The 144,179-nt window shown below is 39.7% G+C and overlaps 4 protein-coding genes and 1 long non-coding RNA gene across 5 annotated transcripts; 1 reads left to right on the plus strand and 4 right to left on the minus strand.

Moving 5' to 3' along the window:
* Positions 1 to 6,107: 6,107 nt before the first annotated feature.
* On the minus strand, positions 6,108 to 31,923 carry IL2RB (interleukin 2 receptor subunit beta). Its single transcript, XM_034403144.3, has 10 exons — positions 31,759 to 31,923; positions 28,280 to 28,364; positions 26,695 to 26,809; positions 24,677 to 24,740; positions 22,454 to 22,559; positions 17,225 to 17,370; positions 15,010 to 15,184; positions 12,780 to 12,882; positions 10,938 to 11,022; positions 6,108 to 8,061 (listed from the first exon to the last, which is right to left on the minus strand). The coding sequence occupies exons 2-10, from the start codon at positions 28,344 to 28,346 to the stop codon at positions 7,321 to 7,323; spliced, it is 1,602 nt and encodes a 533-aa protein (XP_034259035.2). The 5' UTR covers positions 28,347 to 28,364; positions 31,759 to 31,923; the 3' UTR covers positions 6,108 to 7,320.
* Positions 31,924 to 59,662: 27,739 nt separating this feature from the next.
* On the minus strand, positions 59,663 to 70,774 carry C1QTNF6 (C1q and TNF related 6). The gene is made up of 3 exons (XM_034402720.3): positions 70,268 to 70,774; positions 63,700 to 63,949; positions 59,663 to 62,972 (listed from the first exon to the last, which is right to left on the minus strand). Exons 2-3 carry the CDS (start codon positions 63,941 to 63,943, stop codon positions 62,425 to 62,427), a joined length of 792 nt encoding a protein of 263 aa, XP_034258611.1. The 5' UTR covers positions 63,944 to 63,949; positions 70,268 to 70,774; the 3' UTR covers positions 59,663 to 62,424.
* Positions 70,775 to 96,585: 25,811 nt separating this feature from the next.
* Positions 96,586 to 106,870, minus strand: SSTR3 (somatostatin receptor 3). Its single transcript, XM_034403106.3, has 2 exons — positions 106,732 to 106,870; positions 96,586 to 99,285 (listed from the first exon to the last, which is right to left on the minus strand). The coding sequence occupies exon 2, from the start codon at positions 99,229 to 99,231 to the stop codon at positions 97,999 to 98,001; it is 1,233 nt and encodes a 410-aa protein (XP_034258997.1). The 5' UTR covers positions 99,232 to 99,285; positions 106,732 to 106,870; the 3' UTR covers positions 96,586 to 97,998.
* Positions 106,871 to 107,353: 483 nt separating this feature from the next.
* Positions 107,354 to 108,324, plus strand: LOC117655548 (uncharacterized). The gene is made up of 2 exons (XR_004588711.3): positions 107,354 to 107,460; positions 108,017 to 108,324. It is a non-coding gene; the product is annotated as an uncharacterized LOC117655548 (long non-coding RNA).
* A 7,368-nt stretch (positions 108,325 to 115,692) lies between these two features.
* RAC2 (Rac family small GTPase 2) lies at positions 115,693 to 133,572 on the minus strand. The gene is made up of 7 exons (XM_060694551.2): positions 133,003 to 133,572; positions 127,314 to 127,385; positions 125,906 to 126,023; positions 123,876 to 123,938; positions 122,521 to 122,680; positions 120,757 to 120,889; positions 115,693 to 115,977 (listed from the first exon to the last, which is right to left on the minus strand). Exons 1-6 carry the CDS (start codon positions 133,035 to 133,037, stop codon positions 120,759 to 120,761), a joined length of 579 nt encoding a protein of 192 aa, XP_060550534.1. The 5' UTR covers positions 133,038 to 133,572; the 3' UTR covers positions 115,693 to 115,977; positions 120,757 to 120,758.
* Positions 133,573 to 144,179: the final 10,607 nt, after the last annotated feature.

Genomic DNA, 144,179 nt, shown 5'->3' on the forward strand with positions numbered 1-144,179 from the left:
AACAGCCGGATCCAGAGAGAGCTTCTTGAGGAGGGGCCTCACCACCGCTTCTTTCAAAGCGGCCAGCAGTACCCCCTCACTCAGAGAACCGTTAACAATCCTCTGGAGCCAGCCTCGTGTAACCTCCCGGGAAGCCAGTACCAACCAGGAGGGACACGGGTCCAATAAACATGTGGTCGCGTTCAGCCATCCCAGAATCCTGTCTATGTCCTCGGGAGCCACAGGATCGAACTCCTCCCAGATAACGCTCTCAAGACCTGCCTCAGTCATCCCGTCCGGACAATAGTGAGTGCCATACCATGTGCACTAATCAAACAAGTGGCAAGAAAGTAGGGGCAGTCAGGCACAACACAGGTTATGTAGACAGTAAACACAGGTCAATCAAAATGGACTCAAATGTCTACACACCAATGCACAGAGTATGAGGAATAGTATAAATAGTATAGCCTTTATTGCAGTGGTGAAATCTAAAATTTGTTACTACCGGTTCTGTGGGCGTGGCTTGGTGGGGGGGGGTAATGTGACTGGGTGGGCATGGCCAATTTTTAAAAAACTTTTAAAACCATTTTTTCTACAACCTCTTCCACGAAGAGGTTGTAAAAAAATGCTTTCAAAAGGCTCTGACGATCCCAGTTGAGTTGCCTGATCGTCAAAAGGTTTTTAAAAAACCCTCTGCCAATCAGGCAACTCAGCTTGAATCATCAGAGCTTGGATTGTCAGAAGCATTTAAAAGAAAAAAAGCCTCTGATGATCGCGCGGCTCAGCTGGGCATGGGGGCAGCAGGGATTTTTGCTACTGGTTCTCCGAACCACCCGCCTCCATCCCTACCGGATCAGGCGATCCGGTCCGAACTAGGAGCATTTCACCCCTGCTTTATTGTCATTGTATATCATATATGCAAAGAAATTGGTTTTAGTATCACTGGTACAATCCATGACAAAAAATACAAACCACATAAATAGTGTAATGAATAATCCCTCTGCAAGTAATTAGGGGGGGAAAAAAGAAAAAGAAAGAAAAAGAAAAACTAGTTATACATTTCCGCGTGTGCGTGGAGTGATTGTGGTTGTGTTTAAGAGTCTGACAGCCCAAGGATAGAAACTATTTTTAAACCTATTTGTTCGACTGGCTATGCTTCGATATCTTCTGCCTGATGGTAGAAATGCGAAGAGACACTGACCAGGGTGAATTAGAAATTCAAGTAAATGTGGGTAGATATAATATTGTTGCCATTACAGACACTTGGTGGGATGAAACCCACATATGGAACATACAGCTAGAGTGATTTAAATTATTTAAAAGAAATAGACCAAATAAAAGAGGAGGTGGAGTTGCACTATGTATAACAAATAACTACATCTCTACAGAAATAGAGCACAACAATGATGAAAATTATCTTGAATGCATTTGGGTCAATATTAAAGGGGGGAAAATGACATTGCCATAGGTGTATACTATAGACCACCCAACCAAACAGAGGAAATAGATGAACTTTTTGCTAGTCAGCTAACTAAGGTATGTAGGAAGCACATCACAATAGTAATGGGAGATTTTAACTACCCTGACATCAACTGGGAGACAAACTCTGCACCAAGTGGAAGATCCAACAGGTTCCTAACAAACCTAGCAGACAATTTTGTTTCCCAAAAAGTAGAGAAGGGAACAAGAGGATCAGCCATATTGGACTTAATTCTCACTAACAGAGATGAAATAATAGAAGGTGTTGAAGCTACAGGAACCTTGGGGGCAAGTGATGATGCAATATTGGAATTCAACATTATGCAAGCACAAGTAGTAGAACAAAGTCAAACTAGAGCTTGGACTGCTAATTTCAATAAACTTAGAGACAGCTTGGGAAGAATTCCATGGATAAGAATCCTCAAGGGGAAAACAACTCAAGAAGCTTGGGAAATTTTGAAAAGTGAGATTATAAAAGCCCAGTCTAGCACAATACCAATGAAGAAGAAAAATAACAGCTCTCAAAAGAAACCAGCATGGCTGCACAAAGAACTCTCTGACAAATTGAAAAACAAAACGGACAAGTATAAAAAGTGGAAAGAGGGTCACATAACTAAGGCAGAATATTAGCAAATAGCCCAAGCCTGCAAAGGTGAAGTGAGGAAAGCTAAGGCTCACAATGAACAAAGGCTTGCGACAAAAGTAAAAAAAAAAAAGAAGAAGAAGCTTTTTCCAACATGTTAAAAACAACAAAAAAGTAAAGGAAACAATTGGTCCATTGCTGGGAGAAAGTGGCAAGAAGGTGACAAGCAACGGGGAGAAAGCAGAACTACTTAACTTCTTTTTTGCATCTGCCTTTACAAAAAGGGAAAAAACAGTCCAACCTATCAAAAACAGCACCACAAAAAACAGATTAGGAACACAAGTTAAAATAGGGAAGAAAATGGTAAGTGAGCACCTATCTACCCTAGATGAGTTAAAATCACCAGGACCAGATGGATTACACCCCAAGGTTCTGAAGGAACTGGCAGACGAGATCTCAGAACCACTGAACTATATCTTTCAAAGATCCTGGAGCACTGGGGAACTGCCAGAGGACTGGAAAAGAACTGATGTAGTTCCCATCTTCAAAAAAGGAAAAAAATAGATCCAGGAAACAACAGACATATTAGCCTAACCTCAATACCAGGGAAGATTCTGGAAAAGATAATCAAGCAACGAATCAGCGAACACCTAGAAGCAAATAAAGTAATAACCAAAAACCAACATGAGTTTGTCAAAAACGGATCGTGCCAGACTAATTCCTAACAGACAGGAAGCAGCAGGTGAAGTTAAGCAGAATCGTATTGGATACCTGTACAATTAGCACAGCCCCCCCCCCAAGGATGTATGCTCTCTCCACTTCTCTTCTCTCTATATACCAATGACTGCATCTCAAATGATCCATCTGTTAAACTACTGAAGTTTGCAGATGATACAACAGTGATTAGTCTCATTCAAGACAATGATGAACCACATATAGTTGGGAGGTTGAACAACTAGCCTCATGGTGTGACCGGAACGATCTGGAACTGAACACACTCAAAACCGTAGAAATGGTGGTAGACTTTAGGAGAAACCTTCCCATACTACCACCTCTTACAATACTAGACAACACAATATCAACAGTAGAGATCTTCTAATTTCTAGATTCTATCATATCTCAAGACCTAAAATGGACACCTAATATCAAAAACATCATCAAAAAAGCACAACAAAGAATGTTCTTTCTGCACCAACTCAGGAAGCTCAAACTGCCCAAGGAGCTGCTGATACAGTTCTACAGAGGAATTATTGAGTCTGTCATCTGCACCTCTATAACTGTCAGGTTTGGTTCTGCAACCCAACAAGACAGACACAGATTTCAGAGGATAATTAGAACTGCAGAAAAAACAATTGCTACCAACCTGCCTTCCATTGAGAACCTGTATACTGCATGAGTCAAAAAGAGGGCTGTGAAAATATTTACAGACCCCTCGCATCCTGGACATAAATTGTTTCAACTCCTACCCTCAAAACAACACTATAGAGCACTGCACACCAGAACAACTAGACATAAGAACAGTTTTTTCCCGAACGCCATCACTCTGCTAAACAAATAATTCCCTCAACACTGTCAAACTATTCACTATGTCTGCATTACTATTACCATTAATCTTCTCATCGTTCCTATCACCCATCTCCTCCCACTTATGACTAAATGACTGTAACTTGTTGCTGTAGCCTTACAATTTATATTGTTTCCTAGTATGATTCAACTGCTTATTTGTATCCTATGACTATCATTCAGTGTTGTACCTTATGATTCTTGAAGAATGTATCTTTTCTTTTTATGTACACTGAGAGCATATGCACCAAAGACAAATTCCTTGTGTGTCCAATCACACTTGGCCAATAAAGAATTCTATTCTATTCTATTCTATTCTATTCTATTCTATTCTATTCTATTCTATTCTATTCTATTCTATTCTATTCTATTCTATTCTATTCTTTGACAAAGTGACAAAATTAGCGGACCAGAGGAATGCTGTTGATATAATTTACTTGGACTTCAGTAAGGCATTTGACAAAGTAGACCATAACCTACTACTAGATAAAGTAGAAAAATGTGGGTTAGACAGCATCACCACCAGATGGATTCGTCACTGGCTGACCAACTGCACTCAACATGTAGTCCTCAATGGAACTGCATCTACATGGAGGGAAGTACTCAGTGGAGTACCCCAGGGCTCTGTTTTAGGCCCAGTGCTCTTCAACATCTTCATCAATGATTTGGATGAGAGAACTCATCAAATTTGCAGATGACACCAAGCTGGCAGGAATAGCCCACACTCCGGAAGATAGGCTTAAGATACAGAAGGATCTTGACAGACTTGAACATTGGGCGCTATCTAACAAAATGGAATTCAATGGTGAAAAAAGTAAGGCAAGAAAAACAAAATGCACAGGTACAGTATATGTGGTACCTTGCTCAATAGTAGTAACTGTGAGAGTTACTAGTAGACTCTCACAGTTGGAGTCCTAGTAGACAACCATTTAAAAATGAGCTAGCAATGTACAGCAGCTGCCAAAAAGGCGAACGCAGTTCTAGGCTGCATAAACAGAAGGATAAAATCAAGATCACGTGAAGTGTTAATACCACTTTATAATGCCTTGGTAAAGCCACACTTGGCATACTGCATCCAGCTTTGGTCGCCATGATGTAAAAAAAGATGTGAAATCTCTAGAAAGAGTGCAGAGAAGAGCAACAAAGATGATTAGGGGACTGGAAGCTAAAACATATGAAGAACGGTTGCTGGAACTGGGTATGTGTAGTTTAATGAAAAAAAGGACTAGGGGAGACATGATAGCAGTGTTCCAATATCTCAGGGGCTGCCACAAAGAAGAGTCAAGCTATTCTCAAAAGCACCTGAGGGTAGGACAAGAAGCAATGAGTGGAAAGTAATCAAGGAGAGAAGGAGAGAAGCAACTTAGAACTAAGGAGAAATTTCCTGACAGTTAGAACAATTAATCAGTGGAACAATTTGCCTCCAGAGGTTGTAAATGCTCCAACACCAGAAATTTTTAAGAAGATAACCATTGAATAATCATTTGTCTGAAGTGGTGTAGGATGTCCTGCCTGGGCAGGGTGTTAGACTAGAAGATCTCCAAGATCCCTTCCAACACTGTTATTCTATTCTATTCTATTCTATTCTATTCTATTCTATTCTATTCTATTCTATTCTATTCTATTCTATTCTATTCTATTCTATTCTATTCTATTCTTTTCTATTCTATTCTATTCTATTCTATTCTATTCTATTCTATTCTATTGATTCATAGTGCTGATAGACAGATATTTCTTACAGATTAACAGAGTTGGAAGAGACCTTGTAGTTTTTAAGAAGAAATTAGATAACCATTTGTCTGAAGTGGTGTAGAGTTTCCTGCCTAAACAGGGGGTTGGATTAGAACACCTCCAAGGTCTCTTCCAACACTGTTATTCTATCTATCTATCTATCTATCTATCTATCTATCTATCTATCTATCTATCAAATTTCTATACCACCCTTCTCCCGAAGGACTCAGGGTGGTGTACAGCCATATTAAAACCACATATACCTATAAAATTTAAAAATAGTTTAAAATATATTGGACATTTGGCCCTTATATGATAAACTACAAACACCCAATTAAAATTCATTTTCTAAGCCAGCCCAGCCTGTTGAAACAATAGAGTCTTAAGGGCACGGTGAAAGGTACGTAGGTAGGGGATCGTGTGCATCTCCGGGAGCAATTCATTCCAGAGGGCAGGTGCCCCCATAGAAAAGGCTCTCCCCCTGGGTGTCGCCAGTCAACATTGTTTGACCGACAGCACCCTGAGGAGTCCCTCTCTGTGGGAGCGTATTGGCCGGTGGGAGGCTATCATTGGCAGAAGGCGATCTCGTACATACCCAGGTCCTAAGCCATGGAGCGCTTTAAAGGTGGTGACCAACACCTTGAATCGCACCCAGAAGACCACTGGGAGCCAGTGCAGCTCACGCAGGAGAGGTGTTACATGGGTGTGCCGTATCACTCCCATAATCACCCGCGCAGCCGCATTCTGGACCAGTTGGAGTCTCCGAGTGCTCTTCAAGGGGAGCCCCATGTAGAGAGCATTACAGTAGTCCAGACATGACGTGACGAGGGCATGAGTGACCATGCACAAGGCATTCTATTCTATTCTATTCTATTCTATTCTATTCTATTCTATTCTATTCTATTCTATTCTATTCTATTCTATTCTATTCCATTCCATTCCATTCCATTCCATTCCATTCCATTCTTAAAGCTATCTATTCTAACCCCTATCTCCTTTTCCCAGATGTCTTCTTATTTCTCCCATTCCCTTTTTAAAACTTTTAAAATATTTTCCTCCTGTTTGAATTCCTTAGTCATTATTAATTTTGATGATATCTCCTTCTTGTTGTCTTCTTTTCGGTTGTTTCTCAGTTCTGCTTTCCCCTCCATTCCTTCTGGTGGCTCCTTTCTTTCCTGATTGTCCTGGTCTTTGCTCATTGTCCCTTGTATAATATTTTCCAGTTTTTGGTCTATGCCATCAAATAATTTCACCATCACCTTATGTTGTTCCTGTATAAAGTCCTTAATGCTTTGAAACATCAGCTACATTTCATTTAAAATTCCACTCACTTCCTCCTTGTGTTGCATCTTATTTTGTTTAAAAGGTCCCATTTTTAGCCAGTAGCCCAGGAATCATTCATTCAAAACTGAGATAACACAAATCACAATTTTTAATATCTCATAAATAATCAGTCAAATCCATTTAAATAAACCAAGGGGTTGTCCAAGCCTCCTCAAATCACTTGTATATGTTCAATCACATAGCATAACATCTGCACAGTGCTTAGATGTTAGTTGGCTGTCCCAGCTTCGTGGCAGCCATCATAGACTGCATCTTCTCACCGTGGCATAGAGGGACAAAAGCCCCGGGGTTCAGCAGGAGAGTTGAGATCTTTCCTGCGACCTCTCAGAGCATCCCTCCTTAGCTTTGCTACCCCTACAAGGTGGTTTTGTGTCCTTTCGGAGCCCACAAAAAGGGAGAAGCCAGTACAGGAATGTAGAGGTCCGTTTCTTGTGACAGGTGGTTCTGTGACATCGGCTGGAAATCAGCCAGCCAGGTTTCTCTGAATGACATTCCTATAAAGTATAAAATCTTCTATTCATTCTTTTATTAGAAATCATGTCAAAAGAATGGAGATCTATTTCTGCTTCCTTGACTGGAACAAGTGAATGATATATATAAAGAAACTATATTGCTCTCAAAAGAGGCTTCCCATCATGGCCTTAGACAGAATGATGACTGTAATGTCTCTGAAGATCCCGCAAGGACAGATAGGCTTCTGAAGAACTGGGGATCTGGCTAGAGGATGCAGTTCTGCAGATATTATTGGATTGGCCTTGATTTGAAAACATGAACCTGTTATTTCCCATAACATTGTTAGATAAGTCTTCATTTCTGAGTAATTCTCTTCCATCAGTATTGCGGCTAGATGATTTTGGCTCACTTGAATCATCTATGGAATACTGCTCAGGGGATTTTGAAGACAAGACAAGAGGAATTCTCTCTTCTGTGTTCTCATTCTGTTCTACCAGTGATGCTATTGGGAAGTCACTCCCTGATGGAAGACTGCCTCTTGAATAATCTTGAAGAAAAGCATCATTTTCCTGGTTACTCATGATGTTGATAGAAGATGAGACATTGTGACTTGCTTCATGGAGCTCTTTGTGGAAATAGGAATTACTATCTTCACTACGAGTCTGAGCATCATAAGTAAAATACACCTTGCAGGAATCAATCTCAAGGGAATCAAGATGCTGGAAAAAGAAATAGCCACGGTTTGTAAAGCAGCTGCCTGAGGACTGTCCACTGGTCTCTGTTATGTTCTCAATATTTGTGAAGCATTCCTTAGGAGGGAGAAGGTAGGACTTCTTGCTGCAACTTTGAATTATCTCTAACATAGAGACATTGGGAGCTTCAGCTGTAATATGGAAGGAAGTAATGGATGCTGGGGACGACAACCACTTCTGCTGGTTGGAAAAGTACAGAAAGGGGGATTAGTATTCAAAATAAACTGCAGTGCAGACTTCATACCTTAACATATAGATGTTCAAGAAATTTTGTCCTATTTCCACAAGCAATTGACCTGTAACCTATCTGTCTGGTATATTTCATAGATAATAACATCATGTGCCATATTCCCTAGAGCAGGGCTGTCAAACTCGCAACCCATGGGCCGGATGCATCATGCGCTGGCCATGCCCAAACCCAGTTTAGCAAAGGGAAAAAAGTCCCGATACATCACGTGATGCCGCCGTGATGATGTGAGTTTGACACCCATCCCCCAAAGCAATCTATTCCAGCCTAGTGTCTTCCAGATATTTTGACCCCAACTAGTATGGTCATAACTAGAAGATACTGGAATGGAGAAGAGTAAAATAGCACAACTTTGAATTTGAAATTTAAGTTTAAGTTTGCTACAAGAAACTGTTCAAGTGACCATTAAGGAAATGCATAGGAATTAAGAATAAGAAGGAATTCAAGGTGGCTGGACTTAGATCTCTTGAAAGTGTGAAGGGACTTGTGACTTATAACATATTTGACCCTTCCCTCGGGCTCAGCCTTGTCATCTCCTACAATCTCTTTCTTCTAAAAGTGAAGTGACTTCACTCCCCTCTACAGGCTCTTTGTCACTTCTAAAAGTCATCTTCTGAAAGCCAGTTAATAACTGACAGAGGCTAAGAGGTGATGGGAAATTCTTAATAACTTTTTCCTAAATCAAATGGCACTTCCTTTATTACACTAAGGCAGATAAAAGCAAGCATTTTTACCCTCACTATGAATGGATGTTCTTACTGTGGTAACTGCTATATAGGGCATTAACTTTATTCTTCTCTCTTCTCATTGACATCTATACATAGGATGCTCTCTAGAGCTTTAAAGTTTCCTAAACCTTAAACCAAACTAAAATATATGAATTAAATGATTTGCAAAAAAGGGGTAGCTGATAATTTTGGGCACATTTAGCACACAACTGACCAGATGTGCATTTTTAAATAAATATGCAGAACAGCTTTTAATTAGGTTGCTCACATTTATTCTGCAAGTATAGGTAGATATCTTAATATACCCCCATTACCCTTTCATTTTGTGTACATGCAAAGGAACACATTGTGAAATTAACTTCTAATCCGTTTAGAAAAATAAAAACTGTTTGTGATGCAGATGTACTACATAATGATGACATTTTTAAAAAATCACCTTTTAGAATGTCTATGCATTCTAACCAGTGGTGGGCTGCTACAGGTTCGGTCCAGATCTTGCGAACTGGTAGTAACGGTGGTGGGAGGCTCCACCCACCCTCCCGGACGTCATCACGGATGCTCTGCACATACGCAGAAGCACCGCGCGCAAGCAAAGTGTGCACACACACATGTGCGCTCCTGTTGCAAACCGGTAGCAAAGGTAACTGGAACCCACCTCTGATTCTAACAGCTACCTTAGGGCCTTTAACTTTATTGAAATGGGGATGGTGGTTTACCTTATTCTTCATCTAAGTCAGGGGTGTCAAACTTGCGGGCCACTGGCCGGATGTGTTACGTGCTGGCCATGCCAACTCTTGTTTTAGCAAAGGGGGAAAAAGCCACGATATGTCACGTGATGCCGTCATGACGACGCGAGTTTGACACCCCTGATCTAAGCGCTAAATGTTATTTGAATAGTGTTGTTGGCAAGGAAGGGAGGCAATTTTCCTTTTTTTTTGTTTCAGTTTTGTGTCAGAAAAAAAAAGCAAACGTTAAACATTTCCTATTACTCTGATAAAAACTAAAAACAGGAGCATTGGCTTCCCAGGTTAGTTTATTTTTGTTATATTTTTTCAGCCAAACATGTGGTTTGACCTAAATTTTGAAAGTGAAGTTTTGAATATTATATATCATTTTGATTGCTTTGATTTTATCAGACAGTTGACTTTTGTCATCTATTACAGATTATCATTACTTTAGTGGTAGTGACATAAGTGCAACTTTAATTGACACTATAGGCTCTATGTGAAGTGTTCCTGCAGAATGTTTTGATTCTGTACTATTTAAAGCTAGAAACTACACTTAAAAATAAAGCATGTCCATATATGACCGGGGGAGGGGGGGAAAGGAAGGACTAGAGAAAGCTGATCCTCCTGAATTTATTAATTGCATTGCTAATTTGCTAATATGATAGGTTGATATTGAAGATGTATTTTGATCTAAATACATACACCGAAATAAAATATAGGGATGTATGAGAATTATATACAACCCATTTCAAAGTATTCCAACAGTTTGGAGAAGCCCAAAATATATAGAAATATGGATATTTCAGAATTGTACAATTAATTCAACACCATTGATAAAGTAGCATATCCTACTAGATACAAGAATACATACAATGTGGGTAAATAATTATTTAACCTTTCTTTTTTTGATAAGCATATATACAATTTTAATAACATCAGTAATACTGGTAAAACTAAATAAGACAATTGCCTACTGCTAAACAAATGCCAACATTCAGTTAGTAAACAAACAGATTTGTTTAGTAGGGCTACACTGATTTCACCAAGAATCAGTGATTACAGTGTACTGTAATCTCTGATGAGTAATTTAAGGAAAATCGTTTTTGTGCAATTATTTAAAGACATAATTATGTTAATTCTCCATTTATTTGGTAGTAATAAATATTACTTACTAACAGTAGTATTGTTAAATTTCACCTTAGCTTAATTATTTAATCCTGCATCCAGATGTTACTCTATGTGCAGTGAGAAACATGCATCAGGTTAACTCTAGCCTACTTTCTTTTTTCCAGATAGCAGTCATGTCCTAAGCTACATATCCATCAATTTCTAAGCCCCCCGCCTCCATACCTGGATATCTCCTCCATGGATACCAGTGAGAGATGGAAAGAACTCAGCTGGATCTGGAACGTTGATTTTAAACTTCTTTCTAAGGCTAAGACAAGTACATATTGGAAGAGAATAAAAAATACTATAAGTAAGAGTTTGGAGAACAGTCACAAGCGAGCAGAGAAACAGCAGATTTGGATCAAAACAGTAAATTTCTCTATTTATTTTTGCATCTTTTCCAGAATGCTTTAGAGTAGGGGTGTCAAACTCGTGGCCCACTGGCCAGATGCATCATGTGCTGGCCACACCCATCCCCGGTTTAGCGAAGGAGAAAAAAGTTGTGATACATCATGTGATGACAACGTGTCATCACAAGTTTGACACCCCTGCTTTAGAGGTTGGGTGTTGGTATTTTTGTGATTATCCTGTTACAATTTTTTTTTTACAATGTTGTTCTGGTTTCTAGACTGAAACTGGCCATATTTCCTGATAGTGGATATCATGGAAGGAGTGATTTCACAGAGAAAGGCAATATAGAATTGGCACTATCTGATTTCCAATGGAACACCCTCTTTTCCTTTTAGAAATTCACAATAATGAGAAATTACAAATCCTGCATTGCAAGATTTCAGAACTTCAGAAAAGTGAATTATATTTTCATTAGAAAAAAGTTAAATGCAAACTATATTCAGAATTAAAAGATGTAATCAAGTGGAACAAAGGAAAAAATGTTGCAGCACTTACTTTTTCACAAAAAGGTGAAGGGAAGATAAAACATCTAAATTTTCCCAATATTTATTATTATTTTAAGAAACAACTGACCATATTTGCTAGTACGGTTCTAGACTACAATTTCCTTAGTATGTTGATTAGGGATGATAGGACCTGGACTCCAAAATATATGAAGGGCATCAAATAAAGGTTGGTACATAGGTGATAATCACTCATCTTTACACTCATACTTTGATCTTATTTATCCCATATGTTGCCAAAACTTTCTTCTGTTTCAAATAGCAAAAAAACATTTAAGTCATATGATTTCATGCAATTGAACAGATATGATGATAGAGACCACGTTTTTTAAAATTCCTTAATGGAGCTGTCCCCTATATAACTCACTCCATAAACATTGGGCTATATCAACCGCTTTAGAATGTCCATCGTAATAATCAACCTGGGTTTCTATGTAATTAATTCTACATGATCACGGACATTTGAACCAGGTTTAAGATCTTTTAGGTTTCTTCAAAGGTGGGTTCTTCTGTGTAGTGCTTTCTGAAATGTTCATATAGTCACACAAACTAATGTGATCATATTGTCAATCAAAGTGTTACAGAGAATAGTCTCTGAGGAAATCCCTATGCTGCTGTAAATATATAAAAAAGTATGTGCTGAGCATGCAGGGCATTTTTGATTCAAATAAAAGAATGGCCAAGTGCCCCTGCCTGCAGGTACATACAGAGCTGTGGTGGCGCAGTGGTTAGAATGCAGTACTGCAGGCGACTTCTGCTGACTGCCAGCTGTCAGCAGTTCAGCACTTCGAGTCTCACCGGCTCAAGGTTAACTCAGCCTTCCATCCTTCCAAGGTTGGTAAAATGAGGACCCAGATTGTTGGGGACAATATGCTGACTCTGTAAAATCACTTAGAGAGGGCTGTGAAGCACTGTGAAGTCTAAGTGCTATTGCTATTTTCAAAAATAAATAAAACTTTTCTGTCTTTAAATGGACCTCTTAATTTATGTATAAATACATCTTATCAATTTGAAATTTTGCCAAAGTAGAAATCTACATTAGTGGACCAGGGCACAAAACTCTTAATAAAACTAGCAAGAGGACAAAAGTAAATTTTTAGCTCACTTTTACCATTTTGATGCTGGAAATAAAAACACCAAGAAAATGATGAAGATGGAAATGAAACTCCCCACAACAGCTACAATAATTCGAAGGTGTGCACTTTGTGGTGATGCTACAAAAACAACCAGAAACAAATAAGTAGAAATTAGCTATTGATTGAAGATAAGAAGCTCTTATCTGAATATAGAGGGAGACTCCTTATGCAAAGCAAAATGGGTTCATGGGTGTACAGCTCAATACAACACTGCAGATTTGAGATTTTGTTTAATGAATAAGAGGAAGATAACTTTTTGTATTGCTTTTGTAATTATTTTATAATTATTCTGGTCTTGCTTTTCCTTCAAGTAGTAGAGGATACAATGTTCCTTTCTACCATTTACATCCCTATAGGAGATAAGTGTTGTCTGCTCCAAACCATCCTATGAAGTTCAGAGTTGATCGAAGTTCTGAACTGGTCTCCTTGGCCCTATTTTGGTATACAGCAGCCCTCCCTAATGTGCATCATGATCCTTGCAGAAAACTCATTCGTTCCTATCAGGTTCTTTGTTGTTTTTGAGATTAACCACCTCCGCAATAAAAATTCGTATGAGATGTGGTAAAGGGAAACGCTAATCTTCAGCACAATCTTTATTTCTAAGAATACTTGCCAAACCCTTCTTTAAAAAATTAAAATGATGATTGGCTACTAGCCAACCTGCTTTTCATGTTCTATGTTTTGACTGGATTTGTGTTGTATTTATTTTATAACAATCATTATTGTCTCCTTCCTTGTGCATTTATAGGTGCTAATTTATTGAGCATGAGGAACCTATATTCTATCTCTGACTTGCAATAGTTTTGTGAACTAGTTACTTGTCTTTGATACTATCAGTCTGTATCTAAAGTAAGTGTTGGAGCATAGCATTTTGAAGTCAAAGAACTGAGTTGGAATTCTGAATCCATCTGTACCCAGAGGCACCCATGGGAAAGAGGAAACCAGAAAAATCAAGATGACACCACAACTGGATAACCAAGGTTCTACTTTTGTTATGTTTGTCACAGTTTTTGCCAGCCTCACTTTTTATCTCCCCTGTTGACATCCTTCATTGCACTAGCTTTAGAGTAAAAATAGCAGCTATTGTGTGAAAAAGTGGAATCCACATAGAAGCTAGTATTTATTCATTAGATTTATATCCCACTATTCCTTCAGGGTTTAATTTTTGTCCACATAAACAATTCTATAGGCTTTGTTGAACTAAGAGATAGACACTGGCTCAATATTGTCAGTGACCTTCCATGTCTGAAGAAAGATTCAAACTTGTTTGTCCTAGTTCAATCCTAACCCAACACATAACCATTATATCACACTTGCTTTTATAAATTCCAGATGTATGCTGTAGCCCCAAAAGTTGGGAACCCAAATAACATCCTGGAAAAATATACTGATTAAAAATTCCTCATGAGACCTTTTGCATCCTGAAGCAAAAGACTTGAATCTAATCTTTCACACATCTGACATTTAGCAGTCTTTGAATGCAAAAGTTTAAAAGAGGCTCATTAACTTCTATCAATGGGCTCAACTACTCTTTTTTCCAGCTCAGGCTGAAGCCTGAAAAAAACTGGCTGTTTTAATTAACAGCAGAGAGGTGCTGTGTGTGTGTAATCCAGTTAGAAACACTTCCTAATTCAGATTTTAATTTTAGTTTGTTTTGTTTAATGGAAGTGTTTTTAGAGACGTTTCTTTAAAATAATGTTCACTGCTTTGTTTTATATGCTAGGATTGTAAACCATCTGGAATCATATAGAAGATGGCACTATATCAGTATTATAATAAATACATTTTATTACATGAACATGTAATAAATACATGTTCATTCCTAATAAAAAGGATTGTGAGCATGGCCTAAAAATTTCAAATGTATAAATGCAATATTTTAAGAAAATTAGGCTTTTGAGTAAACATCTTCAAAAGTAGCCAGGCAAGAAATTGTCCCTAATTTTGCATCTATGAGATGCAGGTGCCTTAGAATCTGCCCATTCAACATGCTGTACATTAAATTGTAGATTTGTTTGTTTGCCTGAAACTTCCTCCCACATCTTAACTCATATGTGCATCACCAGATTTCTTATTTAACATTCTTTTAAGGTCAAGTATTATTGTTAAATATCATTCTTGAGTTTTCTACTTATGATGTTCTTGGGACTTATCATCTCAACATGTTCTCTAGAGATGATCCAAGCCTTCTATTATGCACCTTACCTTCAAGATCTGTCTTCCATCTTAAAGGAGGCGTGCTCCATCTGCTCCATACGCTGTTGTAGTATTCAGATTGTTTTACTTTGACACGAATGGCTGCCTCAAACACTGTGTCAGGAGAAAGATTCTCCATTACTAGCCATTTCTGATCCTGAATTATGGGCAGGATTGTGTCATTCTGCAAAATGGAATCAAAAGCAATGATATTTGAGTTGTGTGTAGTTGTAGTATATATAACATTTGTATATTTCCCACCAAATTATGATGGAGAATTCATAGCCCTATAGCTATAGGTCTTAAGGCTTAAAATATGTCCCTCCCATCTTTAAATACTCCAGCTTTGGCCATTCTAATGATACTACTGCAATACTAGTTATAGATTCTATATACTAGCTATGTGTTGTGACTCCGACTCCCAAGCCTGTCCTAACAGAGGAAGAGAACTCAGAAGGTGATGGGGAAGAACTGATAAGGCCTCCCTCTCCAAGACCCTCCTCTCTGGCAATGCCTCAGGTTCCATCCAAAGGCCAAGAGGAACAGCTTGGGATATGTCAGGAGGAAAGCATATCGGAACATCAACAGATAGGGAGTGAGGATGATGAATCCTGGCTTGATCCCAGGCAGCGTCGGAGGGAGAAGCGTGCGCAGCAATGAAAGAGGCGTGGGAGGGCCAGAGATTGAGCTGAGTCACTGAGCCACACCCCACAAGGAATAAAAGTGGGTGTGATTGTTCTTCAGGCTCTGTGACGGTCAAAGTTAAAAAATCTGAGAGTCACATCGCGTTACCTGAAATCTGGCTTGTGCATATTTGGATTGGACCTTGGCTAACTCTTGCTTTGTGGATTAATTTTTGCTACTGAACCGGACTGAGGATAAACTCTCTCTTGCTTACTGTGAGTGAAAACTGACTTGGCAGGCATTTCGCAGTTTACTGCCAAAACTCTTATCTGCAAGGGTTTCTAGTCTGATTGCTTAATAAAATCTTGGCAGGCGTGCCTGGTTGTGTGTTTGCCTGTGTGAGGAAGGGGGACAGAACACTATGACTCCAAGGAGCACTAAGGTTTTATTTAGATATCTCCCCATTGCCCCATTTCATCTTCCTAGCACCCTTGCAAATTAAGATGAGCTACATCACCCTGAAGGATTTGAACTGGTGATCAGTGGCATTTGGGGTGGCAATTTTCCTTATTGATAGGCCCCAGTTTGTGCGAGTTGGAAGAAAAGTTTTCAACTCCATGTCCTTGAGTACAGGTTCTCCACAGGGCTGTGTCTTGAGTCTGCTACTGTTCACTTTGATGGCCCATGACCCATGGCCCTCGTTAGTGAAGTGTGCAAACCAGCATCTGCATTTCCTGTGTTGGATGAGGAGGGCACATCTTTCTCCTTCTGCCCTGGCCACTTTTTATAGAGGCACAATTGAGAGCATTTAACAAACTGCATCACTGTTTTGTTTGGTGGCAGCAGTGCCTCAGATAGAAAGTCCATACAGAGAGTGGTAAGGACAGCTGAAAAGATTATAGGAAGCTCGCTTCCTGTTATTCAGGATATTGCTTATAAGCACTATGTGCTTAGAGCTCAAAGCATTGTTAGAGATCCCACACACCCACTTTACAGTCTGTTTCTGTTGCTCTCCTCTGGGAGGAGGTTTTGAAATATTTCTAGCAGGACTACCAGATTCTGTAACAGCTTTGTTCCCTATGCCATCCGTCTGGTAAACTCGCAGGATTTGTTTTTCTTGCCATGTACATCTATACATCTAAACTAGACTGTGTTGTTTCATTGTGTCATATAAGATATTTGGATATATGCATAATTTTGTATTTATTTATTTTGTCATGTTTTCGTAGTATATATTGGAGGTGGTAACCCTTTGAGAGCTGTGTGTAACAAAATTTCATTTTAATATATGCCGATTAGTGTACATTCAAAGTGACAATAAAGTTATTCTAAGTCTAATTGTGATTTATTCATCAAAGCATGGTTAAGCATACAGTGGCTTAGACTGATATGTGAAGTAAGCCAAAAATTTGGGCTGCAGCCGATTGTTATCAAGCTTCAAGAATAGCTGATATTTCTTCTATGCATTTGTACTTCTACTGTATTGTATTGTTTTGTTTTCCTACACCATATTGCTTATAATCCAAAGCAGAGTTGCAGAATAAAAAATGACCAGGGGTTTCAAAGTTGTTGCCTTCCACAAATAAATATTCCTGCTTACCTCACCAGAAGAAGTTGCTCTATACCGTATTTCATATTCCAGTTTTTCGCTCAGGTAGTGGGAGACAACACAAAGTGTCCACGTTAAATTGTAGGAAGGCTTGTGGGCATTTTCCAGTTGAAAGTTGCAAGGAGGCTGAAGCTGGACTAATTTTGAAAGCAAAAAAGAAATTTCTTAGTAGTTATACTATATATTTTAAATCTTGTGGCTATCATAAACTTCAGTAAGAATATAATTATTTTCTGACCAGTTCCCCCGTTTCTGTGTAAAGCTGGCCACAAAGCAGCAGTCCAACAGCAAGAGAGGTAATTGTCCTAACTACCTAATAATCCTAATTGTTCTCCAATCTACTACAATTATCATCATTAGACAAAGAACGAGTTTGAGTTAGAACACTTTGATGGGCAAAGAAGTTTTATCCAGTCAAGAAGCAGAACTGAAATAATACTGCACAATCAGGAATCAAGTGATACTTCCAGTGGTTTATGGAGCCTCTGTGTTGCAACTTGCTGGGGGCATAGTCACAACAGTTGCAAGGAAATGGGAAGGAATGTGTTCATGCTACCCCCTTCTCTAACTCACACCAGTTGTTGCTGGAGGTATCTGAGGAAAAATATTTTTGTGAGTAAAGAAGCCTTGCCACATCAAATGCAATCAAAGCGGGGAAACATTTAATGTGTATGTGCACATGTGTGTGACAGGGATTCCCTTTGGAGCTATTGCTTCTATAGACCCAGCCACAACAGCTGCAATAAGAGAACTAGGAAGAGAGGGCTATTTTTAATCCACACACCCCTTCTCTCTAATTTAGAGCTGGAAGCATTTGGAAGTGCATTTTCTTTGGCGGGCCCTGTCCATTCAAGATGTCAAATTGTGTAGTGTTTACTATTTCCTAAAAAAATTACTCATACATCACATTTTCATTCTATCTAATCTCATGATTCTTGGCAGGAAACAACGATGCAAACTATAGAAAGGCAGTAAATGAAATAAAGGCTTGAATGAGGAAAAACAGGCTCCAGCTCAGCCCTATCAAAACTAAGTGTAGCCCTAAGTCACTGGAACTGTAGAGACCTCAAATATGATTCTTAGTAGGCTTTCACCATCTCACTCAAATTCGTTGTACAATTTTGGAGTCCTTCTGGCCTCACAGTTCTTGTTTGAAGAATGTGACCAAAGGCACCATTGCATGTGTATCAGTTGCACCTGTTCCTGGATCTTCTCATAGACACTTATACGTTAGTCATCTCTTGATTGGATTATTGCAATGTGTTCTACATCAGGTTGTCCTGAAAGACCATCTGGAAGTTCAGTTGCAATGGTGGGGCTTGTTATGTTTATGTAAGTCCTCTACTCCATGAGCTGCACTAGGTCTCTATAGGTTCCCAGGTGCAACTCAGAGTGCTGATTATCACTTATGAAACCCACAGTGGCACACTTTGGAATCATGGTTGCCCCAATATACAGTTGGCTTCAAGCTTGCAGTTCTTTAGAAAGGCAATTAAAGATTTTATTCTTTCCATGCGTGCTTGGGTTAGAATTGAGTTCCCAACTGCTGAAATATAGTATATACTAGTTCTGACTGTGATTTAATTGTTTTAGTCAGCTAGGGTGTGTTGTTTTCCTATGGATCTTTGTTTAACAATGTTTTTGCCACCCAAAGACATACTGTTTCAATTAGATCATTTAAATATTCTAAATAATGAAATAAAACCAGATGTAGGAAGAATATGTGATGATCCACCTATACAACTGGGCAACAAAAGTCTGAGTGAAAACCAAACCAACTAGCATCTTAAATGCTAGAAGAGCCAAACATATCACTTGGCTCATAGTGTTTCCTGACTGTAAAGACTACCAGAAAGAAGGCTTGCTTTCCAGTCCATGCATCCTCCACCCCCAACTTCACACCATGATGGTGTGCTGAGCTGGTTGTCTTTGGATATTCTCAGGACAGGCAGACTTACTTTGGATTAGGTGGTCTTTTAAGCATCATGGGTAGTATAGCACATTTTTCTGGAGATAAAGCCATATTGGAATAGGGTATTGAGATAAATAAACTTCTGATTAAAAGGAGCGTCCCTGAAGAAAGGGGGACATGAAAACTGCCTCCCCAGAGAATAAATGCTGTTAACACATTCAGGCATCCCCTGGGCAACAGCTTATTGTTGGCTTTCAATCCAGAAGCAGAGGTGGTATTCACTTACCTTCCCTACCGGTTCGCAAATGTGCACGTGCCCATCTTCCGCACATGCGCAAGTCCTTCTGCGCATGTGCAGAGCCTCAAAAATGTGGGAAAATGGGACATCATGATGTCCACATGGGTGGGTGGCGCATCGCGCAGTCGCCCCTATCGGTTCACCCGAACCAGATAGAACTGGCTGAATACCACCACTGTCCAGAAGTATCCCAAACATAGCAAAGTCCTCATTCTCACCTGTGACACTATGTGTATCTTAAAAAGGACCTTTTCAGGTCCACAGATGACTATTATTTCAGTAAACATTGAGAGTTTGTCTATATATAAGGAAGAACTGTTGCGGGACTTGTGCCAAAAATATAACTGTGATGTCCCGTGTATACAGCAGATTCACAGAGGCAACCACCAGAGACCTAAAATACAGAGCGTGTGGTTTGTAGCAGAGAGGTTCCACTTATGATGCAGTTTTTGTGAAGTCCACAACAATATCAGAAATAAATAACATAGAAGTAATAACTGTAGAGCTGAGAAAATATATGGTTACTTCAGTGTATAAACCACCACTAAACGAGATCAAGGGTGATGAATTTAATACATTTATTAAGGATAAAATAAAATTTGTCACTGGAGACTTTAATTGTCACAGCAGCATCTGGGGGTAACCCGATGATGACAGAAATGGGGAGGCTGTGATATAGTGGGCAGATTTGAACAACCTGGCTCTTTTTACATGACGACAGATTATCAGCTTCATTTAACAGTGGAACGTAGCACAAGGGATACAATCATTACTAATCTGGTATAAATCAGCACATGCTGGGAAAGTAGATGTTGTTCTGAATGAAGCTAGAAGAATTATTACCGGATGCCTTAAATCTACCCCTCTAGATAAGATCTACCACCTAGCCGACATTGCCCTGCCTGCTGTTCACAGAGAAACAGCAGCATACAGACAGAAGCTCAAATCATCACTTATCTCAACAACTCCCTCTCTATGGCCTACAACCAGCTCATCAGAGATTAAAATTCAGGAAAACTTTCTTAGGTTAATGGAAGACTTTGAAGAATTTTAAAGCAGAGTGGACTATGGAAAACTACAAAGAACCAATACTAAATGGAAACAATGCAGGAGCTGCACCTGGGCCTGATGAAATCTGGGAAGTATGGAAATTGTTGAATAGACTGTGCACGGGTACCACAAGATCCAGAGGCACTCTGAACAAATGGGGGCTATTAGGTGGCTTCTGCTCTTTGTGATTGTGATGACATGCAGACAATAACACACATCCCAATCAGTATATATTTGAGGACTTCGTGGCAGTGCGACAGAACACAATTAATGTTTGTGGTTTCTGGACAGGATCTGCTTAATTCGTACATATTTTGATCTTGAATTCTATATTTTAAATTTATGTCATATGGTATGCTTTATTTTAATTGTGATGCTTCTGACACGAATAAACAAACTTCTAATTTTATTTATGGTCATTATGATGAGTAGACCTCAAAGATAAGGACAGTGGGAGACAATAGAGTTTGAAATTAGAAGATAAGAGATAAATTGAACTTGTTCCTGGTCTTAATACGATGAGAAGTGATTGTACAATCCCTATGCTATTATCTTGATGCCAAGTCAGTTAAAAACAAATTTATCTCATATTAAAGGAAGAACTACATTTGGCAAGTTTTACTGAAATTTGGGTAGACAGTTAGTAAGCTGACTTTGATCTAACCATGAGTGAATCAAGTATTTTCCTTTGATAAAGTGCAACTTTCCTACCTTGGCATCTTCTCATTATGTTGCAACTATAACTCTCACGTTTCCACTCTCATGGCTTTTAACCATGTTGGCTGGGTTTTTGAAGGAGCTGTAAGTGCAATATATCTGAAGGACCTCAGAATTGGAAGGTTATATAATGCCTATATAACTGGTATTCCTTCATGGAAAAAATAGTGGTGATCTCAAGTCCTTTCCAGAATATGGGACACAACCAGAGGTGGCCTGCTGGGGTTCGCAGGGGTTCAGGAGAACCTCTAACTAAGATTTTGTGCAGTTCAGAGAACCCCCAAATCCCATTTCTGGCTGGCAGTGCCCCACCCACCCCACTCCTTCCCTCCCAGGAGTCCCCACACAGTCCGTTTTGGATGCAGTTAAGTGCAGGGCTTGGGGAGGGTGAAAAACAGGCCTACTGGAAGTTCGGGAAGGCCAGAAACAGGCGCCTTTCTGGCCTCCAGAGGGCTTCTAGTCCTGGGGAGGCCTTTTCTGTCTTCCCGGAGCCTCGAAGAAAGACTCCAGAGCTCGGGGAGGGCAAAAAGCCCCCCCCCACCATGGTGCAGGAGGCCAAGTAGGCCATGCCCACCATGGCTATGCCCACCCAGCAACCGGGCAGAGAACCCCTTGCTAAAATTTTTGAAGCCCACCCCTGGACACAACAATATTTATGCTGAGTCTGCTCTGATTCAGCATAAAATTCACAGTCCTCATTATTTCATTTCATCAGCGATCCTGGCTGAAATATTTCATTCACATGCATACATAAGGTCGGATGACATGGGAAGGTTCTTGATACATGATACATTCTGAATATTTTGAGCTGTGGGTTTGGATAAGTGTTTCAGTTGCTTTGAGAAGCTGCAAGCATTCATTATAGTACTGAATTATGACCTACTTGTGTTGTGATTGCTGCTACTTTTTTCCCCTTCTTCACATCATTATTCATTATTTCAGTCCAAAGCTATCATTATCCTTGAGTTTCCACTACCGATTTAACAAAGACTGTATTTAATTGGTTGAATGTCTCTCATTAATAGCTAAAATAAAAGATAACAGCTGTTGCCTATATGTCACAATGACTGTTACACTTTTTCTCTGGGCTGAACCTAATTTCCATTGCATAGTGCTATTTTGGCTACATGAAATATAGCACATGGAATCATAGGAATGGCAAATAGGAAAGTATATCATACAATCTAGTGATCTAGCACATGGCAAAGTATCAAATATCTCAAACCAGACATTTTCAACTTACTGTTCTGAAATGGTTTTATTGTAAGATTATGAACCTCTATCCACTTCTCCCCAGTATAGCAAGACACAACGAAGAGAATAGTGTCTACAATAGTCAAGCCGTAATCCTAAAATCAAATATAGCACTGTTAATTAAGAACAGAACCAGTTATTCTATCACAGATGTTGTTGCAAAGAACAGTACATAAAATGAAAGTATGTCAGATGATGTTCTGTAAGCTCATGATAGGTATGGCTATTAAATGTTCTTAATTAAAATTGGAGATTTACTGTTCAGTTATATAATTTGTAAGGAAACTTTCACACAGACGTACTGTAGTACTACAGCAGGTCATCTTCACAATGTTATTTTGGGATGCATTTCTGAGTTGTAGCATATGTATGATTGTGTGTTGTGTATCGTGATACATTCTTCACAATCTCAAAAAAGTGTCTTTAAATAACTTTAATTAATGTTCCTAGAGCTGACTTTTATTTCTTTGTAATTTCTTTGATACTGTTATTATAAGATTTGGTTTTTCTTTGTAGTCTTACATTAATCTATTCTACATGGACTTTTTGAAGAAGATTTGAAAAGTGTAGTTGGTTCAGAATACTGATCCAGATTTCTGTTGAAAGTTAGGTGACACTCCTATTTTTTAGCATTTTAATTTAATGAAGTTCAGCCTTTAAGAGCTTCTGGTTTATTTAGGATGGAAATGTAACCAGTTTCTTTTAAGTCCTAAGTATGTTTTACCCAGGAAGCTTCAAATTGTGTTTATCTGTTCAATTATTCCTGAGACTCAAGGCCAATATAGGTACGGTATCTAAATTGAGATTCTCAATAGAAGAGGATGCAATTCAGAGGTGAGGCTTTCTTCTCAGTTATGAAAGTATGCTAGCCTGGCTCTCCATTCCATCTCTTATTCCTAATGTGGAATTAGGCTGGTCTTCATAAGAGAGAAAGGATCTTCTTTGTAATGGCATCATGGTCCTGAACCAATTTCCTTTTCCTGGAACTGTATTTTAACTTCATTTTTTAAAAAAGAATTGTGAAGATAAATTTTTACAACTCTTGATTTTGATAATATAGAATAGAATAGAATAGAATAGAATAGAATAGAATAGAATAGAACAGAACAGAACAGAACAGAACAGAACAGAACAGAACAGAATAGAATAGAATTCTTTATTGGCCCAAGTGTGATTGGACACACAAGGAATTTGTCTTTGGTGCATATGCTCTCAGTGTACATAAAAAGAAAAGATACACTCGTCAAGAATCATAAGGTACAACACTTAATGATGGTCATAGGGTACAAATAAGCAATCAAATCATACTAGGAAACAATGTAAATCGTAAGAATACAAGCAACAAAGTTACAGTCATACAGTCATAAGTGGGACGAGATGGGTGATACGAACGATGAGAAGATTAATGGTAATAGTGATGCAGACTTAGTGAATAGTTTGACAGTGTTGAGGGAATTATTTGTTTAGCAGAGTGATGGCGTTCGGGAGAAAAACTGTACTTGTGTCTAGTCGTTTTGTTGTGCAGTGCTTTATAGCATTGCTTTGAGGGTAGGAGTTGAAACAATTTATGTCCAGGATGCAAAGGATCTGTAAATATTTCCACAGCCCTCTTTTGGATATTTTGTGTCATATTTTTTGTTATAACTTTCTATTCATTTTTTCCTCTAATTAATGTTTTGTGGAAATTTGGTAATAATTGTTTTTTTTTAAATGATGGAGAGATGGTGTTTGCATATTTACTTGTACATTCAGTTTGAATTCAATTTCTATTGAAATAAGTAAATAAAATCACTCCACAACTGTTAAATCAGTTTTAACTGTTATACTGTATATATCCTTAGAAGTTTGGTGGCTTTGGTGATAGTTGACCTATTCTTTTTTCCCCCTCTGCCAAAGTAACGGGAATGGATCAAAGCAATATAGAGAAGAATGAGTGGTATATAATAACTAAATCTTCACATACTGATATCAGTGAACAAGTCAAATTATTACTGAAACAGAAACTTCAGCCTTATATCTTGAAATAAGGCAATTTTAATATGCTGAAATATGCAGCCAAAGGACAAAGAACTTTTTGGTGTTGGAGGATTAATCACTTTGTAGCTGTAAGCATGCTTAATCAAATATTGTTTTTTCCAACATCATATACTGAAAACAATTTTTGTAAAAAGATTGTTCACATTAACCAGGATTTTGTGAAAGGATTACTTACCTCAAGAATCAGTTTATAGCTCCTTATGCTCGTGCCATTCATTTGACATGTCTTAGGTGGTTTCCTACAAGGAAGACTTTGTCATTAGGCACACAAATTTCTAAATTTTACACATAAACAATTTATTCACACAATGCAAGATAGCCGTTGTAGGATCAGATAACTCGCATGCAGGAATAGGTTATTAATTTAATATCACTGATAGAATTATTCTCTAGCCAGTCCCAATTTGGAATATTGATGCTTATGTGTATAAAACTAACATAAATTCAGAATGAAATAGATAAAAGAGAAATTTCCCAATATCTCTAAATCTATATTTTAAGATTAATTGAGGAGATCTTGCCTTTTGGTCCTATGGTGTGATAGCTTGAAACTGAACTTTATTAGAGGCAGCATTCCAACTATGGATTTTGGAAGAAATATGCTGGAAAAATATTTGTACACAAATTTTGGAAGTGTAATCCGACTACAGGACTACTATTTTTGAAATAGTATTTTTTGTGTTTTAATTCTGGTATAGTAGGGCGTCATTTGTATTATATACATCCTGGATTCTTTGAAAGGAAAGGCAGCATCTGAGCAAAATACATAATAAAGCATGCTTCCAATTCTTTTCAGATAAATCATGTTCAGGTGCCAGTCTGCTATTCCCATTTTAGATACTCCGGATGAATAAGTTTACTTTTGAACAACAGCAAATTATAGAACCAAATCAACATTTTAATAGATACATTTCAACTGACAAATTTTAATGCATAAATTTAAATATTTTATAAAGCTAATAGGCTGGCTGCAGCCAACTCGCCACGGCCAACTCGCCACGGGACAATTCAACAAATACAAAAGTTAAATTAATTTTGCTGGAACCATGGCCAATAATAATAAAAGAAAGAAAGTCAATCAGAAATACAAGAGCTACAATACTTTTGACAAAAACATGGTCACCAATAATAAAAGTAACTGAATGAAACAATACAGCGTTGAATTGTCCTGTGGCATTTGAATTGTCCTGTAGTGAGTTGGCTGTGGCAAGTTGTCCCATGGCGATTTGGCCATGATAAGTTGATCACAGCAAGTTGGCTGTGGTGAGTAGACCATGGTGAATTGTCTTAGACCAGTGTTTCTCAACCTTGGTAGCTTGAAGATGGGTGGACTTCAACTCCCAGAATCCCCCAGCCAGCAGGATTTTGGGAGTTGAAGTCCACCCATCTTCAAGCTACCAAGGTTGAGAAACACTGTCTTAGACCCTTCTATTAGGGGTCCAGAAAGATTTGAAAACCTAGCTTTGGTCCCAGGCCTGGGTTTGATGCTGATGATTTGTTTAAGGCCTCTGTTTTGTTTTGCTGATTATGTGATTTATTAGATTTATTAGATTATGTGATTTATTATATTATTTTAGTTTGGACTAACTGATTTTATATTTTTGGGTTTTTTCCCCCTAGTTTGTACACATCGCAAAATCCACTGGAGTTGGGCAGCTAATACATCTAGATAAATAATAAAATAACAGCCAACATGGGGAAACTTGCCATGGTTGAGAAACCCTGTTTACAGATTACAATATTGTCAATTGTGTTACAAGTTAACTTGTTAAACTTTTAACTGAGGAGTGACTTAACCAAAAATTAAGAATACTAAAAAAAAATTGAGCTTGATTATTTTGATGAAGACTATATATGAAAAAAGTTTTACTATCAACTCCAAAATTGGTGTTGATCTCTTGGAGTGGTTACTATCCACATTTTGAGAATCTCAGGGTCTAATACAATTCTTATAAGACAGAAGTTGTAAATTATTAAGGTGCAGGGATGTAAGTATTCAAAGTCAATATTTTCCTAAGAGTGTTGAAGACAATGAGCTTGGTAGCTTTATAGAAGTCATTGAAAACCAATATTCTACATATTTCTTTGACAAGAGATTAGAAACCTTTTTTTTCTATTGATGAATGACTTGAATAGACCTAAGACAAGGCAAACTGGCTTTTATCTTCTAGGTGCATTTTACTGATTACTTACCCATATTCGACCGAAGCAGTGAGTTGGCATTGCCCTTTCATAGCATTTTTCACAGGGATCCAGGTGCAAATGACTGTCTCAAATGAGTCATATAAACAATCCAGATTTGAAGATTCTGTTAGTAGAGAGGTGAAAATCTGTTGTGTCATTTCATTCTGTGTTATGTGAAACTCACTGTACCAGGCAGATCTGCTGAGCAGGCAAAAGAAGGCTTATTCCTCCCTCCCCCTTTCCCCCCCTCTTTTTAGTAGATGAGCAGATTTCGTTATTGGAAAAGATATTATGGATATGGCCAGCCATTGGGCAACACTTTGGTTATGAAAGAAATATTCATTATATCATGGGGTTTAACCAATGATGGGTAAACAACTATGTCGCCCTTTACTGTTTTCCTTATAAACTGGTCTGTTGATTTCAATAACAAATTATATAAAATGCTTCTGACACTTAGCCTGCTTTTTCTCATGGAAACCTCACACCCAAGTTAGCTCCTGCTTCTACTCCTTCTGGCCCTTCTGTCAGCGTTCCAGTTTAATATGGCTTCCAAAGTTGACACCTTCCTTGTCATATGTAAATTATTAGCTTCCCCTTCTCTTACTGACTTACTTGAACCATATTTTCCTAATTTGGGTTTGGGTCAGAAAACAGTGGGATAGTTCTGCTTATTTACAAAAACCAATGTGGGATAAAGCCTTTCCCACCCATCAATCCATTCAATTCAGCCACTTCCCCACTATCCCTTGAGCCCTTTTCTCCTCTTCCTTTCATATCACACTGAACAAGAAGAAAGAGTTGACTATATTCAAAATAAGTATCAGACAAGAAAATATCAAATAGCTTATGAATGAATGTTAAGTATTAGAAGTATTTTGTTATCTATAGCGTAGTTAAGGTTTCAGGGGGAGAGTTAGCAGTCCGAGGATAAGTAGGTTAATCTATTTTATGATTGTTAAATGAAACACCTTGTATTTTGCTCTGGGAAGTCTGGGGGGGGAGGGGGGGATGAGGGGAGGGAAAGGGTGGGGGGAATATGGGGGGAGGAAAATTTTTGTTTTTTGTAAAACTTTTCAATAAAAAAAGAAGAAGAAGAAGAAAGAGTTGAGGTTCAATATCTTGGCACCTTCGAAAGCAAGGGCCCCACTACCCACCATGATAGTTAGTAAACCCAGTTATACATCACCCTGTTGCTTTGTGGGGCCCTGTAAGTGAACAGTTAAAAGGAGAAGGTGAAAGAAACATCAGCTTTTACTCATTTTGCTACCTTCTTTTAAGTCTGAATCATAAGGAAAAGGCAAGCGAATGGATGAAAATATTACCATCAAGCAACAAGTGAAGAGGATCACTGATTGCATCTTTACTCAGGGATCTCTTTACAAACATGCAGATGGCTGAGCATTGGGTTTAGGAGATCTCTTTGGTGATCCATTGCATCTACATTATATATATACCATGGTTTTTGGTTGTATTTTGCACTGGAAAATTGGGATCTCAGGGGCACAACTTGAAAACTACTAGATTAGTGTTTGTCTCTGACATAGTTCTAGTTCATAGTTCATTCTGAAATATAAGCAGAAATCAGACTTACTCTGCCTGGCTCCTGATGCTTGGAAGAATGAAATAATGTAGATCGGAATGAGCAGGCGGCTCTCCATAACCAGAGATTTGAAAGGCTGGGGGAAATAAAAGAAGCAATCTCAATGAACCTCACCTGCAAAGGTATGCATATTTCAATTCACTCACTCTCCCACTCAACCATTCCCTCATTAATTTATTCTCTGGACACATCTCACAGAATTTGCAGTTTGATTTCATTAGTGAGGCCATTCTGTACAATCCGTTTTATATCTCAACAACTTTGGATAATATCAACATGGATAAATTACTGGATTTTCTTCATGAGGAGGGAGGGAGGTTTATTGTGGTACAATAGTTCTGCTCCTACTTGCAGGAATTGTATAAAAAGGTATTAATGTCTGAATTCTGGCAACTATGCTGTTGTATACCATAAGGCTATTTTGTCCTGAGTGCTATTTTTTTGTATCTCTATGAAGCTGCTGAGGTAGTTATCAATCATTTTTGGGAAAGGAATCATCAATATGTTTGCTCTACTCATGTCTATATTATTTTTTTTTACAATATCTAAATCACCCTCTGATTGAATTGATGGAGAAAATATAAGTCAATTAATTGATACTTAATGTTGACAAAGTGGAGAATGTGTAAATAGAAGTGAAAACCTTGCTTATTCTCAGTGGGTCACTCTGTCTTGGAAATGCTAGATAGAAGATATCTGTGAATGTAAACAATATAATTGGATGTCTAAGTGATCTTTGAGGTGAGAAACACCTAAAAGAAGCTCAGCTAAAATGTTTCTTAAACAAAGACTGCTAAGCTATTATTGTCCATACATTAATATTGCTCAGATTATTGTGATATGTGTTATATGGGACTAGCTTTATACTTGGTTTGGAAACTGAACTGGTATATGTACATCCACGAAAGCAGGTTCATTGCTATAATTAGTTACCTAATCAGGTTAATAATTTTACATGTGATATATAAGGCATTTTTATTTATTCGTTTATTTGTATCCCACTTTTATTATTTTTACAAACAACTCATATCCAACACACCTTCCTCCTTCTATTTTCCCCACCACAATGCAATGAGATGAGTTGGGCTGAGAGAAAGCAACTGGTTGAAGGCCACCCAGCTGCCTTTCATGGCTAAGGTGGGGCTAGAATTGATGGTCTCCTGCTTTCTAGTCTGATGCTTGAACCACCAGTAGACCAAACTGGCTCTTATAGACCTCAATTATTGAGATTTTCAGGAGAAATCCAACTATGTGTGCCCGGAACCACAAAATTCCATATTGCAGTTTCTACACTGAGGCTTTCTCTGTAATGATGGCTGTTTTCTGGAATGTTCTGTCTAGTGAACACCATTATGCACTTCCTGTTACATTCTTCTTAAGATTTACAGTTCACCTAGGCCAGGGGTGGGCAACTGTGGCCCTTTTACAACCTGTGGGCTTCAATTTCCAGAATTCCTGAGATAGCCTGTCTCAGAAATTCTGGAAGTTGAAGTCCACAGGTTGTAAAAGGGCCACAGTTTCCCACCCTGACCTAGGCCTTTTTACATGGATGTGGGATAAAAGGTTTTTCTTTTGCTAGCCTTTGTTTTCATTTCCCAGGGTTTCTTTCTCTTGCCTATTTTTTTAAACCAACCTTTTTATCATGCATTTATATTTTATAATATCTGAGATTCATTTATATAGGAAGTAGCATAAAATATAATAATATCAATGACATGGTTCCTAAGAACAATCGATGTAACTGGAAACCTTAACAGGACACCCCTAGACCTCAAAATACCATACATTTGTGCCTGCTGAGAAACAAGCACCCTGCTATGTCTGGTTTTTAATTAGAATTAACATTATTTTAACATAAGCACTAATTGGGAAGCTGACATGCTGCCAAACAAAACACCAGACTTCAAGATCAACTTTATTTCTAAGAATGTTTCCAGGCACTACATGATCTATGCAATCATTTCCCATGGGCTCATTAGCATGGTTGGAAAATAAAATTGCAGCCTAATTCTTCTGCTTAGAAATTAAGAATGGGTGGGGCAACACTGAGCCAAAAGAGGAGCCTATTTTAGAAAACAGTTTTGGAAGGCTAAAGGGGAGATGGAGAGCCTGCTCATCAGTTTACTTACTAGCGAGTTCTTGTTTTGTGAATGGCCATGCCCACCATGGTGGCTGTTTTGTATATGGACAAGTCTTCAATGGCAGCCATTTTAGAAGTGGATCCAAATTGTTGTCAAAATTCCAAATGGGTTTATGTGTTTGCTGCACAAAATGTATAAAACTTCTTAGTCTCCACGATCTGGCAGTGTAAAAATGTATTCCTAGCCAAAAATACATCAGGGGACTTGGCCGTAAAGTGTCATGAAGTGTCCTTTTCAGACATTTTTTCCTGATCAGGAACAGCTTAAAAGATGCTACTCATTGACTATGCAAATGTTCATTGTATTTCATTTCCTGAGTACATTTTCAGTCATTATTCTAATCACCCTGACATTTACACTTGAAGTGGAAAGTTTCTCAAAATGAATTATTCTTTAAGTAGAAGCTATCTCAAAATGAATGGATTCTACACACCACTCAGTTTTCTTTAGGCAGTTGAGTATTTTCTTTTGAAACCTAAGATTTCCTCAGAGCTGTTTCTTTGTCTTCATCAACAACATATACATAAGGAAACAAAGCAACAGATAACAGGATTCTAGAATTAAGAAGCAGCAGTTGATTCTCTTTTATGAACGTTAAGAGTAAAATAATTTCAGGATATTTTTTTAAAGCAAATTTATCAAATATCAGATTTTGATATTTTGATATCAAAACTATATGCTAAATATGATTTTAAAAAAGGTCTACCCAATTCACTATATTGACCTCAGAAGTCACCAGTCAAAATAACCTTTTGGAATTTTTGCCCCGCCCCCTCAAAATGCTGTTTGTTGGAAAGAGCATATAGAGAATTTAAAAAAAAAGAACCATGAGAGAACAATTTTCAACAAAAAAAAAAGAGGAAGAACATTAAAATAAAATGGAGAACATCCAGAACATCAAACCATAAGAATATCCCTTCGGGATCAAGCCAGTACTAACTTTATTGAGTATTTTGTTTCTCATAATTACCAAGCAGATGTCTCTGGTTTGCTCACAAACAGAAGGTGAAGATATATGTCTCTCTTGCTGTTGTTCCCCTACAAGTGGCATTTGGGGATACATTGCTGTCAGCCATGGGGTAGTCAAAACTAATATCCCTTGATAACACCTCTTTTCTCCAGGAATTTACTTAATTCCCTTAAAAGCCATTCAGGAGAGTGACCTGCTATTAAGGAGAATTAATAAATTCCAATTCTTAATCCTGTTTCTTTGAGAACTTTGAGGGAAGGATGAAGTTGCAAGATGAGATGCATGAAATCTGCCAGATTAAAAGTTTTCTTTAAGACATCCTCTCTTAAACTACCCCATTTAATGCATGCATCCATTACCTGGTTTTATGATAATCCTCTTCTAGTCTCATGAGTCGGCTTGGAAGCGCAGTGCTGTTGATCCTGGTTTTTGGTGTGACATCCCAATAACAATTGCAGCTGCTGGATTATTAACCTACCTATGTGCTACCATCGAAAAGAAGAACGTTCTGATGCTAATACATATTCTCAACCTTTACCTTCACACAGGAAGCATTAGAATGAGACGAACCCCGAAGTATACATTACAGTCAAAAAGCCCGAGGCCACAACATAGACCACTTCCGGATTTGTAAAGTGAGAAAATAGAGGTCTGATATGAAAGCAAAATTCAAGATGAAAGCCTATAGAGATTCTCTTGTTTTTTCTTTGAAGACATTTCACTTCTCATCCAAGCTTCTTCAGCTCTGACTGGATGGTGGAGAAAAGAAGGATTTATATTCCTTGCAGACAGCTGGTGATTTGCATATTTTTAGAGGGTTGTTGAAGCCCTTGGCTTCTTGGATGAGAAGTGAAACATCTTCAAAGAACCCTGTGGTAACCCTGTGACTATGCATGGTGTTGAGTATTGAATGGCAGATTTGAACGGACCAATCAGGGACATGAGTAGGAAATTCAGAGTAACGTCAGTGGCTGAAGCTGCGGACAGCTCCTAGCTATAAAAGGAACTGCCACGGCTAGGATTCTCCATTGCGATTAGGGAGCTAATAAAAGGTGTTGATTCTACTGTGTGTCCATTCTTGTGTCCATGACTTAACACTGGCGATGAAGGTGGGATACTAGGACAAAGAATGAAGCACTAACCTCCACAAGCAATCATCAGCCACCCAGAACAATGACCACGAGCATCGGTCAGGTCATCAGCTACCACTATGCCTTCAATCAGCCCACCCACACCGTTCAACCCAGCTAGAGAAGACTGGGAATCTTACATGGAAAGATTCCACATGTACATGGAAGGAAACGACCTCTTAAGCCTGTCGGAGCAGAGAAAGACAGCCATATTCATCACGCACTGCGGAGCCGCCATGTTCAAAATGGCAAAAGCGTTTGCAGCCCCTACCGAACTGAGATCGATGTCCTGGACAGATCTACAGAGCATCCTCAAGGCACACTACCCTCCTCAAGCCTCATCCCTGGTAAGGAGACATGCATTTTACCAGAGGGACCAGAGGGAAGGCAAATCAATCAGTGAGTTCGTCGTGACCCTGAGGGAGATAGCTGCCGCCTGCGACTTCTTAAACCTAGAAGAGGCTATGAGGGACCGGCTGTGTTGGGATTAAAAGAGCTCACGTTGCAAAGCAGGCTACTGGCCAAGCCTCAAATAACATTCAAGGAGGCATAGGAAGAAGCCACAGCATCAGAGACATCCCAGAAATCCGTGGCAGCCATGAAAAAGGTGAACAAGTGGCCACAAGGAAAAGAGGAATCCGTGATACACTATGAGGACGTGGAAACAGAATCAGAGGAAGAAGAGGAAGATGAGGTCCATCACCTACAAACAGACCGGAGGGGCAAGCCGCGAGGAAAAAGGAAGCTAGAATTCCAGTGCTCAGGTTGCGAAGGAAATCACCCCAGGACAGAGTGCAGGTTCCGCGATGCTATATGCCAACGATGCGACCGAAAAGGACATATAGCGAGAGCCTGCAGAGCATCTCAACCAGCATCCCAAAGGAGCCGACTGAACCACCGCCAAACTCACCGCCCCCTAACCGATCGTTCAAGACAAGCAGAAAAAAGCAACTGTTTGGAAGAGGTCGCAGAGGTGAGGATTCCGGATAGGAGCGAGGCGAGACCCACCAAACATTAATAGTGGGTCATGCAAGTGCGGGAAAGTCCAACAAGATGGCAGCAACCGTACTCATCGAGGGGAGACCCTGCAAGTTGGAGGTCGATTCGGGGTCCTGCCTATCCATGGTCTCCTGGGCAATGATACAATGACTGGTTCCAGGCATCATGCCCAGCGCACTCAAACACCAAAGGCTGACTCTCATAGACTACCAAGGGAATCAAATCCCAGTAGTTGGCACAGGAAGGTTCAACGTTGCCTACAAAACCTTCAAGGCAAAGCACACCAGGCACACCATCGTGGACTGAGATAGACCTAACCTATTAGGTCTGGAATGGTTCGAGCCATTAGGACCGGCTATAATGGGCATCGACCACATCGACGACTGCGGCTGGGAAGAACAACTGATGGCAGAATTCACGGAGGTGTTCAACGGTGAATTGGGCAAGTATACGGGGTCCCCAATATCATTTAATCTAGACCCCCAAATTGCCCCTGTCTGGATTAAGCTCAGAAGGGTCCCATTTGCTCTAAGGCCCAAAATAGATGAACAGCTAGACAAGCTAGTTGCCCAGGGAGTTTTAGAGCCGACCGACCATGCAAAGTGGGAGACACCTATCATCACTCCCGTTAAGCCAGATGGGTCAGTACGCATCTGTGGTGACTACAAAAGTACATTAAACAAGGCACTACAACAGAGCGCGTACCCAGTGCCAGTGGTGCAACATCTGCTCCACTCCCTGGGCTGAGGGAAAATATTTGCAAAACTGGACCTGGCACAAGCATACCAGCAGCTTCTAGATGACGATGCCACAGCTGAGGCCCAGACAATCATAACACACAGGGCTGCTTTCAAGTGCAAGCGGTTACAATTTGGAGTTAGCATAGCCCCGGGACTGTTCCAAAGCCTGATGGAACATCTATTACAAGGGATTGAGGGAGTTGTTCCATACTTTGACGACGTGCTCATCTCAGCAAGGAATTTAGACCAACTACAGCAGCGCCTAAGGGAAGTGCTATCTAGATTCCAAGAGGTGGGGCTTAAAGTAAAAAAGAACAAATGCAACTTGACAGAAAGGCAAGTAGAATTCCTGGGCTATTTGATTGACAAATCAGGAATACGACCCACTCTGGGAAAACTGAGGGCGATTAAAGAAGCACCTACCCCGAAAAATAAAACGAAGCTGCAAGCTTTCTTAGGATTACTGAACTTTTATAATATTTTCCTACTGCAGAAAGCTACAACTGCTGAACCACTCCACCAGCTACTGGATAAAACAACGGAATGGAAGTGGGGGAAGAAGGAACGAGCGGCATTAGAGGAAATAAAAAATTTACTAACATCGGACAGAGTATTAGTTCAATACAGCGGAACATTGCCAATAAGGTTGACTTGCGACACATCACCTTTCAGCATTGGAGCTGTACTGAGCCATTGCATGCCAAACGGAAGAGAAGCCCCCATCACATTTTATTCCAGAACGTTGTCAAAGCCAGAAAGAAACTACAGCCAACTAGATAAGGAGGCATTGGCTGCAGTAGCCGAAATAAAGAGACTCCACGAGTACTTGTATGGCTGGAGATTCAAAATCATCACCGACCATAAACCACTACTTGGAATCATCGCCGGAGACAAACCCACACCTCCGATATTATCACCAAGAATGATTCACTGGATAGAGTTTTTAACAGCCTACGATTACCAGCTGAAATACAAACCTGGCAAGACAATCGACCACGCTGACACGCTCAGCAGATGCCCACTCCTGGAAACAGGGGAAGACCCAGCTGCAGCATCAACCACACTGCTAATCAAAACGATGGAAAGTGCTCAAATCTCCGCTGCAGACATCGCGAGAGCCACAGTGAAAGACAAAACCCTGGCGCGTGTTTTGAATTGGATCTGGAAGGGATGGCCGGATGCGAATGTGAACACGGAATTCCAGCCATTCAAATCAAGACAAACTGAGCTATCGGGACTAAGAAGGTGCATATTGTGGGAGACAGAGTCATAATTCCTGAAGTACTAAGACAGGACATTTTAAACTTGTTACATGAGGGGCACCTGGGAATAGTGAGAATGAAGGCACGGGCTAGGAGCTATGTCTGGTGGCCCAGAATGGATAAGGAGATAGAGGCGTGGGTAGCAACATGCATGCCTTGCCAAGAATCTCGACCGGCACCCCACACGGCACCCACACATGATTGGGAGAACCCAGGAACACCCTGGTTGAGAATACATATAGACTTTGTGGGGCCATGCCAGGGCAACATGTTCCTAATCATAGTGGACACATTCTCCAAATGGCTGGAAGTGTCCCTAATGCCATCAACAACCATGGACGCCGTTATCCAAGTCTTAAGGAGGTTGTTTGCAACACACGGGTTGCCCGACTTGCTAGTATCCGACAATGGGCCCCAGTTTACGGCTAACGCGTTCGAGATGTTTCTGGCTAACCAAGGAATCTGGCACGCATTGTCAGTGCCAGGAAAGCCATCCACGAACGGGCTTGTTGAAAGAATGGTGAGAATGACCAAGGAGATCTTAGCAAGGCTGGGCCCCGGGGACATGCAGCCCAAAATAGACAAGCACATCACACCGAGCACGTCCACACACCGAAGCCCAGCTGAAGTATTAATGGGACGGAAGTTGCGATCCCCATTAGACAGGCTGCACCCACAGTACAGCACAGAAAAGCCAATGGATTCCACAAGCAGAGTCCAGCAATTCCAGGTGGGGGACAAAGTCTACGCAAAGAACTTCAGCGGCAACCCCCTATGGATACCGGGAGAAATAACCCAAGTCACAGGACCACTGTCATACAGACTGCTGACCGAGGATGGCTGACAGTGGAAATGACACATCGACCAGATCAGAGGCAGAGTGACAAGGAACGAACTTGGCCTACCAGAAAAAGGCATAGAAAGAAACCAAACCCTACCACAGGCACACACACAAGACAGCACAGGAAAGGACTCAAACCCGAATAGAGGCAGTGGGCACTCACCTGGAATCCAGGAGGAAGAACCGAACATCAGCTACAATCCACCATGTCGTCCAGGGGAGGAAGAAAATAACACCCAGGAAAATAGTTCCACACCGGCAAGCGAGTTTGAGAGAGTTCCAGAGGCGGAGCCAGCAGAGCCACGGAACTCGACCTCGCACTCCGAGAACACCAGGACGACTGATCTGTGCAGGTCAAGTCACGCATCGAGACGACCCGCCTACTTACGTGACTACGTTGCCTAGAGACTTCGGGATTGGTTATGCTAACTAGAGCGGAGGGGTGTTGAGTATTGAATGGCAGATTTGAATGGACCAATCAGGGACATGAGCGGGAAATTCAGAGTAACATCAGTGGCTGAAGCAGCGGACAGCTCCTAGCTATAAAAGGAGCTGCCGTGGCTAGGTTTCTCCATTGTGATTACGGAGCTAATAAAAGGTGTTGATTCTACTGCATGTCCTGTCCATTCTTGCACCCACGACTTAACACATGCCACTTCTTAAAATGTCCAGATACTCCTCAGTTCTTTCTATTTCATGACCATTTCACAGAGTAGAATTTGGTTGAAAAGAGGTCTTTTGAAATTATACTAAAGTATTGAAATATACTGTAGAATACACATCATCTCCAATCCTAAAATGGTTACCTCTCCTGTTTTATTCAACATTTTTTGGAAGCTGTTGGCCCAGAGCAGTTTTAGATAGCCTCCAGTACCTTACTAAGTCATAGCACAGAAAACCTTTTTTGATCCTTTTTAGACTATCTCTGAGGAAATAAATTGACTTGAACAAGGCTGTTTCCAAGAATTGGGTTGTCTCAAATTGCCACTTTAAAATGTAACTACTGTATTCCTTTGGAGGTGTCTATGGAGCTTCTCAGTCATCCAGGTCATGGTTGTCCCAAAGGTGTTTTTTCAAGAGGCAACAGGACTTTCTGGTTTTTTTTCTTTGAAGACATTTCACTTCTCATCCAAGAAGCTTCTTCAGCTCTGACTGGATGGTGGGAAATGGAAGGATTTATACTCCTTGCAGACACCTGGTCATTTGCATTCTTTTATTGAGTTGTTAAAAGGGACGTGGTGGCTCAGTGGCTAAGATGCGGAGCTTGTCGATCGAATGTTCAGCAGTTCAGTGGTTCGAATCCCTAGTGCCATGTAATGGGGTGAGCTCCCTTTACTTGTCCTAGCTTCTTCCAACCTAGCAGTTCGAAAGCACGTAAAAAATGCAAGTAGAAAAATAGAGACCACCTTTGGTGGGAAGGTAACAGCATTCTGTGCGCCTTTGGGATTTAATCATGCTGGCCGCATGACCATGGAGACATCTTCAGACAGTGCTGGCTCTTCGGCTTTAAAACCGAGATGAGCACCACCCCCTAGAGTCAGGAACGACTAGCATATATGTGTGAGGGGAACTTTTATCTTTTCCTATTGAGTTGTTAGGGTCATCTGGAGGTTTATCAGTGTCATCAGGTTCATCTGTGTGATGTAAATGGGTGTGGAGCCTTCTTGGAACTGTTGAAAGAACTATGTTGTAGATTGGAGATAGATGATATTGCATTTCTCCCCGTCTATTGAGAGAGGGATGTTCAATTTTGACATAGATGGCCTCTTTGACCCTTCTTTCAAACCAGCTCTTTGTCCAAAATGTGGACTTTGCTGCCTTCAAAAGAGTGGCCTTTGTCTTTTAAATGCATATGTACTGCTGAGTCTAGTACTGATGGGTTTGTTCTCCTATGTTGTGCCATGCATTTATGAAGTGGTTGTTTTGTTTCCCCAATGTACACATCTGCACATGTCTCACTACATTGTGCTGCATATACCACATTGCTCAGTTTGTGTCTGGGTGTTTTATCATTGGAGTGGACAAGCTTCTGTATTAGTGCTCTTGGGTTTGAAGTGTGCATATTATGTGTATTACGTTGGCTGAAGATCCTCCTGAGCTTTTCTGATATTCCTGCAATGTATGGAATGACAGTGTTGCTTCATTTATTGTTCTCTTCATTGTCTGTTATGGAGGAGCTCTGTAGGATCTTTTTTGAGATTTGATGAAGGCCCACTTGGGATGGCCACATATTCTGAGGGTTTCCTTGATGTGTTTTTGTTCTTTTTCTTTCCCATCTTTGCTGGTAGGCAGGCCTTCAGCTTAGTGGTGTAGGTTTCTGATGACTCCCATTTTGTGCTCCAGTGGATGGTGGGAATCAAAATATAAATATTGATCTGTGTGAGTGGGCTTTCTGTAAACTTTAATGTTAAGGCTTCTTTCTTTCTCAATGTGTACTGCACAGTCCAGGAAGGCTAGACTATTTTCCTTAACATCTTCCCATGTGAATTTGTTGTATCTGGTCACAGAGTTGATATATTTGGTGAATGCTTCCAGTTCCTGTGTTTTGAACTTGACCCAAGGATTGTCTACATACCTATACCAACGAGTGGGTGGAATTCCTATGAAGGAGTCTAAGGCTATGGTTTCTACCTCTTCCATGTAGAGATTGGCTAAAATGGGGGACACAGGTGAATCTATGGTACAGCTGTGTTTTATCTGTAGAAACCTTCATTGTATTTAAAATAGGTAGTGGTCAAGCAGAGGTCCAGCATGGCACATATGTGGTCTGGGCTGAGTTGGTTCTGTCACCTAAGGTGCTGTCTTGTAGCACTCTTTTTTTTTATTGAAAAGTTTTACAAAAAAGAAAAAAAAATTCCAAATATTTCCCCTCCCCCCTCCCTTCCTTCCCCCCCCACGCCCCCACCCCCGGACTTCCCAGAACAAAATACAGGGTAAAACAATTAACAATCATATGCTAAACTAAGCTAACTAACTACAGATTCCTATCCCCACCTCGACACTTTAACTCACCTTTTACTTAACTAAATATACATACTCTTAACTTTTCTATTCATTCATAAGCTATTTGATACTTTTTAGTTCAATATTTGTTTTGAATATAATCAATCCATCTTCTCCATTCCGATATATATCTTTCTTGTGAATGATCTTTCAAATATACTGAAATTTTCGCCATTTCTGCCAAATTTGCCACTTTTAATGTCCATTCTTCAATAGTAGGCAATTCTTCCTTCTTCCAGTATTGCGCCACCAAAAGTCTAGCTGCAGTTATTAAATTTAAAATCAATTTAGTCTCTATAACAGTACAATCTGTGATTATACCCAACAAAAACAATTGTGGAGTAAACTTTATCTTCTTTTTAAGAATATTTTGGATAATCCACCTTATTTTAATCCAAAATGCTTTAACTTTTTTACAAGTCCACCATATGTGATAATAAGTAGCATCATCACAATCACGTCTCCAACACTTAGATTGCAAATTCGGATACATACAAGCCAACTTTTTAGGATCCAAATGCCATCTATAAAACATTTTATAAAAATTTTCTCGTAAATTTTGTGCTTGCGTAAATTTTACATTTCTAACCCGTATTTTTTCCCAAGTTTCCATCATTATTGGTTCCTGAATGTTTTGTGCCCATTTTATCATGCAATCCTTAACTAATTCCATTTCTGAGTCTATTTCTATCAGTATATTATATAATCTTTTAATATGCATTTGACCTTGATCTCTAATTTGTTTTACCAAATTTTCCTCCTTCTGCATGATACCAATTCTCTGGTCTTCTTTCCATCTAGTTTGCAACTGTCCATACTGAAACCAAGTTTGAATTATTTTTTCTTCTTTTAATGCCTTTATAGATTTTAACTGCAATATACCCCCTTCCATTTTAAGAAGCTCTTTATAGGTAATCACCTCTTGCTTTTGTTCTACACTTATATTCTCTATCGCATGTCTGGGTATTGCCCATATAGGTATCTTATAATTTAACTTATATTGATACTTCTTCCAAACTCGTAACAAGGCATTCCTTAGTATATGGCTTTTAAAGGTCTTATCCACCTTTTTGTCATATAATAAGTAAGCATGCCAGCCATATAACAAATCATATCCTTCAATATTCAATATTCTTTCTTCTGTTGAATTGATCCAGTCACTAATTATTGTTAGGACAGCTGCTTCATAGTATAATCTTAGATTAGGCATTTTAAGACCTCCTCTTTCATGTATATCTTGCATTATTTTTAACTTTATTCTCGGTCTTTTCCCTGCCTAAACAAATTTATTAATACCCTTCTGCCATTCCCTCAAATTATCATCTTTCTTAAGTATTGGTATCATTTGAAACAAAAATAAAAACCTAGGTAAAACATTCATTTTTATTGCTGCTATTCTCCCCAACAAAGATAATTGTAATTTTCCCCAATTCTCCATCTCTTTCTGTATTTTTTGCCATAGCAATTCATAATTATTTTTATATAATTTTACATTTGAGGCTGTAATATATACCCCTAAATATTTAACCTTTTTTACTATTTCAAATGCTGTTAGTCTTTCTAGTTCTTCTTTTTGCTTTACTATCATATTTTTAGCTATTATCTTTGTTTTTTGTTTATTTATTTTAAATCCAGACATTTGACCGTATTGGGTAATTATATCCAGTAAGCCTATAACTGATTGTACTGGTTGGGTTAAAGTAACAACCAAGTCATCCGCAAATGCTCTTAATCTATAATCATGATGTCTCATTTTAATTCCCTTTATTTTATTTGACCCTCATATTTTATTCAGTAATAGTTCCAAAGTTAAAATAAACAATAATGGTGATAAAGGGCATCCCTGTCTTGTTCCTTTTTCAATTTTAAAAGTTTCTGTTAAACCACCATTAATTATTATTTGTGCTGTTTGTCTCTGATATATTGCCCTAATAGATTGTTGTAGCACTCATTTTTTCACTACCATGACAGCTTCAGTAGTTGGAATGCAGGTGAAGAGGGAAGTCACATTATAGGAAACATGGTTTCATCTGGGTCCAGTTTTAGTTTCCAAACCTTGCTGGTGAAGTCCTGTGAATTGTTGATGTGATGGGTGGTGTTGCCAACTAAAGGTGCTAATAAGGTGGTTAAATGTTTTGCAATGTTGTAGGTGACAGAGTTGCTGACAATTGGTCTGAATGGAGTTCCCTCTTTGTGGATTTTGGGGAGTCCATATATGCATGGGCGTATATTTCTTGTCCTGCCCTCTGGTGCTTTGGAGAATAATTTGACCCCCTCTTCTTTGTGGCAGCTCCTCAAATACTGGAATGCCCCCCCCATCCTTCTTTTCTCTAGACTAGCCAAACCCAAATCCTGCAACTGTTCTTCATATATTTTAGTCTCCAGGCCTTTAATCATCTTAATAGCTCTTCTCTGTACTTTTTCCAAAGCCTCAACATCTTTTCTGTAGTATGGTGACCAAAAGTGAATATAGTATTCCAGATTTGGTCTTACTTAGGTGTGAGAAATGGAATTATTCCTGTAAAGAATATAGCCTAAGAAACTCCATATTGTACTCTTCCTATGACCTAAGTTAACCTGAATTATTTTAGCTGTGTAAGACACTTAGCAAGGAAAACTATGTATGACACCTGTTCTGAAAAAAACAAGCCATAAAATGATGTTTGTATCATTTGAGTTGGGTCAGGTTGACCCAAGTGAAATTAAGAAAAGGAAGAAGCCATATTCCACTTCATTTGATTAAAGACATAAGGGAAGTATATTTCCCAGGGGACTTTCCAGAGGAGGAAGATGGTGCTGATGAAGCCAAAATGTTATGTAATGCCTGAAAAATAATGATAAATTGGGGCATTTTAATTGCCTTGTTGACTGTTTGAAAATATATTTAAACTATGTATTCAAAGCTGTCAGATGTTCTCTCTTTCTTTCATGGGAGGACCCCTTTGCAAAAGCTGGATACATATATATCCATTCAATAAATATGCTTTTTACTTGCTCATGGCCTCCGTTTTCTTTTTATGAGGTTTGCTTTTTTTTATAAATCTCACAGGTTTTATAAAGTACTAATACTTCATGTAATTTTGAGTCTATGCCTCTGTTTATACAACCAAGGATTAATCAATCCTTAACCAATCCATTACCCTCTACTTAGAGATTAACAACCTACTCTCTAACAAGCAATTTGGCTTTAGAAAAAAATTGTCCTGCAATCTGCAACTATTACACTGCAAAAACATATAGACTTCAAAGCTTGACCAGGGTAAATCAATAGATGCAATTTATATAGACTTCTGTAAAGCCTTTGATTCAGTGGTATACGACAACCTACTTCTAAAACTAAAATCTTATGGCATTTCCGGATTCCTGCATAAGTGGATAGCTGCATTCCTATCAAACAGGCAACAAGTAGTCAAAATAGGGAATGCCTTATCTAACCCTGCACCTGTTAATAGCGGTGTCCCTGAAGGTAGTGTTTTAGGACCCACGCTCTTTATACTTTATATAAATGACCTTTGTGATCATATTATAAGCTACTGCGTTCTCTTCGCTGATGATGTAAAACTATTCAACACCACTGACAATGCTGCTACTCTACAAAAAGACCTTGACTATGTGTCAGAATGGTCAAACAATTGGCAACTCCAAATCTTAACAAACAAATGCTCTGTCTTACACACTGGCAAAAAAAATCAGAACACAAAATACAACTTGGGCGAATACGACCTAACAGACGACCATCACTTTGTCAAAGACCTTGGAGTACTCATCTCAAATGATCTAAGCGCCAGAGCTCACTGTAACAGTGATGCAATTTGGGGGAACTTCATGGACTATGAAAAAAAATTAATTACATTGCCCACCTATACTCCAAATGTTGATGAAGGATGAAGTGTTAACATGGGCAGTAAATAAAATACATCTATTCAGAAATTAGTTCCAATGAACACAGTGGAATTTACCTTATAGGTAAATGTACATAACTTTGCAATTCTAATTATTTGGAGGGTCTGTTGCGAATCAGACAGCAGAGTGATTAGCTTTTGTTATTCTGTAAAATGATGTAATAGTTAAGATGAGGGACTTGGATCATGGAAACCTAGGTCCAAATCCCTATTCAAATATGTGTGATGTCTCACTTCAAGTCACCTCACAGGTGAGCTCAGGCTTTTAGCTGACCGTAATGTTCACTAGAAAATCTATTATGAAGACAAGTTTAGAGGAAGCATACGCAATTTTAGAGGAAAAAAAACCCGCTATATAAGTGCACAGTGCATAAAGTTGGCTGTATCATAGGAAGTCTAATGTGGAACGGTGGAATTTGGACTATGTATCATATTGTTTAAGACATATACAGTACAAGCCAGGTATGGCCTATAACCTTCACCAATCCACACCATTTTCCTTTTCTCTTCTCAATTTCTTCTCATGAAAGTGCATAAAAAGTGTATAAATTTTAATATAACTTTTAAGAAAATATTTTGAAGTGCAGCAAGCTCAATTTAACAGATTTATAAAAATGATAGAAATTGTAATTGATAGAATTCCCCATCCCCAATTCCCATCATTTGAAGAACAAGATTGCTTCTCCACGTACGAATAGAATAGAATAGAATAGAATAGAATAGAATAGAATAGAATAGAATAGAATAGAATAGAATAGTAGAATTTTTATTGGCCAAGTGTGATTGGACACACAAGGAATTTGTCTTGGTGCATACGCTCTCAGTGTACATAAAAGAAAAGATACGTTCATCAAGAATCATAAAGTAGAACACTTAATGATAGTCATAGGGTACAAATAAGCAATCAGGAAACAATACCAATATAAATTGTAAGGATACAAGCAACAAAATTACAATCATACAGTCATAAGTGGAAGGAGATGGGTGGTGGGAACGATGAGAAGATTAATAATAGTGCAGATTTCATAAATAGTTTGACAGTGTTGTGGGAATTATTTGTTTAGCAGAGTGATGGCATTCGGAAAAAAACTCTTCTTGTGTCTAGTTGTTCTGGTGTCAGGGCCGGATTTTCCTATAGGCTAACTAGGCTTCAGCCTAGGGCCTCAAGATCAAGAAGGGCCTACACAGTGGTGGGATTCTGGGGGTTCTAGGGGGTTCGGCCGAGCCCTTTGTTAAATTGCTGGCTCGCCTGCCCTTCGCCTCCCACCCGCGCGGCGCCAGCCTACCGTAGCCAGGGGTAGGCAATTGTGGCTCTTTTACAACCTGTGGACTTCAACTTCCAGAATTCCTGAGACAGCTTGGCTGTCTCAGGAATTCTGGGAGTTGAAGGCCACAGGTTGTAAAAGAGCCACAATTGCCCACCCCTTCCCTAGCCTGAGTTCCGCTGCCTGGGATCCACGTGGGCTGCCGGACGCAAGAGAGCAGGATGGAGAAAGCAGCTTCCACGCCTTCACTCACCCTCACTCTCTCTGCTCTGTTGGATCGCCGGCCGTTCGCTTACCCCGCCCACTCCCAATTTATTGCTGCCTCCAATTTATTGCTAGAGGAAAAAAAACGGTTTAAATTCTTGCCACGGGGCTTCAAAGGACCACCCTAGAGCCAGTGGTGCAGCCGAACCCTTTGTTAAATTGCTGGCTTGCCCCGCCCCTCCGCACCACTATTTATTGCCAATAATAGTGGTGGGCGAGGGGCGGGGGAGCCAGCAATTTAACAAAGGGTTCAGTGTTTTTTTTGTAATTTTATTGGCCCCCGGAGCTTCAGCATAGGCTAATTATTGGCCCCCGGCTCTCAGCTGATTTGTCTCCGCTGTTTTGCTTCCTTCCAAAGAGTGCTGATTTTTTTTCCCCTAGCTATACTGAGAAATGAAAGTGAAACTGCTTTGCTGTTGCTGCAAGGTTGGAAAATTAGGCAGGCAGAATTCTTTTCTTTTTCCTCACCAAAAAAGGTAGGTGCAAACAATGGGAAATTTAGGGAAAAAGAGAAGAGTTCAGGATTTTAAAACACAAAAGAAAAAAAAGCTCTATTTAACTAGGGAATTGTAATAATTGAGATACTATTAATTGTATATTTCTGAAAGCAGAAATGGTTAAGTTGTGGTTTGGAGAAATATATGGGGGAAATTATTTGGTTTATTATTATTGGTAAATATAATTAATGGATTTGTAAGAAATTGGATTGCATGGAAATAATTGGAATATTCATGTTCATATTGATTAATATACAAAAAAGGTAGTTATATAACTAATTGATTTATATTAAAATGTTGAATTTATATTAAACAACTAATAGTACATAATTAACCAATGTGAGGATGGATATAAAAATAAATGACAATGGGAAGGGGTATAATATAGAATAGAAGGGAAAAATTGAATTTGATTAAGATTAGAGATGAGGATGAGGGTAATATTGGTTTTTTACAAAAATAGATGAGGAATAAATATGGCAAAAAGGAAATATAGAAATTGTAAATTTAATTGAAATGACTAAACACTGTTTAAATTTGTGAACCGGCCAAATACTCTGTTCAAAGAAAATACATTGTATGTTTGTATGTGTGTTTCTAATTATTGTTATTTATTCATATTTGTTCTCTTTTATTCTTTAAAGTTTAACAATTCATTCTTTATCTTAATATCTTTATATTTGTTTGGGGTTGGCTTTCTTCCCTTTCATCTTTTTTATTGTACAACAATCTTTCTCCTCAAACCTACCACCTCTCTTTTCTTTCCTTCTTACTTTCTCTTCCTCCCCCTCTTCTTCTCCTCCCTACTTCCTCTTCCTTTCTCCTTCTCCTCCTCTCTTCCTCCCTCTCTCTCCTACTCTAATTTCCCTTCCCTTCCTTCATCCCTCTCTATTGCTGTATCCTTTTATGCATATGGACTACTCAGAGGGCTGAAAAAGTTATTTCTGACTGGTCCTCGCACTTTTGACCAGTCCTCGAACTTACGACTGTCCTCACATTTTATGTTTTTTGCCCTATCTTGTCACCATGGTGAAGAAAAGCAGTTGTGAAATGAGTGACATGGTTGTTAAGAAAGCTGCATGGGCATAAATGTGAGGATGGTCATAAGTGTTAGGACCGGTCAAAAGTGCGAGGCCCAGTCAGAAATGACTTTTTTCAGCCCTCTGAAAAAAGTCTATGCACATAGCCACGCCCACCCGGTCACATGACGAGCTACCCACGCCTACACAGTCACGTGACCAGCTAGCCACGCCCACCCAAGTCACATGATTGCCAAGCCACACCCCCAACTAAGCCACGCCCACAGAAACTGTTGTTAAAAAATTGAATCCCACCACTGGTGAAAGGGCCTCATAAGTGGAATAGCCTAGGGCCTCTTTCACTCTAAATCCGGCCCTGTCTGGTGTGCAGTGTTCTATAGCGTTGTTTTGAGGGTAGGAGTTGAAACAGTTTATGTCCAGGATGTGAGGGGTCTGTAAATATTTTCACAGCCCTCTTTTTGACTCGTGCAGTATACAGGTCCTCAAAGGAAGGCAGGTTGCAAAGATGGTATCCTATCTTATTTACTGTACAGATATCTGTCCCAAGATTTTTAGACCATTCCACACAGAACTCTCATAGACAAAAATACAGTGGTATCTTGGTACTCAACTGCTTTGAAACTCATCGATTTGGTACTCAACATATTTTGACATGAAAAATTTGTCCCGGTACTCATCATTTGTTTGGTACTCAATGCACATGCTAGAACTTGTTGATGTTGGCTGCCTTGTGACTCACTACATTACTTCTTATGGGAAAAAAAATATTTGATATTCATAGTTTTTGGTAATCCCAAAGATTCTTTTTCAGGAGTCAACTGGACTTTCTTGTTTTTCCTTTGAAGACATGTCACTTCTCACCCAAGAAGCTTCTTCAGCACTGACAGGATAGTGGGGAATGGAAGGATTTATATCCCTTGCAGACAATTGGTCATTTGCATCCTTTTTGAGGGTCATTGAAGCAGTTGGATGTTTATCTGTGTCCTCAGTGTCATCTGAGTTGTGCTTCTGATTCCTGTAGTCTGTATTTTTTTCTGGAAATCTGTTCATGCACAACATGCACTCTTGCCCTGTTTTGGTGTCAATTTAACAGAAATAAATTGTCTCAAACTGTTTTTAAGTCATCATAATTCCCTTCTGCATTAAACATTTTTTTTAAATTACAGAGGTGTTTATATTTCAATTTCATAAAATTAACAAAAACATTAGAAAAAGAAAAACACTACAGCAATGGGGATAAGAGAGGGAGGAAGAACTGAATCACACAGCGCTTCCCCAAGTAAAGAGGTCCATTTCTGTACAATAACTGATGCTATTTGTTGGGAATTTAGCAAATTTCTAATCTAAAGCTTTTTCTGCCATTTAACAGTTATGAACAGAAAATATAGGGAAATACCATTTTCAGATTTTCCAAGAATATAAATACTCCTCTTGTATAACCTCTCCTACCCCAAATGTATTAATCTCAAATTACCAGCAGTACCTTGTCTAAAAATCCAAATTTAAAGGAGTGTAGATAAAATCCCTCTGATCAGCTTGTCTGTTACTTGTTGGACATGATGCTACTATTCCTACCATGTTTTCCCGAAAATATGACCTACCCTGAAAATAAGTCCTAGCCTGATTTTTTGGAGTGGGCCTAATATAAGCCCTACCCCAAAAATAAGCCCTAGTGAAGGGGGTGGGTGGGGCCAGCACAGAAAGCAGCCCTTCCTTTGCCCAGTCACCTCCTGGCTGCTCAGCCCCTTAATCACAGCCCATAGATCAGCTGAACCAGTGAGCTGCCGGGAGCTGCTTCTTGTTCAGTTGTGGCCCACTAGTGGCCTGTGCAGCTGATAGCTGATTCCGACAGCGAGGAGGCTGGTGTGATTCACCAGCAGCCTGTGCAGCTGGCACCCGAGTCAGACAATGAGGAGGTTGGAGAAGAGTTGGTGCCAGAGCTGGGGATTCAGCCAGGGCCTTCAGAACCTCCAGAAGCTCCCATAAGTGAAGAGGAAGAAGAGGATGGGCCTCTTCTCAATGCACGGGTGCGCAGAGCTGCCAAAAGGCAGGAATGGCTCCTCAGGAGGAGGTCTCCTTGAGTCTAAGGCTTGGGGCTAATTGGCCACTCCCCTAGCCTATTTAAGGAATGACGACAATTGAGGCAATTTGCAGAAAACAACTTTGTTCATATTCTTTCACGTATTGATTCCAGAAAACATCTGATCGGCTCTTGCTTCTCTCTTGTCATTTTTCCTGCAAATTGCTTCTGAGCATTCTGCCAACCACAGTAAGCTTACGGTTATCTGAAAGACTGTACCTCAGAATTGAGTTATTATTTCTTGGACTCTTGTCGGTTGTTAATGAAGTTAAATTAACAGCCTTTTTTCAGAAAAGACTGATTTAAACTGTACTTGTGTTTGAACAACTACTAAGAAAGCTCATTAGTAGTCCTTAATTAGTAAACTAAGGTTTGTACGGACTTTGTATGTGCTGCATTCTTTGTGGTTCGTAGCTGGGGCAGAACATGTTCTTTCTCTCCAGGTGCCAAGAGATGTTTCCAGCACACTCTTCCCAGGTGGTGCTTGAAATCATTATTCTTCCTCTGTTCACCATGGTTATCTGCAAGGAAACATGTTCACTCATCACTGCTTTGCACAAAAAGGGATTCACAGGCAAGGGTATTGCTGCTACTAAGATTGCACCTACATCAACCATTTATCAGATCATCAAGAACCTCAAGGAGAGAGGTTCAGTTGTTGTGAAGAAGGCTTCAGGCCACCCAAGAAAGCCCAGCAAGTGCCAGGACTGTCTCCTAAAGGTGATTCAGCTGCGGGATTGGAGCACCACCACTGCAGAGCTTGCTCAGGAATGACAGCCAGCAGGTGTGATTGCATCTGCATGCACAGTGAGGCAAAGACTTTGGGAGGCTGGCATGTTGTCAAAAAGGGCAGTAAAGAAGCCACTTCTCTCCAGGAATAAAACATCAAGAACAGACTGACATTCTGCAAAAGGTACAGGGATTGGACTGCTGAAGACTGGGGTAAAGTCATTTTCTCTGATGAATCCCCTTTCTAATTGTTTGGGGCATCCAAAACAGTAAAGCATCCTGACACCATTCATGTGTGGGGTTGCTTCTCAGCCAAGGGAGTGGGCTCACTCACAATTTTGCCTAGGAACACAGCTATGATTAAAGAATGATACAAAAACATCGTCCAAGAGCACTTTCTCCCAACCATTGAAAAACAATGAACAATGCCTTTTCCAGCATGATGGAGCACCTTGCCATAAGGCAAAAGTGATAACTAAGAGTGATTTTGGGTCCATGGCCAGAAAATCCCCCAGACCTTAATCCCATTGAGAATTTGTGGTCAATCCTCAAGAGACAGGTGAACAAACAAAAGCCCATGAATTCTGACAAACTTCAAGCATTGGTGGCCGCCTGGGAGAGTGCGGCCGCCGGGGCTTTGGACCGCGTCGTGCCTTTGCGGCCTCTGACCCGATGCTGACCTCAATTGGCTCCTTGGTTCTCCAAGGAGCTGAGAGAGATGAAGCGTCGGAAAAGACGCCTAGAGAGCATTTGGAGGACTAGTCAATCCGATTCCGACTGGACACTGGTGAGGTCTTATATCAAGACCTACCTAGTGGCGATAAAAGCGGCAAAATCTAACCATTTTTCCGCTCTTATCACATCTGCAGAGAACCGCCCAGCCGCTCTGTTTAGGGTGACCCACTCCCTTCTTCAGGGGGGGGAGTGCGGGAAGATCCCTTGCAGGGTCGAGCTGAGGATTTTGTGCAATTCCTGCATGATAAAGTCGCTCGGATTCGGGAAGGCTTGGACTCCAACTGGGTGAGTCCGGGGGAGGAGACGAGGGTAGGTCTTGAGAACATTATCTGGGAGGAGTTTGATCCTGTGGCTCCCGAGGATGTGGACAGGGTTCTGGGTAAGATTAGTGCCGCCACATGTTTATTGGACCCGTGTCCCTCCTGGTTGGTACTGGCCTCCCGGGAGGTTACACAAGGCCGGCTCCAGGGGATTATAAGTGCTTCTCTGAGTGAGGGTGCCTTTCTCGCTGCTTTGAAAGAGGTGGTGGTGAGGCCCCTCCTCAAGAAGCCTTCCCTGGACCCGGCTGAATTAGCCAACTATCGTCCAGTCTCCAACCTTCATTTTGTGGTGAAGGTTGTTGAGAGTGTGGTGGCACGACAACTGCCCGGGCACCTGGATGAAGCTATCTATCTGGACCCATACCAGTCGGGCTTCAGGCAGGGGTACAGCAGAGAAACGGCATTGGTCGCATTGGTGGATGATCTCTGGAGGGCTCGGGACAGGGGTTGTTCCTCTGTCCTGGTCCTGTTAAATCTCTCAGCGACTTTTGATACCATTGACCATGGTATCATGCTGCAGCGGTTGAGGGGGTTAAGAATAGGGGCCACCGTTTTGCGGTGGTTCTCCTCCTTCCTCTCCGACCGCTCGCAGTTCGTGTTGACAGGGGGCAGAGGTCGACTTCGAGGCGCCTCGCATGGGGAGTGCCGTAAGGGTCGGTTCTCTCGCCCCTTCTGTTCAACATATATGTGAAGCCACTGGGTGAGATCATCCATGGTTTTGGGGTGAGAGTCCACCTGTATGCTGATGATACTCAGCTGTACATCTCCACCCCAGACCACCCCAACGATGCCCTTGATGTGATGTCTCGCTGCCTGGAGGCCGTGCGGGTCTGGATGGGGAGAAATAGGCTCAGACTCAACCCCTCCAAGACTGAGTGGCTGTGGTTCCCGGCGTCGCGATATAGTCAGCTGGTGCCATCGCTGACTATTGGGGGTGAGTCTTTGCCCCCCCCCCCAGAGAGGGGTCGCAATCTGGGCGTCCTCCTGGAGGCACGGCTATCTTTAGAAGAACATATGACGGCCATGGCCAGGGGGGCTTTTTATCAGGTTCACCTGATTCGCCAGTTGCAGCCCTTTCTGGATTGCGATGCCTTGCGCACGGTCACTCACACCCTTGTCACCTCCCGACTGGACTACTGTAATGCTCTCTACATGGGGCTCCCCTTGAAAAGCACCCAGAGGCTCCAACTGGTCCAGAATGCGGCTGTGCGGGTGTTTATGGGCGCAACTCATTGTGCCCACGTGACACCCCTCCTGCGCGAGCTGCACTGGCTCCCAGTGGTCTTCCGGGTGCGATTCAAGGTGTTGGTTACCACTTTTAAAGCGCTCCATGGCATTGGACTTGGGTACATTCAAGACCGTCTTCTGCCACCAGTAGCCTCCCACCGGCCAGTCTGCTCCCACAGAGAGGGTCTCCTCAGGGTGCCATCGGCCAAATTATGTCGGCTGGTGACACCCAGGGGGAGGGCCTTCTCTGTGGGAGCCCCTGCCCTTTGGAATGAACTGCCCCCAGAAATGCGTAAGATCTCCGATCTCCGTGTATTTCACTATGCCCTCAAAACCTTGTTGTTCCGCCAGGCCGGGCTATCAATGTAAACATTTTAATTGGTTTTATTTATTTATTTTATTTATTTGTTTATCAAATTTCTATACCGCCCTACTCCCGGAGGACTCAGGGCGGTGAACAGCCAAGATAAAATACAGATAATACAAACATTAAAAGTCCCTTAAAATTATTAAATATTTTGGCCGAAACACAAATTAAAACACCCAATTTATAAAACAAATCAAACGATTTAAAAATTTAAAAGGGAGAGTTAGGCCAGGCCAGCTTCTTGAAATAAAAAAGTTTTGAGAGCACGACAAAACGTGCGCAGATCCGGGATCCTCCGTATCTCTGGGGGGAGCTCATTCCAGATGGTAGGTGCCCCCACAGAGAAGGCTCTCCCCCTGGGGGCCGCCAGTCGACACTGTTTGGCCGACGGCACCCTGAGAAGCCCCTCTCTATGGGAGCGTACTGGTTGGTGAGAGGCTATTGGTAGCAGAAGCGGTCTCATAAATACCCCGGTCTGATGCCATGGAGCGCTCTAAAGGTGGTAACCAAAACCTTGAAACGCACCTGGAAGACCACCGGGAGCCAGTGCAGCTCGCGTAGGAGGGGTGTCACATGGAAGCGCCACGCCGCTCCCATAATCACCCGCGCGGCTGCATTCTGGACCAGCTGGAGCCTCCGGGTGCTCCTCAAGGGGAGCCCCATGTAGAGAGCATTGCAGTAATCCAGGCGGGAAGTAACGAGAGCACGAGTGACAGTATTTATTGCATCCAGAAAGGGACGCAACTGGCGAATCAGGCGGACCTGATAAAAAGTCCCCCTGGTCACGGCCGTCAAGTGCTCTTCCAAAGACAGCCATGAGTCCAGGAGGACACCCAAGTTGCGAGCCCTCTCCGTGGGGGCCAATTGTGGGATTTTAAATTTGGGGGTTTTATAATTGAGCCAATTATTTAATAATTTTAATTATTTTTAAATTTTGTCTGTCTTTGTGCTTTTAAATCAGGCTGTACACCGCCCTGAGTCCTTCGGGAGAAGGGCGGTATAGAAATAAAATTAATAAATAAATAAATAATAAATACATTATGCAAAAATGGGCTGCCATCAGTTCAGGATGTGGCTCAGAAGTTGACTGACAGCATGCCAGGCTGAATTGCAGAGGTCTTGAAATAGAAGGGTCAACACTACAAATATTGACACTTTGTGTAACCTAAATGTAATTGTCAATAAAAGCTTTTGACACTTATGCTTGTAATTACAAGCACAAATGCTTGTAATTATACTTCAGTATATAATCGTAACATCTGCACGAAGATCTTCCAACACTGGAGCAGCAGACTTCGTGAGAATTAATCTTTGTCTCAATTTCAAAACTTTTGGCCAGGATTGTATATGCTGAGATGCAAGTTTTAATAATGAAATTTGCTGCTCCAAGGATATAAACAAGATATTAGTCTCTGTATAATAGTATGCTTGTTATATGTTAGCAAAGGGCTGGAAACGTTTGTTTTATTCTGAATCCACTGTGAGAAAAATACCTCCCACTCCCCCCGAATTGTTACTGCAACAATATTTTCCTTCCTTATGAGAGTTGCTTCTAAGAAAAACCAGCCATGCTAAACATCAATGTCTAATATAATTAAGAAGGTATTTTTAAGACTTTAAAAATATATTGACCTTTTCAAAAAGTTGTGATGTTTGTTGCTTGAGGAACGTTTACACTCATGTGTGAGCTCACACATTTTAGTTGGCTGCAGTGTTTGGGAGGTAGAGGAAGCAGTGTGGGTGGTGGAGGGCGTTGTGGTCCCCATATGTGTGAACTATAGGCGAGTTTTGGAGCTAAAACAGATAAAAATGGAAAGCAACTGAAGTGCGGTACAAAATGTTGGCCTATCAGCTTGGTGTTTGCATCAGTGACCATTCCACTTTTTCTTTTAGCAGCTCATCTGGCCACCTCAACCTCTTCCTCCTCCAGTCGCCTCTACGTTTTCTTCTAAAACTCAGAAATAACTGGGGCCATGTTCAAAAATAAGTTATGTATGTGGCGAGGAAAGAGGAGATAGATTTTATGTAACTTATTTGTATCTTCCTGGATAATGTTTTTCTCGAGCCACATTTGGCCTGATTGAGATTAATCTTTTTCAAGATAGCTATTTGTAGCATTATTGGACTACAATTTGGGTGCTACTTGGAAACAAATATGAAATACTCTATTTTCTTCAGTATATGCTTCCAACAGTTCCTCCTAGTTATCTAGCTTTCCCAATCTATTGCTTTCCCCAGATGCTTTAGAACAAAGGTCTTCAAACTTGGCAGCTTTAAGACTTGTGGAGTTGAAATCCATAGTACATGTCCATAGTACATGTTACATAGTAACATAGTACATGTTACATAGTAACATACCATAAGTAACAGAACCAGAAAATTTCCCATTTTCATATATATATGAAAATGGGAAATTATATATATATATTCAATATATTCAAATTATATATATATTTTCAAAGAGTGAGCAGGCAATGAAAAATAAATTTCTCTTACTCCCTAATTACTTTTAACCATTTTTCAATTAAAGGTCAATTTTTTTTTTAAATTTGATTTATATGCCGCCCTTCTCCAGAGACTCAGAGCGGCTTACAATGCATTAAGCAATAGCCTTCATTCTTTTGTATATTTTATACAAAGTCAGCTTATTGCCCCCACAAACTGGGTCCTCATTTCACCTACCTTAGAAAGGATGGAAGGCTGAGTCAACCTTGAGCCTTGGAGAGATTCGAACCAGCAGAAATTGCAGGCAGCTGTGTTAATGACAGGGTGCACTAAACCACTGTACTATCAAGGCTCTTGATAGTTGTTCCCCCTTATCTTCTAGCAGTTGGCTTTCTCTCTTATTTCATCTCATAGAATGCTTCATGCTATGATTAAATTGGATCGACTACTCTCATATCTTGGATTCCAACTAGCACAACAATAGGTTCTTTATGGAGCTGGTTCTTTCCAGTCTTAAAAAGGAAATTTAATGAATGAAAAGAGATACAATGCCAGAAAACGTTTTTTTAAAAATATTTTACCCCACCACCAGAATGGGCCTTGCACAAAATTTACAGAGCTTTCCAGATGCATCCTGGGGATGGCTCAAGTTTTGCTTTTGTTGGTAGAATCAGTATGATTTTGATGGGTTCCATTCTTGCCAACTGCTGCTTGAGGCAATAAATCCATCACTATGTGGATTTGATAGGATCTGCCATATAGGTATAGTACAACGTAACATATAATGAAAATCCTTCCATTCCCCACTATCCTGTCAGAGCTGAAGAAGCTTCTTGGATGAGAAGTGAAATGTCTTCAAAGAAAAAACAAGAAAGTCCAGTTGCCTCCTGAAAGAGCCACTTTTCATAGACATCTTAGTAGCAAAAGCAAACCAAGAACACGCAACATGTTTGAAGGATACTAGATTGGGAAAGACACTCCTAAACCATGATATAGCAGTCTACTCATGAGTTTTTGTAAACATCAAATACAGGTGGCCATCAACTTACAACAGTTTGTTTTGTATTGTCACCTCCTTTTATGATTTTTCTCCAGCTCAGGTACTGCACTGGTTGAATGGAAAGGGGAATAAAACCCACCCAACATTAAACTAGACCCTTTAAAAATTGCCTTTCAAACAGATGATGCATAGAAATGAGAAACTGGATAGATGGACTTGTCAGGCCTCTGTTCACCATCAAGTCTTTAGTGGGGCATAGTATTCAAGTAGAATTTCCTGTAATGCCTCAACAATGCAAAAGGTCTGTGCTCTGCATAGAACAAATAACAAAAGCATCCAATTCTTATTTTGTACAAACTGGCAGTACCATGATTAATATCTACTAATTTCTGTTTGCAAGACAGAATAATAAAAGATAGCATGTTCTCGGTTTGCTTTTGCTACTAAGACATCTATGGGAATAATAAAAGAGGGACATATTGGCTAGATTTGTGCCTGAAAATTCTAGACCGGTTCTAAAGCAATTTCCCCTTTGTGGATGTGATGATGACTTTGGGAGACGGCACCTACCTATTTGACAATCTTCTAACCTGCATGGCTAAAGTGGGAAACATAGTAGAAGACTAGGTGGGAGAAGAATACAAGGTGGGCAACATAGAAAAGAAGTGTAGTCATTTTGGACTTCTTATAGAATCATAGAATTCTTTATTGGCAAGTGTGATTGGACACACAAGGAATTTGACTCTGGTGTATAAGCTTGCAGAGTACATATAAACAGCAAGTACTAGGTCATAGATCATAATAATAAACAATTGATAAATCATAAGAAACCAACAGGAGAAGATAGTAGGACAGATGAGAGGATGAGAAAAAATATACTCCCCAGATATGAAAGGAATCAAATTACCTATTTTGTTATGCAGGATTTAGAAAATAAACTAAGAGAAAAAGGAAGAATAATGGAGGATCTTTCACTTTCCTTTTATTGAAGAATATGTGGTGATGTGTTTTTGTTCCCGTAATAAAGAGACCTACATCTGGGTGTGGTATACCACTATGCTTTTAGTTGCAAACAATTTGCTTACCTGGTGTTTTCTCACTGGCTCCTTTTTAAACTGGTGTGGAAACCACGAATCACCAGAAAAGCTGCAACAGTTGAAAAAGCTGAATATGATCAGAATAACAAGAGTTGAAAGGGATCTTGGAGATCTTCCTAGTCCAAGCTCCTGATCAAGCAGGCTACCCTATATCATTTCAGACAAAAGGTTGTCCATCTCTTCTTAAAGAAATCACTCTAAAGCACGGGTGTCAAACTCATGGCGTCACATTGCTGTCACATGATGTTTCACAATGTTTTTTCCTTCGCGGAGCTGGAGTGGGCGTGGCCTGCACATGACGCATCCGTCCCATGGGCCACCAGTTTGACACCCCTGCTCTAAAACATGCTGGCTGGGGGATTCTGGGAGCTAAAGTCTACTCATCTTAATGTTGAGAAATTTTACTATAAAGTCATAAATGGCAATTTAATTGAACTAAATGGCTCAGATCTGGATAGATAAGCCCCTTCTTATGTGTACTGTATTATCACCAGCTGCAGTATTTGGAACAGGATACCAAATAATGGAACACCCTTTTAGAATCCATATGATCCATTTAAAAAACAAGTTGTTATTGTACTTCATTTTAATTTTTGAACTTCAATTCTTTCAAGTTGGGATTGAAATATAAGGGCATGATAGTCAAGCCATTACTTCCCCCATTTAGAAACTGTTACTGAGTGGGAGGTTAATAAATCTTATAAGGAAGATTAAAATTACCCAAAGAATCTGGAACTGATTACTGCCCTAGTAATAGAATATAAGACCAAATAACACTAATGCAGAAGATTGATTAATCAAATATGTTTACATTCTTAATATAAAAAAGCTTTTCTATGGGACTCCAAATTTTACTGAAGCCAAAGAGTTCAGAAAAGGAATATTTTAATTTAATTTTTAAACTAAATTATACAATCCTGCTTTTCCACTAACTCTTTAGGACCTATTATTGATCAATACAGATTGGATAATATTTAGACAGAAGGTAGTGGCACAAAAGACATTTAGCCCAAAACATCAGAACTTGGTGTCCTTCACAGTTGGTTTTTATGATTGATAATCCCAAAACATTGAGGTTCAGTTCACATTACACTTTTATTTGTGGTTAACCACGATCTATTTATTAACATTTCTAGGCTTACATAGCAATTGAAGTATAAAAAATATGGCTAAGGATGTGGTACATATACAACTATCAATCAATTTCTTCTAGAATAAAATTAGTGATTAAATTAATTGATTTCATCCCAATGTTTTATTTTGGCTTTACAACCCAAAGTTAGACTCTATCTTCCGACTATATGGGAACATAAGAGTACTTGCACACATATATTCTTCATACTATGTGTAGGAATTGTAGTTAAGAATCACATTATAGCTCAATACTAGAATGCAGCAAGTCTTCAACTTATTGGCTAGAACTCACAACTGGTCTATTATGGATTTTAACAAGAGAACTATTATCCTGCCACATGTATTGTGCATATTACACTCACTCCATCAGATCCCTGATCTCACCATCTTCTAATAGCCTTACTAGGAGTGACAGATGGATGAAGTAACTTGAAGAAGACAGCCAGTCCAGGCTGCTCTTGAGATAGCCGTGGTTGACCTACATTAAGTGTAAAAACCCAACCACCTCTGTTCCAAGAAGCACTTTTTTTTTGAAAAGCTACTTCTGTGTACGTAGATTTTTATCAGATGAAAAACTTGTAGGAAAGAGGAAACCACACATTGGGGTCAATATTTAGGGCCAAAATAAGCATACTACCACCAGACACATTTTGTCAAGACATCCTGAATAAATAACATGCTCAGCTTCTTGAATGTTGAAAAGACAGTTGAACTGACCTATCATCTTATCCCATCCCATATCATTTATTTTATACACTTACAATGCCACCTCAATTGCAAGACTCAGTTGGGAGGGAGGGAGGGAGAGAGAAAGAGAAAGGGAAAGGGAGGTTAAGTCACTAGGTTAAAGACTGTATCCTACCGTAGGCACAAAGCCAGCTTTGGGCTCTGTCAATCCTAGGAAACAGGTAATGGCAAACTAATTCTGAAATCTTGCCAAAAAAACTGCAGGGATTCCTCCGGGCAATCAGGTCAAGGAGTCAAGTCAAGTCATGTGTATTTGATGCTAAAATCAGACCTTCTATTCTACCTATTTTATATAGGTGAAAAGAATAAATATTCATACAAAATAAAATTGCCAGTAGCATATCTGATTTCACACAAAGCACAGCTCTTAGCTGGAGCCTATGCCTATTTTGGTTCTCCCAAAAAGAAAGAAAAAGCTTATTAAAATGAAGCATGTTTTCATCATGTTTTATTTTCTTATATTTAATACATTGATTGTAAGTCTTAATATGACATATGAGTTTTATATGACAATAAATTTCAATAAATTTGGAGTGAGATTTGTTAAAATCCTAGAAAAGGCATATTCATTTCAATATGTGCTGAAGAGAAGGAAAGTGGGACATTCACTGCATTTTCACATAAAAGCTCCCATTTTCTGTAAATTTTCATCCTATAACCTGTGAAGTGATGAATATTTTCCAGCACTTGCAAGCTGTATAGAGAACACTGATTCTCCATGAATCTTATTTAAGGTCAGTATTTTCAGGACTTTCCCACAAATGGTCAGTAGCTGAATTTGAGCACAAGCACTCAAAAACTGAGTATATCTTCTGTTTTTGAACACTATCATTTTACTACAAAGGCTGTATGAGGAAAAAAATCTACACAAAATCATAAACTATTTTTTCCAATAGTTTTCCTAATCAAAATAACAATTCAACACAAATTTACTACATCTGTGTGTAATTGTGGGAGAATTCTGGGGCTTATTTCTCCCTTTGTATCCCTTTTCATCCCTTTTGTAGACACTTGGCACTACCTAAGGGCAAATACTTAAAAGAGATTTTTACACATGATCAAAGCCTTAGGCAAAACACATTTGAGGATGCTTCCAACTAGATAACTCCTAGTAACTAGTAATCAAATTAAACTGTCCTCTTTTCCATCTTTTCAGTTCCTGAAAGGTAGGCCAGTGCACTAAAAGGGGTTCCCTGGGATGTTTGACTGACAAATGGAAATTGTTTATTATTCTCATTTTCCTCATGCCTTAAACACTCTTTTCACAGTATGTGTAATGGCTTTCTCCCATCAGTCTGCATGCTGTTTTTTTCTATATTTTAGAAATATTTCAACCAAAAATGATATTTGTACTCTTCCTAAGGATGCTAAAATCTTTTAGTAGAAAATCTTTGTCATAGGGGGAAAAAAAAACCCATGAAGAAAAGGACAACTCAAAGTGCAATCAAGAAGTTTTAATATTTAAAAGATACACACATATACACACAAACCATTGTTTGATGATTTCCACAAAGCACCATAAATTTCATAGGCCTTCCTGTTTCTGTTATCCCCAGCGTATCTCCCAGCAAATTCAAAATATTTTTCAAATTTTGCATCAAAAAGGTCTCTTTAGCACCAAGAATGATGAAGGTTTTATATAGCACCAAAAAGTAGGGCTGTAGCCTCATAACAACTATACACAAACGTTGTCCTTGTAACATTAGACGCTGGTTCCTCATAGAAGCACTTGAGGGAATTCTGCTGAGACAGGAATGGAGGCAAAGGCTCAAAGAGTTCAGTTCTCACATCTGGAAGCAATTCAGTACTAGAAATTCTGGTTGTTCCCTCTGGAGACATAGAGACGCCATGTGTTGCATATAGCCAACAGCTGGTTTTTAAACTACTACTTTGCAGAGAGAAGGAATTCAGATTGTTATGCAATCAGCTACAGTTTTCCCTGTATTTCAAAAACAGGCATCCCGATACTTCCCATAGCCTGCCTTACAAGGTTACCCACTGGGTCAAAATAAAAAGAAAGCATGTGCTGTCTATTTCTTTTTTTTTTTAAAAAAAAATAAACTGAGAAGCCTCTTGGTTTGCAATTAGTTAGTTACCTGTGAGTGGAATAGGCAGCAAATGCATATAGCAGGGTTTGCGTATCTTCCTCATCTATACCCAAAAAATACAGTGCATTGTAATAGAAATTCTTTAGCATCCAAGTCACATTTTAGGAAGTGCTCAGTGCTTTACTTAAAGCAATCTTCCCCAAACTGGCATCTCCAGAAGTGTTGGACTGCAACAGATGCATTGGAGGTTGTAATCCTGCCTTATCTGCAAGGTACCAGGTTGGTAGAAGATGATAGATAGTATCCTGACCACAACTGTCCAAGGTAGGTCAGCATTATAATTCCCATTTAATAGATAAGCAGTGATTTGGGAAATAAAAGGGTGTGTATATTTAATGGCAGAGTGGAAATTGGGATTAAAAGGAAAAGAAATGTGCCTTTATATCCTCTTGAACAATTGTGATTTATCCTGCTGTGATAGAGAAAAAAAATTCTGGATGGACATTTCTGGTTGGAAGGTTAAGTTTCAGACCACTCTCTGAATGACTGCATGGATGATTCTTCCAAATGTTCCATTCCCCAAACAGCATTTTGCACTCGTGGGAGAGCAGGGGAATGGAAAACTAAGGAAGGAGGAGAATAAAATGCTCTTTCTTGGAAGAGAGTATGCTGGATTTTGAATGAGTATGCACTTTGCCATATTTTATTGCAGGTCTCAACATGTGAGAATCAAAAGTTAAAAGTTCCCTTTAGAAACTTTCATGTTTTTCCATCCTCAGAGTATCCTATTTCTTTTGTAGCTTTAGCAAGGGAATGCCAGCCTGTCTCCATATGTAGTAATGGCACTTCCTGCCCTCAATGAGAGAAGCTGATATGCAAGCCACTTGCATCTTTCTTTTGCTTATAATTCCTTGGGATCCTTTGCCCTTACAATTAATAGTTTACCCAGCTAACCAGTAGTGGCTTCATAGGCTACTTAGGCTTGAAGGGAAAAGATACTTCGGAGCATGGGGAGCATCATATAGCACATGTTGGAAATATCTTAAAACAGCTACATCTTTTCCTAGAAATGCAGTTGCAGCATGATCTCTGGAATAGATCTCTTCGCTTTAACAAGTTACTGCCAGGTGCTATGTAGATATTCTTCAAAAAATTTATCCCTTATAATCTGAAGCCCTGCCCAGCTCCAATCACTAATTTTATCACAGGCCATAGGTCAGATCACAATGATACTGAAGGAAACCCCACTTATTTTGCTCACATCATGGTCTTTGTGTGACCTGCCTATGGGAAAATCTATCATCAATCTAGGTCAGCTGAAGGAAAATGGATCCTGTTGTAAATACATTTATAGATTTGTTGCGATTCAATCAATTACAATATAATTTTAGGCACCTAGCATGGAACCTCTTTAGGAATCTTCTGATTTGGGGGATAAATTGGAAGTATTATTTCTACTCTTTTGCCACCAGGGCTAAATCCTAACCTTGCATATGTTTAACATAGTGATGGAAGCCATCCCTACAGTGTTAGTATAACATGTCCATTAGACAGATGCACAGATCACAGTTACATTTGCCAACCGTATAGAACATTTATAAAGGTAAATTTTATGAAGGTGATGGCAACTATCAGTCATACAAGGTTTCCCACCAGGAATTCTTAGCAAAAAGAAGAGGGGCTGTCAGACACTTGAAATGCCAAAATAACATATTTTGGCTGACCTACATTTGGTTTGTAGATTTGTAGATAAGATATGGTAACTTATCTCACTTGAGATACCTGAAAGAGTTTAGCTCATGTAAACAATCTAAATTAGAACATTCTGCTTAGAAAGTGTTATGTCCAAACAAAAATGTTTACAAAATGATTCTGAGTTAGCAGGTACAGGAATTTCATGAGGCTGTTTAGGATTTCCAGTCCATACCTTACAATCACATCTAGTGTTGAGAAGGACACATACATCAGCAAGACTTTTCTGGAGTTTTTTTGACCCATGAATATTTTTTTTTCAGTTGGCAAAAGAAAAAAAAAGTTTCTTCAGTGTTCTCTCTGTTTTCAGATCTGTTGGTCACTTTCTGTATTATTTGCAGACGTTCACAGGAAATCAAGAGGATGTTTAGAGGTTGAATTTGTGCTTTGGAGGAAAACAGCTATTCAAGACTGGGCTTGATCAAATAACCACTGAAAGTGATGTAGATATCCACATCGTCACTGTAGATGGCGTTGTCACGCTGTCGCTTGTACAGACGCACCCAAACCTCATCGTTCTCCCGTAGCTCCAGCATCAAACTCTGGCTTTGCATGATGCTGCGGTCACTGGGTTGAGCATAGAGAATGACTTCCTCTTGGTCATTCCGCATGACATGCATGTAGGTCTCCTTGAAATTCCAGGTGTGGACATTGAGACTGAAAAAATACAGGCCAGCCACGTAGCAGTAGAACTTACCCTTAAACATGTCAAAATGGCTATAGAGGTTCACAAAGACAGTGTCAAAGATCAAAGCCTGGTAGCCTTCATTACTGTGGAGAGCCTTCTTCCGGCCCACTGAGAAAGCTGCATACTGGTGCTTGCAGGGATCTCCAGGTGCCCCCATTTGTCCCTTGCTGCCCTTTGGACCCTGGGGTCCCCGATCACCAGGGGGTCCCTCTTTGCCCCATTTCCCAGGAACTCCAGACTCTCCTTGATCTCCTTTTTCTCCTGTGGAAAGAAGGAGAGGAAAGAAAGGAAGAAGCTGTGGAAGACAACCATTGCTTGTGGGTGGTTTCAAAATCCTGCCTTACAATGTATTTTCATGCATCTCTAGCAACCATAATTAAAGGATACTACAAAATTCCAGAAAGGGAGGTGGAACATAGGAGGTGATGTAGGATATGATAGAACACGTGGCAACAGATCCTGTCCTAAGGAGATGCTTGAATGACCCAGATGGAGAAGAATTTTAAGTTTAACCTGTATCTAAGTAAAACATACAGGCTACACTTTCTGTAGCAGGCCTCTGTTTTATCTCTATTAATTTTGCCTGAAGAAATGGCATGTTTTGGTCCTCACCTGTGCTAACTGTAGACTTTTTAACCAAATGAGACTTTATAGCAGAATTTTCCAACTTGTCACTCCAGATGTTTTGGACTTATTTCCCAACATGTTTGGCCAGTACAGCCGAGGGATATATGACTAAAGGTTTAATGTGGTCAATTATTCCTTCCCTAAATAAACATTTCCATGGTGGTTGACAGTTATTGGCTTGGGAAAGATGATGCACATGTATTTAGCACAATAATATGCATGACGATTTACTAAGGCAAATAAACAAATCACAAGATCCTGCCAGAGAAGTTTCCAATTTGATTTAGGTAAAGCGATGAAATGAGGAGGAAACAATGAGAAGGCAGAATGAGTCAGAAAGTAACAGATGATAATAGCTTACCTTTCAGAATTGTGATGTTAATATATGGACGAACTTCTGGCATTACGAATGGCAAAGCCCGAGATCTATCTGTACCAAAACTGGCTTCGGAGGGCCCAGGGGCATCTAGTGAATCACAACATCTCTTGCAACCATTCACGTTGGTAGGGACTTCTTGCCGGCCAAGCTCCTCACTGGGAGCCCCAAGCACAAAGAACGGGAGCACAAGAAAAGCCAGGGGCATGCTGATTTGGAAGGCTTTCATTGTGAACTGCAAGAAAAAAAAAAACAGTGAAAAGGACTGGACTCCAGAATGGAGCCACTTATTCAATGAGAACTGTTCAGAAATAAGAAGAAAGGCAAGCAAGCAGGCAGAATCCCCTTGCCATTGAAGTTTTACAGTGACCAACTTCATCCCAAAACAGCCGCCTTAAAATCCATTAGTTCTGATATTTATCTTTAACACATGAGAAATAGTCATTATCCCACTACAATATGCCAATCAAGGGGAAAATGTTTTGTGCCACACCAAACAATTATTCTGTAAATGGCTAATATCTCTACAAGTAACATGCCCTGACTGAACTTTTACATTTAATTTCCTTCTGATTATCTATGGCGATTCTCTCTCTCTCTCTCTCTCTCTCTCTCTCTCTCTCTCTCTCTTATTTTATTTTATTTTATTGAAAAGACAGTGCCATGTCAGGATAACAATCAGTGGTGAAATGTAAAATTTGTTACTACTGGTTCTGTGGGCGTGGCTTGGGGGGGGTTAATGTGACTGGGTAGCGTGGCCAACTTTTTTTCCTTTTCCTTTTTTTTTTTTTCCTTTTAAAACCATTTTTCCTACAACCACTTCGGCAGATCAGGCAACTCAGCTGGGATCATCAGAGGCTTTTAAAAGCATTTTTTCTACAACCTCTTTGGCCAAAGAGATTGTAGAAAAAATGCTTTTAAAAGCCTCTGATGATCCCAGCTGAGCTGCGCAATCATCAAAGCCTTTTTTTTTACTTTTAAAAACATTTTTTCAGCCAAAGAGGTTGTTGAAAAAATGCTTTTAAAAATTAAAAAAAAAAATGCGCGGCTCAGCTGGGCATGTGGGGGGGGGTAGGATTTTTGCTATTGGTTCTCCGAACCACCCACCGCCATCGCTACCGGATCGGATGATCTGGTCCGAACCGGGAGCATTTCACCCCTGATAACAATGCAAATAATGTACAACCAAAGAGAGATCAATGATAAATAACATACATGCTAATAACTATAATTGTACTATGTTAACAGTAATTGCAACAATACAACCAAAAAAGAAAAAAGAAAAAGAAAACTTCAACTAAGTTTCTACTTACATTAGCTTATTTACAAATTTCTCCATATTATATCCATAGTTTTATACATCTTTGTTTTACTGATATTCATAAACTTCCCTCTCATTTCTGCCTCTTGTCTCTATCCATTCATAAAATCTATTCCATGTCCTGTAATATTTTGAGTCTTCTTTATCTTTAATTTTTAAAGTTAATCTGTCCATTGCTACACAATCCCAAATTTTCCTAATTATGTCATTATCCTGTGGGGTGTTCACATTTTTCCAATATTTAGCATATGTAATTCTAGCTGCCATCAATATATGTAACACTAAGTAGATGGTTGCTTTGTCATAACTTTCCAACAATATACCTAAGAGGCACGTTTCTGGTTTGAACTCAATATGTTGCTCAGTTATCATTTCTAGCATTTATGAATTTTCTCCCAGTAACTCCTTGCTTTCTTACATGTCCACCACATGTGGTGGTATGATCCTGGTGTCTGGTTGCATTTCCAACAATTGGCGGAGGAGTTTTTATACACTTTGGCCAATCTTGGTGGAGGCAAGTGCCACCAGTAAAACATTTTGTAAAGGTTTTCTTTATATGCCGCAGCCATCTTGAGTTTGTAGTTTCTCTCCCAAATTTTTAACCGTTTTTCTAATTCTATGTTGTATCCGAAATTCCTTGCGCAGGCAATCATTGTTTCTTTAACTATTTCTTCCTCCATTTTATCTATGGCGATTCTCAGTCATATGTCGGTCATGATTGCCTCAAAGGTGCTTTTTTTTTTTTCCTTGAGGAAGACATTTTGCTTTTCATCCATGATGCTTATTCAGTTTTGACTCTGTTCCGAACTGAAGAAGCTTCTTGGATGAGAAGCGAAACAAGCAAAAAACAAAGTCCAGTTGCCTTTTGAAAAAGCACTTTTTGAGATTTCCCTCTGATCATCCTTTTTATTGTTCTTACTTTCCAGTCACTAATAATGCTCCCTTAGGATAACACTCAAAGCATCTATAAATTCAAAATGTTGTACAGGTAATCCACAACGTTCATTTAATGATAGTTCAAACTTACATTGGTCTCAGGAAAAGTGACTTATGGCCTGTCCTTAAAAGTTATGACCATCGCACCATCCCCTTGGTTACATGATTAAAATCTGGGTGCTTGGCAACCAATTCACATTTAAAATTATTGCTATATTTTAAATGGTCACATCATTGTGATTTGTGAACTTCCTTGCTGGCTTCTGACAAGTGGGAAGCAAGATTTACTTAACAATCATATGATTCACTTAACAGCCATGCGATTTGCTTAATGACCACAATAAAAATGATAGTAGCATTGGATCCAGTTGTGCGATTATTTGCTTAACAACCTCATTTCTTAGTGATCAAAATTCTGGTCCCAACTGTGGTCATAAGTCAAGGTCTACCTGTAGTTTAATAAATGTACTGATCAGAGGTGGTATTCAGCAGGTTCTAACCAGTTCTGGAGAACTGGTAGCGGAAATTTTGAGTAGTTCGGAGAACCGGTAAATACCACCTCTGACTGGCCCCAGCCCCATCTATTCTCTGCCTCTCGAGTCCCAGCTGATCAGGAGGAAATGGAGATTTTGCAGTAACCTTCCCCTTGAGTGGGAAAGGAATAAAATTTTTACAGCATCCTTCTCCTGGAGTGCGGTGGGAATGGAGATTTTATAGTATCCTTCCACTGCCACGTTCAGCAAGCCACACCCACAGAACCGGTAATAAAAAAATTTGAATCCCACAACTGGTACTGATCCTGGAACTTAGTTTTGGGGGAAATAAAGAGCATATAAATTCCTTTTGTACAGATATTTTCTGCCTCCGTTCTGTACAAATTATTAATTGATGCTGTGATGGAAGGGAAAATGTTTATTTCTCAGTTGTACAACACAGATTGCAAGGTGATCTATAAACAAGTTATTTCTTATTGTAAATGCAACTGACTGTAAAACTGATCCCTGTAGGATGGATGTTTTTTCCTTCCATGTAGAGTATCTCTGAATGGAAATAGATATGTAAGATGAAAAAAACCACATTGGTAAAAAAATATCTCTAGCATTTACACCAAAGATCCAGTACTGTAAAAATCCTTTTCTATTATTTCTGCAAAGCCTCCTGATTTCCCTTGCCATATCTAGCTTGTTGAGGCAGTCTCAAAAAATTGGATGCAATTGAACAGAAGAAAATAATATATTGTTTTGGCCTTACAACTGACTGTCTGTAAATAGTTTAGCTGCAGAAATCCATAAAATGTGCAGTTATCATTTTTAGCTATAGTTATTTAAAGTAAGCAATCCCTGAATTGAGCTCAATTCCTAGTAAAACGCATGGTCATTTCCATATAGTTTTCTTGACAGTAGTATAAAAGTAGATTGCAAGAACCTTATTCAAGGATTGGATTGGGTTGTTTTTTCCTTTTGGTTTGCCCAGGGTAGCCTTCAAAAGAATTAGTCTCTTTTTCCAAGTATTGATCAGGCCCTGCCTTACTTACCTTTCTAAGATCACCTTTGGTGTTGCTGCCCCCTAGTTCCCATCAACAGTTTTTAATTAAGGCTGCCCTTAAATAATTAACTTGTTCCACTGTCCTTTACCCTCACTTTAACCTGTACTTTAATTAAGGCCATGATAATATCTAGATTTCAATCTCTTCACTTTGATGACTTAAGCCCTGCTACAGTTTTTTTCAGTGCTTTTGTGAAAGTAATTGTCCTTGGAAGGAACTCCTAGATGAAACAGCTGAATAGGAAGTAACTAAAATATTGATTACTGGTGAAGAGAAAAAGATGAGGAAATAGTTGCCCCCAATTTCCTTAAACAACAATATTCCCTATCTTTAAATCATTGTCATTCTTTAAATTGACATTATGATAAATTTAAGTTATAAATGTTAAAAGTATTTTGAAACAGAGCAAAAACTTATTTGGAGTGATTTCTCCTCAGGTTATCTCTGTGGTAAGTTGCTTACCTACTAAAGGATGCAGTTTATTGTAATTTTTTCAAATAGGGCTTATCCATGTGGCTATCTTGTGGCATTTGAATGAGTCACTTATGGTTTGGGAACATTATGGAGCCATGGTGGTGCAATAATTAGAATGCAGTATTGCAGGTTAACTCTGCCCACTGCCAGGAGTTCGATCCTCACCAGTTCAAGATCGACTCAGCCTTCCATCCTTCTGAGGATGGTAAAATGAGGACCCAGATTGTTGGGGGCAGTTTGCTGACTCTGTAAACCATTTAGAGGGGGCTGTAAAGCACTGAGAAGCGGTATATAAATGTAAGTGCTATTGCTATTTCCCCATACTCAGACCTTCATCTTGCTGCAGCCCACTGCTGATGTTGAGCTGAGGCAGAGGTGGGTTTTAGCAGGTTCTGATCAGTTCTGGAGAACCAGTAGCAGAAATTTTGAGTAGTTTGGAGAACCGGTAGTAAATACTCTGACTGGCCCCACCCGCATCTATTCTCTGCCTCCCAAGTCCCAGCTGATCGGGAGGAAATGGGGATTTTGCAGTAACCTTCCCCTGGAGTGGGGTGGGAATGGATATTTTGCAATATCCTTCCCCCAGGAGTAGGGAGGGAATGGGGATTTTGCAGTATCCTTACCCTGGAGTGGGGTGGGAATGGAGATTTTATAGTATCCTTCCCCTGCCATGCCAAGCCACGCCCACCAAGCCATTCCACATCCACCAAGCCACACCCACAGGACCAGTAGTAAAAATTTTTGAAACCCACCACTGGGCTGAGGCATGTTGATATTAAAGTATTTGATTTTCCCTTTTGCAACAATGTAATACCTCCTCCCTCCCTCAATGCATTGCAATTTGCATAGGGGAGATGGTTTTGATGGATGCCTAGGGAGTGTGTGGCTGCAAAAGAAGAGATAGGTCCCCCATGGGGCCCGCTTTCCTCACTGCTCTGGTGGCTGGAATCTGACTTCACAATTAGGCTGCCTGTTATATTCTGCAGGAACTCCTGGCCTACTTACCTTTCACAAAACTTTATTGTTGTTATTTTTGTATATCTTTACCTATTGGCCAGAGTTGCTCTTCCCAATGTCATTCCCAGAGTTATGCCTCTTTATATTCTACTGCAATACTCCTCAGCTTCAGCAACTTTAAAAAAAAAAAAAAACGTGTAGACCCAACTTCCAAATTTCCCCAGCACGATTTAAGATTCAGGACCTTCAATTCCTGGAAGTCCCCAACCCGCATGCTTTAAGAAAGAGGTCTTCAAACTTGGCAGCTTTATGACTTGTGGACTTCAACTCCCAGAATTCTCCAGCCAGCATAGCTGGCTGGAGAATTCTGGGAGTTGAAGTCCACAAGTCTTAAAGCTGCCAAATTTGAAGACCTCTGCTTTAAGATATGAAGACTCCAATTCCCAGAACTCTCCATGCTGGGGAATTTTGGGAGTTCGAAGTTCACTCATCTTATCCCTGAGGTTGACAAACACGGCTCTTTTGGCACTCTCAACTTTTCTGCTTTCATTCTGGGACCACTAACCAAGCACTCCACCCACCCACTCCACCCACCCTCTGCACCCCCAAGATGTGCCTGAGGAGAATTCCCCCACATATGACATTCATTCTCCACCAGTTTGGATTCAGTTCCCAGAGGTGCACAATGGGAAGAACCCAAATATAACGGGAACCCAAATAAAACGCCAGTGGATAAATAGTTGCCCTTATTTCATGTCGCGACGTTGGTTATTATCATGTGCCTGTGTAGGGGATGCTGGAAGTTAACTCTTAACCTAATCGTCCCTTTTTAAGAAGGCGACACTTCTGAGGCGCTTAAAGAGTTGCTTTCGGTCCCGGGATGAAGCCATACTAATAATATTAATAATACTAATAATACTACTAATACTAATACTACTACTACCAATAATAATAATAATAATAATAATAATAATAATAATAATAATAATAATAATAATAATAATAATAATAATAATAATAATAATTCTTCACTCTGAGAAAAGTCGGCGATCGCTCCAGAAAGCAGAGCTTACTTCGGGTTTAACCGAAGGGGCGGGAGGGGGGGGGCAGACGGTATTTGGCGGATATGCAGCACCGCGACGGGGGAGGGCAGGAGGGACGCCGAAGCCGGGTGCATTTGATCACTGGCATTTGATTACCGGCGAGGAGGCAAAATCAGGAGAAGAAGGAAGGAAGGAAGGAAGGAAGAGGATTGCAATCTGCAGCCAGGACTGGCGCCCGCGGGCCCCCTAACTCAGCGCCACAACCGGGAGGCTCACCCCAGTGGAGATGCGCGTCGCCGCAGGTCCTTATAAGCAAGCCGTTTCTCTTTCCTCCGCTCGCTGCTCAGTCCCTCCTGCGCATCGGATGACCTCTGCTCGCGAAGCCCGGCTGCCCTGGGGTTTCTTTAACAGCTTCTTGCTGGCACACAGGCGCCTCCAACCACCGAGCCCGCCGAAGAGACTCGATCCCTTCTTCACGCTCCCTTCCCTTTTCTCCCCTCTTCGGGCTCCGCAGGGTGTTAGGTTTCGAGCGCCGTTAACTCTTTCCTCGGCGACAGGAGCCGTTTTCTCTCTCCCCCACCCCACCCCACCCCACGCCTCCCACACTCTTCTCCCGGCCTGGCCCATCTGCGCTTGCTCAGCGCCGTCCCCTTACTCTCTCTTCTGGGACGGCCGGAACCCGAATAAGAGGCGCTACGAAGAGCTCTTTAGTCCGGGAAGGAGAAGGACTCCTCCGTAGTTAACTGGAAGTTGGTCCCAGTAGCGGAGAACAGTCTTAACAGTAACAGAGTTGGAAGGGAGTTTGGAGGTCATCTAGTCCAACCCCACCTTCTCACGCAGGAGACCTGTACTAGGGATTCGAACCGCCGAAATGCCGACCTTTCTGATCTTAGTCTTAGCCACTGAGCACAGGATAGCAGTTGTGGTTGGGTGCAACCAAAATGGTTAGCAAATGGTGGTGATAATGCCAGTTATTAGCAAATTATTAGCAAAGTGGGTGGGTGGGGGGAGGAAAAAAGCTAGACTGAAGTGTCTATTGCCCCCTGATGTTATAGACAACTTTTCTAATCAATAAAGGTCACCCTTTGTATGTCAAGGTTGAAATGAGGGTGCTCTCTGAGCTTGGTTGTTTTATTGCAGACATTTCGTTAACATCAGATGACAATGATGATGATGATGATGCCTAGTTTGGCAAGAAAGCAAGCTCAGAGAACACCAAGGACCCCTAATTTTTCCAATCCTTCACCACATGGATGATGTTCAGAGATGATAGGACACAAGGCAGGGAAAAGGATAACCATTTATTCATGTGCCCCCATATCAGCAATGGGCAAGTTTGAAGCCCTGGGTTGCATGGCCTCATCATCTATTCCTTGCAGATCCCCAAAATTTTTGGAGTCACGGATGCTGAAATCCAACCAATCTGAGCAGAGAGAGCCACATGAGAATTATATTGTACAGTCTGAAGTAGGCTTAGTTAAGAGAAAAATATACACCTCCCCTATAAAACCAAAATATCCTACCCAATAGACAACATAAGAGCCCAGCTAATCAGTCCTCCTAAAATGTTAACTATCAGTCCTTGTCCTGACAGAAAAGTATGCCCAATTGTAGCAAGATGTGCTACAATTGGCAACATCCATAAGTCACCTACGGAACAGGCAAAATGGGATAGCAGTAGATAAAATGTGCTGCTACCCCTAAAAAAAAAAAAATCCCCCATGAAAAACAATTTGTCATCTGAAGCTTTGGACAATTTGTAATGCTACAAATTGGGGGCAGAACCACCATCCACAGCTGGCAAACTCCAGCTTTTTTATGTTTTAAATTGACCTTCAGTGAGCTATACAACTAATGGGAGAAGAAGAAAACACTTAATTTAAAACTGGAATATCTAGAGATGGTTTTAAGCAGCCTCAGCTGTGGGTGTAGAGGAGACAAAGTTAACATTTGACTTTGGCCTTATGAAATGGCATTATGGGACTTCCGGCGGTGACGTCATCGCGAAAGGGCGAGGAAACAGAGGCGCCGTTTCTGAAACCCAAAAGTTCTTCATTAGTTGCTCTTTAAGGGCATTCCCGAACTTGGAGGGATCGGGAAACGAAAGAGGAATTCGCGAAGACTCCTGGCATTGCGCTAGCGTCAGGGAGGACGAGCGATCAACCTCTTAAATTGGTGGAGAAGAAGTCGTCCTTTTTGGCCTTTTCGGCGGACAGGAGTGATGGCGCCCGCCTAAATTGAAGCAAAGAGTGGAAAGCAATTTCAAGTGATGGGCAAAAAGATCCCCTACAATAAAATAAAGACGATAAGCAGGAGACGCGCTACTGAAGTGGAGGAAGGAAATTGCAATTACGACACCGGCGGTATAAAGGAGAAAGGAAAGTGGATGAAATAATACAGCGTGGAAGAGAAGTAACTCATAGAATGACTAAGTAAATATAAGAGACGGAGAAGGAGCGCTTGAAGAAGATGAAGGTAGTTGAACTTGAGCGGAAGGAACAGGTTGCGGAATTCGTGAGCATAGAAGCTTTGTTTGGATTCTGGATTTATAACGATTTAAATTTAAAAAGGCTTGAAAATTGAACGCAGAGATTGAAATACCAGAACTCGAGTGGAAGGAATAAATTGTGGAATTTGTGAGCATAGAAGATTTGCTTGGACTTTGGATTTATAATGATTTAAACTTAAAAAGACTTGAAAATTGAATGCAGTGATTGAAAGACCGGGACTACTAAAATTGATATAGATAGACATAGATCATGATTTAATCTAAAAGGGAAGTGAATACTATTCTTGAAAAAAAAAGTTAATACTTAAAAGCTAATACATTTAATATTTATAGAATTAGAATTATATATAAGCAATAATTTATTTATAGATGTAAATTATATTGTGAAATTATAAGTGGTGATAAAAGAAAGATAAGGAATTACTGTTAGAGTGATTGATTGGAATTCTGATATGAAATAGTGAATGAGCTGATTATACTTTTGACATAGATAAATTGAGTGATTGAATAGATTGGTAATTAGAAAATTAAGAAAACTAAAAACTGTGAGTGATGAAATAAGTATGAGTAAATTGATTTGTATTGTGAATAGAAATTAATTGACTAAGTGGGGTAATTGGGAAATAATAGGAATAAGTCTTGTGGGGAATAAGTGGTTGTGTGGGGGAAAAGGAAAATATTAAGAAATAATCTAAAACTTTATGTTAAGATGGGAAAATTTTACATGAATATTGAAAATGTCTACAACATCCACTATAACAAAACAGGGAAAAAAACCTATAACAAACACGACAATAATGCCTCCCCACTACAACAAAAAACAATAGTTAGCATGGTAGGAAAAGAAAAAGAAAAATTGGAAATGTCATCAAATGTAATACAGAATCTGTTTCAAACGATTCAGGAGTCACTACTCAAAACACAAGAAAAAATAGCGGAAAATCTGGAAGAAATGAGAACTTTCTATGCAGAGATTAGAAATGAAATAGGAGAAGTTAAGGAGGACATTAAGACCATGAATGATAAAATTGGGGGTATTCAACAATCCATAATAGAGAATGAACAGAGAATTAGGAAAGCGGAAACGAAAATAGATCATGTAGAACTAAAAGTAGAAGCAATGGAACAAAAAACTTTACAACTAAATAAAGAAATGTCAGATTCATTAGCCATTCTCAAAATGGAAAAGGCTTCATATTTTTTGCGCTTTCAAAACATACCAGAGGAAAAAGATGAGGATCTAGAAAAATGGTGGAGATCATTTCAGGAATGACTCAAAAAGACCAAAGGGAAATAAAAGGACAACTGGAGGAAACATATCGTGTACAAACAAATTATATAAGGAGGCATAGATTGGCGAGAGAAGTCCACGTTAAATTTTCAAAAAGATCTATTCGGGAGGAAGTCTACAGGAAATCCAGAGAAGAAACAGTGACTTATAATGATAAAGAAATTATAATCTTAAAACAGATACTCCGAAGAATAAGAAACCTACGGTAACAATACCAGTTTTTAACATCATTATTGATCAAGTATAAAATAATGTACAGATGGTTGCCAATAGAGGGGATCTTAATTACGTGGGAAGATAAAAAATATAAAATAGACACTCTAGAGAAGGCAAGGGAATTTCATAGCACACATTTTAGGCTGGAAGAAGAGCAGGAAAGTAAGGAAGAAACTGATAGTAGAAGTCAAGAAGAAGAGCAAAAAGAAACAAACTGAGAAAAAGAAATAAGAAAGAGGCAAGAAAAAGAAAGGGAGGAAAGAGAAGGTAAAAAGGCAAAGTCACGGATGGAAACAAGACACACAAAAAAACAGATACAATAGGCAATGGATGTACCAATTAAACTCTTTTTGGTAAATATTAATGGATTAAATGCTCCAAAGAAAAGAAATCAAACATTTACAAAACTACGAAAACTAGAAGCAGATGTGATATGTCTGCAAGAAGTACATATCCAAAAAGAGCATCAGAAAATTCTAGAAAACCCCAAACTAGGAAGACTATACACATTCCTGTCCCGAAAAAAGAAAAAAGGAGTAGTGATTTACATAAAAGAAAAAATACAATCTAAATTAATCTATGCTGATGAGGAAGGTAGAGTGGTGATGGTAGAATTAGGAACAGGAAGGAAAAAAATGTTAATAGTAGTGATATATGCACCTAATCAAAAACAACAGGAATTCTTTAAGGATCTACATATAAAATTAGCAGAACTAGAATATGAAGATATCTGTTTAATAGGGGATTATAATGGAATAGTAAATGTAAACAAGGATTACAAAACTGATAAAAACAAAAAACAAAAGAAAAAGGATATACTTCCAAAAGAATGTTTTAATATGGCTGAAGAATTAAACTTGAGAGAAGTATAGAGGGAAATACATGAAGGTGAGGCCCAATACACTTTTTACTCTCACCCACACAACTCGTGGTCAAGACTGGACATCGCCTGGATGACCCCAAATATCAAAACAGTGGTAGAAAAAATTGAGATAGGCATAAACCAATGGGCAGATCATAATCCATTCCTCATAAACTGGAAAGGGGAAAAGAAGTTCAGGAGATGGACGATGAATCAAAGAGTATGTAAAGAAAAATAATTTAATTTGATGTTAGAAAAGGAAATAAAAATATTCTTCCAGATAAATAAAAAAGAGGAAACTTCCTTACAAAATACATGGGATACTCTAAAAGCATATATAAGGGGCCTGGTAATTGCATATACGGGGAAGAAAAATAAAGAGAAGAAACAACGATTAGACAAATTAGAGAAAGACCTAAAACAAATAGAACAAAAATTGCAGAAAGAACCCCAAGATAAAACAATAAAAGAAGAATGGAAAATAATTAAACATCAACTGAATCTGATAAACCAAAAGGAATTAGCCCAAAAAATAAAAATGGCGAAACAAAATTATTTTGAATATGCAAACAAGACAGGCAGATGGTTAGCCTATAAATTGAAGAAAGAAAGGAATAAAAGAATGATATATCAATTGAGAGACGATAAAGGGGAAATCCAATATAAAAGAGAGGCCAAAAAAGAAATTATTAAGAAATTTTATGCAAATTTATATAAACAAGAAGAAGTAGAAGAAGAAAAGATAAAACAATATATAGAAAAATCTGACATGCCAAAAATTATAGAAGATCAAAGAGAAATGCTCAATAGGCCAATAACTAAATTAGAATTAGACTAAGTACTGAAAAAGCAAAAAAATAACAAAACACCGGGACCCGACGGGCTACCGGTGGAAATATATAAAACAATGCAAGAAGTATTGGGAGAAAATATGTTGATGTTATATAATGAAGCCATGGAGAAAGCTAAATTTCCAAAGACATGGACAGAAGCGATAATCACAATCATACTAAAAGAAGATACAGATCTCCAGCAAATTCAAAATTATAGACCTATCTCATTACTAAACACCGATTACAAAATATTTGCAGCAATTCTGGCCGAAAGAATTAATTAGTACTAAATACATATATACATGCAGACCAAAATGGATTTCTGCTGGGACGCCAAATAAAAAACAATATGAGAATAATATTTAATACTTTAGAATATTATGAATCACATTCGGAGAAACAGGCTTCATTGGTTTTCCTTGACGCCCAAAAAGCTTTCGATAACCAAAACTGGAAATTTATGATTAGACAATTACAAAGTATGCAAATTGGGGAAAAATTTGGAAAAATCATAGAAGAAATTTATACTAACCAAACAGCAAGGATAATTATGAATGACGACATAACAGATAAATTTAACATAACAAAAGGAGTCAGACAAGGCTGCCCACTCTCTCCTTTACTGTATATACTATAATTGGAAACTCTTCTGAAAAAAAATTAGAGAAGATCAAGGAATTGAAGGTTTAAAAATTAATAAAGAAGAATACAAAGTCCAGGCCTTTGCTGACGACCTAGTGTTTATAACAGAAAACCCCATGGAATCTATACCAAATTTGTTTCAAAAAATAGAAGAATTTGGAGAAGTGGCCGGACTAAAAATTAATAAAAGCAAATCGAAATTAATGTTGTATAAATGTTTGTTGTATGTATGTTATGTTTTTTTAATATTTATACTCTAATAAAAATTTATTTTTTTAAAAAAAAGAAATGGCATTATGGGGACATGTTTCTGCTCTGATTAGAACAATGTTTCTCAACCTTGGCAACTTGAAGACATAAGGACTTCAACTCCCAAACTTTTACAGCCAACCAGCTGTGGAATTCTGGGAGTTGAAATCTACACAACTTTGAGTTGTCAGGGTTGAGAAACCTGTCTTAGAAGAAGCAAGGGGAATGTATAGACTTTCCCACTGGGATCTTTGCCCTTCCCCCATATATCCTTTGGTTTCCAAACCTAATATACACTGCTGAATTGAATATTCTGTTGCTTACTGATACGTTTTCATCCTTTTCTTCCACTGCCTTCTCCTTATGCCAGATTTTATCCTGATGGTTTTATATAGTCCCAGTGGTCAATGGTTGGCTGGGATGATATACAAAGAAGTATTTTAATTGAGAGAATTCTTGGCTGCTGAAGCCACAGAAATATTCCTTGTTCCCATCTTCATTGTTTGATGCTCTTTTTCTGCCCTGGCTTTCTGTAAGCAGACCACTCACAGAAGGGAAATAAATACATATAGTTGTTGTCTATTTATGGTTATTTGCAGTGACCATGATTTATCATTTTTGCCAAAACCCAGCATTTACATCCAAGTTTTGGCAACTTCCAATAAAGAACAAGGGATTCACTGAATGACCACTGCAAAAATGGTCATAAAACATGACATGCTTTATGACCATTGTGACTTGTGAGTGTAATGGGCACGCTCCATTATGGCCATAAATTGAAAACCACCTATAAGGTTCAGACATGCACCAACTTGGGTATTCCTCCTCTCCAATCCTAACTCCAAGGATTCCCATTACAATGTAGAAATAATAAGGAAAAATGTGAACTTTGCTCTTCTGTCTGGCTTTCTGTTGGTGGTTGAAAGATCAAGGAACGTAGAGTTGTTTCAGAGGAACCCTAGAATATAGCCCCATAGAAACCCACTGAACAGAAGATAGGAATCATACAGGAATCCTGAACACAGTTACTTTTCGAAGACAGTGTTAGTAATTTAATATATTTGCTGTATGGGACGGGACACTTTGTGGGATGTTTTGTATCTGATTCAGATAACAAAATATAACTTGGCTGGTTTTGGCTGTTCTGCCCCTTGACTTCAACGCAGCGCATTTGCTAGGCTGCTTCTGGATGTACAAGGTCTCTTGCCAGCTGCAGGGAAGAGTGGGTCGACTTTTATTTATTTTGGCTTTGTTCTCTTTCGTTCTGGCAATTAAAGAAGGTGAGGAAAAAATCGATTGGCTGACAATCAGAGTTGAACTAGAAACTGGGGAGAGGGGCTTCTAAGAAATGTGAAGGCCCCACTTCTGGTTAAATATTGGGGGAATGAAGGATCAAAGAAAACGCATTGTAAGCCGCCCTGAGTCTCCGGAGAAGGGCGGCATATAAATCAATTTTTTTTTAAAAAAAATCGGTTTTGCTTTTCGCTGAGTGAAGAATTGCAAGGTCAGCAAGTTTACTGTAGCCCTTTCAAGTTATTGGAGGAAAAGCTGGATAACGCTTTACACCAGGCTCTGGAGTGGACAAATTGTTTCCATTTGTTTAGATTAGGGAGTCGGAGAACTCACTGGTGCCAAATTTGGTGTGCTTCCCACAACTTGGCAGAAGAAACTGAGAACAGAGAAGCAAACAGAAAAGGCTGGGGAAGTATAAGAAGGAAACGTGGCAGGGAGGAGAGAACAGAAGGTACTGGGGAAATTGCTGGTTTTTAACACTATCCAGAAGCCCACACTGGAGAAAAATGGAGACAATTTCTTTGAATCTTGGTGGTAGGGGGGAAAACAAAGCTTTCCTTAAATTAAAAAAAAAAAAAGCTGAAATGTGAATAACAGAACTATATCCAATCTTTTTGTGATAGTAGTTAGGTCACTTTAACTCTGTTCTTGCAGTTTGTCCTTCGGAATTCCTAAATATGCTGAGGCTTGAGAAGGGGGGAGCATTCTTCCCTATGTCCTTGGCTATTTGCAGTCCGATGCACACAGCCAGTTCCAATGCTATACTATTGGTGTTCCAGAATTAAAAAGCCATTGAATTCATATTTTGTTTTAGGAACATGCAGTTTTTGTTGCTTCGTTGTTTATCTATATAAGTTTATCCTAGGTCACCCTCCTGGAGCAACCTGTAATAATATAAAGCAGGGTTTCCCTTGGTCAAGTGACCAAGGTTGAGAAATCCTGATTTACAGGAATCTTGAGAAATCCTGATATTGTAGGTAATGACCAGGCTGAGCTGTAGGGAGTGGTCAAGCACATCATCAGTCATGAGTTCCTTCATGCCCGCGAGAGATCTAAGCTCAGCCCTCCTTGAATTCCTTTGACTCTTCTCTACCACTTATTTATTTATTTATATTTTATTTTATTTTATTTTATTTGTCAAACATTTACAAGATAACAAATATAGGTATGAACATAAACATGAACAAAGGAAGTAAATACAGATAAATTGGGACAGCAAGACAGGGACGGTAGGCACGCTGGTGCGCTTATGCATGCCCCCTTTATGGACCTCTTAAGAATGGGGTGAGGTCCATGGTAGACAGTTTGAGATTGAAGCGGTAAGGATTTGAGGCTGTAACAATGGAGTCTGGTAGAGCATTCCAGGCATTGACCATCCAATTTGCTTGGATCATTACTAGTTCAGATTCTTGTAGAGAGTTTAAGCTTGCAATAAATCTTTATACTCATTTGAACTGCCCGGATCTCCCTGATTCCCCTGGCCCTTGACAGATATACAGGGACAGGGGTGAAATCCAGCAGGTTCTGACAGGTTCTGGAGAACCGGTAGCAGAAATTTTGAATAGTTTGGAGAACCAGCAAATACCACCTCTGGCTGGCCCCAGAGTGGGGGGAATGGAGATTTTGCAATCTCCTTCCCCCAGGAGTGGGGAGGGAATGGGGATTTTGCAGTATCCTTCCCCAGCCATGTCCACCAAGCCACACCACACCCACCAAGCCACGCCCACAGAACTGGTAGTAAAAAAAATGGATTTCACCACTGTACAGGGATCTTGGGATTTAAAGAGCTTCTAAAAAGTACATGACATGGCATCTTAATATATATCCTTTTTAAAATATGGAACAGGCTTCAGACGTGTGCACTGCAAGCTGGGATGGCAAAGGCAAAAGGCAAGTCTCTTCAAAGCTCCTAGCCTTTTCTAGACAGCAACAGGGAAGACTGGTTGAACATCTCCCTGTCTGCTTCAACTCTCATAAACTTTGTGTGATTCTGAATCTGCACATTACCTGTGAAGGAAAGACAAAGGAAGGTCCTTTTAACCTGATTTTTGTCTGAACATAAAATCTTGAGGTCCTAACAGTAAGAAGGCCAATGAATGGCCCTGCAGAGGTGGTTGTTTTGTATTACTGTAGTCAGCAATAGTAGAAGAAAATGATCAAAAATAAAGATGGCGGTTGCAGTTCAGTATTTGTATGAACGTATATTGTCTACTTATTCCTTAACTCAGGGGTCAGCAACCTGTGGCTCTGGAGCCGCATGTGGCTCTTTCACCCCTCTGCTGCGGCTCCCTGTCACTCAAAATATGTGTCACAACCGCCAATGTGTGACATCCACTGGCACACAATTTATTGAGCTTTTTGAACCCCCGGTAGGCCAACCATGGATAAATCCAAGAAAAGAAAAGTTTCAGAAGAAAACAGAACGTTTAATTCAACTACATATGCTAGTTTTGTGGCCGCTCAAGAAATAGTCAGGCACGGGAAGGGTTTTGTGGCTCCTGGTGTTTTCTTTTCTGTGGGAAACGGGTCCAAATGGCTCTTTGAGTGTTTAAGGTTGCAGACCCCTGCCTTAACTGAATGATGGACAATGTTATTTTATTTATATCTTGCCTTTACTGTTGAATAACACAAGGTGGCGAAGATAACTAATATTTTTCCTCCTCCTATTTTACCCACAAGAACCCAGAGAGGTGAGTTGTGCTGAGAGAGTGTGACCGGCCCAAGATCACCCAGCTGGCTTTCATGAATACAGCAGGATTAGAACTCACGGTCTCCCAGTTTTTAGCCCAGGGCCTTAACCATTAGACTAAGCTGATTCTCATTCAGACGAATGGCACATGTGCATCTGAGCTACTTTTTCACATTAAAGGTGGGTCACCTGTGATTCTTCATATACTGCTGAACTACATCTTCAGGCATTCTTCACTGATAGCCATGTTCTGAGACTAATAGTATCTGTAATGGTAATGGGGAGCAGAGTTAAGTACTCTATCCAGCTTGCTAATGAAATTTCAATGCTTTTGAATGTTTAAAAAACAAAATGTTTTCTTTTAAATGCTGGAAAAGGTGGAGGATGGGGAAGTATGACAAATTATCCATGAAACAACTATATGGGAACAATATGTATGGAGTATAAATTAAATCCAGATAATTATTCAATTTTTAATAATAAAAATAATCAAACCACTGCCTCCTTACAGCATCTGGACGTTCTTTGAATTAAAGCAATAAATGCACTCTGGGATAGGATGCTTCTGCCCTGAATATACAAAAATATTAGGGAACCACAAAAAAAGCCATAATGGATAACACAGAAATCCACAAATAATAAACTACTGGATGGATTATTGATTTTAGAAAGAATAAGCAGAGGCAAATTCCTGTCAACATGGTTTGAAACAAATGAAGCAAAATAAGAGAATGAGAGATGGGAAGAGGAAGAAGGGACAATAAAAGAATAATTTGTGGGAGATTTCAAGAAGCTTCATAAGGTTGGATGTATCTACAAGCAGATTCAAAAGAAAATCCATTTGTTGGATAGTAGATTTATGCAGTAGAGAGAATGTATGGAGAGAGAAACAGTAAAGTTAGAAATATAAATTTTATATATTAAAAAATTGAGGCTGGTGTGTGTAAGAGTAAAATAAATATAAATGTTGTTTAAGAAAGTACATGAAAGCCTATATTATTTAAGTATCTGAACTGCATAACCCACACAAGAAAGAAAAAAGAAACTGAAGGAGAGTTGAATTGATAAAACCTAACCAATGAGAGGCATGTTTGGGAGAAGTATGCAAAGTATAGATCAGGAAAAGGTTAATAAATGTGTAATTTTCTCAATATCTATTGCCCCTAGTGGTCAATACATTTATAGGCATATAATTTCAACACCCTTTGCTTTGCAGTATATCTTTGCTATTTGATAGGTTTCATATAGGCTTTTGGTTGGCAACTTGAATCAATAAGGTTTTGGATTTAATACACCTTTGGACCCATCAATAAGAGTTCTTCTTATGCATTTAAATGAGATTTCCTTGAAATTTTAAGAGGCACAATTCTGATACTCCAGTTAAATATCTCAGTGACTTTTAGCTAATTTGTAATACATTTTAGTTTCCTGGTGGTATTACACTTTTTCATAAATATTAATATGGTTGTGCATATAGGTTTGCATGAAACTTTTATGTTCAATACTCGCTACCTTTGATTTGTAGCTGAGTTTTGAATCAGTTCAGAGTAAGGAAAGAAGCAGAATTCTACTTTCAAGCAGCATAAGGAATGAGGCTGCCTTCTCCCCACTCAAATTTTGCTAATGAGGCAAAGATCTATCATTTTAAAAAATGACCAAGTTTGTAATTCTTGATAGCCAGCATCCCCTGATCAAGAAATACTGCCTTAAATATTTTTGGGGAGGGGCTTTATTTAATTTTCTTTTGAAGGCAAGAGACATTTTTTTGCTAAAGCTGAATCTAAAGCAGCTGCTTCTTAGATTGGTGACTCTGATACAATGCTACTGTGAATCTCTATCTTGCAGGTTTTCATTGTAATAACTTTATTGCCAATCTAGGCTCGGGATGACATCCCTCTCTACATTTTTTTAAGAGTGATTGGAAAACCTGATTCAAAATGCTATTATGTCCATTTGTTCACAGCTGAGTTTGGAATTGTCACATCAGATATGTGTGCGTTTAGGAGGGTTCAGGTATCTGTCAGCAGATGTAGTGAGAAAGATTGACTCAGTTAGTAATTGGTGAGATGGATCTTAGTCATTAATGGATCCTGTCAAAAGGTTTCAAGAAATTGCTGCCCTTCAGCTTTCTGTTCCATTCAGATTAATGGGATTTACTTCTGACTAGACATGCATTGGGTTTGCAGTGTTGATATATGATCCCCTCTTGCCCTCACAGCCACTTTCTTTCAGCACTAGATGACTTTTAAACCTTTGTGCCTGCTTCCAGATAAATATATTTAGCAAGGTATTTTCACTATCACGTACCTATTTTAATTATTTAGAAAACGATGGTTATCATATCAAACCACCCATTCTTATACGTAGAAAAAGAGCAAGAGGAGCCTTCTTACTCCCATTCCGGTCTTTCGTGCTGGGAAATATTATGGAAGAAGGTTCTCTAAATAGTTTTGAAAAGTGAGATCCTCATGGCAAACACCACACAAATTGCCCATCAGGCTAAGACTGGTTTCAAATTGCCAGGAAATCTTTTTTGTTTGTTGTCCCTTTATAAACACAAGAAGGCATAAGAATAATTTTAAGAGATCAAACTAGTTTCTTTCCTAAATCCAACATTGTGTCTTCACCAACAATTAGACTGTACACAGCATTATGTTGGCAATGGTCTCTCCTTGTTTGACTCCAGATTCTGATCATTAGAAGTGAACTCCCCCAGAGCCTGGTAGATCATTCTTAGCTATACCTGTCTATACTGGTAGCTATTTAGCCATACATGATGCACATTATGGACAGGTTATGCTTTTTATTTCCTAATTCTTTTTAAAAAACACATAGTGACTTTGAACTCTAAGGATTAAGGAGGAATTTATCTGCATTGTTGTGCATAATCTCCTCCTGTGATTCCATTTCACTAGAATGGAACAGATTGAATGGCAACTTTCTCCAAACTGAGAGTTGTAGTTTGATGAGAAGTCTTAGGATTTTTATTAAACTTTTCTAGTACTTTCAGAATTATTATTCTTAGTGTCCGTCGAGAGCAGAAGTGGCTATTGGCCTTGATAGAAAAGGAGATGTGTGTACTCTATATCATCAATAACCTCATTATCTATAGTAGACTATACAGCCCAGGGTGATATATTCTGTGGCATCCTGCCGGCCAGTTTTCTCTGCTGCTTCCCTGATGGCACTGGATAGAATAATGGTTACCACTCCACTGCCTTTCCTGCCCTCACTACTTCTGGAGAGATGGAATGGTCATTAAATCAGGTTTAAGCCTGCAATATAGACACTTCCGATGAACCAGGACTTTCTCTTGGCTTTCTCTATCAATGTCATATTAATTATCTTGCCTTTGTCCCATGACCCTTCCCTTTAAGTTTCACTGGTTATGGGGTTTTTTTGTTTTGTTTTGTTTTTTTGAAAATCTGGCTTTCAAGGCAGTTGCTGAGGGAGAGCAGTTCAGCATTTGGGTTAGGGAATCTCTGTGAGAGAATTGTTCCTCCTACAGGATAATTGGGGATTCACACATAATGATGCCTCATCTGTCACCATACACTTAAGTTTATAACCTAACAGGCTACTTTATATTTGAAGGGGAAAAGATATTTCAAAGTTAAGTAATGATTAGCTTTGAGGCTGAATGGCTGGGGTTTAATTTTCTGTGTCCTGGCAGCTGCTATGGCTGGCCCTCTTCAGAGGCAGAGTGACTGTTTTGTGGCATACTTTTCAATAACTGAGAGGCAACTGAACAGGGACTTTTTTCAAGACACCAGAAGCCATTCAATGGGAAACCTCATCACTCCTTGATTGTTATTAGCCGTGAAAGATTATACCAATATATTGTACGTGTAAGGGACACGGTGGCTCAGTGGCTAAGACACTGAGCTTGTCGATTGAAAAGTCAGCAGTTCAGCGGTTTGAATCCCTAGTGCCGCTTAATGGGGTGAGCTCCCGTTATTTGTCCCAGCTTCTGCCAACCTAGCAGTTTGAAAGCACGTAAAAAATGCAAGTAGCAAAATAGGGACCACCTTTGGTGGGAAGGTAACAGGGTTCTATGCACATTTGGCATTTAGTCATGCCAGCCACATGACCACGGAGATGTCTTCGGACAGTGCTGACTCTTCAGCTTTGAAACGGAGATGAGCACCGTCCCCTAGAGCTGGGAACAACTAGCATATATGTGCGAGGGGAACCTTTACCTTTACTTTATTGTACTTGTACTTCAAAACATGCATGAGTGATAGAATCTTCTTAAGTCAGATGTATCTTTTTCTTAGGATTGCCCTGTAGGTTCAGAAGCAGCCATGTGATCCTGGGCAAAAACACAGCTGCCATAAACATATTCTTAAGCATTTTCCCCCTTTGGATCTGAAATACTGCACAGCTCCTTAGTTCAATATACAAGTTCTTGTTTTACTAGAACAGCCTACAAATTTTGTTCTAGTGATTTATCTGGAATTGAATCCCATGCACTGCTGCATTTATTAGAATCAATAAATAACACATTTATTGGGAGCTTCATGTTCCTGAAACATGACTTAGTAGAATGCAGTTATTGTGGATATTTTATATGTTAGAATGAACAATGTTAAAGGATGGAATCACCCATGTATACGTTGTGCTGGGTTGGAGGTATGAATTAAAAAAGAATGATCACATGGAAGCCAAATTGACAAGACTAGCAAGATCAAGTGCTCTTGATTCACATTATTCTTCCCTTCTTTATGCTTGGATAAATTTTCTTTAGACAATTTCCTGTATCCATGAAGGTTTGGTATAATCTCATATGAACAACACCTTGCATTAAATCCCAAAATACCACATTATGATAATTTCAAACCATAAATCTCATGATTCTTAAGTTTCAAAACATCTAGCTCAACTTTTGGACTCTGGTTCTTCTTTCTTAGCAGCACCATTTTTCTTTTTTTTTAAAAAAAAATGGTAATGCCTGATTTAAGAATTTTGGACAAGTTGGAAGTCTGCACACTCTTTTGTATTATTTTGGTTAGTCTAATAAAGGTATTACCCTGTTTCCCCCAAAATAAGACCTCCTCCGATAATAAACCCAATTGGGCTTTTGAGCACATGGCAAGAAGGCCAAGCACTTATTTCAGGGTTCAAAAAAATATAAGACAGGGTCTTATTTTCAGGGAAACCGGTATCAAGCTATAGATTTTAGAAAGATGTCCATGGCTGATAGGTGGTGAATAGTTTTGTGCTTGCTTTGGTGAAAGTAACCAATGAACCACAAGGATAATTAAATGAACAGAAAAAGAAGAAACATGCTGCCAGATCAGATCAGTCTCTAGTTCTGTGTTCTTATAATAGCTAACCAGCTGCTTACAGAAAGCCCAAAAGCTGGACAGGAGCATCCAACAACCCTCCCACACAAGCTCCCCAGCAAATGGCACACTGCCTATGATACTGGAGGTAGTAACACAAGTTAAAATGAAGTATGTTTGAAGTTGGCAAAGATATGTGCTTAAATGTATCGTGCTGCATCCCTGCTGCCATAGTAAGTGCTATGCACAGTTTGAGGCTGAGATATAAACTTGAAAGGACATTTAAAAAACAACTTCTCTCTCCTTGTATACGTAACAGTCTACAACTTTTAGATGAATTTATACAGACCACTGAGTTTGATGGAGAGAGAACTACATTATTTGATTTTATTTGGAGTAGAGGGTTAGGGTAAAGCTGGTATTTCCACACTCCACTGGCAATTACAATTTGTTATCTTTGAGAGCAGCTGCCCCTGTTGTCGAGAAATACAGGCACATGATGTGCTAAACGAGAGTAGGGTTGCATTGCCTTTGAAACACCTGTCCTTGGCCTAGTAAGGAACCTTGGCATGAAGCAATCAAATGGGGAAAGGTACACATTGCAGATGCATATTTATTTGACTGTAGATGTATGCTATGTGAGATACAAAGCATACTATGATTAAAGCAAATCTACTTCTATTTGTTCAGCATAGATATATTTCAATAAACTGCCAATTAAAAACTATTTGCCCAATTAGAGGAGTGTTAAAATTAAACAGATAAATACATTAATTATTCTGCAATATCCTTCACATCTAGAAGTGGAAGAGCAATGTGGTACACAATGTTACATGAGCATACTCATTTTGTATATACCAACTAGGTATGAGGAATTGCAAGAGATGTGCATGTCCTATTTCACCTTTCAAAATTTTTAGGGCAAGCTAAAGATGCATATCTTTAGAAATTGTAGGTGCTCCATCACTGGAGGTTTTTAAGAAAAGACTAGACAGTCACTTGTCTGAAATTGTATAGGTTCTCCTGCTTGAGCAGGGGGCTGGACTAGAAGACCTCCAAGGACCCTTCCAGCTCTATTCTATTCTATATACAAAGCATTGTCCCTATATGGAAAAGCAAGCCCCGATATTTGGATTTCCACATGCAAGTCCTGTTTCTCCTAAAAGTTTGAGAGATACAATTTTCACTTTAGGCATAGACACAGATGACCTACAGAAGGAGAAACAAAAACAAAAATGAATATGAATACACCCGAAACCCTTTTTGGTCAATTGTTAAATAGTGAGAGCAATGATTGGTTGGAAAAAAAAGATCATGCAAGCTAGCCTAATACCTGCCATAATTTATGGCGCTTGAAAAAGTTTTGTGTGATGAAGTTATTGATATGTACCTTGTGAGGTATGTGGCTGATGTATATATATATATATATATTTATAGAAGACGGGTCTAAATGTTAAGACCCACAATCTAATTGTGCATACAGGTGATATGTGAAGAGTTTGTAAAAGTGTCTCTTGAAAAAAAATTCCATATGACAAGCAGTTGTAGAATTTTATGTCAATGTCATACATTGTTTGAGTGTGTTGTGGCTCCGTTACCTGAGCCTGTGTCATTGGCAGGAGAAGACTCCGAGAGTGAAGGAGAGGAGTTGGCAAGGCCTCCCTCTCCACGACCCTCCTCTCTGGCAATGCCTTCAGTGTCCACCGAAGGGCAAGAGATAGGGCCGGGGCCAAGCACATCCATGCAGCCACAGGTGGACAGTGATGAGGAAATGAGTCTTGGCTGGATCCTCGGCAGCGTCGCAGAGATAAGCACGCACAACAGAAGAAAAGGCGTGCCAGAGATTAAGCTGAGTCACTGGACCACACCCCACAGGGTATAAAAGGGGGTGAGGTGGCCATTCAGACTCTGTGACGGACAAAACTAACTACTATCGAGTCACATTGCATCTTTGGAAACAACATTATCGGCCTTGGATTTATTTTACGAACTGGACAGTTCTGAAGTGTGTGTATTTTGTTTATGAGTAAAGTTCTTGGCAAGCAGCTACTGGGTTGCTGCCAAGCTTCTTATCAGAAGAATTGGTTGTCTGCCAGTTTATTTAACCCCCGGCTGCCTGTTTGTGTGCGTGTGTGAGACGGGGACAGAACAGAGTGACATGTCATGAGCTATACTACAGGAATGAATAGGAACAGGATAAGAAATGTTAAAGCATTGATAAAAAATGTTAAATTAAAATAAAATAACTAAATAAATAAATATAATGATTCTTGATGCATTTAATGATTTCATGCTTCTTTCTTGACCATCACTCCCTCCAAATGTGTTTGAGCTTCAGTTTCCAAGTGCAAGTGCAAGTCAAGAACTATATCTGAAGGACCCTCCACTCTAACCATTTTTGCCTGCCACACAACTGTTTAAAATGCGAAGAGGCTTTCTCTACGATAAGAAAGCTGATCATCATTATAAATATTGTCACTTTACTTTTCCTGAATTTTTTTTCCAATTCTTCCCAAAGCTTGTTATATATTCCAACACTATATCTATTATCATGTGGTGATAGTGAGGAATATTTCAAATTTCTGCTTCTCACAGGTGGCCATGGAAAGAGTCAGGCCAAAGGAAACGGTGCCCCTCCTCCCCGATGTTCCAGTGTTAGACTCTAGTGCAGGGGTCAGCAACCTGTGGCTCTGGAGCTGCATGTGGCTCTTTCACCCCTCTGCTGCGGCTCCCTGTCACTCAAAATATGTGTCACAACCGCCAATGTGTGACACCCGCCGGCACGCAATTTATTGAGCTTTTCAACCCCTGATAGGCCAACCATGGATAGATCCAAGAAAAGAAAAGTTTCAGAAGAAAACAGAACGTTTAATTCAACTACATATGCTAGTTTTGTAGCACTCAAAAAATAGTCAGGCACGGGAAGGGTTTTGGGGCTCCTGGTGTTTTCTTTTCTTTGGGAAATGGGTCCAAATGGCTCTTTGAGCATTTAGGGTTGCAGACCCCTGCTCTAGTGAATATGCACAGGCAGAGAGGATGTGTCCTTCCAGTTATTGCAGAATTATAATTCCCATCAGCCTCAATGGTAAAGGAAGCACTTTGGCAACCTATGAAAACTACGGATTCCCCCACTTCTGACATCTGGCACACACAATGAGTATCTGGGCGTGCACTGGTTTTGCATAATGGGCTTGAGAAGTGAAGTGGGAGCCAGATGCTCAGTATGAGGTTCCTGCATAGCCTTTACTTGAGAAAGCAAAGAACAAATATTTGCATATTTTCTACTCAATCAAGCAGATGAAGAGTTTTAATTCCACCCAGCATTTACAGAACAGTGACATGTCAGTGTATCTTGGGGAGGAAAGACGGAACGTGATTTCTCTCTGAAACAGGAAGCCCTAAAATCTCTTCCTTCTCTTCAAATCAAACTCAACTCAAGATTCCCATCCTTATTTCCCAGGCTGTACTATATTGCTGGCTGGACCTTCTTTATAGGACCATGCTCTTCCAAGAAAACCTAACAAGGAAGACCAGCAATGGAGGTTTTGATAGAAATAGCTTACGTGGGTGCCAGTTCAATCCAATCCACTCCCTTGCCCTTCCCCTTTTTGAGAATCCCGGCAAAGAACTTTTTTCCAAGGCATTCCAGCCTTAGCTCGAGGGGTTGCAAAGCCAGCCTGTGCTGAAAAGATGTGACTAATTAATGTTGTGGGTACGGGCAGTTGAATGTGTGCTACGTGGTGCATGTGCTGCGTGGGTGAATCTTGTTTGCATGCAAGTATGGTGCAGTTGTGTAGTTTGTGTGGGTGGTGGTAGTGGTCGGCCAGCTTAAACTTTTAGTGACGTGGGCAAAAAAAAGAGATGTTTTCTCTTTATTCTACAGTGCTTTTGCCTGTAGAATAAAGAGTGTGTGTGTGTGTGTGTGCTTTTGTGCGCATGCGTGCGAGTGTACATAGAGGGGTTGGTTTATTTGTTTCTATGCAGCATGGCCTTGATCAAATAGAGCTGGAAAGAGGCACTGCAGCTGGCTGCTATAGTAGCAGCTGTGGTCACTTGCTGATAATAATTTGTTTAAAAATCCCTTTGCATCCTGGAGGGTCTGATATGCTTATCTCTCTCAGCTTCAGTACCTGGAGTTTATATATATATATATATATTTCCATATCGGCCCGGTAGGCATAAGTCCACTAGGACATGTCCAGAATGCCCCTCAAAGGCTATTCCCTTTTGTCTCTCCACGTGAATCTGCATGATTTTCCTCTGCCGTCATCCACAGCATTTTTGTATTGCACAACATGCAAGCAAGACTGAACATTTAAGGCTCTTCAGGCCGGAGATGCAAAAGGGTTAAAGTCTGGAGCTGTGAATGTCAAATGTAGCAAGAAAAGCCTGACAGTTCACTCGACCTCCCACGCCATGCTCTCTCACCCTTGTCCAGATGGAGAAGTCAGGAAGATAGCGAACAGACCTTTCAGCTTTTTCTTTTTTATATAGCTTGAGATCTGCTTCAACCCACTGCTTGCTAGCACAAGGCAGAACTCTGCAAGACTCATCCAGGGATATTTTTATAGAAATGTAAATCTACTAATTTACTTCCTGATATAGGACTTCAAACGTACCCATGGAGGCGTATAGAGGTGGATGACAAACAAGTTTACACACACACACAGACACACACACACACAACACACGATAATTGTCATTTTTCTGTGATCAAGTGCTTAAATTCAGACCCCCCCAAAAAAGAGGCAGTTCTTGACTCATAGTGCTGATAGACAGTTATTTCTTACAGATTAAGAGTGTTGGAAGGGACCTTGTAGGTCATCTAGAACAACCCCCCACCCAAGCAGACCCTACACCATTTCTGACAGATGGCAGTCGAGTCTCTTCTTGGAAGCTTCCAGTGATGAAGCTCCCACAACTTCTGAAGGCAAGCTTAGATGTTCCATTGATTGATTGCTCTCACTGTCAGAAAATTTCTCCTTATTTCCAGGTTGAATCTCTCCCTGTTCAGTTTCCGTCCATTATTCTTTGTCTGGCCTTCAGGTGCTTTGGAAAATAGCTTGACCCTCTCCTCTCTGTGGCAGCCCCTCAAATATTGGAACACTGCTGTCATGTCTCCCCTGGTCCTTCTCTTCACTAGAACTAGCCATGCCCAGTACCTGCAACCGCTCATCATAGGTTTTAGTCTCCAGTCCCCTAATCATTTTGGTTGCTCTTCTCCGTACTTTTTCTAGAGTCTCAACATCTTTTTATAATGTGACCAAAACTGGATGCAGTATTCTAGGTGTGGTTTTAATAAGGCTTTATAGAGTGGTATTAGTACCTCACTTGATCTTGATTGTATCCCTCTGTTAATTGACTTTTTTGGCTGTCATCACACACTGTTGGCTTATATTTAATTGGTTATCCACTAAGACTCCAAGATCCCTCTCACAGTTAGGCTATTATCTTGGCTTTGGGACCTGGCTCAGATCTGCACTAAGTTACAATAACATTATTTCGTGACTTTTGTCTGGTCATTATCTTTCCATCTAATGTTATGTTGAAAGGAAGAAAATTATCCCCAATATAACACCATACGCTTTCAGAGGAAAGACACAGTGCAAATAGAAAGTATGTATTGCTACATTTTGTCACACAGTTATGTGCCAGAATTCATGTCCTTTGTTTATTTGCATTTTAAAAAATCTTCCATGTAGTTTTTTATTAATTAAACAAATGAACAAAATTGACTGAAATATCTAAGGTACAATTCTTTTGAAATTAACTACATGTAATTTCATTTATTACAGAGGAAATTTTGAGTTTTAATTTCCTGAGAAAACCATTGATCGATCCTTCCTTCCTTCCTTCCTTCCTTCCTTCCTTCCTTCCTTCCTTCCTTCCTTCCTTCCTCCCTCCCTCCCTCCCTCCCTCCCTCCCTCCCTCCCTGAAAAGCAAGTGCATTTTGCAGGATTTTTAACAGATTTTTTTTCTGTCCGCCTTTTCTCTCTACAGAATCCATAATGATGCTGTACATGTATACTCACGAAAATTTTGAATGACAGCTGGGATATCAGATAGTTATTGCCATTAATCTATTTATAGAATGGGAAAATGAATGAACGAGAAAAGGGAAAGGGGGAATTTAAGAAAAAAGAAACGGAAGGAAAACTGGATGATTGCACTGTTAATGACATCTAGTCAAGCCGGGTGAAATGATCCCCTTCAGTTTTTCCATGCACATACAGAGAATGTGGAAAGGCTAGAAATGTATACAGCAATACTTGGTCCACTTTTTTCCTTTGTGGTACACTTTCTCTGTTGCTGCATCTTCCCCCAGTGTTACCCACAAGATCTTGATGGCCCCAAACCAGTGGTGAAATTGAGCCAATTCTATCTGGCTCGGGCGAACCGGTAGCGCTGGTGGCGGGAGGCTCCGCCCATCCTCCCGGAAGTCAACACATCCCGCTTTTGATCCTCTGCCCATGCACAGAAGGCTCTGCGCACGCGCTCACATTTGCAAATTGGTAGTGAAGGTAAGTAAATTTCACCCCTGCCCCAAACTTGTTGGCTTTTCTCAAAGCATTAGACGTAAAAGTTTTTCTAGGCATTGCAGTCAGGAGGTAAAGTGAGCCTTGTTGGCTGCTTGTGTACTTATCATTTCAGTGTTGAAAGTGGCAGGATTCTTTTTTTTAATTCCATGCACGTGATATATATTATCACGTTGGTATCTTGCTTCTTGAATTGCACTATTGTTTTAGTTTTAACCTTGTATGCCACCTAGAGTCACTTCATTGAGCTGAGTGGCTATATAAATTGTTTTTTAAAATCAATAAATGTGTGACGGTTTGTATACGAGAATCTTGTGTCCTTGACATCATCAGTCTTGTACTGGGTGGGAGTGGGGTGTGCAGGTGAAATTTGGAACTTTAAACCTTTTAAAATAAAGTCCACATTTAAAAGAAAGTGTTCTGGAATATTATTTGTTTTGTTACAAGCATTCCAAAATGGGAGTCTCTGAAATTAAGTGCCTTTCTACTTTCAACTTATTTCAACTTATTTTATTTATCTTTTTCACCCTTTTATTTTATAATCCATTCAGGAAGAAAAACATTCCATTCTCTGTAAATGTAAATACTTAACAATCTTCTTATCCTACCTATCTCTATCCTATTCCATTCCATCCAAAGGCAGAATGATCTGTATTTGAAGCCATGCCAGACATATTTTTTTATTTGTGTATCAAGACCAGTGGTGGGGTTCAGATTTTTTTACTACCGGTTCTGTGGGTGTGGCTTGGTAGGCGTGGCATGGCTTGGTGGGTGTGCCTTGGTGGGTGTGGCGGGGAAGGATACTGTAAAATCTCCATTCCCATCCCACTCCAGGGGAAGGATACTGTAAAATCTCCATTCATTCCCCACTACAGGGGAAGGTTACTGCAAAATCCCCATTTCCTCCCAATCAGCTGGGATTTGGGAGGCAGAAAATAGATGGGGGCGGGGCCAGTCAGGGGCAGTATTTATCGGTTTTCCAAACTACTCAAAATTTCCGCTACTGGTTCTACAGAACTGGTCAGAACCTGCTGAATATCACCTCTAATCGAGAACCTCAAGTTAGCTCTAATGTTGCCTATTGATGACAAAGCCCTTGGAACCCTCATTTTTTTAACAGCTGAATTTCAAAGTATAAGCCAAACTCTCTGATGACAGTATGATGTTTTGTGGGAGGACTTGCAGAGGACAATTGGTGGGAGTGTTTAAGCTGATATGCTGTCCCAGTCGGATTTCCAACATAACTTAAAAGCAAATTGGGAGATGGTGAGAAGACTTTTTGCAGGAAGCAAGCTGTGTTTGGTGTTTTTATGTTAATGTCTTAGGGATTAGGGAATAAAACCACAAGGTGAAATACCACAGTAATATGTGTTTGGCTTCTAGACATCCACATACATCAGGGATCCCCTGCAACTTTAATTAGAAGCTTGCTCTCACAATTTCTGTTTTTTAACGAGCAACTTTCTGATCAGCACAGCAATATATTACTGATGAAGTGGCCACCTTCCTATTGTGACGCTGCAAGGTTTCACACTATCAGTGTGGAATTTTAAAACTCATACCACAGGCATGATTATATGCTGCTTGTTGAGAAATAAGAGCCACTGAACTTTCTCTCTGGTTTATGAGAGTTTAGTTGCTTTTTATAAATCTATTATGCTCCTGTAGTTCCCAGAATTCTTTCCAAAATTACAGTAAGCAATAAATGCCATACCCAGCTGATAACCCTTACAATACTGTCCAATACTGTAATTATATTAGCAGTGCAGGTCAGGACACATATTTGATCACTTTTTTTCCTTTAGACCAACAAAACTGAATCTGTTTTTTAAAGTAATGTGAAAATGCCATCATTTTAGCAACTTCACATCACGCATAGGCACATTTCAAAAGTCATGTGATATTCTTTTCTTTCCTTTTTTATTTTCATCACCCCTTACCTATCTTATCTTAAGAAGCTGGGATATGATGGAGTAAATTATGCATTTTAAATTATATGTTTATGGGCTCTCTGTTCGAGGGTGTCTGCGTACTCTTCCTCCACAACCAAAAACAAGATAAAATGCAGGACAAAGACTGCTTTTACATCAGATAAAACCTATGTCTTTGATGTATTCAGAATCCCTCACGCAGATGTTTTTAATTATTATAAGATTGAAAAGATGCAGGAAATGCCCAGATTCCATCTAACTGGAGTCTCAAAGACAGAAATTGGCCACATGTTAAGTGTACAAACTGTGCTATGAGGAAAAGGTATAATTTGAGTTGATTGCTGTACAAGTACACTATTTTCCTCAAATCCCTTCTTGTCACTTCAAACCCACTGGATGAAATGAATCTTATATGCTCTCCTTTTCTCATGTCTTCCAAAGTCTCCTCTGAAGGATGGTGTCCAAAATCACATACAGAAATCTGGATTATAGGAGGGTATCTTAGCAACCAGAGATACGGAAAAGTTATAAAGCTGAAGTAAAGCCCTATAACAACTGAAGGAGATGGGTCTGTGTGCCCACTTGATTACCCTCCCACCTTTTTTTAAGCCTTGTATGTAATGTCCCATGTGTGTTACATGACTTCAGAAGTGCTGCTTTTAATATCTGCACAACAGGTAGAAATGCAAGAAAGGACAATTTCCTTGTAGGAAGAGTGTTACCATCGAATTTCAGCTTATAGGAAGATTCTGGTTCACGCAATTTGATTTGAAAAATGTCCACAAAGTTTAAAGAAGTACAGATGACAGCATCAAATATCTGTGGGGAGTTGTAACTATTCCCAGTGTATCCATTCCCATCTCTCTGTTGAACGTTAATACAATAAACTTCTATCTTATAACCTTGAAAGACATAGAAGAACTACTGGAGAGGAAAAAAGGGGATATTACTATTCTACCAAAAGAGAATCATATTGCTCAGATTGAACTGTGTAGCTCTTGATTTTCAGGGCTTTGGTCCCCAAGTCTCTGGCTGTGAGACCATGTTTCTGAAGCTGGCCTCATCAGATCAGTTGGGGTTGTTGCTAAATCTACCAGCCTCCTTGTTGCATGGCAACCTTCCTGCCTGAGCTGCTTCAGGTCATCTCAGGGTTGGCAGCAAAGTTCCCCAGGCTTATGGTCCTGAGAGATTCCAACCCACCATGGGCCTATCCCAGATTATTTTGGGCCTGACTCAGGGCAGTGGTCACACAGCAGATATAACCTTGTTGGAGCAATGGCAATGTGATCTGGTAAGGGATCTAGCATTATCCTCCCTGCAATGTGCTCTACATGGGCTGCCCTTCAAGAGTATCCAGAAGTTTCAGCTGGTGCAGAACGCAACACCGCAGGCAGTTCTTGGGGACCCTAGAGAGACCCATGTTACATCACTGTTCCGTAAGATGTACTATCTGCCAGTTTGCTTCCAGGTCCACTTCAAGGTGTTGGTTATTACCTTTAAAACCTTCCACACCATGGCTGTCTGAGAAACCAGCTCACCTTGATGGGATTAGCCACTTCACCCACACTGGCATTTTGTGGACCCCATCAGCCAAGGAATTTTGGCTGGTCGGGTCAGGTAGAAAAGCCTTGTCTCCTATGGCTCCCACCCCCTAAAACATTTCCCACCCTCCCCATGTCACATCCATGTCACATCCGCTTCCACCCATTTGGCCTTCCAAAAGGCCTTGAAGATATGACTGTGCCAACTAACCTGGGGTCCCAATGGGGATGTGGCGCTTTGGAGGTGCTCTGGATAACACCCCAGTTTCTCCCTGAGTACATTTTGCTCCCTCCTGCTTGGTTTTATTTTAATTGATTTTGGTAGTCTAAGGCACCCTGTTATTAAGGTGGTTATTAAGACCAGCTGCCTGCAATTACTGCAGGTTCGAATCTCATCAAGGCTCAAGGTTGACTCAGCCTTCCATCCTTTCTAAGGTAGGTAAATTGAGGACCCAGTTGTGGGGGCAATAAGCTGACTTTGTATAAATATACAAAAGAATGAAGGCTATTGCTGAGCACATTGTAAGCCGCCTGAGTCTCCGGAGAAGGGCGGTGTATAAATAAATAAATAAATAAATAAATTAAGATCCTAATATTTGTTTTAATGTTTTATAATGCATTTTATTTAATGCCTGTAAGTCGCCTGGAGTTGTCTTTGGTGAGATGGACAATATACAAATTTGATAAATAAAATAATAAATAAATAATAGATTAATATGCTGGTGGGAAAAAATATTTATTGTATTTGCTTCCTGAAATGAATTGTTTATCCAAAACACTGGATATTAGTGTTTCTTAAAAACAAATATATCTCATTTTTTTGTTTGCTTGTTTGCACATTATTAAAAGACTGCATTGCAGGCATGGGCCTTTACATTTTAAAAGAAACATTTTACTGCAATAACCAGTCAGCAATATAGCCCAATGTAGTTCTGAAGCAGGAAAGTTATTTCCAGTTTGTCACAGGTTGCACTCATTGTAACTCTCAGCAGCACTTTAAAGAAGCTCGACCCTTTCCTTGATTTTGGAGGGATGGTTACTTTGAGGTACCATTGATGGGCAATCACAGTTAATAAAGGTAAAGGTTTCCCTTATTCAGTTGTGTCCAATTCTAGGATGTGTGCTTATTTTCGTTTTTCAGCTGAGGGAGCCAAGTGTTGTCCAAAGACATTTCCATGTTCATGTGGCCAGCATGACTACATGCTGAGGTGCATGGAGCACTGTTACCTTCCCACCAAAGTTTATCTACTCACATTTGCATGCTTTCAAATTAGGGGGGGCAGGAACTGGGGCAAGTAACAGGAGCTCACCCCATTTCCTGCTGAGAAACTCAGAGTCTTTAATCACTGAGCCATCACTCCCCCTAAGTACAGTTATTCCATATCCAAAAACATTTCCTTTAGAGATCTGAATACTGCATATTAGATTGCAAAAAAAAAATTTCAAATAACCATTAGAAGGCAAAAAAGATACATTTTATGTTTCCTTGTTGCCATGTAGTAAGGATCCAGATTTTTGAGATCGAGATGTACTAGGCCTAATTGTAAATAGACTTCTGTCTATCTGTAGGGAGTAAGGAAGATGACCTTGACAAGATGAGGGAACCTAGGCCAAAGGGATTAAACATTTTTGAATTCTGCAATGAGATAACATTTGGAAGTGCCTCAGTATTCCTATTTAACTAAATAATATGAAGGAGGAGGAGGAGGTACAATCAGACATGCAAGGTTCTGTTGTTATAGCTGGACTCAATAAAAGTAGCTTTAGCCTTCCTGTGGAGTGGATTTCTAGGTTTGTTCTCCCTAGAGGGGCTGGGAAATTTAGTTGAACTTTTGCTTAGTAGTTGATTCCAATTTTCAGTCTCTGAGCATTTGCAAAGAACAAAGACAATTTTATTCCTACTTCTAACCTTAATGATGGGTCAACTCTGTTCTCAGAAATACCATTCTGTTCAATTATACTGTTTTATAGAAAAAGGTATGGTCATGTTAGTAGAGTACCTTGTTTCAAAAAGACATCACAGGACTGATTATTACTGTAAAACTCCTTAATTTATGAATTATTCTTTAAAAAAAATATTATTAGTCTCTGCCAGGCAATTTCAGGAGAAAGAGATCCATTTCCCAATCACTATAAACAGCTGATGTTAACTATGTTGGGCTTCTCACCACTTATGGGCTCTTCGGTATTTGGCTTGTGTTCATTGTCTCTTCCTGGATCACTGGCAGGTTCACTCTCTTGCTGTCCTCTACTACCATTTTGGGTAATCTTGCTGATCTCCTTTACTTTAGCTAACATTTCTTCTTCCTCCTCCTCCTCCCCATCTTCCATATTATCTGCAGTTGTTGCCATGGCTACCTCTTGGTTCTGCACTCGGCGGGAGGGTCTCAAGATGGCTTTGCGAAAACCCTGTTTGAACCGATAGGAGAGGAAGCCATAGATGATAGGATTGGTGCAACTGTTGGCATAGGGCAGGACAACAACCAGAAAGTAAATACCAAAGAGTGATGGTTCCTCAGGCAAAGTCCAGATGACGTTGATGATGTTGAGCATATAGAAAGGTAGCCAACAGAGTACAAAGACTGCCACCACAATTACTACCATGCGTGTGATCCTCCGTTCAGAGCGTTTGCGTTTAGCTGTCAGTGCTCGCACCTTTCTGCCTGATGAACGAACCTTGACAACAATAAGCAGGTAACACAAGCAGATTACCAGCAGTGGCCCAAAGAAGCCGAGTGTAGCTGTGTAGATGATGAAACCAGCTTTCCATACTGAAGCAGGCTCAGGCCATTTGATGTGGCATGTACTCATACCATGTGGGACTTCTGAAAACACTACCACAGGCAGCACCACTACAGATGAGATTACCCACACAGTGGCACTGACAGTCTTAGCGACTCGGACTGTCCGCCATTTTGAGGATTTCACAGGGTGCACCACAGCCAGATAGCGGTCAATGCTCATCACGGTGAGGCAGAAAATACTAGTAAATTGGTTTATGGCATCCACAGCCATCACTAGACGGCACATAAATGACCCAAAAGGCCAATATGATAAAGCATTTTGTGCTGCCAAGAAGGGTAGGCCAAGCATAAAGAGTTCATCTGCCAGTGCCAAGTTGAAGATATAGATGTTAGTCACTGATTCACTTACTGAATGGCACAAAACCACATAAATGACTAGAGAATTTCCAGCTAGTCCTACAACACAGACAATGAGATATACCAGTGGAATAAGGACACCACTAATATCTAGGCCTAGACTAGAAGCTAGGGATAAATTTCCAGAAAGAAAGGCTGTACCAGAAGTTGTTGAATTCTCTTCCCAAAAAGCCACTGTGGTGGTGAAGTTGAAATTGTCCATGGCAGAAAAAGGAGGGGCAGGAAACAAATATCCACAGGATCCCTTGGGAGGACTCTGCATTTGAGAAGAACAGAAATAGATAATTTAACATTCATCTTATAATCCACAAGCATTCTAGATAGTTAATATGTAACTCTACAGAGAATTTAAGATATGGAATAGCAAGTGATGGCCAGTGAATCTCATGACTACAGGCTAGAATTGTCTATATCTCTCCATTGCTTCTAATTTTGATTATAGTGGAGATTTCTCTTTCAGTTACCCCTATTCCTAAATTAAGGCACACTAAGAATTGGAATCAATGGTAAATTTACAGAGAAAATTTATAGAATAAAGTGGGGGGGAAGAAACTTGCCACATTAAAAAAAAACTTGAAAAATGGGGCAATCTTTATCTTCAGGATATCACAAGGGAGCAGATTGTTGTGTATAATGAGGTTGGGAATCAAATAGATCATGGAAACAACATGAAATCCTATCAAGTGGTCGGACTTAGGTTCCATACCTAATAAAAGTGAAGGTCAACAGCCACAACAGACAGAACTCTAATGTATATTAAGAGATATTCTTCAACCAACTCAATCATCTTGCATTGCCAAAATTATTCATTCTAACTGCAAAATAGATCCCGGAGTTCATTTATAACATATTCTCAAGACAGTGTTTCTAAGAAGAGCAAGTCTTGTCAGCTAAATATTTAATTGATGCCAGTGTAGCCTTAGAGAGTCAGTCTGATGTTAAAGGCTCTGGCTGCAAATCAAGAGACTCTGAATTCTAATCCTGTCTTAGATATAAAACCAGTTTGGTGATTCTGAGCCAATCAATCTCTCTCAACTCGAAGGAGATAATGGCAAACCACTTCCAAACACATTCTTTTCCAGTCTGAGGACCAAAGTTGGATTTAAGTAATCTACCAAGAGACACATTCAAAAATGTCAGTAAGGTAATGACTAAGAAGTGGATGATTAGGGCAAAAACTAAATTTGGAAGGGTCAGAAGAAAAACAACATTTTCAGACAGGCATTTAAATTCCTTTCATTTAACTGATTATTTCCCATGCATTTAACAAAGTCTTGTTACTACTCCATTGTCAGCGAGAACTTTTGAAGGAACTCTTGTAACAATATCCCAAGGTTTTTTATGGCTGCATGCAATTCTGGTTCCCTAGTTATATATCAGTCTTATCTCCTGTCAGTCTATTTAAAAAAACAAAAAGAATAATGATTAGAGGAGATTGCAGGGCATGGAAAGTATGAACACAGGGTTTTATGATTGAATGAAACAGAGGAAGGCAACCTAATCCCAGTTAACAACTCCCAAAACACAATAAGAGCCTAAGTATGATTGTCTAACCCACTGTGTGTGCAGTACTTCAAATTTTGTGATTCATTTTCCAACAAAAAAGACATTAAAACACATATATTAGAGAGGAGACAAGAAAAAAGGCACTAGAGATGCATATATACAGTAGTAAAAATAACATCAAGAAATGCTTTATATTAGGGGACTTTTTACAACAAAACATTTGAAGCAAAACTGAACATAAAAATTACATATTAGATGATATCAATGCCGAAACATCTATTCATGGCAAATGTTAAATCAGAAACTGATGGAAACAGAATAGAATATACTTAAGACTAAAAAAATATGAAAATCGGTGATTAGATTGTGAGTTATATACAGAAGATCCCATTTCCAGTCTAATGGAAAGAATAAGGCTGAAGAATTAGATCTTAGCCTGGAGAATTCTGGAGGTGACTTCCTATCTCAGTGGGAGAAGTGCTGTCATGATGTCGTTCTTCCCTTGGGAGATAATTGAAGTGTGGGAAGCTGCTGGAGAGAGAGGACTGTGTAGTGGAAGTATAGGAAGCAAGGGGAGCTGCCAAGTGCAGGACATGCACTCAGGCACCCATTGATAGGAACACCATTACCCACTCAACATTTTTGTCTTTTGAAATGAAAGTGAACCCATTATCCATCAGGCGAAGGGGTAACGGGTGGTTACTTTTCACACAGTACAACTAAGTGCTTTATTTCCTTTACTTCAAATTTTTACTAAGCAATGTTCTCGTATTTGGAAGCCTGGGATTTCTTCTGCAAAGTTCTACCCAGGCAGCCTCAAGAGCAGAATGCACAGCTCTGGCTGTGTTGTCTAAGATAGTTGGAAAGCACCACATTGGGAAGGCTAGAATAGACAGGATACAATTTGCCATGATTACAGAGAATGTTCCTTTCCCGGTGCTATGTGGGAAAAAGTAGGACTTCAGCTTCTGCCTTCTGCATGCAAATGCATGCATGCATTTCACCCAATGCCAAAAAGTATTTGGATGTAAAGCCTATAGATCTGCCATTAGAATGATGATGATTAAACTATATATATATATGAAAAAACAAAATTTCCATTTTGAAACACATACACACAGAGTATGCATACACAGCCACAATCTTCAGAACAATTAGAACCTGCTGTTTGAAAGTCATGTCCCTCTAAACCCTACAAAACACATAGCTGGAGGTGATGAAAGCTTATATTGATTGTAAATCACTTGAGTCAAGGATTATGTTTTCCTGCCATGAACATGTGCTATTATATAAAACATTATCTGCATGTGAGAATTCTAGAGAAATTTTTTAAATCACATGGTCAATCTATGATGATAACATACATAAAGAATCCTTTCTTATAACAGGCATATGTCTATTTGCAGTTGGCTGTACAACCACAATCTTTCACATGCACTTTTGTAATTAGCTATGGATGTAGCATTGTACCAGATAGCATTGGAAGGGGACTGCAAAGAACAACTAGTCCAACCTATCGCAATGTGCCAGAAAACCAATTAAACCATCCATAAGAGGCCCATAAGGATGTGGTGTCTCAGTGGCTAAGACACTGAGCTTGTCGACAGTTCAGTGGTTCAAATCCCTAGTAATGGGGTGAGCACCCGTTACTTGTCCCAGCTTCTGCCAACCTAGCAGTTCGAAAGTAAAAAATGCAAGTAGAAAAATAGGGGCCACTTTAGTGGAAAGGTAACAGCGTTTCGTGCACCTTTGGTGTTTAATCATGCCGGCCACATGACCACAAGACGTCTTCGGACAGCACTGGCTCTTCAGCTTTGAAACAGAGTTGAGCACTGCCCCCTAGAGACTCATCTTAAAAACCTCCAGAAATGAAGAACCCACATCCTCCATAGATTGCCTATTCCACTTTTCTATAGGATTACTTGCTTGTATTCCACTATGCAGGATATACAATCCATCTTATTTTGTACTGCCCATAATCTTCCTATATGTAATGGCACTGCCACCACACCAGGTGATGTAATATAAGTTTGAAAACCAAAAGAGTAGTAACGTAGAATGGTATCTCCATACAGCATTGAGGGTGGGGAGAAAGCCTGTTGTGTATCCTGAACACTCTCTGTGTATACATGAGGGTGGGGGATGGAATGTATATACACTTCTCAAAAAAATAAAGGAAACACAAGCAGAAGACATCCGAGATCTGAATGAATGAAATAGCCTTATTAAATACTTTGTTTGTTACATACAGTAGTTCTGTGTTCCCTTTAGTTGTTTGAGCAGTGTATAAACTACTGAATGTAAAGAACAAAGTATTTAATAAGGCTATTTCATTCATTCAGATCTCGGATGTCTTCTCCTTGTGTTCCCTTTATTTTTTTGAGCAGTATATATAAAGGTCAGCAAATCTGTCTGCATATGGATATGTGGATGCACAGGATGATCTTAAGGCAGCCCCTGGAGAGGAAAATGTTGGCTACTCATGGGTCAAAACCTCCAGAGGAAATGTACCCTTCTCTTAGAAAGTATTGAACATGTGTAATATGTCACAAATATATGCTAAAATACATTAGTTTAGCTTTGATTATTGGACTTCTCCAAAAGCAGAAAAATTTTCTCAAGCCATGGCTTAAAGGCTTTGAATGATAATCAAAATACTTGGTGCATATTTTTGAACACTGTGATATCACATGCCAATTCACCATGGAACAAAAAGCAAGCTTCCTTTATAAAAAAAGTGTATCATTAATTACCGGGATGGAAAAGCCACAAATTAAGCTGTTTAAAATATTTTAAAAAACCAAATAGAGAATTAAAATATGCATTTTTTTTAATGCAAAACATTCTCCATTATTCAAATGTTAATATTCAATTTGCAGCATGGCCATAAAACTCTCAGTATCATTCTGTCTTTAAAATAATAGGTTATTTTCCCCTTCCCCCTTTCCCAGCTCATTTGTAGAAATGAGTGTAACATATTGTGAAATCCCTAATATCCAGCTAAATTCAGTAATTTGTGTCTCTTAATATTAATTAAAACAAAACGCAGAAAAACCATTGTCTTTCTTTTAAAAAATGATCACCATTCATTGAATTGGGTTGACTTAAATATTGGACTTATAGTGAGTTAATTTGTCTTCTATTACCTTCTTTATTAAAAAAAAATATGATGCTTGCAAAGATAAATTATTCTAGGGCAATACAGCTAACTCTAAAGCTATAGAATGATAGTACAGTTATGATTTCCCCTTAACTATATAGTTAGCCTATAGGACATTCTCTCTAGCCACTTATCTATCACTTAAAACTCATCTATATTCAGACAGTGGTTGTAGCTGTTTCTGTTGTTATTTCTCATTATGGAACTTATAGAAAGGTGAATGAATATATCTGAAGATTTGGTAGACAAATGAAAATTATGGGTTTGAACCAAAGCATTAACAAGTGTATATTATAGGGTTTTTTTCACAAGCTTATCTTGAGGGGAAGGCTAATGACACAATGACAGAGCATTGTCATACATACAGAAGATGCCAGATCATCTTCTCTAAGGTCTCTACATTAGATTGCAAACAGACTGAAATTCTTATTTAATAGTAAAGAGCTGGACTGTGCAAACTTTTTGAAGCAAAAAGGATCATCTTCAGATGGTATGCACAGTGTACAAAGTCAGGCCAAAACATAAATTGGATTAAACTAAAATGTAATTGAAAATTAACCTTTATGGTAAATTAAGCAAGGCTAATATTATTAAATTGGGTTTCTTAGTATATTTTTCCTCTGATCAAATAAAAATTACAGTTCGAGATAACTTTTAAAAATCATCTGGGAGCTGCCTGTTCTCAAAGTTTAAATAACTGCCTGGACTTCCAGGACTCAGATTATAGAGCTTTAATGTGGTTACTCAGTAATACAAGATGGCTTGTTGTCATGCTTATTGAAGAAAGCATTTGACATTCTGAATTGCTATCAATTTTAATTACATTTTATTTGCTGAATCTCTGTTGGTTTTAATTGGAGGTATCCAATTAAAAGAAATAGAATAAAAACTTGTAAATGGTGACAGCAGTTCAAAACATGGGTATGAGTGCTAAAGTCGAGATATAACGCAAAGCAAATAAGGAATTTTCTGGGGCAGATATTTTAAGGATATTTTCCAAAGTTCTAGAAATGGTGCTAGAAATCTGGCTTGGAAATGGGAATGTTATGGGGAAAAGTATTGCAAAACTAGTATAAGTTGAGGAAGAATAGCAGTGGGGTTTTTAAAGTGAGCCCTGAAAAATCAGCAATATGGCTGCTCATTAACGAAACATTAAGAACATTGTTTAAAAAATCCCAATCATGATACAATTTACAATGCTTACAAAGAGAATGTGGTTTCTTACTAATACAGTACACTATTATTTGTTTGTAACCTCCCCATCAGCTGTTGGACTATCAGCCATACCTTAGGGAGCATTTCTAACTGCCTCAAGCTATACAGAAAGTAGGGAGAAATTCTTTTTTTTTTCCTGAGAAGAACAGTGACAGATTAACTACTAGGAAAATGCAATGTTTCAGAAATAAAGCATGGCCTTAAAGAAAAACATTTGAGTCCCAAGGTACAAATTAGTAATAACCAGACCCTTGTCTTGCCCTCTCCCACAAATCAACATATGAAAAATTCCAAAATGATGAAAAATCAGATACGTTTATAGAGTTCTTCAACCAGAGCTAACCCATGATAAAGTATTTGTGCAGGCAGACTGATAAGCTTTTGATTGATTAATTGAGTATGTACCATCAAATCTTTTTATTTATTTTTTTTTACTCCTAGTGACTACATAGATATATATGCTTTTGGAGAGAATAAATTATGAGCCTATGAGTTGCAACACCACTCTGGCTACATTCTACAGATGCTCCACATTCTTTGCAAATGCTTATGTGTACAATTATCGGACTCCATTTTGTCTAACAGGTTCTTTTAAAAAAATAATAATTAAAAAGTCAGGCACTCTTTTGTAACGTCAACACACTTTTGCCATATTTTTACTGGACTTATTCTCACTGGTGAGAATATTAATCTCACCAGTGGAGAAAATACTGTCATTGACTTATAAAGAAAAATAGCAAATCACTTAAACCTGTATCTGAAAAAAGAAAACTCAAGGATTTCCATCCATATCAGTCTCTGAGCAAAGTCAACAATTTTGAACCATTGCAATAGATGCATATGTGCATAAGTGTGTTTGATATGGCAGTGGATACTTATTACCTTCCTTCTTTTGTGCCTAAGTCAGTCTTGATTCCCAGTGACTGCTTGGACAGGCCCCAGTTGCCTGCCATCAATTTCAGAAGTGGTTTCCCAAGGGATTCTTCTTAGGGCTGAGAGAAAGGGACTGACCCAAGGTCACCCATCTGGCTCCATGTTTAAGGCAGGACTAGAAGTCACAGTCTCCTGGTTTCTAGTCTGATGCCTTTAAGCAACACACCAGATTGGCTCTCATGTTATGTTCCTCAGTGGAACCTTATCTAAAAAGACATAAAATCTGTTTCTGAAATTATCATGTCATCCTGACTCTCTCTACACTGCCCATAATTTCTATTGGGGCTACCAATTTTTAAACTGTCTTGAAGTCTGAAGAAATAGATGGGCTATAAAGCTAGATAATAAATAAATAAATAAATAGAATTGTTGCATTCTCCCTAAATCAACTTCTACTTACTCCCCACCCCACCCACCGAGCTACCCCCGGGCCAGGCTACTCTACAAATGAAGCTTCTTTCCTAAAGGTTTTTAGAATCCCAAAATTGCAATCTTCTACCTACTGGTTATTCAGGAAAAACCCCTTTAAAAAGACAAGGAACTTTTCTGAAGTATATAGCCGGTTGCATGACAGAATTAAATGAATGACAACAGGTAGGTTTAGCGGATAGATCTGGGAAAACATAAACTCATGACAAAAGTGAATTTGATAAAGCAGAAAACCCCAGCATTCATCCACCTCGCCCTTTTTCCTCCATGGCTCAAATCCACTGAATGTTAGAAAGAACAGACCCCCCCAAAGTAAAAACCTTACTTATCAGAAGGAGATGGAAGAGGGAGGGGCACGGAGTAGAGAGCATCAGTTGCCCAGGTCTCAAAGTAAAGTTTCGCATGCAATTGAATGTGAAGGAAAAAAATCAGGGACTAGAGGCTGTGCTGGATACTCACAGATTCAACAAATGGGTATCTGCCTTCACTTGCCAGGATGATATTTCATCTTCTTCTGTCTTCCTCTTTCTTTTATATCAGGAAAAAGGAAAGGAATGCCTGAATCCAGTGTCTTTTACATCGGACCGAGAAGCCTTTTTATCTCTTTAACTTTCTTTCTCCTTTCAAGCACCTGGTTATCTTTCTTTCCTTTGGCTGCTCCTCCTGGGCTGACATACCTTCTCCTGGCCCCTTTGCTCCCACATCGGCCTGCCTGCTTGCCTCCCTGCTTGCTGCCTGCCTGCCTTTAATACTCTCCCACCTGGTCTTCTCTAGTCACTGCAGGTAAGAAAGCTCTCTTCTAGCATCTAATGAGTGGAGCCCAGCCCGGCTTTCCTTCTGCTGAATGAAGGGAGAGGGTGGATGGAGGGGGGCTGCATGTCTCACAGGGTTAGGCAGATCAAGATGTATGTCAGTTGCGCCTGGGAATGGTGCCACCAGCCAATCAGCATCGATTTAGAGGGAGCAGGCAGGAAGAAAAGGAGAGAGAGAGAGAGAGAGAGAGAGAGAGAGAGAGAGAGAGAGAGATTGGCGGTGTGACAGAGGGATTATGATAGAAGGAAAGAACATGGAAGGGAGGAGGAAGAGGGGATGTGAGGGGGTGTAAGAAGAAGAAAAGGAAGCAGGAGGGGATGTGCATAAGAGTGCAGTTATAACAGATGGTGACAGAGCAGGGAAGAGAGGACAGAGGTAAGTGGGGAGGTGGGGGAAGGGAAAGGGGAAAATATGGAAAGAAGCTCAGTGATGCTCCTGGAAGGTTGCTGAGAAGAAAGGTCTCCAGTCTAGAGCTAAGCATTCATTGTGAAAGCTGGATTTCTTGCCTGGTGCCTATTGATTTCTATCTATGCTTTTCTTCTATTCAGGATTTCTGTGAAGTTTTACAGACTTATACATTCAAAATTCCTTGCTATAATGCCTGCCTGTCAGGGATGTCATGAAAACCTCCACCATCCAATTTGTTAATTTATAAATATGCTTTGGCCTTTCTTAATTTGATGTTATGCAACTTGTTTATATGTGCTTTCTGAGCCGGAGGGGGGAGGGAAGGGACTTTTGTATGCGATGTTTAATGCAAGCCTTTTGTATTTCTAATCTCTCTAGCTGCAGTAATAAAAGTCTTAATTGGTTCAAAAAGTAAATCCGGTATATCAATTTGTTTTTTTCCCCTCAATCTCTTATGTTTAATAAGCTATAAATTAATTGCTTTGGTTAATCTAACCAATGTTATTCTGCATTCTCTTTACAGCAACAATATCCAGAGGAGATTCATTCCAGACTAAGGATCATTCTTAAGATGCAAATGAAGAAAACATGTCATTAATGGTTCATTAGACATCCTATAACATTTAAGTTGACGGTTTTCAATATTTTAACATGCAGATGTGCTACAACTGCTCTCCTTCTCCCTCTAACAGTGATTAGCTAATGTGCTACATGGAAAAACAGTTGTGTAGATTGCCTGTCATATTCTGGGCAAAATCATATGTGAATAAATGTTGATTTTTTTGGCTGCTTTTTAAGATTATAAATTAAAATATTCAAAGGTGTCCCCCCCCCCATGTACAGAGTATGTTTCTATGAATGGGCTATTAAAAATTGGACAGCATTTTACATTTTACAGATATATTTGTCTACCCACACATTGGATTAATAAACTGAGATGTCTTTTCTGTCCTCCTCCATTTTATCACAATTTCATATTACATCTGAAAAAATAAACTATGGTTACCAGCTTTGGAACAGGTTTTGACTTGAAAAACCATATCATGCAATGGATTTAAGATTCAGAATTGTGCTAGCGCTGATAATTGGAGATCTCTAATTTGGACTAAACAAGTAACCGTGGCAAATTGGAGATTTCCAGGTTCCCAAAGAAGGGAGAAGAGGAGAGGGTCCAAATGAACATCTATCTGGCATTATCATCTGCAAGTTTATTTTCATATTTAGTCTCAGCCTTCAGTTTCCAAGAAAAAACTGCTAAGACTGATGGAACTTATTTTTATTCTCCTAGCTGATCTCCTCCCGATACTAGTTTTTGCATGTGGTGAATTTAGTGGTATTTGGTAGAACCTCTGAGATTATAGTCAGACATGTCATATCTGATTGCTCCAGAATGATAATCCTGATGGCACAATCATGGCAATTGCTCCTTTTCATTAAGGAGCTGATAAAAGCACTTTGATTCAATGTAGCAATTTCAGGATCATTATTATTTTAATAGTAGTGGCTTGCCAGGAGTCTGGGCACTACATTTTGTACCAGCTGTAGCTTCTACCGTACATTGTCTCCAGAGGTTACTCCATGTAAGTACATTGCAATACTCCAGCTGAATTGTAGTCCAGGGACATATTACTGTTTCAGGGGATGTTGGTCCAGATAGCTAAGGCTGAAGAAAATCTTCCCCAATCATGGTTTCCATCTGTTGTTTAAGCAGGAATTTTCAGACCTGCTTCAGACCAGAACGTTCAGGAAAAATCTTAAGTCCTATCAACTCCTTCAGGAGGGAACATGGTTCCATCCAGAGTTATTATCAAGAAAATATTATTAGATTGCCCCAATGTCTATTGATGACAAATAGCTTTACTTTCAAATATTTAATTTGAATTTGTTTCACCACATCCAAAATTCTACAGCTTCCCAGATATCATGTGATATCAAAAACATGCCTGGTCCAAGGTATTTAAATTTAGGATAGGTGAATTATAATTATATTTAAATGTATCTACAGGATCAATTTGTCAAAATGATGAAACAAACATGTCAATGTTGCAATGGAGACACCTCCCTTTTTATATAATGCATGTATAATAGAGGCAAAGTCAACATTGTGTCAGCATCAGCACAATACTTGTCCCCCCACCTTGTTGCCCCCCCCAATTTCTGCCCAGTGGATTAATTCATAATTAACTTGATGATATATCTAGATATCTAGGACTTGGTTTGCCTTCTGGTTTATCCTGACTGGCAATTTTGGATGAGAGTACCATATTTCACTAGTGAATTCCTGACCAAGCTTAGCTAGATGAGCTGCTGATAGCTAATTTTTTAAAAAATAATATGAAATTAACTGGATCTTGTTTTCATCTTTTCTCAAAATTCTTGATTGCTTATCACAAATTAACTATATCTTAACTATCAGGACCTTAACTACTGTTTTATTAGGTAACAACATCTGGCTGCCTTTGGTACAGAAGCTAAATGTGTCAGAGCTCATTAGTACTTGGTTGGGAGATTACTAGAGAATATAGAGTCATAGGCTAAGTTGGAAAGTTTGCAATGGCAACTTAAATTGATTTACTTAAATTAAATCAGCATGGTTTTTGGTCAGATTTGGAGACATTGTCTTTGTAACAGTATAAGAGGCCCTAGGTATGCAGTTTTGTCTTGATTACTCTAATTTCAGAGGCAGTGAAGACCAAGATGTGAAAGAATTGCAACTTATTTTTAGGAAACGAAAATATAGCCCTATCCTGATCATTTGATGATAACGCTCCTCTACTCCAAATCCACTTTAGTGTAGGATGTAATCCTCATAAATATGTAGAGGGAGATTTTCGCTTCACTGTTTGATTATATAGATAGGCTGCTGTTATGATAATGATGTAATTCTTAAATATGAACATCTAATTTTTAAAGAATCATCTTTACCAAGAAACTTAATATTATCCCCCCCCCCCTTGCCCCAAAATATCAAGGAAATGATACTTGTAAAGCACAGGGTAGAAGAATGTAAAGGGTGCATAGAATGTTTATTGTCTGTTCTACCTTTGAAATAAGTAAATATATTATTATCTAAGCAAAGGATGTCCTTTAAAAACCATGTGTTCAAGGCAACCTAAGTGTGCCATTAAAAAAGAACAGAACATGTCAGCTATTTTCTTCTGTCTCTACATGATTTGTGTGTGCGAGTGTGTTTTTTCAGAGAATCTGCCTTTTGATTCCCTTGGCATTTATCTAGAGATCAACAACACCCACTTTTTTTTTTTTTTGCTTCTGCCTATCTGTCTCTGTTTCTTTCCAGCTCCTGGATTTGTCCTTCATCTCCTGCTTACAGCCCACCTTTTTCTGCTTTGCTCAAGGGAGTTTGTTGCCTGTGATTATACCGTAGTCTGCATTCCTCACTAAGCCACAAGGTTCATAGGACCAACTGCAGAAATTATTCCACATGAATGTGGAACAGAGCTTAGCTTTGTATTGCTTTTCTGGTGTCCATTAAGATAGCATGAATGTTTTGATAGCTACACTTTGCCAAAATAGTAAAACAACTCTGTCTCCTATTTTAATAAGTTTGAGCTTATGTTGTTTTCTGCTCCATTTAAAGATAGAATATGAAGAAAAAGGAAACTGTCAGTCAGAGCTGTGTTTCCATTTTCTTCTGAACAGTCTTCCATGTAGCAAGTTATATACGTCTTAAAAAATGTAAGTAATTTTTAAGTACAAGAGCTACATGCCCCAAAATGGTGTATGCTGAGGAAAACAATTATGTGGTCATTTCCCGCTATAAATCTTGAGAGAAGCATATGTGGAATCTCTTCAACCACAGTCTATTCCCCCAATCCATCTAAAATTGTATGCCCTCAACAATATTTTTTTCCTTCCCATCTTTTTTTCTTCTTTTTAACTATTTTACCACATGAAAAGACCTTGGAAATTCCAAAGCATACAGTGATTTTGTCCAGTTGTCTCTCCAGCATTCTTGAGTCCCATTTACTGAGATGAGATCCACAGGGCTTGAATGCCCTGTGTTTGAATGCCAATATGTTTGAATGCACATAAAAGCATTTCATCACCTGAAAATTTATAACCCAGATCCCAATTCTACTTGTGAGTAAAGGAAGGAGAATAGAACAACTCATAACTCCCCATTGAACACAGGTGGGGTCCTTTGGCACAGTCTGGTAGGAGGTCTTGGATGTTGTCTCTTTTCCTTTTCTTCACCAAATTCTGCCAAGGGATAAACTCTTAACCATAGCATAGGATGAGAATGCTCTTTGGAGCATAGGCCAGTAGTGGCTTCTTCATAAAAGTGTATAAAATTGTAGTTAAGTAATCAATAGCTGACAAGATGTCTGAATCCAACAAGATGTCTGAATTATGTTTGGGGAATATTTGCTTTATGTCCAGCTTTACAAGAAGATATAGTATGGGTTCCATCTGAGCATTTTCAGTCCCGGGGGGGTGGGGGGCATTCCTATCTTTTGCTGGAGATCTTGGGGTGATTTCTTTTGCACGCAAAACATGTAATTTGACAAGTGAACACCAGTTAATTTTTGCATGCAAACCTGTAATTGACCACTGAATTACAGTCTTTGTCTCATCTAATTCACATGAAGAAGAAACATAGACAAATCAAGCATTCTATTTGGCACAGCAGGCTAAGCATCACATCCAAGTGGTCCTGATGAAGAATTGAGCATTAAGCAAATTGCAGCAGTTAATCTATAAAATGCCTCATAGGTATAACGTTCTGCTATGGTTTTTGTGAGTAAAAAGGGATCCTTCCATCCCTCTGTGTTTGCTTAAAAGTGTGAGGTAGTGTCTTCTTGATTGTATCTGTTGCTCTGAACTTTGTTTCAGCTAATAAAGTCTGTAGCACCAACACTATAAGAAAATGGCACCTTTAGCAAGTTGGTCAAGAATATATCTTACTGATCATCCTTTAAAGGACCTTTCCTGGTCCTTAGCAGATCCAGCAATACAGGTGCCCATAGCTGCCAATTATACTGCACCATAAGGATAGCTGTCATCAGTTTTTATTTTAGCAACCCGTAGGTTATTCATCTTGATCGGTGACTCATTCTATTGCCTCCTTGCTCCTTCCAGCACTCCGTTTTTGCTTGCAGATCAGTGCAAGCAGAGAGATTGGAATAGCAACAGAGATCTGTGCCATTCTTTGTAGTTGCCCAGAAGCACTCCAGGAGGAGGAAACTGCCACAAAGGCATGGGTCCTAAATTAAGAAAGTCCCTAATAATGCAGACTTACTCATTGCCCAAACCACTGGCTTGTGGAACATATAGTCATTTATGCTCTTTGGCACCATTCTGCGGATAGGAGAGAGCTGTGGGTGCACTGGTACAAAACAGCCTGGCATATAAGAAACAAAGAATAAGGTTGCCTTCCTGCAGAAATGATTCTTACCAACCATCCCACTCTCACACACATGTCATTTGTCACACACACTGTAGTAAGGCCAGGAATTCTTACTGTGAATGAGGAAGTTGAAACCAGAGGCTTCTCGGTGAGCCTAATTTAGTTCCTGATAGGTTTTATGTCAGAAAGACAGATTTATGGATCTTAAATACTATTTAGAATGGCTGAAATGCATTTCTTAGTATCTGGGGTAAGGAAAAGTTAAATTAAGATTTGCTAGTAGCTCACTGGATGGCTTGAACAGGTTTCTGATTCCTAACTGTTTAAAGAATCATTGAACAATAGCAGCAATTTTCTTCCACCTCCTTGTTCAGACTGTAATTAGACAGTTGTTGCTTGAATATGCCAATAACACAAGTGTATGGTTCACAGCTTATAGTAGGTAATTGTCGGTCCCCTAAGCCAGCATTTTGAAACCATGGCAACATAAAATGAGTGGACCTCAATTCCCAGAATTCCCCAGCTAGCATGGTCTAATAGAGGGGTTTCAAACTCAATTTAATTGAGGGCCGCATCAGGGTTGTGATTTATCTTGGGGGGCCAGGGGGGCTTGGCCAGCTTGATGTCACTCGTATCAGGGGCGCCTATGGTGGCCTGAGTGCTCTGCCAGAGAAAATGGGCTTCCAATCTCCATTTTCAGCTGGGACAGCCTCCTGCAACCCTCTGCCACTGAAAACGGACCTTGAGAGTGCTCCGTATTCAGTGGCAGAGGGTTGCAGGAGGCTGTCCCAGCCGAAAATGGAGATCGGGAGCCCGTTTTCTCTGATAGAGACACCACAGGCCAATCCTTTGCTCTTTCCAAGGCAGAGCCGCAGGCAGGATCTAAGCACCTGGACCATATCCAGCACCTAGGCTGGATATGGTCCCCGGGCCTTCAGTTTGACACCCCTGCTCTAATACATCATCTTTCAGAGTTGGAGGATTTTGAGCTTTTAGAAAAAAGCAGTACAGTCCCTATTGATCCATAGTCAGCCCAATCAGATTTGACTAACTTAGTGATCTAGATGTTAGAAGAGAGATCGTTAATAAATGTTTTCAGTGAACTGGACTCTTCCATAAAAGTGAATTATATATAAAAAAAGATCTTTGGTCCAGATGAAAACATAGCCAACCTATACCTTCACAGTATGGAGCTGTATCCATTGGTTAATCCAGAAAAATATATCCAATGTAAGCTTAATCAATTATTTATAAAAATAAATAAAAATAAAAAAATAATCACATCACTCATTTTGGCATGTTCACGTGGTTCTTGCACATCGAATAGGTTGCCATGCAATTATATATTGTCAAGAGTCACATTGTTTTTGCCACGCAACTTGTCTGCCATGAGCAAATATTTGCAATTCTAGATTAGAATTGATGTAACACTACCAAAATGTAGGCACCCTGGCTTAGCTCAGAGCCTCATTAAAAAGCTTCCTGAAAGACAGAAGGCAGTGAAGCATTTTGGAGTGTTTGGCTTGAGGGCAAGAGACACAGGGCAAGGAGGTAAAAGGCAAACAATCAGCGTTAACAGAAGATCCACTGGTAAAATAAAATGTAGCAAGAAGTTAGCATCTTCCAAAACCATTAAATGTCCAGGTTACATCTCAGAATGGCTACAGAAACAATATAGAATGGGAAACCCAAAAATGAAACTATGGACCTGTGACTATGACATCTTATGTACTAAAAATTGGGATCAAACGTTAACAAAAACTACCAAGGGCAGATTACTTCTCAGTAATGACATCCACTCTAAATTCTCATTTAGTATTTATGAACATCATCAGTTGTGGCCTCATAATGTTGCCAAATGAGATAGATTGGTCAATAAGTAGCAGAACAGCTAGCATCTCAGCAACCTATCTCTGAAAATGTGTATCTCTTTTAGCATTGTATTACCCATACAGGTTATGGGTAATAAGAACAGATGGTTTATGATTATATTTTAATTGAGTCTCATTTGCAATGCAGTGATCAGTAATAGGAGCAGGTACTGAATAGAGGAGAATACCTTAAATAAGGATGCTCCCATGCTAAAACTCTTTAGTACTGAGGAAGCATCGTTTTTTTTCAGTACAGGAATACGTTTTAAAACATGAAGGATCATGCAACACATTATACATTACCCAGCACTTCACTTAGCAAAGTCTTTTCCCATATTTTCCCATATTCCACAGCATTTATTCAAAAGCAATGTCTTTTGTGGCCTGTACATGTTAATAGAGCATGGGGATAATGCTGAGTATAAGCCTTCAGTTCAGGGGTGGGTTCTACTTACCTTTACTACTGGTTCGCAACGGGGCCGCGCGCACTCTTCTGCGCGTGCACAGAAGTGTTCTGATGACATCAGGGTCGGTGGGCGGAGCCTCCCACCGGTTTTACTACCGGTTCTATAGAACCGGTGCGAACCGGGGGCAACCCACCACTGCTTCAATTACCTCACTGCCATTTTGACTTCTCATTGGGAACTAAAACATTTCCTGACACTATGCATATTTCTTTGCTTTGTATAATACGGGAAGAGTTCATTTATAGCACTAGTTTACCATTCAAAAGAAAGAAAGAAAAAAAAAAGAGAAAATCAATAGTTAAAAAGTACCCCCATACACACATTCATATCAGCACTGGGGAAATTTAGGTAATGTGTTCAGGAAGAAAATGAAAATTATTGATTAAAAAACTAGATCAGCAGGAGACATTAACTGTTTGAACCTACAAAGAATATGCGCAAAACAAAGACCCCTTTGAAAAGTTTTCATAGTACTTTCCCTATTACTAATGAATATATTGCCATAACTGCATTTTATTTTTTTTAAGCAATAGTCACAAATTAGGTCGACAGTGTGTGTGAGAGAGAAAGCAATTCATACTGGAATGCACCTTGTTAAGAATAAAGTAATGCATACATTCAGATTTTTTTTTTAAGTGAACAAATAGCTAGTTGCGGAAGCACTGGGCTATTCAGAGTGAAACAAGGTTAAAAATCCAGCAGCCTGTAAAGTTTTCTATCTTCATCTCCTCTTCAAAGTCCAGAGAAAGGTCTGGTGTGAAGGGCCAAAATTCAAATTCTGTATCGGAGAGACAAAAAGAGAGAGGGAGGGAGAGAAATTGTGTTACTCTAGTCTGCTAGCTACATGACAAACTTCTGCAATCCAGGGCTCTTTCACATATGTGGACTTCAACACCTAGACTTCTTAGCTAAGGCTATGATGGATTGGGCATTGGGGGTGGGTTAAACAATTTGGGGGAAACTGCTGCAAAGAATTGCATTCTCCACCCTTTATGAAGCAGTAGATCATTGCAGACAGCCATTGAAATCCAAGTTTCCTTTAGGGCAGGAGAGAAACTGGCAGACTTAGGCTCACTTCCACAGCTCAGATGGATCACTGAACTGGCCTGTTGCTTTGAAAAAAATAATAATATAAAGATCAACCCTCTTCATTTGGCAAAATATTTACTGTGCTACTACAAATACCAGCCCAGAAACCCAGCAAGGGCTGGCTTTTAGGAAAGCATTATCCTTTTATAGAATTGAATCACGAAGATGTGGTATTGTTGCTGAGAAACCTTATCCTCTAGTTTCAGCCCCATAAAACCACTTGGGCAACTTCATTAGCTATTGAGGGTGAATAGAGCAGTGAATATCCTGCTGTTCACTAAAGACCTTCCTGAAGAGGACTGGAGTACAAATCTTGTCATCAGGCTTGGAAAAATCTCAGGGTTTGCAGAAGTACAAAAATAGTTTTAAGGGTTTTATATAGCTAACGTAAAATACAATACAATAAGAAAGCAGTATATATATATATATATATATATATATATATATATATATATATATATAAAACTTACATAAACATATATATATGTCTTTTTCTTTTTCGTAGGCTTTTATGTGCATATTCTTTCTAGCCAGGTTTTACAGATTTCACAGAACCAGGGCTGTAGAACATCTTAGCTTATGTAGGTAAAACCTGGCTAGAAAGAATATGCACATAAAAGCCTACGAAAAAGAAAAAGACACATTGTACCTTTACAGGGAGGATACCTGAGAAGAGGGTGTGGCTCACTGATGACACCTTACAAGGCAGAAATAGCTATTTGAGTCTCCCAAAGAGCAGCACAGAGTTTCTGGTTGTCAGCAGAAAAAAAGCCCAGAAACTTGTGAATGAGATTTCACAGAACCAGGGCTGTAGAACATCTTAGCTTACGTAGGTAAAACCTGGCTAGAAAGAATATGCATATATATATATATATATATATATATATATATATATATATATATGTGTGTGTGTGTGTGTGTGTGTGTGTGTGTGTGTGTGTCCTACTGATGAAAGCAAACGAGCTAGAAATGGATCTATTTAGGTCTCCCACCTAGCAGTTAGAGCTTGCTAGCTGTTAGAAAGGAAAAAAGCCCAGAACCGAGTAGATGTGATTCTACTGAGCTGGAGCTACAAAAAACCTTGGCTACGTAGGGAAATATACGGTATATATATATACGTACGGTATATATATATATATATATTCTTTTCTTTTCGTAGGTCTTTATGTGTATTTCTCTGAAGAACCTGGCTAAAGAGAAATACATATGTGTGTGTGTGTGTGTGTGTCTTTGGTTATTCTGGTTTTCTCCCGCGTAAAATTGGAAGTGTCTTGGCGACGTTTTGATGAAGTCTCATTCGTCATCTTCAGGCTGGTGTTTTCGGCTTCGGCTGTGTGAGCGTTTTTCTATCTCGATGGCTTCTCTGATTATTCTGTTGTTAAAATGTTCAGTTTTGGCGATAGTTCTGGTCTTTTTATCACCAAAACTGAACACTTTAACAACAGAATAATCAGAGAAGCCATTGAGATAGAAAAACGCTCACACAGCATGAATAAACGAGATGATACCTCCTGCCTACCAGCCATTTGGAAACCCGCCCTCATTGACAAACGAGTCCCTAACACAAAGAATGACACCAGACCTACACTCACGAAAACCACACAGGATGTCACCACCACACATCCACGCAAAAAGCAAACCCACACCGATGAGGCATGACCACAAACCAGAAGCCAGACCACAGCTGCATCATTAGCCACTTTAAACCCCTCCAATCCATACATGAAGCAAACTGACACCTACCATGAAGATGTGGCACCACCATGAACGCGAAGCCAAACAACAGCAACTCAGCTCACCAGCTCAAATCCCCCTGCAACTCAGATTAACCCGAGCACAACCAAGCCCCCACCTAAACAGAACACACCTCCATCCAATCAGAGCACAGCCAAACCCCCATCCAATCAGAGCACAGCCAAACCCCCAACCAATCAGAACACACCTCCACCCAATCAGTTCACACCCCCACTGGCAGTTAAAAGGAAGAAACAGCTGCGATCACACATTGCTCCCAGAAGCACGAAGCCGAAAACACCAGCCTGAAGATGACGAATGAGACTTCGTCAAAACGTCGCCAAGACACTTCCAATTTTACGCGGGAGAAAACCAGAATAACCAAAGACATACATACATACATACATACATACATACATACATACATGCATACATATAAACCCCAATAAAATGCTAGCGAAGGGGAGATAGGTAGATGGGATTTGAGAGTGGGAGAGTGAGTGGGAAAAGTCAATGGAAAAGGTGGAACAGCTGGATCCCAAACACAGCTTCCTATGTAGGAAAACATTTTGCATGAAAACATTTTCCTTGTATAGAACTGGTGCTGATGATCTTTATTCATGCATTTGCATTCAGTAAAATAGTTATGAAAAGTAAGCATGGGGAGAACTTTATTGGGCTGTAGAGTTCCTTCACATTGCTATAGAAAATAGATAAATGGTGGGATATAGCAGCACAATGTTCTTCCTTCTCTTATTGATGAGAAGGGTGAAGTAAGAGAAAAGGCTCCAATCTATCCCCTCCCCCAATGCCAGTGTGTTGGCTTGTGCTTCAGACTACCTACATATATCACACTCCCTGCTATTCTTGTTCTTAAACATGAATATACATTCTACTCCTGCCAAAAGCATTCTGTTCTATACACCTTCTTAGTACTAAACTGAGGAATTTCCCTGCAATTTTTTTCCCCAACTGGTTTCACTTGATTTCATAAAAAAGTATTTGCTTTGGAAACTCTGAACGAAGAAGAGAATTTAGAAATATTTTTTTAGCCACAATATAAGTTTCATTACAGCTTAGACAAGGGGTGTCAAACTCAAGGCCCACATGCTGTATCTGGCCCTTGGGGTGCTTATCAGGCCCCCAGAGCCACCCTGGAAATAGTGAAGGACAGGCCCATGGTGCCTTGGCCTGGCCCAGGGTTGGAGGAGGCCATATCTGAAGGAGGCCTTAGCAGCCGATAAGGGAGTTTGGGAGGACTCTGTGCAGCCCTCCTGAGCTCTGTTTTCACTGGTAACATGCTTGAGGCGGCCATGGCAGATGAAAACAGAGCTTGGGGTAGCCGCGTGCTGGCCACGCCCACCCCAGTCACACCCACCCCCCTGAGATCAAACACAACCCTGATGCACCCCTCAATGAAATTGAGTTTGACACCCCTGTCTTAGACCAACCACCAGTGGTGGTATTGACTTACCTTCACTACCGGTTCACAAATGTGAGCGCACGTGCTCCCTCGCTCGCTTCACTCGTGCACGACACCTCTGCGCATGCACAGAACTTTCTGCACATGCGCACAGCATCAAAAACAGGATGTGATGACGTCCAGGCAGGTGGGTAGAGCCTCCCATAGCTGCCGCTACCGATTCGCCTGAACCGGATAGAACCGGCTGAATACCACTACTGCCAACCACTATATATAAAATATACTTAGAATTTCCTACAATATTTATATAGTGAAAGGGTAGGCAAAGTGGATGTATGCCTATATATAAATGTCTTGTTCTTTATTATACATACAATCATCTATCCAATGGTTTTCAGCTTCTCTGATGTTCCATGTTTCAGTTAAATCCTGGGGAAATATATCACAAGACAATTTCTCCACTGGGACTTTAGCAATTGCAGTGTGACTGTCATTACTAAGGGGATGTTTACAGAGAAGTTGTTTCCTCTTCCCTGGAGAGGTTTGGAAAAATCTTCTGAATCAACTTTACTGTGAATAAATTGAGCAGAGAATTTCGGAAGGGCGTGTGCGCCCAGTGATACATCTGTGTATCAACTACCATCCACTGCTTCACTGACAATCCTTGATCAGAGATGGTGAGTCTAGCACAACGAATTGTAATGCAACCCATCTGCAGAGTACCATGTGGCAAAGCTGATGTGTGGATTGTGTGTGCAATGAAGCCTGTGGGCTTTTTTTAACCTCGTGTCAAATTATACTGATTCTTTTATTCCAGGCTCAAGTTTATATCATCCAGACTTCTCATATGCATTGGTCCTTTGTAGAGTTTGGAGGAATGAGTTTTCAGATGTCTGGCACATCAAATCACAGCAGCTTTTCCACAGCACATTAATGGAACCATATATACTGCTCAAAAAAATAAAGGGAACACAAGCAGAAGACATCTGAGATCTGAATGAATGAAACAGCCTTATTAAATACTTTGTTCTTTACATCCAGTAGTTTATACACTGCTCAAACAACTAAAGGGAACACAAAACTACTGGATGTAAAGAACAAAGTATTTAATAAGACTGTTTCATTCATTCAGATCTCAGATGTCTTCTGCTTGTGTTCCCTTTATTTTTTTGAGCAGTGTATATTTTTTCCTGCTAAAATCACAACAGTAGCACATTAATAACTTTCTAATATTTTCAAGTCCCGTGGTAAGGAATCATGCTGGTATTGATCCATTCTGGAAGCACAAGCAGGGAGCCTTTTGATACTTACCCCTAAAGGATGTTGCACCCCCTTTTCTTGGTCTTTGTAGGTTGTGGACAGAGAACTGCTCGAATGGCCTCATCAAACACTGTTTTCAGGCCACGCTGAGTGAGGGCTGAACATTCAAGATACTTCACTGCATCTGCAAAGAGAAAAAGCTCACTCTCTGAGGAAGAAGCAGAAATGAATACATTCTCTCACTTGTCCTGATATCAGGTTTGGCATCTCTATGGACAGCAGAGCTACTTAGGAATGTAAGAATATAAGAAAAGACTAACACCAAAGCCCTGTCACATGAAGATGGCTTATGTAGAGTCTGTGAAAAGGGACATATAGATTGTTTTCCCAGAAAACATGAGTTTGCACTGGTAAAGACTCTTCAGAAAGAGAGCAGACTTTCAGCTTTTGCTGGTGTGTCCCCAGAATACAGGACAGGAAAAGGAAGTTGTGGTTCAACATTATTTCAAGAGACAGAAGGCAAGTTCCGGATACAGAAAGTTCAGAAGATGAGGGGGAAAATATCAGCATTCTGATATTCTGAGTTAAAGCCCTAATCTTAATCTTAACTGCAAGAAATCTGATACCACTTTAACCCTTATATATAGATCACTGGGGGCTTTGCACACAAACCAGCAAAATTGTACTAACAAGGTCTGAGCACGAGTGAGTATAAGTTTTCTAGTGTATTCATAGAAATAAACAAAAGGATTTTTTTTAATGGCCATGGTTTTTCAAACACATGGCCACATACATCTTATTTTTAAATGCAGAAAAATGTGCATTTTAGTGGACTTTCTTCAACATTTTTTTTCTTTCTAAATTCTCAACACACACATTCATGCCTACATTTTCTGAAGCGGTACTGGATTACATAATTAGGAAAAGTGTGAAATTTCAGAGATAACTGCTTTCTGATTTGCATAACAGTTCAGAACTGGTTTCCCATTAAAATGTGAACAAAAAAAAAAACAAACCACAAAAAACTTGAGCATCCACATTTTGGGGACCAAAATATTCAAGTTAACATTTCCTTGGAGCAACTAAAGTGAGAGTTATCTTGGAAAAACTTTCTTCCCTTATCTGTCATGCATTGTTGCTATTTTAGCCCAGCATACAGCAAATACTACTGTTCTCCTTATCTGAATTGTCCTTTTGATTTAATGAATTGTAATATTTAATCCAATGCTGGATGAAAATGATTCCATGCTACTGAGACACTTAAGAGGATTCATCACAGCCTCCTTCAAGGAAAAGAAGACAAATCCTCTTTCCCAGAAGCAGACACCACTGTAAAAGCCCCATCAAAGGTCACCTTCTGGATCTAATAAATAAATAAAAGATGGGAACAGAACCAATAAAGGCAGGATAGAGATTAGCACTGCTAATTTGTGACAGCTGTATATTTTCTGCCAATTCAAGGATACAATAGATGAATAGGACTTAATAGTTAGAAAGTGCTCTGTTCTATCAAAAGGAAAAAAGAAAAAAGAGGGTTTGTGAGCTTGGTAGACAATATTTACATGCATTTGCCTTTCTGAATTTCTCAGCTGCTTTCTAGCTCTTATATCTGCACAGGTTTCTGCATATTGCACCAAAGTTAGTTTCTAAAGGCTAAAGTGCAGAAAGTGCAAAATAAACAAGTCAAAGAAAAACAGATAGAAGATAAATACCAACCTAGTCTAAATAATGGATAGGGATGTCTGACTGCATTTGATTGGTTTGAGAGAGATGGGCAATTGAACTGGCATAAGTGAAACCAGCAGCAACACTTACCAATCTCTTTGGCTAGGGCAAGACCTTGTGGGTAAGTAATAGGGGCCAACTTCTTTTCCTTCAGCTTCTCAATAGTATCTTTGTCATCCCGGAGATCCAGCTTCGTGCCCACCAGGATCATGGGAGTGCTAGGGCAGTGATGTCGTACTTCAGGGAACCACTAAAAGAAAGCGCAAGATTTTATTGAAATAGCAAACAAAACAATGATGCAAAACAGCGGGTTGACAAATGAAAAAGCAGGTGAGCCATTTGCACCAATGCAGCCTTTTTAAATAAGGACTAGAAATTAAATGCCCAGGTTTGTAATAATACACAGGAAATAGAATTTGGAAATAGCAGTTGATAACAAGATGAATATGAGTCACAGTATATAATATAGCTGTTGAACCAGAGAGAGTTGATTCTGATTGTGGTGGGTATAAATGTTATAATCATTTAGCAAATGCATCTTGGCTTACATCCACCAAAGTATATTTATTTGATCAATTTATATAGCTGCCCATCTCACAATTGTAATTCTGGGAGATATACCTGGGTTTAAAAAACCAGACAATGGCATCAGAAAACAAACCCAATTCTGATCATAAAAAAATTTTACAATGAAGGGCTCACTTAATCCCTAGATACTTTGAAGAAGGATCCAGACAAACTGGAACTGTTACAGAGAAGGGCAGCTCTACCTAGCCTCATACTCTAGTGTTGCTGAACCCTGTTTGTAGACCAGGGGCTTCCAACTCGATATCATTGAGGGCTACATCAGGGTTGTGTTTGAGCTTGAGGGGGCCAGGTGGACATGGCTAGCTTGACATCACTCAAGTCGGAGCCACCTTCGTCCAAGTGCTCTGCCAGCGAAAACCGAGCTCTGTTTTTGCTGGCAGAAAGTTGCAGGATGCCATTGCAGCTCCATTTTTGCTGGGAGAGGCATCACAGGCTGGTCCTTTGCTGTTTCCAGGGAGGCCCCACGGGCCAGATCTAAGCACCCCATGGGCTGGATCCAGGCCCCAGGCCTTCAGTTTGACACTCCTATTGTGGACTATGATGAAACCTCTGATAGATTTGAAGAGTTATGTTGATGTAAAGCAGACTTCATCCAATACATCCTTCAGATTTGGTTACCAGAATTCTTTGATTACCAGAATTCCCAGGCAATATGGAAAATCCAAGATAGCCATGGGAAAAGTTAGGCGTCTTCATTCAAAATTTTCAATGAAATCTTTCACATCAGTCCAATTTATACAGTGCATGAGGATCCAAATATTTTACTGTCACTGTATATTTTTCATACTACAACAATACCAAGATTGAGTCTTCTCTTGCCTCACTTGCTCTGCACACAGAACCCCGGATGATCTCACCTTAGCACGAACATTTTCATAAGATGCAGGGCTGACTAGAGAGAAGCAGATGAGAAAGACATCCTGTAGGCAGAAGAGAGGTGAAAATAATAATATGAAATCATATTTGGTGCAGCCAGGGGGAAAAAAAAGTCACATTATGAAGCGGAATGTACCAAAAATTGATATACATTGTTGCTCAAGGGCTTAAAGCATTTTACAGAACATTTCTGCAACTCTCACAACAACCCTGTAAGCTACAGAGGTATTGTTAATAAATATTTAGTCCAGTGATTTTGGTTGGTTTGCATCTAAAGAATTTTGAATCTTTAAAGGTAAAGGTTCCCCTGCATATGCATGCTAGTTGTTCCCAACTCTAGGGGGCGGTGATTTCAAAGCCAAAGAACCAGCGCTGTCCGAAGACGTCTCCATGGTCATGTGGCCAACATGGCTAAACACCGAAGGCGCACGGACCACTGTTACCTTCCCACCAAAGGTGGTCCCTATTTTTCTACTTGCATTTTTTACATGCTTTCAAACTGCTAGATTGGCAGAAGCTGGCACAAGTAATGGGAGCTCACCCCATTACGTGGCGCTAGGGATTTGAACTGAACTGCTGACCTTCTGATTGACAAGCTCAGCATCTTAGCCACTGAGTCACCGCATCCCTTTTGAATCTTTATTGAATGCTTTATGAAAAGAAAGGACTTTTGAAACAAGGAACAGTACACAAAACCTAGATCTATTATATAGACATGAAAGAATTACTTCTTCCACTAATAAATCAATATCCACAATACTAAAAAAGCAAAAGTATCACATTATCTTAGTTTACAAGAATGCCTCTTGAAGAAGCCATCTTTTGATAAGGCATGTGCTGGTGGTTGCCATTTTCCACAAGCACCTCTAACAAGTTCACAACTATGCCCACAGGTTGAAAAAAACTAGCTAGTTTATCTAATCAAGATTATCTCAGAAAAATCTTGATTTGATGCTTTCTTCATGTCATCATCACCTTCTCCATCTGAGAGTTATATTTAATATTATATTGTACAGTACTTATTATCAGTTAGAGAAGCCTGAGGATTTTGTCCAGGAATCTTGAAGGGCCTCCTTAAATTATGTAAATATAATCTTATTTCCATTTTAAAAAGTGAGAGCAAAGGCTCTCTAAAGTCCTGGATCAACTGGGTAAAACTATTAAACATTCTGATGGGTTTTTTTTGTTTTTTTTTAGCTGTGATGACTGTTACAGAATATTTTGCACTGCCACCATTGAATGTAATTAGGATTTTGGAGGCCCAGATATAATATACACTTTGTTAATATAATATTGTCTCCTGGTGAGGATGTGGAGCTATCTCATTGCCATTGATTTCTTTCAGAATGCTCTTTTAAAATCTCCACTCTAGTCTACAGTCTAATGATTTGTTGATGGTCTCCCATCCAAATGTTGACTAGATCTACTTATGTTGACTAGTTCTAACAACCTAGAACTAAGGAGAAAAGCAACCTAGAACTAAGGAGAAATTTCCTGACAGTTAGAACAATTAATCAGTGGAACAAGTTGCCTCCAGAAGTTGTGAATGCTCCAACACTAGAAGTTTTTAAGAAGAGATTGGATAACCATTTCTCTGAAATGGTATAGGGTTTCCTGCCTAAGCAGGGGGTTGGACTAGAAGACCTCCGAGGTCCCTTTCAACTCTGTTATTCTACACTCCTAGATAGGGTTTTTTTGGAAATCAGCTAAGGCTAGGAAGAAGCTGTCATATGTGTGCTAACAAGGAATTATGAACAAAGCTCTTCAGAAGTAAGTAAGGCTGTCAAACAAACTTAACGCACTGTAAGCCGCCCTGAGTCTCCGGAGAAGGGCGGCATATAAATCAAATCAAAAAACAAAAAAACAAAAAACAAATCTGGATGTCTACTAACTAAGGAGAACTATGGCTCTTTGCAGCTTCTACTGGTAATCTCGACTATTGGATTTTTGTAGTCCATATCAAATAGCCCTAAGCAATTAGACAATATTTCAGAGAAAATTCATGACTTACAGTCTGTGGATAGGAGAGAGGCCTCAAGCGGTCATAATCCTCCTGGCCAGCTGTATCCCATAGTCCCAGGTTTACAGGTTTGCTATCAACCATCACATTGGCAGAATAATTATCAAAGCTGTAATAGATATCAAATAGATATAGTGACATTAGAGGGAGAGGGATCTTACTCTTTCCTAGACTGAAATCCTAATTCAGGAGAAAAGGCATGGTTCTCTCCAGGGTGCTAACAGGTATGTCTCTCTTGGCACCATCAGACTCTTTGGTTCACTTGATTTTATTTCATAAACATTAAATGGAAAGTTTGGATTCTGTAAATCCCATTGGCACCGTCGGATGCAGCATGAGGTGCCAAAGGTATTCTATGAAAATAGAGGATGGTTCATCTCAGTGATTTCTTTATGTGTGGGCTCTTGGTACAAGTACAACAATGGAGATATTCTGGAGTGCTAGTGAGCAATCTGGAAGATCAGGGTGCCTACAGGGAGGAACTCAAAAGAAGTTTGCTAAATGGTGCCACCATCTTGACTTAGAATAGAATAACAGAGTTGGAAGGGACCTTGGAGGTCTTGAAGTCGGAGCAGGGATTTAGGCTAGAAGACCTCCAAGATCCCTTCTAACTCTGTTATTCTATTCTAAGTCAAGATGGTGGCACCATTTAGCAATCTAAACTCCTTTTGTGCTCCTTTTATATGTGTATTGCACATAAGCAGCATGGCTCAGATTGCATTTTTATGACTGCCATCTTGAATTTTTTATACCTACCCACCCCGCTTCTGGAAGTTCTAGAAAAAAATCACAGCACCTAGCATCTCGAAGCTGTTTTTGGGGAAATGGTTATTTTGTGACTGCTCATGCTTACAATCTCATTTCAAATTAGATGCCTGTTTATGTACCTTATTTTTAGTTCTTTCCCTTCTTAAGCAATAGTTATCCCCAACATATAATGAAACGGACACTTAAACTAAACCAATCATTTTCATAAGATGTGAAGCCTAGTTCTATATTAAATCAGTATATTAGAATCTATTGAGGGTGCAATACCAAAATGAAGCTACTGCATGTCTCTTTACTATCACTTTTCCTAAATGTATTGGCAGGGACAACTCCTCTTCTAAGAGTTCTGATCCTAAGAAATTTGATGAGCACATTAATTAATCTATTATTCTATCCCCAAAATGCATAGAATGGATGCAAATAATTTCTTAATCAAATTAATTTGTTTTTCTTAACATTCCCGTCTCGGAATATTACAATGCTGAATGCTCTGGGTTCATGGAAACCTGATCTTATGTTGTGCTGATATTATTTACCCAGCAAAGTTGCATTTCCTTCAGAAACAGGAATCCTAGTGAGATCTAACTCTTTCAAATCCAACAATCTCAAGCTAAACCATTTCCATACTCACACAGTAGGAATATATTCTCCTGGGAATGCATTGGTGGTGTAGCTGATCAGGAGACAAGTTTTACCTACAGCTCTGAAGGAGGGAGAAAAAAAGGGAAAAGACATATAACAACAGTTCTTTTTAAAATAGGCTTCAGGAGTAGATTTAGAGAGACACTTTGCTTATGAATGAAGTTCCTGATTAAATGATTTGCATGGCAGTATTACAATGGTGTCCAGAAATTGAACTATGGTGTCCAGAAATTGAACTATGGTGTCCAGAATTGAATTTAAATTGCCAAGGTTGAGAAACACTGTCCCAGTATCATGTCAAACACGAGAGATAGAAGCATGAAGCATGTAGGTAAGAACAACTTTAATCTCTCTTAAATATAGGTGGGAATGAGATGAAGGCATCTTCAAGAAAACGAGCCAAACAAACAAAACGAGAAAGAGATTACCAGGCCATGTTTATTCTATGCTTAGGTACTAGTGAAGAAAATTCATTAACATCAGGAAGGAACAAGAAGCAAGTTGCCACTTCCCCTTTCATTCTTTAGTTTTAAAAAATGTCACCCAATTGCTTAAGCCAACCTTCTCTGGCACACTTGAGACATGGTTGTCTATAGCTCAATCAAGTCCAGCCATGTTTATTTCAGATAATCACAGTTGTGTCCAAGATACCCAGAATCTATCAGATGGATGAAAGTTGCTTTGTGCAATTCCCATTATGCTATACGGTATAAACTTTTCACATAGTTGTGGAAGGCATGCTAAGACCAAGAATGCAGAAACACTCTTTTATTAAACCCTGTGCAATTAGTAAATGTTATCCATGTTCAGAGCCTTTCTAAAAATCTGGTAAAAATAAAAAATGATGTCAGACCCAAGGGCATAAAAAGGCATGGCAAGTTGAGCATGAATGTGTCCTTTTGGATGGTTTGAGCAAACAGGATGATCCAAAGGAAAATGTAGTTTAGAAGGTATTTCCCACCAGCTCATAGTCTAGAACAGCGATGGCTAACCTTTTTTTCCTCGGGTGCCAAAAGCACGTGCCCACACCCATAATGCAATGCCCCTCCCACAACCCCGCACCCTGCACATGTGTGCATGACCCCCCCGTGCATGTGCATGCGACCCCCACCCTCTTCCCCCTCCACACATGTGTGCACGACCTCCCCTTTTGGCCTCACATCCCAAAACAGCGCTGGGGGGGGTGTGAACCCTTGCCTCCCAAAACAGCTGGGAGGGGGGGAAAGCCTCCCAAAATGGCTGGGAGGGTGGGAAAAGCCTCATGTCCAAAACAGTGCTGGGAGGGGAATCTCCAGAGATCTGGGAAGGCACAGGCAGCAGAAAGTGAGGAGAAAGGTAGGTCCCCCCCGCATGCACGCGCATCTCCCGCTTGCAGGGGAGATCCAAAAATCAGCTGGCCAGTGAGAAGCGTGTGTGCATGCACACTGGAGCTGAGCTGGGCGACGGCTCGTGTGCCAGCAGAGGGGGCTTCGTGTGCCACCTGTGGCACATGTGCCATAGGTTCACCATCACGGGTCTAGAAGGTACCATGATGACTGTTAGATAGGAACTAGAAGGAAGAGCTACATGTGTTTCTAGACAACCATCTGTCTGTAAAGTTATTTTTTAAAATCTTGTAAAATATCCAGCTTGCCCTATGCTAAAAAATGACAAAAGTGATTTTTGCATCATCTTGGGAGGGCACCAGATCGGTAAAGCTGTTCTAAGGTATTCATCCTCAGCTCTCTTAATTAAAAATACACTAGGCTGGCATTTGTGGAGTTTATATCGAGATAACCCTCCTTGGGATTCAGCTGAAATATTTGTAGAGTTTCTAACCAATAAATGGAATTGGCTTTAAAAAGATGTTCTCATTTTGTTCCTACATGAACATGAGAATGGTGTGTGAGAATGGTGGTGGTAGTAAAAATAACGATAATAAATCATATGTATTTGTACCAAGTCATGGTATGAGCAAAGAAATCCAGTAATTACAAATATTTCATGCAATACAAAAATGCTCAGAACTTAATGAGCAATTGAACAAATATTTAGACTTTAAACAGCCACCTGGGATTGTACCACAACACATATTTACACTATGTTTCTATCTATCTATCTATCTATCTATCTATCTATCTATCTATCTATCTATCTATCTATCTATCTATCTACCTACCTACCTACCTACCTACCTACCTACCTACCTAGTTATTTAGCTACCTAGCTACCTTCTCTATGCCCCTCTCCCTCCCTCCTTCTCTTTCCCTTCTCAATAACCAGAACATGGCAGCAAGAATTGCAATATTAACATTTATAGGAATTGCAAAAGAGTAGGGTGGAATAAAGAAACTCTACATTAACGCACAAATCAGATTAAAGGGCCTGAAATCCTTTTTGAAATCCACACAACTTTCATAGATATGAAGGAACAAAGGAAACTCATTTTAGAATTATGGGCCCATCATTGGGATTGCAGCATAAGAGCAGATAAGGAGAGCTTGAGACCAGCAAGCTAAAAAAAAAACAAAAAAAAAAAACCACTATCCCAAACACCAGTATTTTAAATTCAGCTCTGGTTCAAATAGGAAGCACGTAAAGTGCCATATTGTGTAGCAAACTATGAGGAAAGCATTAGAGGTCCAGAACAATCCAAACAGTACTCTTTTGACTAACAGCACATGATAGAGAGAGGAACTGGGAGCACTTGCTGAAAGTCTATTGCATTGGTCCAAGCATGAAGCAATTGAGGCAAGCATCAATAAAGCCACCAAGAGCCAAAAAATGTCCAATCACTTTAAAAAGCTATACAATTAATAAATGGGTGTTATCAAGCAAGATTCAAAGGTTTCAGATGGAGAAAATAGGTATTCTGAAGCTCTGGAATCAAATGAGGAGGACAGTAAAGGATGGAAAAAACAACTAGACCAAAACAAAATAAACTCTGTTTCATCCCTATTCAACTTTAGGCATGGGAAAACATCCAAGATGAAAACCTAGTAAGACAGGTATTTGCATAATATTTGCATAATATTGACCATGAATTGCGGCACCCAAGAGAAGGGAATAATAGGTGAACAAAATAGGCCCCACAACTGATACTTGAGGGAAATCACTCTAATAGAAAATTCCATGGTCAATGATGTAGCTTTGGAGGAAAAAGTAAAAAGGCAAAAAAGATTCGGCCCAATCAAGAATTTACCAATGATGCCCAAGGACCATGTCATAGACAAAGATATCTACTGGCTGAGTGCATCAGCTGTTGCTGTAAAGTCAAAAAGGACAACACCAATGTCAGATAGTGAGACTTCACCATCAGACTATCATTGAGAACTTGGTGTTCACAAAGTACATTTAATTAACACAATTTTATGGGTGCACATTCTATGAATTGTTATCTAATTAAATAGATGGGCTCACACAACACACTAGATTGGCATATGATTGCCTTAGTGTTTCTTGTGAATACAGCCATTATGCCAGGCCATTGAGCTATCAAGCCCAGTATTGCCAATTCCAATTGGAAGCCTTCCAGTTGAATTTGCTATAAAATTCCTCATATTCCCAGCCAGTATAGCAGGGATGGGGAACGGTGGGTTCTACTTATCTTTACTACCGGTTTGCAGCGGGGCTGCACACGCTCTTTTGCGCATGCACAGAAGCGTTTTGATGACATAGGGGTCGGTGGGTGGAGCCTCCAGACGGTTTTACTACCGATTCTATAGAACCAGTGCAAACCGGGGGCAGCCCACGACTGGTGGGGAACCTTGGCCCTTTTATGACTTGTGGACTTCAACTCCCAGAAGTATGGCTGGCTCAGGAATTCTGGTAGTTGAAGTCCACAAATCATAAAAGGGCCAAGGTCCCCCAGCCCTGCAGCATTGAACAATCAGCATTGCCTCTGATTTAGAAAGGCTGATTTAATTCTCATTTGAAGAAGCATTAAGTACTTGGCCTTTTAAACTGGAGAAATTCAAACCTGAGCCATTGAAATATGACCCTTCCCTCAACTTCTGCATGCTTTTTTTTTTTAAAATGACAGATGTTAAACACTTCAAGGAAACTTCCTCATTGAGATTACAGCAAAAGAAAAGATATTGGTGAAATGCAGACACTAGAAAAGTCCCTTTGTCTGTACCGGCCCAGGGCAAATAATTTCAAGAAATCCTAGGATGAAGGGATCAGGATGAATTTTATTCAAAACAAATGTCCTTCTCCTCCAAAGTGTAATGCTGTTCTTTGCAGATTTGTGCTTAAGACCCTCCAAAATGGAAGAAGCTGAGGGGACAGTTCAGTGCACAATTAATAGGAAGTCCAAAACTAAATTTAACTTGTCATATTTCACTTAGTAGACATAGAAGCTGTCTTTATATGTAGGCAACCCAAACGGGTTTTTTTTTTTTTTGAGCTTACTCCAAATAATGGAAAAAAAATATTGTTCTTGAGTCATCAGGAGCATATTAGCAGGAAGGAGGTGAAGTTTATGTCTGCTGCTATGTTTTTGCTACTACAAATTGCTTTCAGCACATAATTACACAGCATATCACTCCATGAATCTCTCTCTTTCATGCTGATTTCTTGTATCTTATGCAGCTATCATACTGCCATCTGATTATGGTCACTCTCCTCCAACAAGCAGATACAAGAGAGAGTTGTAGCTGACAAAGGGACTGACCCTAGCTCTATCCCAAAAGCAACCTCACAGCAATCCTAAAAACATCCTATCTTTTATGGTAGCCCCCTTTTCTGCTTCTTAATCAACAACTGTTGTATTAGGAGGCATTCTTTGGCAACTTCAGTTTGCTTTTGAGCCTGGCCCATCATCCACAATTGATATCTAGAAATGATGATCACAACAAATAGACCTTGTCGAGTGACAAGTGCTTCATAGAAAATTGCTTTCATCTCAGTTTTACAGGGCTGCATAGAATTTTTTTTTTTTTTTTTACTAATTTCATAAGCAAAAGGGGGAAAAAAGCCATGAAAACTTACTAACATCACTGATACAGAAAACCACAGCCTAGGCAGAAAGCCATGGATATCAGGCCTGTATCTCCATTTTAAACCCTTTGAAAGATAGTTACATTATTTCAGGCTTGCAACATTTAAATCCCAATAATGAAACTACTGTAATTAAATCAGATTTCCCTCAGGTTTTGCTCTTCAAATGCATGAGGTCTTTGGGCTAATTGACTGGAAATTCTGGGAGCTGCGGTCCCAGTTACCCACCTGGAGAGCAACAGGCTGGGGAGGTTCTGCCTTCAATAAAGGGGCCATGGTTTATTTGATAGGTAACAAGATATCAGGTAGGCAATTACACAATTAATCTTAGATATGTTAGATAGATATGTTCTATCCAGGCTGACTTTTTTTTTTTTTTAAATCACATTTCTGAAAAATAAAAGCATTACTTCCCCAGTCACAGAAAACAAATAAAATTTCTCCCCTGGTTTCTATGGTGTCTCATGAAACTATGAAACTCAGTTTTGCAGCAATTCTTCTCAGACTCTAGGAGCTTACAATCAACATCTCTCTCTCTCTCTCTCTCTCTCTCTCTCTCTCTCTCTCTCTCTCTCTCTCTCTCTGAAAGATGGAGGTTAAGAAAGAACAAGAAAACATACATTTTGTCAGAAAGGCAGCTGAGGAAAAAAAAAAAGATCCACTCACTCCCTTGCTCCTCAAAGGAAGGGTATACATACCCATCTCCTACCACCACACATTTGATGGCTTGCATGTCTCCGGCCTAGCAGCACCTTGGAGTTCAGGAAGCCTCTTGAGCAACGAAGCAGCTCAACAAAATGTTGATGGTGGAAAGTCTTCTATAGATATGTCAAAACTGAAGCTGAATTAACAGCAGGTTGTGGGTTAGGGAGGAAGCGGAAGAGAGAGAATATTTCTCAGCCCGCCCACCAGTCCTTCCTTTACCAGGCAGCTTTAAGTGCTTGCTGGGGAAGGGCAAGCTTGCTATTTGAAAGCAGAACTCTTTTTTTGCAGATCCCAGATGGTTCAGCATTTCCTCTTATCTGTGACTCCACACTTTGGACAGTCGGGAAAAGGGTTGCTTTGAATCCATTCCCCAACATAGATTGCCCAGAGCAGCAGATGGAGAAGGTGAAGGAGAGAGATGCTTAGAGAAAGAAGGCCTTTTCCCTCTTCCCAGTTACTTCAGATGAAGAGAAGATGGCTTGCATAGGAATTGTTTGGCTTGGTCTCACTGCAAAGAGAGGGAGAGAGAACAAGTCATATCGGTCTAGGGCAAAACAAAGTGTGTGTATTTTGTAAACAGGGGACCTCGTTGTCTTCCTTTTAGGAGTGATATTTAAGGACATTTTGTTTGCGTTTTCACAAACTTGGATACTCACAGAAAACATTGTGAAATGTTTTGCATGTTTTTGCACATTTTGAACCAATCACATACATGCAGAATTCTTGGTTCCCCACCTCACAATATATAAAGCAGAGTGAATACATTATAATGAATGTGCATGCTGAACAGCTCCACAAATCATGATAGTATTCATGTCTATAACATTTGCCAATAGAAGCTAACCATTTAACTCTTGACAAGCCACATTTATGACTGAAGGCAGCAATAAAGCACCTACAGAAACAAACCTATGAAGTCTTACATCACTGAAAGAAAGATATGCAATCCAATTTATCAAATTATAGATGAAGCAGGACAGGTGGACGGAAAAGCTATGAAATGGGGAGATCCATGATCTGAAGTTACTGAATTACAGCAAGGGCTGAGAATTGGAACCAAGGTATTTATTGCAGTGTGAAATATTTGATGTTAAAGCAAATGTGTATAGCATGAGTCTTGCAGCATGTCCCCATGGCCCAAAACTGCTACTAAACCTCAGCTATGTCTCTAGTTGTATAAACCCTTTGTTTCGAGCAGGCAGTCTGCTTGATGATCCATATTAACCTTTAGGCTCTATTAAATTCACCTTTTGCTGTTGTCTTTCACAGTACCACCTGGTTCACTTCAGAGGTGGGATTCACTTACCTTCCCTACTGGTTTCCAAATGTGAGCGCATGTATGCACCAGGGGTGGGTTCTACTTACCTTTACTACTGGTTTGCAGTGGGGCCATGCGCGCGGGCTTACTTTTCTCACACACACGTGCGCTCTTCTGCACAAGCGCAGAAGCGTTTTGATGACATCGGGGACGGTGGGCAGAGCCTCCCACCGGTTTTGGGGGTTTTTTTTGCTTTAATTTATATGCCGCCCTTCTCCGGAGACTCAGGGTGGCTTACAATGCGTTAAGCAATAGCCTTCATACTTTTGTATATTTATACAAAGGCAGCTTATTGCCTCCACAATCTGGGTCCTCATTTTACCTACCTTTGAAAGGATGGAAAGCTGAGTCAACCTTGAGCCTGGTGGGATTTGAATTTGCAGTAATTGCAAGCAGCAGATGTTAATAACAGTGCATTAGTTCACTATGCTACCAAAGTTTTACTACCAGTTCTATAGAACCTGTGCGAACCGGGGGCAACCCACCACTGGTATGCACGCTTTGCTCACACGCGCCACCTTCCGCATGCTCGACCTTCCACTCATGCTCTTTGTTCATGTGCATGCCTTCCATGCATGCGCACGGCCTCCAAAACATGGCTAAATAGGACGGCATTACGTCCGGGCAGGTGGGCTGAATCCCACCACTGGTTCACCTACTGAAAGCTGTGAATCTTCCTGGGCTTGATACTTAATTTTCTTCCTTTTTTCAGGTGGGACATTCTTCAAGAGTGACTATGAGAGTGCAGTAGCATTTCATTCCAGTAAGAGAAGATTGGAGTCTTGCGATACACAGGGTAACTTCTTCTGAGCTATGGATATCCAAATTTCAGTCTGGACTGGATAACATGTTAGTAGAGGAGGAATGGTACAACTGATGAAATAAAGTAAACCACAAAAGATACAGTGATTACTTGAAGCAGAATAAGTCACAGCAGTGGTGTGTCAGGGTATTGTGCCCCACCAGACTTGGATGAGGAGGAGGTTGGAGAGGAACTTCTAGAGTCTGAGGAAGCTCTGATGGATGATCTGCAGACGCCAGGCTGTCCAACATTTCCTAGCCACCGGAGAGGCAGCTGCCTTCAGAAACTGAGATAAGTGGGAAGGAAGAACAGCTGGGGCTTATTCCAGATGCGCATATGTGCAGAGCTGCTAGGAGAGGAGAACAACTGAGGACAAGGAGTCAACTCGGGAAGAAAGCACATGTGGATGCTGAATGGCCCCTCCCTGGCTGGGGAATAAATAGAAGGAAAGGGGAGTGGTGGTTATGGGAGAAAACCGTTCACATTTCAGAAGATTTGGTTCATCGTGCCTCAGAGACTGCTTGCCAGAACTTTATTTACAGCTTTGTGGCTGGAAGCTCCCGGCCTGGCAATTATCTCAATGAACTGATAAGATCTGTTACTGCAGTTAACTATTTGAAGGATTATTGCTGGACTTTTCAATATGTGAATGCCATTAATTGACAGGAGATAATTAAAGAGGGGGTTTTTTTTGGAAAGGAGTCTGTTTCTTGTTTCTGCTAAGGCTGGGTAAGAAAACAAGAAGTGTGATGTGTGGCAGGCAGTTCAGGTGCAGTTAATAAGGGGGATGCTTCTGAAGACAATAAAGAGGCAGGTGCAGCATTGGGTGGCTGCTGCCAGCATGTTGATCGTCTTTTTAGAAGCGAGTAGCATGGCAGCAACAGAGGAAAATAATTGCATCCTCAAGTCAGTTTTGAGTCATGGTGACCACCTCCTATAGTTTTCTTCACAGCATTTTTTCAGAAATGGCTTGCCAGTTCCTTCTACCTAGGGCTGAAAGAGAATGACTGGTCACCCAGTTGGCTTTGTGCCTAAGGCTAAACTAGAAGAGACTTAGAGTTAGAATAACTTTATTGTCACTTTGAATGTACACTAATTGGCATGCATTAAAATGAAATTTCACTGCATACAGTTCTCAACGGGTCACCACCTCCAATATACACTACATAAACATGACAAAATAAAAAAAATACAAAATTATGTCTATACCCACATATATTATATGACACAGAAAAACAACACAGTCTAGTTCGGATGTGTACATGTACATGGCGAGAAAACTGAATCCTGCAAATTTACCAGATGTCTGGCATAGGGAACAAAGCTGCTACAGAATCTGGTAGTCCTGCTAGAAATACTTTAAAACCTCCTCCCAGAAGGGAGCAACAGAAACAGACCATAAAGTGAGTGTGTGGGGTCTCTAACAATGCTTTGAGCTGTAAGCACATAGTGCTTATAAGCAGTATCCTGAGTAACAGGAAGTGAGCTTCCTATAATCTTCTCAGCTATCCTTACCACTCTGTATGGACTTTCTATCTGAGGCACTTGTGTCACCTAACCAAATAGTGATGCAGTTTGTTAAAACACTTTCAATTGTGCCTCTGTAAAAAGTGGCCAGGACAGAAGGAGAAAGATGTGCTCATCTGACGCAGGAAATGCAGACACTGGTTTGCACGCTTCACTAAGGATGACGTCTGGAGAGACCAGATTGTTGGTTATCTGCACCCCCCAACTTAATACTGTTGACCACCTCTACAGCTGCATCCTTGATACTGAGTGGAGTGTGACTATGCCAGCTCTTTCAAAAGGCTACAATGATCTCCTTTGTTTTATTAACATTTAGAACCAGGTTACTTTTATTGCACCAGTCCACCAGAGCCTTCATCTCTTCCCTATAAGCATCTTCACTGTCGTCCTGGATAAGACTCACCACTGCTGTGTCATTCGCATACTTCACAATATGATTCGTAGCAGGTTTGGCACAGCATGGGTCATGGGTCATCAAAGTGAACAATAATGGACTCAAGACACAGCCCTGTGGGGAATCTGTACTCAAGGAGATGGAGTTGGAAACTTTTCTTCCAACTCGCAGTCTCCTGGTTTCTAACTTGGTGTCTTTAACCATTACACCAAACTGGTTCTTGGTGATGGAGGAGGTGGATCTAAAAATGGTCTCAGATGTGCTGGAGTATACTACTGAATCATAGATTCAGAATAAGAACAGAAGATGATATTTGTGGATGCTTACTTAGCTGCTGTTACAAAATTATATTGAGCTGGGCTATTTAAATCAGACTTATTTAAGAGCTGGTTAAGATCTTCTCCCAAATTTTCTATCTAATACTTCACCAAATATTGTTCTTCCAACTGATACTTCTCTTGAATGATACCCTGAGTGGCTCAATGTGGGTGATATGATGGCTGCGATAGCCACTTCCTGGGCAATGAACTCAACTTTTTGTATTACTCAGCTTCATTGCCACAAGTTGTAGTGCTGGCTAAAGGCCCAGGTGGCTTCATGGAAACAGTTGGACCAATCCATGGCAATCATGGGGATCAATCATCTTGGTAACATTATGACTGTCTTGGAAAGCTGCCTTCCAGGAGACTAGTGGGCTTCTTTTGGCAGTTGGTTGGTCATTGTGCGAACAGACTGCTGGACTAGATGGGGAAGGCATCTCATCCAGCATCAGGCACTGCTCACATTCTTATAGGATACCCTCTGGTATTTGAACAGAATGGAAAAAACAAATTCCCTGTGCCCACTGTCCACAAACCACACATGAATTTATCAATTTCAACCGTATCCTGTCTAAGTTGTCTTTTTCTTAGCTAATATGTCTCAGACATACTAGCCTTTTCTTGTAAGTGTACAATAAATTGGATTTAGAATAATATGGACAACCTTTCCATTTTTTAATGTACATAATTTTATTTAAAATGTTAAGATAAAAGCTAATGCAAACTAAAGCAAAAGAAAGAAATTAAAGAAAAAAGTGCAACCAAAGGAAAAAAAATTAAAAATAGAAAAGAAAGTATAAAAAAGTGGCTTTCAATAGTCTTCATCGTAATTACAATGTTATGCAGTTATAATGCAAATATATTTTGAACTCTTTCTCTAAAGTTACATCATATGATTCTTCTTTCTACAATCTGTCTATTAATCAAAACTATAAGTCACAAGTCCTTTTTATTCTTTTTATGCAAAATGTCCATAAGAGGCTGAACCTTTTCCTATAGCATGATATCTTTCCAATTATTGTCAATTAACTGATCATAATATCCTATTTCTCCAGAGAAGCTGCTTCTGATAAAATTTCTGATCTAGAAGGCAATGACAAACACTTCCAAACACTGCAGGAATTTGTTCAGGTGGTTACCAGAAATCAACAATATTTTGAAGGCATCTCCGTCCACTGTGAACATTTCAAAACTTTATAGTACTGTCTACTGAGTTAGCAGGAGTACCCTTTGCCATTACTCTGTGTTAGAGATGTGATTGAGAGTGAAGACTTATACCAAGGAAAGTCACTGAATTGCTGCACTTTTACCAAGTTTCTTCCTCTTTGTATTGTCTTCCCACCCATTCCCCAGAGAGAATTTGATAGTTCCTCTCTCTTGAGTAGCTGTACGTGCCCTTGTTTGCAGGACTAGACCATACAGAACACCCGAGAAAAAATTATATACCTCTGCTTGAACTATATTCCATCAAAGGCAAATGGGTATATTAACTAGGGGAATGAATTATTAATATGATAATTGAAGCTATATCATTTGATCATTTAAATAACTGCTTTCATTAGCCATGAATCTGCCCTGCTAACATCAAATTATCACATGATTAATTATTGCAGTTGCCTCTTATCATACCAAGGAATTATGGAAGAAAACTGCCGGTTATCATTTGATGATGTGTTGGCTGCAGAATTAGATGGAGGTAATTTTGCCACTGCAGAGGGGCAATGGAGTTGTATCCTCAGATAGTCAAAAAGCAGAATGACACTGCTTTTTGTGGCATTCTTCACCTTTCAGAAGAGGATATTGTAACAACAAAGCAATTATTATACAGCACAAGAGGAAATTGCTAAATTACCCTCAATCTGTCTTCCTGTTCCAGTGACTTATGCTTCAGTCTGCAGTTCTCTTACCCTCTAAAGATTTCTGTCTTGCAATCTTTCTTTCCGTCTACCCCCAGCAGACAACACATTTTAGCTATTATTTAGCTCTTTTATCATACAGGCACCACTTCAGCCCCTTTCCTGGCCTTCTGACTGCCATGGGTCAAGGCTAAAATCAAATGTTATTGCCAGGAAAAAGGCAACCAAAAAAAAAATGTTTTTCCTTTCACAGTCTACAGGAGATAGTGGCAGATTACATATTTTGCTGTTTCTGTGCTCAGTGGGTAAATTCTTGGCAAACCCCAAGCTCTGAAAAGGGAGTCTTGCTCCATCTAGACACCAATCTATTGGGACAGAAAATTCAGATTGCTAAAAAAGTAGTTGTGGGGGCACTGCAGTTGTGAAATAGTTTTTTATATTCTTGGACATTTTGAATGATTAGAATTTATTTGCTTAAAAATACAGTGGAAATGCACTATCAACACAACTGCACACTTTTCCTTAAGATGAGTCATGATATTATCATTTGGCGGATCACCAGTAGAATTCTTGAGCACTCTGTGCTTTGCCAAAAGAAGAGGGGCTAATAAGCAATAGCAATAGCACTTAGACTTATATACCGCTACACAGTGCTTTATAGCCCTCTCCAGGGGTGGGTTCTAAATTTTTTTACTACCGGTTCTGTGGGCGTGGCTTATTTTGTGGGTGTGGCTTGGAGGTCATGTGACTAGGTGGGCATGACTAGCTGGTCAGAGTCATTTCTGGAAGGTCCTCGCACTTACGACCAGTCCTCACACTTACGACCCAACTCATTTGTTTGCTTTTAACACTGATCAGCTGTAGGATGGCCCTTTGAAGCCCCGCGGCAAGAGTTTAAACAGGTTTTTTCCCTCTAGTCATCAGCTGGGACTCAGGAGGCAGCAATAGATTGGGGGTGGGACCAAATAAAAGGTAAGAATAACGTGGGGGGGTGGGGGGGGAGAACCAGTTCGGTGACGTCATATCATCACCGCTACCGGCTCGGCCGAACAGGACAGAACCGGGAGGAACCCACCACTGGCCCTCTCTAAGCAGTTTACAGGGTCAGCATATTGCCCCCAACAATCTGGGTCCTCATTTTACCCACCTCAGAAGGATGGAAGGCTGAGTCAACCTTAAACCTGGTGGGATTTGAACTGCTGAACTGCAGCTAGCAGTCAGCTGAAGTAGCCTGCAGTATTGCACCCTAACCACTGCGCCACCTCTGCTCTCTTGGCTTTCACATTTCATCGAAATGTGTGATATTACCATTAAAATAATAAGTGAACGAAGAAAATACTAACGTAAAGGTTGTCTACTTTTTTCTCAGCTTTGAAAAGTTCACTTCTTCATTCATCAGTTGAGATTCATAGACATCATATATTCCCCTCCCCCTTGCTACACACTTTTGTCTCTCTGTGCCTCTATATTCAGTAATTTGCATGACGGTGACAAAGTGTTGGCTTAATAAAGTTGTCATTTTCCCCTCCTCTATCAACATAAGTGTTCTTGCTATATCTATAAGAGTTATTTAAATGATTGCTTGCATTTTTTAAATTAAAAGCTAAGTAACAAAGTGTTGGCTGAATAAAGGTATTGTCATTTTTTTTCCTCCATCAACATAACGGTTTTTGCTTTACTTATAAGAGTTATTTAAAATGTTGCTTGCATTTTTAATTAAAAGCTAAAGGTTATGTTTGAGCTTCCCAAAGATCTTTTGTTAAAATTCACTATGTTTTACAAGTTAAACATTTCTGTAGTCAAATGTAAGCCCAAGAGAGTTAAATGCTGCTTATTTCCAGGTATCTGTGTGCAGAATTGTTGTCATGCTCCATAAATTTAATGGTGCTGTTTTATTAGTAGTTTGCCTGTTCAATTTGTTTGAATGCCTTTGTTTTTTTAACCATTCAAGAAATTGTAAGAGAGCTGTTGTTAGTCTATAGTAGGCAAAAATCACATAGCCTTCACATAGCTAATGACAAGATTTGTAAGTCTGAAAGGTGTCAACTGATTCCTGATTTTCTTTTTCTTTTCTTCTTCTTTGTGTATAAATAACAGGAATTAAAAATAAATATGTTCATGAAGCTTGACTATAGTGTGACAGGAACATTATTTCAAAATTTACCACTACACTTCTGATTTAAACGTAAAAGGTAAAATGTAATGTTAAACAAAATATGCATCAAAAAGTTCCCTATTTTCTTTCCACAATTACATCTACTGCTATATAATTTGCTCCTTCCTTCCTTCCTTCCTTCCTTCCTTCCTTCCTTCCTTCCTTCCTTCCTTCCTTCCTTCCTTCATCAAAAGACAAAAAAACCTAGACAGCATTGAAAGCCTGATGAAATATATCTATTTTTGAAAATGTCCTTAAAACCGCCAATTCTTTTTATTAGTTTATAATATAAAATACAGAAACACAAAGCGTCCAAACACAAATAGGGAAAATAGGGGAGGGAAAAGGAAGGAAAAAGAAGACAAAGGTGTAGAGAAGAAGGGAAAAAGAAAGAAAAAGCATTGACTTCCATCTCTCTTTGTGCAGTAGAATGAGATAGTAACATCAAATCTCAACTTTTTACTTTTACATAATAGCCAACGGCCAATGTAGCCATTTCTATAACAACAGATCTATCTAATCAGTAAAACCCCAAATCAAAGTTTCATTTTTTCCACCTCAAGAAAATCTCCTGAAAACCAAGGTAGATGGATATGGATCTCTGGAACCTGAGGATTTAAGAGTGTGGTAGTGGCCACAGAGAAGCCTACCATCTTGTCCATATCCTCATCAATTCAGACAGATGTATAGAATATAGAATAACAAAGTTGGAAGGGACCTTGGAGGTCTTCTAGTCCAACCCCCTGCTTAGGTAGGAAACCCTACACCACTCCAGACAAATGGTTATCCAACATCTTGGATAAGATGTGATGTGAGACACTTCACATACCTTCTTGAGATTGACTCACTACATGGATAGATTCAAAATAATGACATATTATTATTTTTATTACATCCAATATATGCTGTTACATATTACCCTAACCACTGCCATAAGATCCTAAGATGGAAACTTTGGGAACCCGGTTTCTTTGAATTGTAATTGTTGCATTTCTCTTTTCTTGCCAGCTGGTGGTGCAGCTTCTCCAGATTATTTGGAAGAAATGAAAGAAAGGGTGGTGCTGCCTTCTGAGCATTTCCTTTTTTTCACCCTTGCTGATTGAGGAAGATGTGAAAGAGAAGCAGAAGTATTCTTTGATCTGCTGGCTCCATTTAGTTGCCTTTTAAACAACACTCTTGTAAGATGGAACGAAAAGATGTGGGAAGGGGTGCATTGAATCAGCTAGAGCAGGGGTGTCAAACTCAAGGACCGGGGGCCAGATGTGGCCCATGGGATGCTTAGATCTAGCCGTGGGGCCACCCTGGAAACAGTGAGGGATTGGCCCATGGTGCCTCTGCCAGTGAAAACAGGCTCCCGAGCTCCATTTCCGGCTGTGATGGCCTCCTGCAGCCCTCTGCCACGTGGCCCTCCTGAGCTCAGTTTTCACTGGCAGAGGGCTGCAGGAGGCTATCACAGCCGGAAACAGAGTTCAGGAACCTGTTTTCGCTGGCAGAGTGCTCGGGCTGCTACAGACACCCCCGACATGAGTGACATTGAGCAGGCTATGCCCACCCTGTCCACATCCACCCTGGCCCCCCGAGGTCAAACACAACCCTGATGCACCCCTCAATGAAATCGAGTTTGACACCTCTGAGCTAGAGAGAAAGCTAGGAAGCTGGATGCAAAATAAGAGTTTTTGTGCAGAGAAGAGGAAATGTCAGATACGTATGTAATTAAAGGTACAGTGTGGTCTTCTGTTTCACTTGGTCTGTTCAGGAAGCCAGAGGCAGCCTACAATTTCATACATACAGTTATATTTGTCAACATGTCAGAACTGTCTAGGGCTCCTCACTGATGGATTTGTGGAGCTAAATTTCTTTTCACAGGATAGGTGTACAAAGTATGCAAGTGTCCAATACATTCGACTTGCTTTGAATGAGGAATGAAGGGATTACAAAACAACAGCAACACAGAGTTTGTGGCTCCAAATATAGGCCGAAGTGGGGTGAAAAGGCGTGAGCTCAGTACAATTTTATCAGAACTGAATGTTCACGCGCTACATAGGATTAAAAAAAACATGCTCATGCTGAATAAGTAGAAATAAGTTATGCATAAAGATAAAGGTAAAGGTTCCCCCGCATGTAAGTGCTAGTCGTTCCTAACTCTAGGGGGCGGTGCTCATCTCCGTTTCAAAGCCAAAGAGCCAGTGCTGTCCGAAGACGTCTCCGTGGCCATGTGGCCGGCATCACTAAACGCCAAAGGCGCACAGAACTCTGTTACCTTCCCACCAAAGGTGGTCCCTATTTTTCTACTTACATTTTTTATGAGCTTTCGAGCAGCTAGGTTGGCAGAAGCTGGGACAAGTAACGGGAGCTCACCCCATTACACGGCACTAGGGATTAGAACCATTGAACTGCCAACCTTTCGATCGACAAGCTCAGCATCTTATCCACAGTGTCCCTGTAAGTTATACATATAAGCCCCCAATTCTTTTTAACTGACAAAAAGAATACCAGTACCAGGGGTGGGCTGCTGGGGGTCCGCAGAGGTTCAAGAGAACCTCTAGCTAAGATTCTGTGCAGTTCAGAGAACTCCCAAATCCCACTCTTGGGCCCCGCCCACCCTATCCCGCCCTTCCCAGGAGTCCCCATACAGCCTGTTTTGGATGCAGGTAAGTGCAGGGCGTGCACGGAGGCTCAGGGAGGATGAAAAACGGGCCTACTGGAAGTTCGGGAAGGCCAGAAATGAGCCTGTTTCTGGCCTCCAGAGGGGCTTCGGAGCCTGGGGAGGCCGTTTTTGCCCTCCCAGAGCTTGAAGA

Source organism: Pantherophis guttatus, chromosome 7, assembly GCF_059756535.1.
Source record: "Pantherophis guttatus breed Tessera chromosome 7, ASM5975653v1, whole genome shotgun sequence".
In the NCBI taxonomy this organism is placed as follows: domain Eukaryota; kingdom Metazoa; phylum Chordata; class Lepidosauria; order Squamata; family Colubridae; genus Pantherophis; species Pantherophis guttatus.

Coding starts and splice junctions, on each gene's coding strand:
- IL2RB (XM_034403144.3), bottom strand. CDS start 28,346: ATGGAGAGCCGCCTGCTCATTCCGATCTACATTATTTCATTCTTCCAA. Junction 15,185..17,224: donor GAGCAACTTCTTCTGGTGAG/GTAAGCAGGAAT, acceptor TCCATTTTGCAG/AATGACACAATCCTGCCCAT. Junction 8,062..10,937: donor TCCATGGAGGAGATATCCAG/GTATGGAGGCGG, acceptor TCCAACCAGCAG/AAGTGGTTGTCGTCCCCAGC.
- C1QTNF6 (XM_034402720.3), bottom strand. CDS start 63,943: ATGAAAGCCTTCCAAATCAGCATGCCCCTGGCTTTTCTTGTGCTCCCG. Junction 62,973..63,699: donor TAACATCACAATTCTGAAAG/GTAAGCTATTAT, acceptor TTCTTTCCACAG/GAGAAAAAGGAGATCAAGGA.
- SSTR3 (XM_034403106.3), bottom strand. CDS start 99,231: ATGGACAATTTCAACTTCACCACCACAGTGGCTTTTTGGGAAGAGAAT.
- RAC2 (XM_060694551.2), bottom strand. CDS start 133,037: ATGCAAGCCATCAAATGTGTGGTGGTAGGAGATGG. Junction 127,386..133,002: donor TGTGTGGTGGTAGGAGATGG/GTATGTATACCC, acceptor TCCCTCCTTCAG/AGCTGTAGGTAAAACTTGTC. Junction 120,890..122,520: donor TGCCCTAGCCAAAGAGATTG/GTAAGTGTTGCT, acceptor TTCTCTTTGCAG/ATGCAGTGAAGTATCTTGAA.